Source organism: Sorex araneus, chromosome 2 (assembly GCF_027595985.1).
Source record: "Sorex araneus isolate mSorAra2 chromosome 2, mSorAra2.pri, whole genome shotgun sequence".
Classification (NCBI taxonomy): Eukaryota; Metazoa; Chordata; class Mammalia; order Eulipotyphla; family Soricidae; genus Sorex; species Sorex araneus.
Genome location: NC_073303.1, coordinates 290,875,978 through 291,020,156, shown reverse-complemented (window position 1 = coordinate 291,020,156; position 144,179 = coordinate 290,875,978). Strand labels below are relative to the sequence as shown.

Genomic DNA, 144,179 nt, shown 5'->3' with positions numbered 1-144,179 from the left:
GCATGTGGCTGACGTGGGTTCTATCCCTGGAACCATCTATGGTCCCTCAAGTCCTCCACCAGGAGTGACCTTTGAGCACAGAGCCAGAAGGAAGACCAGAGCACAGCCAGGTGTAAACCCCCAAACAAAAAAGTAAAATAAACAGGCACATTAATTTCAATGCATTTTATTGGACTCAATATATCTAAGCGTGGTGTCAACTGGTCATTCATACAAAGTGTTTCGCATTAAATTTGGAGACAACCATCAAAAATTGAGAACTCAAACTTGGTTGACTCTACCCATCCGATATATCTTCTTTCAAACTAGCCACATTTCAACAACTTACTAGAGACGTGTGGTCTGTGACTATAGCCTTGGACAGTACAACTTGCACACTGCAGCTTCTTTTTGAAGTCTGATATGTCAAACATTGATGGCAGCACCCCTCCCCTGCGTGCCCCCCCTCCATCTGTTAGAGCAGGTCCAGATTCTTTACCTGCCTCGATCTTTCAGCAAAAAGTGAAACAGTTTTGTCCTTAGAGTTATGGCACTTTGACATTCTGCGCATCCTTCAAAGGCCCTAAAGTATAACAAGGGGAGTGGAGGGTGAGCGTTGGGTCCCAGAGATCTTACACCCTGATCTTACATCCTGCTCTCACTCCTCCTCTGTCTCTTGATGCTGCTGTTGCTACTGAGAGGTCTAGAGAAGAATCCCATTTAACTATCTATACATTTGAATGTTATCCCATATGGTTCCCTCCCTCACCCCCCAAACCCACTAAGAGTAATTTCTGAGTGCAGAGAGAGGAGTAACCACCAAGCATGCTGGGTGGCCTAAAAGAAAAAAAAAGAAAAGAAAAGAAAAGAAAAAGTCATCAAAGAAGGCCTTTAAGAAGACATGTGAGTTGAGACACACAAGAACCCAATCTGCAGGCCCAGAGCCACATGCACACATAGGGCCTTTTGTTCGCACAGGAAGAGCGTCAAGCTTGGGAGAGCAGAGCATTGACACAAGTGCCGAAGAGGGATTTCTCAGCTCACTGTCCATCGAGGCGGCACAAGTTGGCCCTCAAGAAGCTTCTGCAAGTTAGGAGCCATCTTTGGAGGAAGCAAGGTAGTGGTGGGTGAGATTCCCCAGACTACCCTAGAGAAAACGAATCTTAAAGAAGATTTACAAACAAACAAATACCCCCCCCCCACACACACACACTTAATTCCCAATACACCAGGCTCCAGAATGCTAGTAAGTATTCCATGATGTTGGGAGATAGTACAGGGATTAAAATGTTTCTTTTTTCTAACTTATTGTTTTAGTGAATCATCATGAGATACAGTTACAAAGCTTTCATGATCCAGTTTCAGTCATACAATGTTCCAACACCCATCCCTCCACCAGTGTACATTTCTCAGGACCAATATCCCCCGTATTTCTTTATGGGCCTCTATGACAGGCACTTTTCTTCTCTCTCTCTCTCCCTCCCTTCCTCTCTCTCTCTCTCTCTCTCTCTCTCTCTCTCTCTCTCGGCATTATGGCTTGCAATACAGATACTGAGAGGCCATCATGTTTGGTCCTTTGCCCACTTTCTACAGCGCTTTCGTTGTGTGTAGTCAACCTTAATTTGATCCTGGACACCACATATGGTCTCCTGGGTATCGTCAGAAACGATCCCTGAGCACCGAGCTGGGAGTAAGCCCTAAGCACCACCAGGTTCTCACCAAACACCCCTCTCCCCGCCAGTAAAGAACTTCACTAAGAAAGTGAAGGTATTGAAACAGGAATAACTGCTTGGAAGGAGGGACAGAGGGGATGAAGGAGGCGGGGAAGACACCTTTGTCTCTGCTGCTGGAACCACTGATTGACTAGTGTCACTCACACCCCAACAATTCACCTCGCTGAGCCTTTCTGGTGAACCCTAGTTGGGCAGCAACCGAGCAACACCTGAAAATGTGAATTGCAGGTCTGAATAAAAGGGGGTTGGTTGGGGTGGGGGTGGTGGGAGGGATACTGGAAACTTTCGTGGGGGGAGAATGGGCACTGGTGGAGAGATGTAAACCAAATGCAAACAGGAAAGTCCATAAGTTTGTAACTGTACCTCATGGTGCTTCATTAATAAAAAAAAAAAAAGAGAGAGAGAAAAAAAATCTCTTTGAGATTACGTCAGAGCGAACTTTGCCCACAAACAGCCTGGCACGATGCGATGCTTGACCTTCAAGGAGTTAGTACTGGGGGAGTTTGCACCAGCTATGGGCGGGGGTTTCCTGCCTCTGAACCTTCTTTTGGGCGCTCCAGGACCCGGCACGGAACCGGGGACCCGCCTGGGGCCGTCCGCCTGCACTTCTGCTTCTCCGCCACGAGGGGGCCGCCGACCTCCGTCTGCCGGAGACCAAGGCGGGCGCAAGGCTCCACCCGGTGCGCGCTCCACCCGCTGCCCTCTGCAGCCCGGCGGATGTCAACGTGGCTGCGCGGTCGCGGGGGGCCTCTTTGTCCCGTGGCCTCTCTCTCTCCTCACTGATGTGCAGGAGCGGCAACTGTGCAACCCCTTACCGGGGTGGGTCCTGGCAGCGCTGCTGGGAGGGTGGTTCTCTGGGCGACATCCCCGCTGTGGCGCCACCTGCTGGAGGGAGCACGCGCCAGTGCAAAGCTTGGGACAGTTACTGGGGTCCTGCGTCTCTCCATCACCACCCCGACTTGCCCCAGCGCGTTGTCCTCTCTCCGCAAGGTCGCTTGGCCCACAAGGTGATTCTCCACTGGACAAACAAGTGAGAAAATTTGCAAGCCAACCGGCGATAGCCCGCAAGAGACTCAGCCTGGACTCAAGGGGGTCAAGAGCAGGGAATTTTCAAGGTATCCTGGGGTGGGAGTGGGGGGCGTCTCCTCTATCCAGCACCCAGCTGACTCTCAGAGACTAACTAGGACCACCGCTTTCATCTCCTTTCTCTTTTACACAATCTGCTCGTCTTTCTCTCTTGCATCAAAATGACATATGTCACAGATTCCTCATTCAACATTTAGAGAAGGTTACTTGCTTTTAAAATAGCAGCAACAAACTAATAAGTTCCTGATAATGCAATATCCATGGTGATTGAAGTTGAACAGAAGGCAGGCTAAATCTGCTCGGTACGTATCAGCAATCTCGCCTCGACTATCTGCTGGATCTGCACGAGTGCACTGAAACCCTGTATCACTTTATAGTTGAAGAAGCTATGTAAGAAGTGGATCTCCTCAACATGGAAAGTATCATGCTAAGTGAAATGAGTCAGATAGAGAGGGACAGACATAGAATTGCACTCATCTGCGGAATATAAAACAACAGAATGGAGGCCTAACACCCAAGAATAACAGAAATAAGTACCAGATTTGCTCCATGGCTTGGAGACCAGCCTCACATGCTGGGGGAAAGGGCAGCTCAGATAGAGAAGGGAATACCAAGCAAGAATGTAGTGGGAGGACCCGTTCGGGATGGGAGAGGCATGCACGGAGCAGACTATAGACCAAACACATTGGCCACCCAAGACCTCCATTGCTAACCACAATGCCCAAAGGGAGAGAGGGAACAGAGGGGAATGCTCTGCCAATAAGGTGGAGTGGGGAGGGGAATGGGGTGGGAGGGGGTGGAAGGGGGTGGGAGGGGGTGGGAGAGATGATGGGGTTAACAGTGGAGAACGGGTACTGGTGAAGGGATAGATACTCAAGCTGTATATGACCAAAACACAAGCATGAGAATATGTAAACCTGTATCTGTACCCCCATGGTGATTCATTAATAAAAAATTTAAAATTAAAAAAAAAAGAAGTGGATCTCCTTTCCAAGTAAGTAGACTTTGGAAGTGTGAAGGAAAAAGCTTTCCGTTGTAGATAGTGTGCACAGAGATGGTGCAAAAGGGGGGTAGGGTGAGCGTAGAACAGGAGGAGGTAAGTGGAGTAGGGAGAACAAGTTCTCTCCCTTCGAATGTGGCATTTTAAGCATCGTTCTAGAATGCTCTGTGATCACTAAAACACATACACACACAGAGAGAGAATTGTAATTAAAATTTATGCAATTTTTCAGAGAATGCTTTTTGAATTATTTATTGTTCTACTTTAACTTTAAAAATTAAGACATCGTGATTTACAAATCTGTTGATTTACAAAGCTGTTCATAATAGAATTGTTTCAGGCATATAATGTTGCAACACCAATCCCACCACCAGTGTCCCCAGGGTCTCTGCAATCCCCAAGTCTGCCCCCTTGGCAGGCATATTATAAATTTATTTCATATTGCTTGCTCCAACGAAACTTAAAGAAACAGTAACTGAAATTATCAGAAGATAAATCAACAAAAGTCAATTTGTGATGATTGATTGCTATATGTTTAACGTTTTTTTAATCTAGTAGAAGACAGCCATATACAACATTACTGAATACCATATACCACATGATGGGAGGTTTCTTCTGTCCTTTAAAGAAGCTCTTTGAAGTCTTCCTTCCTTCCTTCCTTCCTTCCTTCCTTCCTTCCTTCCTTCCTTCCTTCCTTCCTTCCTTCCTTCCTTCCTTCCTTCCTTTCTCCTCCTCCTTCTCCTTGTCCTCTACTTTCTCCTTCTCCTTTTTCTTCCTATTTTAAATAAAGAAGCTCCTTTGCTTCCTGCAAAATTTGTTTTAAGGCTATGAATTCTCCATGAGGTTGTTTATCCATAGATAGGCAAAAATTTTCAATTGCAATATAATTGACATATAACATTGTTTTTGTTCTAGGCTGTATTCTGTCATCTTGTACTGCCTTAAGTTTTAGACAAATAGCAAGGCCTTATTATCATACTATCTTTTGAGATGCTTTATTCTATTCCAAATTAGTTTTACCACAGTATAGTTTTAGACACGTGTTACTTGTTTCTGGTTCTTATTAAAATCTGCAACTGTAGCACTGTAGCACTGTCCTACGTTGTTCATTGATTTGCTCGAGCAGGCACCAGTAACATCTCCCTTGTGAGACTTGTTACTGTTTTTGGAATATGGGATACGCCAGGGGTAGCTTGCCAGGCTCTGCCGTGCAGGCGAGATACTCTCGGTAGCTTTTGGGGACCAAGGACATATATATATATATATATATATATATATATATATATATATATAAAATCTCTTCCTGAGTGCTGCTTATAGGATCCTATAACCATTTCTAATGATTCTTGGCCAAAATCAGTGGTTTAATGCTTCAACCAGAGAATGCAGAGCTGAAGGTCTGGTGGTGCTGGTATTACGGAATAAATACCCATTATTTTTACTTGATTTACCAGTCTCCAACTTCAAGGTTTTGCTATGCACTGCTATAAAAGATGAGTGAGTTCAGTGTGCCAACTTATTCTCTCAATTCTTTCCACAAATCTCATTAGGTATCTTTCTATGTTGTCAGGATTATTACATCAACTTTCTGCATTGTTATAATCCCTGTATTTGATTTAATTTTTCTCTTATAATAAAGTAGATTTATTTGCAGTGCCAGTCCTATTATGATTCCCCCTCGCTCATTTATTTCTCAAGTGAGTTCTGTTTTCTAATGTTTTCTACGAACAGGGCTCATTATATGTTGAAAATGTTTATATTTTGTCTTTATACTTGAGTGATATTTTGAATGAGTAAACAATCTTTGCTTAGAATTTCCTTTTTTGAGAATTTTATAAGTGTTTACCCACTATTTTCTGGTATGAGAATTTCGTCTGGGGAAATGTGAAGTTAGAATTTTTTTTCCTTTGTAAACAACAGAATGTTTTTGCTTAGTTCCTCAAATGATCATTTGTCTTTGAAAGTCTGTAACTTCATTCTTCTATGTCTCTGTTGCTTATTCCTGGCACTTCGCTTTCAAATTTTGCAATCAAACCTTGTAGTTTTTAGATCTTTGTGATGAAATGTCCACAATTTTTAAATAATCCAAAGCACACTATTTTTTGGTGTCTTTATATGCTGTTTTTTTTCTTTTTCTTTTTGCCGTACTTTTGCTCTTATTTTTGTTCATTTCTCTTTCTGAAATGCTTGCTCTTCTGATATTGGCTCTCAGATTGAAAAATTGTCTTACTGTGATAAGAATAGACAACACAATATCTACGTCTCCAACAAAATTTAAGCCATACATTATTGTTAACTATAAGTAGAATGCTCTACAGAAAATATCTAGACCTTATTCCTCTTAACTGAAACTTTATGCCTAATTGTTAACACTACTCTAACCATGTCTCTCCTATTTACTCTCTGATAAATATGATTATTTGTTTATTTATTCTGATATATTTAATTCTTTTTATTAAGGCACTGTGATTTAGTTATTCATAGTTGAGTTTCAGGCATAAAATGTTCCAATATCAATCCCAATACCAGTGTTAACTTCACTTTTTAATGTTCTGAATTACCTCCCACCCCACGAACTGTCTTTGACAGGCAACTTTTTCAGTTGTACCCTATCACGCCAGCTCTATCCAGAGTGTCTTTATTTGATCATTCTCTTTGTTTTTTTAAAAAAATTATGTAGTTTTGCATTGTAACATTTGGAAGTTTCAGATATGCATCTTTGAAAATAAGCGTGGGATATACGACTTTAAGTTTATCACTCTGAGTCTAAATCTGTCCTTCACCTTTCCCCCTTGTCCTGGTTTACCCACCCCGTGTCCTTTCCCTTCCGGGAACCACTAATTGGTCCTTGAGACCAAAAGGTTATTTTTGTTCTATTTATTTTATGTGTTTATTTTCTTATAAACCACATATGTGTGAAATCATTTGATATTTGTCTTTGTCCAGCTGGCTTATTTCACAAAGTATACTCTCAGAGTCAATTCAAATGGCAGGTTGTCATTTGTTTTTTAAAGTAATCCACAAAAATATGAATTTGATTATTTACAAAGGGAGTTATGCAGAATCTGATCTCTGTGACTGACTTTTATCACTTAGTAAAATGTCTTAAGATTCCTCCATGTCATCACATATCATAGAATTTTCTTCCCTTTAAAGCTTACTGATATTTCAGCATATATATGCCATGTTTTAAAATCTACCCACCTATCTACCAACAGATGATTAAATTGTCTTGAATAAGATGTTAATATGTGTTAAGATTCTTTGAACTGTCTTGAATAAACTATGCAGGATGATGTGGAGTTTAGGAATTAACATCCAAACTATATAAGGAACTTATAACTCAATTATTTTCCACAGTAGCACTGTAGCACTGTCGTCCCATTGTTCATTGATTTGCTTGAGCGGGCACCAGTAACGTCTCCATTGTGAGACTCGTTACTGTTTTTGGCATATCGAATACACCACGGGTAGCTTGCCAGGCTCTGCCCTGCAGGCGGGATACTCTTGGTAGCTTGAGGGGCTCTCCAAGAGGGACGGAGGAATCGAACCCAAGTCGGCCACTTGCAAGGCAAATGCCCTACCCACTGTGCTATTGCTCCAGTCCATTTTCCACAATATCAATTACAATTTATGGATCTATTAATGATACGATTACATGCATGCAATCATGTAATCATGTATGAACATTCAAACACCGCACTCTCCACTAGCTTACCTGCTTTCTTCACTAATGTGATAAGAACTTAAAGAAAATCACCATCAGTTCAAAACACATTCTCATAAAAATCTCCTGATTAACTCCTACATATGCAAATCATTCCAGATCAAGGTAACTTGGAAAACATCCATAGAAAACTCCATCTTAAAAGTCATTCAGAGCTTTCTCTTTCTCCTCTCTAAAGAAGCCCCAATTCTTTCTCAATGTGCTTTTTTTCTTTATCTCCGATTATCGTCCACGAATAAAGATCTTCTATTTCACTACATCCTCCTTTCTGAAATTCTTTTAGGAGAGGATAAAGAATGACCTGGGAATCGGGGCAGAGGTGAGGATGGACTCTCCCTCCCCTCTTCACTTTGTTTTTCTGCAAAGAGCAATTCTGCAAAGAGCAAATCCAATCTAAGACCGTGGGTCCCAGAGAAGCCAGATGGTGGGATTTTCTCCCACACTGTGAAGGTCAGACAGTGGGTGCAGCAGGGACGGGTGGGACACTGCATCTGTGGTGGACAGGCACTCACAGCGGACTTTACCAGTCCTGACAGCACCTCCCATCCTGAATGCATTTCCAGGTGACAGAGGAGGGGGAAGCAGGAAGACACTGACATTCTCCCCCCTTCCCTCGCTCCTCGCTTTACCTGTCTCCTGCAATACAAGCTTTCATCTTCCATCTCCAGGTTCTGCATGATAACCATGTTGCCTGTAGGAGACGCGACACCCATCAGCAGAGGACTGGGGTCCCCAGGTGGCTCATGTGAGGTGGGGAGGAGAGAGGCAGCAGCCTCAAGAAGGACATCTACAGCTTCCTCCCTAGCCACCTCTGTCACCAGGGCATGTGTCTGGGAAATCTAGGACTGATGCAAATCTGTGATGAGCCCCTGCACGGTACAGATGCTCGTGTCTCCCTGGCTCCGTGAGGCAACCCTCAACCTGCACCTGAAATCCACCTCTTCTGCACAGTACCGGAAATGATCCCTGCCACTGGATTTCTCCCAGAGCCAAGGACTCAGGCTGGAGTGAGGGGGAAAAAATGTATCAATATGAATAGCAAAATTTCAAATAAAAAGTAGCACGCAATATTTACAATCATCTCAATGATTGGCAGGAAAGAAAGTCAGTCCTAAATCTTACTCAAACCTTTTGGGTCTGCGGCCTTTCCCTCTCTCTCACACACACACAAAGTCACAAATTCCTTTGACGTAGTAAACACGCTTATTTAGTAAATAATAAGAAGGAAGGAGAGGGGGAGATTTAGGTATGTGCTCAAGAGAGAACATGGGTTTCTCCAAGGTGAAAAATGCCAAGTACGCATCTTAATCAGAGATGTGCAGGCCAGTTCCCCCAAATGGGGATCCATGCCCTAAGGTACTGAAGAGAGGACAAAGGAGTATGAGCATGCCTCTTCCTCTGCCAGTTACTATATGTACAAGTTTTACCGAATGTGGCCCCCTCCCCATTCGTTGCTAGGGTGGTTGCCAAGAGCGTGGAGCCCTTGACGGTCTTCTTTTCATATTTTCACCTGGCCTTTGTTCCAGTGGTGGGGTCTGGCCACCTCTCTTCTTGCAGCTAGTCACTTTCCCTCCTGCACCCTTGCATCTTTGCATCCGTCCTCTTGGATCTTTGCATCTAGCCTGGAATTCCGCATTTCAGTGGTTTTCCAGGCCCTGAGATGGGTCTTTTTTTTTTTTTTCTTTTTCTTTTTTTCATTGAATCACCATGAGAACAGTTACAGTGGGTCTTTTGTGTCAAAGACCTCAAGCCTTTGGGCTGATTTAGGTTTCAGAAAACGTTTTTTTCCTCCAGTGAACATTACTTGGTCCCAGCCCCCACTCATATTCCTTCTGGTCTCTCAGTGATTCTTTTTATTTTATAGATACAGTTCTATTACCAACAATAAACTAAGTTTCAGGAAGACAAGGGTCTTTTTTTTTTTACAAGGGTCTTATTTTACTCACCTTTCTGTACCTGCCGATTAATATACACCCGACCATATGAGCATATAGTTTACATGTAATATATGTTCAAATAAACTGAACAGAGAAAGAAGGGAAGATATGGAACTCTCAGATGCAAAGAAAATAAACCCAAGAAAAATGCAAACAATCTGTTGTAACCAGGATACTTCTGTGTCCCTTTAAAAATTAGAACTGGGTAATAGAGGGAGAAGGAAAAAAAAAACCAAGATGACCTCACTCATCTTTGATACAGAGAAATAGAAGATAAGGAAATGGACAAAATCTAAGCATGACAAAACTTGGTTTTGGATTACAAATTTGAGATTGTCAAGTAGTGAGATAGAGCAGGAGGAAGAAGCAGACCAGAAGTGACCCAAGGACATTGGTGGAGGGTCTTTTTCACCACTTGAGTGGTGGTAAAGGTAAGATAACTTTGTATATTAAAACTATAAACCTCAACTGCAATACATTTAAAATTTTTATTTATTTATTTTCCATTTTAAAAATGGAATCACCAGGAGATATGCAGTTACAAAGTTGTTCATGTCCAGGTTTCTGTCATACAAAGATCCATACAAAGTTTCTGTCATACAAAGTTGGAGCTGGAGCAATAATACAGCGGGTAGGACGTTTGCTTTGCACGCAGCCAACACGGGTTCAATCCCATATGGTCCCCTGAGCACCACCAGGAGTAATTCCTCAGTGCAGAGCCAGGAGTAACCTCTGTGCATTGCTGAGTGTGACCCAAAAAGTCCAAACAAAATAAAACAAAACAAAACAAAACACCCACAAAGTTCCAACATTCATCCTTTGTAATACATTTTTTTTTTAAGCTGAATTTGCTGCCCCCTTGTGTCTTACAACTTCTATAACACCATAAAATATTCCTTTTTTTATTTCACAAGTAAACAATGGGCTACAAAAACCAGAGAGAGGCTGCATTGCTCAAGTTACAGTCTAGGAGCTTAGGAGTCCATACCTCTCAGTTGCAAAATAACTCAACTGAGAGAATCTTTTATTACTCACACCAAGTTCTTCTCTGTCTCTACTGAGTCATCAAAACTGAAAGGAATTTGGCAGGAACAGTTTGCCAAGATAGAGTTGGGAAGTGTTCAGGCACCCAGAAGAATGCTGTTATATTTTTAATTGTGTCATTTACAGCATTATTAACTCAGATACGAAGCCTTACTATAAGCTGGGGGAATTTATTTCTATTTCATATTTTATTTTTTCATGCATGTGAAATTAATCAAGTTCCAGATATCATGCTCAGCAGTAGAACACCAGACTGAAAGACTTGGGACTGGGTGAAACAGCGGAGATTGAGAAGTGATCACATCCAGGGTCCATGTTGCAGATAGAACCCACAGGACATAGCAGTACATTGAATGACCGGGATGGGGGAATCACAAGTTTAGTGCCCAGGGTCTAACAAGGCCAAAGCAGGGGTGCCTCTGAGGATTAAGATACCAGACAGAAATGAGAGTAAAAGAGCGGGGTTGGGAGCTGACAGTCTAATGGATCAAGAGCCCTTTTGTTCCCTGCAGGATGTATTTATTGCCTTATCCCAGAAAACCTGAATGGGGAACAGCATTCTTAGTGGGGGACAGCATACTTTGATTACAAGCATAACTATTCTTTAAAAAACTATTCTAAGCTAAGCTCTTAAGTATCTTCATGCCTCAGCAGTTTGGGACAAGCATCTTTCTGTGGGCTCCTTCCGGGGGTCAGCTTTTCTCATAGTAAGGAAGTCAGGTGGGGAGTGACAGGACCCTGGGCACAGTGGTGTTCCCATCAGCCGCCACCTCAGTCCTGATGACTGGGATCTTATTTTTCTGTCCACTTAGCAGTCTGCTTCCCCGTCCTGTCTAACTTAACCCGGCCTGGTTCCCAAGATTAGGATGGACATTTCCAGTGACTGTGAGTTTGGGAGAGTGATCAGAGCTGAAGATGAAGTCATAATTGGATATCAGAATAGAATAAATGAAGCCACATGCTATTTCTTATGCAATGGGAGTAGGAGAGAAGAAGTCTGAGGCCTGAACTCAGGAACAAGTGGAAAAGGAATTAGAAGCAGCAAAGGAAACTTGATAAAAAATGACCAGTTATATATAAGGAAAAATAAGAACTTGATGTTGGAAGTTAGAGACTAATTTTGAAAACGTAGTTTAAGAAGAAAAGTAATTGAGTTCTCCAAAATTTGATTGAGAAGTCCAATAAAGCGAAATAAACATTGATCACTGGGTATTTCAAGGTGGATCACATCAACAAGGATGATATCTTACTACAGGTGATAGGATAGGACCTTGGTTGGAAAAGAGTGACTTAAGACCAGGGAAGGAGGATGTCGAGATCTTGAGTGAAGTAATTCACATGATCGTCAAGAAATGTAAACTGTGCTTATAGGAAGTTGAGCTTACTAAGACTAATATTTCAGAAAACTTTTATTGCTTTTGAATTCATATCTAACACTAAAAGCATTGCTAAAAAGTTTTTCAAATGCCCCTCTATGATTTTCTGCAAAGGAAGTCATTCAAGAATTTTAAAGAAAAAATTTTTGGTATCTATCTGGTTTAAAAGTTAAGTATAAATATCCAGACACTCTAGACTATTCTTCCCTAGAAGACAGAATACTGACCTGATATCTGACATCATCTGCTTAAGTTGCCAGGAGGCTGATTTGCCAAGAGATGCTTTCTTACTGACCAATGTCATTATACACGTGTAGGCTTTCTTCCACATGGCACATCATAGGAAATGTCATACTACTTTCCCATGGATTCCAGTATTATAGATAAGCTTCAAGCTTGTATTAATGTTTGTAGATTCATACTATGTCATATTATAAGTTATAGCCTTTTTTAGCTTTAGATGGGGCATACCAGAAAACCAGAACATCATTCACTCCATAAGTACATGAAACTATATATTATGTATCTGTATAATGTTGATATAGGTATTATGGGAAGCAAGAGAGATTTATTGTATGGAATAATCTTGGAGTCAGTTCATATCTTGTAGAACAAGAAGAAACTTATGCTCCAGTTTGAAGATTGACAAGATTTCTCTCTCATTCTGGGAACAGTAGACATTAATGTTTTTTCAGATATTCAACTGATTTGATGAGGCCAGAAATATAAGGAAGACTCCATCCAGTCCTTTCCTTTATTCAATCCACCAATTTAAATGTTAATTTGATCCAAAAACCTCTACAAAGAAATACCCTCAACATGTTTAATATTTTAATATAAAATGTTTTAATACCTGGGTAGATGGTTAACTGTGCAGGGACATAATGGCCTCCAGCTTCATTGGGTCTAAGCATAGAACTGCCAGGCCCTCACTGCCGGGACTAATCGCCAGTGGATTTGAAACTCATTAAAACAAAACAAATAAAAATGGAGTTCAATAATTCTGCTGAACCATTTGGCTTATTTTTCTAAAACTCAAGCTGGCCCCGGTTGAGGGAATTTGAGTAGTGAGTTTTAAATAAATTCCTTTAATTTTTATATCATATTTAACCACCTGGGCTGGAGCGATATAGCACAGCAGGTAGGATGTTTACCTTGCACACAGTCGACCTGGATTCCATTCCTCCATCCCTCTTGGAGAGCCCGGCAAGCTACCGAGAGTATCCTGTCCACAGAGTCTGCCAAGCTACCCGTGGCAAATTCGATATGCCAAACACAGTAACAAGTCTCACAATGGAGATGTTACTGGTGCCTGCTCGAGGAAATCTATGAACAACAGGATGACAGTGCTACAGTGTTACAGTGCTATTTAACCACTTTAACTTCTCTTACTTGAAACCTATAATAGAAGCTTCTAATGTATTCCTCACTATATCCCAGCCTCCAGAGCAGATGACTGATTCTAGAAGTAGAGAGAAGGGTGAGAGGGTTGAATTCTCAGCTGGTGGGAAACAGGTCCCCAGCTCTAGGACACAGATTACAGGTTTCTGAGCAGGATGCTTAAAGAAATTAAAGTTCATGTCTAGAAACTTGTTAAGGGGAATTCCCAGGAATTTAGAGGTGGTGAGAAGGAGTTCTCGGTAATCTGGTTGGCAACAGAAAGGGCTGGCCTAAACTTGGCTATCAAACAGAGCACAGAGCATTTAACCAGGATCCTTTTCCCCTTTTCCTCCCTCAGAGCCCTTGGCATATTAGAGAAAGTAGGGAAGCTTGGGTGGGCTCTGTGGAGCTGGATATGTCAAGGCTCTGAGCCCCTCAGTTTTACCAGCCTGTCCATCCAAACAGAGTGTCAATGGGAGGTGGACAGAGAAACTGAGATGGGAAATGGGGAAAAGAGGTTAGGGATTGGCTGGAGAGATGGAACAGCAGTTAAGGTGCTTGCCTTGCACGCGGCCAAGCTGGGTTGAAGCCCAGAGCTGCGTTTGATTCCCTGAACACAGTCAGGAGTTATCCTGGAGCCTGAAGTCAGAAGTAAGCCCCGAACAAGCCAGGTATAGACCATCCCCACAGAAGGTAAGAGACATCACTCAATTCAGCTTAAAGCACTGGAGAGGATCCTGTGCTACCTTGTCTTATTCCTCAGGAAGCATCCCTGGCTTTGATTCATGGGGAATACTGCTGAGGCTTCCTTTCTGGTTTTTTTTTTTCCCAACAAGTTGGGACCTTGGATGCAGTTCAACTTTCTCTTTGACCCTTTCTTCTGCCTTGTATAGCATGTATCACTCTCTTGTCTCTCATTCCCCCTTAAACCTGTTCTTTTCGGAAATGTCTTAAGTGTGTAGCATGGGGTGCAGAGTGAGGTGCCTAAGGATCGATTTCTGACTCTGCCTTGCATTAGCTCCACGAGCTGACTGGCAACTCTGATGCAGAGAACGGTACCTTAGTCAACTGAGAAAAAACTGAAGAAGGGAAGCGCATGTTTAAAGGCGTGTTGTGGGCTGAAGTGCTATTTTCAGAATGTTGAATGAGGAATGTTGATTTCACTGACTTCTAGGGAGTTTCTTAGAAACATCATCACTCATTCTGAAATAAATGTCTTTGCTTCAATTCTTTTTTAGTAAGACCACTGTTTTCTCTCTGTATGTCTTCTCTGCATGGTTTCTCTCTCTTTATGTCCTGGAAAACGTTTCCACTTATTAAGCATTATGGTTTTTCCTTCATTCTTCTCTTTCAGCCATCCTGAAGGGTGGCTATTTCTCTTCTTTATAATACAGGGATCAATGTTTTGTCTATAACAGTTTCTGGGGCTGGAGTGATAGCACAGCAGGTAGGGTGCTTGCCTTGCACACAGCTGACCCGGGTGCTATCCCCCACCTCACACTCCATATGGTCCCTGAGCACTGCCAGGAGTAATTCCTGCACAGAGCCTGAAGTCACTTCTGAGCATCACTTGATGTCACCCCCAAACAAAAACAAATGAAACACTCATCTTTTGACTTAGAACATATTATTGCATGCATACTATCCAAGTTTAGTAAATAGTAGATTTGAATTCTGTGGAGACAGACAATTTTATTTTTGTTTTGAGTGTATATGTACTTATTTGGACTAAAGCAATAGTACGGCGGGTAGGACATTTGCCTTGCATGCAGCCTACCCAGGTTCGATTCCTTGATCCCTCTCGGAGAGCCCAGCAAGTTACTTAGAATATTCCGTCTGCATGGCAGAGCCTGGCAAGCTACTTAGAACATCCCACCTGCATGGCAGAGCCTGGCAAGCTTCCCATGGTGTATTAGATATGCCAAAAACAGTAACACAGTAACAAGAAGTCTTACAATGGAGACTTTACTGGTGCCCACTCGAGCAAATTGATGAACAATGGGACAACAGTGCTACAGTGCTATGTACTTATTTAGTTAGGCCCCTGAGTAATGCTCAAAGGGCCTGAAAAGGCTGATTCTGTCAATCAGGCCATTTGGTTGATTCTAGGGCCTGAGGTGTGTGTTACTAGAACCCCATGAAGCTAACAATTAGCAGGGTCAGGCTGTGGCATCGGAGGCCTCTAGGGTTACGCTTGCAATGCTGGGCAATGCTTGGCATGAGGGAGGGTCCTGGAGGGGCCAGTGACGGAGCCCAGGTTGGAAGCATGGACTCTAACCCTGGCACTGTGTCCTCAGTCCCTCGGTTTTATTTTTAAAGTTAGAAAATACAGCTGGAAGAATTAGTTCAGGTAAACAGCACATTCTGTGTACTGCACACAGAACTCAATTTGGAAACCATTGCAGAGTCAATAGCACGGAACATCTTAGCCCTTAAGGAATTATCCAGGCCTCATTTATTCCTTAAATGAGTATTGCACGGGGCTAACTCTGGGCTCGGAAAGCGCTGCCAGGGTGGATGGAGAGAACAATCACAATCCTGGGTGCAGAGCATTTCAGACGGCGGGAAGAAGAAGGAGGCACTCTGTACTTCTGAGGGCCGCAGTCCTACACTCAGAGAGCGAGCTGAGTGAAGGCCCTCAGGGTCAGTCACCGCCCCAGGGAAGCCTCCTGGGTTTGTTTTGCAAGTGTTGCTGAGGATGGTGCTTTTCCTGATACCTCTCTGTGGCTCTCTAATGAAGACCCATAGGAGCGGGTTTGCTTTGGACTCGGCATCTGGATGGTGTTCGATCTGAAAATCTTGTTTGTTTCTGCTGTTGAAGACACTGAGAACTTTTTCATGATTGTTCCCTTCCTCCTCCCCCCAACCTTCTTCGCCCACATCAATGTTTACAGACACAGTCGACTTGGGGCCCCCATCTGTAACGCATTTATCAGCATAAATGGAATTCATCTGGGCTTGAACTCTAGGGCTGCATCCGGCTTCTATGTACATGTCTACTCTGTTTTATCTCCTGCACTTGTTTTCAGTGATTTATAAGTTTTATTATAAAAAAAATCACAAGTGAATTTAATTAGGCAATGGAGTTCAAGGGCCAGAGAGATAGGACCGTGAGGAAGACATCGGCCTTGCAGGCGTCTGATCTGGGTTAGATCGCTGGCTCCCCAGATGGTCCCCTGGGTCCACCCAAAGTGACCCCCAAGGGCAGAGCCTGGAGTAAGCACTGAGCACTGCTGAGTGGGGCCCAAAAACTGGAAAAAAAATGAAGAAGAAAAGAAAGTTCAGTTAGACTACATATATCCACCCCAGACTAAAGCTATCAAGATTTTGTCATATTGTGTGGGTTCTGTGTGTGTGCATGTAGGTATATTTATTATTTGACTTTTTCCTCCCCTTGACTTTGTTGCTGGAAGGACGTCTGGGGGTTGCATATATGCTTGGTTGTGAGACTCACCAGAGGTTGCACCCTGTACTTGATGTGCTTAGAAATATGTTCACTGGGGTTTACGCTTGTTGAATGATAGTGTTCGCACACATTCTGTCGGCAGTGTGGCTGGCGGTCACTGTGGTGCTTGTGCAGTGCTCCCTGGAAGTTCCTCTCTGTCTGAGATGTCACATGTCTTCAGTGGCTTGCACACACCTGACTGCAATGCAGTGGAGATGGGTGAAGCCCCAGGCAGCAGAGATGCCAGAGCCGCACTCATGTGGGAAGAACAGGGATTCAACTCAAGGCCTCCTGCTTGCAAGATTGGTAGTTTTCCATATCCAAAGAAAATCTATACATTATACTTTGTGGTGCATCTTAATTCTTTTCTAATTTATAATCACTCCCCTCTCTCTTTGTTTTTCCTATTGCCACCTACATATGATCGGGGGGGGGGGGGGAGGGAGTCATGTGTCTTGCAGAATTTTTCCACATCTTGGACTATTCCAATATCATCCTTGTGTTTGAGTATTCATCCACATTCTGGATTTCCATAACTATTTTGAAGACTGATTAGATTCAGATATAATTTTTGATTTGAATGCATTATAGTTGTTGCTGTATAATTAAATATCATTATATCAAGGGGCACATGTCTTCCTTTTTATGGTTAATCTGTTTGTGTATGTGTATGTGTGTGAGTGAGTGTGTGTGTGTGTGTGTGTGTGTGTGTGTGGTGCTGAGGATTAAACCAAGGGGCTTATGCATGTGAGGTCCACACTCTAACATGGACATCTAGTCCATTAAAATATTCATAACTTATTTTAATGCATTTATTGCTTCAGAGATGAGGCAGCTATTTCCCAAAGGGGTTTTGATTTCTTTTATAAGAAAATGTATTTGGAGATAATATGTATATTTGAAATGTTAAATTGCTACCAGAAAGAAGAGTTCTTCTAGGTTTGTACTGTGGAAAAAATATGGAATATGATCTATTTTTTTTAGTGGTTAGGGCTCCCAGGTGGCACTCAAGAAAGCCCCGGGCCCCTCCCGTTGATACTCAGCCAAGAAGGCTAGGAGTTCACTGAGAGGCCTCAAGGAGGCGGCACTGCCGGAAGGCTGCTGGGGCTTCCTCCGGTCCCCGTGGCAGTGCCCAGAGCACTCCAGGGCTGCACCCAGCAATGCTTGGGGGAACATGTGGTGCCAGGGATCAAACTTGGTCGGGCTGCGTATCAGCAGTTGCTTGGACAGTTGTAGACCCAGTTTCCCCGAGTTTATAGCCTTCATGAGAAATTATAATTCATCATGAGATTGTACTTCTAATTTTAAATTCAAATGTAAGATAATAGGCATTTAAATTCACCTTTTTATATTTTATTTTATTTCTCATTATATTTCCTAAAAATCCTAATTCCAGATGACAATTATTAACGCGGTGATCAATACAATATCTTACTTGCTCTGTCTCAATTGACCTATTTCTTTTGGGGAGAGGGATTACACTGGCAAAAGCCAAGGGCCACTCCTGGGTTTGTGTTCAGGAACCATGCCTGGCAGTGCATGGGGGGTCAAATTTAGTGCCAGGAGTTGACCCAGGGTCAAGTCATGGCTATACCACATGCTAGGCAAGCACTTTAACTTTTGAACTATATCTCCAGGCCCATATATATATGTATATATATATTTCTATTAAAAAGAAGTTGATACTATAATTCACTATATCACTGTATCACTGTCATCGATTTGCTTGAGAGGGTGCCAGTAACATCTCCATTCATCCCTTTCGCATGCTAGTGTAGCCTGATGTCATAGTGGGGTCATGGGAATGGCGACCGTCATTGTTACTGTTTTTGGCATATTAAATATGCCATGGGAAACTTGCCAGTCTCTGCCGTGAGGGTGGAATACTCTCGGCAGCTTGCCGGGTTCTCCGAGAGGGGCGGAGGTCAGGATGGCCGAGTGTTCTAAGGCGCCAGACTCAAGCTCTGCTTCCCCACCAAGATCAATGAATGAAAATAATAATACGGAAGGCTCAACCAGCACCAACCAGCCCAGTAAATCTCCAGACTAGGTCTTCAGTCACATATCTTATATTGTAAACTATAACAATCATCACAAATTGAATTTTATTAATCTATCCTTTGACAATTTCATTTGCTTCTGTCTTGTAACAAACAATATGAAATAAATTTATTTTTGGCTGCTAAGGGGGCAGGCTTGGGGGGATGGGAGACTGCGGGCACTGGGGGAGAGAAAGTCACACTGGTGGTGGAATTGGTGTTGGAACACTGAATGTCTGAAACAACTGTATTTTGAACAACTTAGTACATCATGGTGTTATAATCGAAGTAATCCCAATCAAAAATGGGCAGAGAAAATGAACAGACACTTCTCTGGAGGAGACAGACAGATGGCCAATAGGCACATGAAAAAATGCTAATATCACTTATTATCAGGGAAACCCAAATCAAGATGACAATGAGGTATCATCTCACACCAGTGAGAATGACAGATATCAAAACAAAACAAGTCAAATCTGTGTTAGTGGGGATGTAGCAAAAAGTGAATTTTCCTCCACTGCTGGGGGAGAATGTTGCCTGCTTCAATCCCTATAGAAAATAGTAAGAAAATTCTTCAGAAAAGTAAGAAGAGAGCTGCCATATGACCCAGCAATTCCATGTATCTACCCCAGGGCACAAAAACAGTAATTAAAAAGGACATACGCACACTATTATTCACTGAAGCACTTAGCACAATAGCTAGGTTATAGAATCTACCAAGGTGACCAAAGGGATGAGTGCTGATTGTATAGTATGTAGTATATATATGTAATATATATATGTGTGTGTCTGTTTGTCTGTCTATATGTATGTGTGTATATATGGACTGAAGTGATAGCACAGTGGATAGGGCATTTGCTTTGCATGTGGTCGACCCAGGTTCAATTCCTCCGTCCCTCTTGGAGAGCCTGGCAAGCTACTGAGAGTATCCCGCCCTCATGGCAGAGACTGGCAAGCTCCCTGTGGCAAATTTGATATGCCAAAAACAGCAACAAGTCTCACAATGGAGACGTTACTGGTGCCCGCTCAAGCAAATTGATGAACAACAGGATGAAAGTGCTACAGTGCTATATATACATACACATAGGAATACTTTGCAGTACTTGTAGTATACATCTGGATCATAAAGTCATGTGGAAATGAGTTACAGCTCATGGTGATACAATAATAATAAAATGAAATTAATTTCAGACCTTTGTGGTTTATCCAACATTTCCAGAATAATTTTTAAAGTTTTATTTTTATTTTTATAAAGTTGCTCACAATATTTGATTACATTTAATATTCGAACACTAATCCCACTCCCATTACACCTTCCCACCACCATATTTTCATCCAAAACCCCAAACCCTGTCCCCAAAGCAGAACTGAAATAATTTGTTTTGTATTACTTGTTATGAATAATCCACTAAAAATGAGACAAAAAAGGTTTCTTAGAGGAAAGTGTGTGAAAATTGTTGAATTTCACCTAGGAGCCATTAAACCCTTCTATAAGATATTAGTAACATGATGTTAAAGGTTGAGTCTTGTGTGCTTATATCTATATCAATTTTCAGAATAATTTCAAAATAAAAATTGTATAAAATATAAGAAGATAAATGTTCATAATCTGAAATTTGAATAGAAAATGTAAGTACAATTTCACAACAAATTCTTATTTTCCAATAGCACAGCGGGTAGGGCGTTTGCCTTGCACGTGGCCGACTGAGTTTGATTCCTCTGTCTCTCTCGGACAGCCTGGCAAGCTACCAAGAGTATCCTGCCCACAAGGCAGAACCTGGCAAGTTACCCGTGGCACATTTGATATGCTAAAAACAGTAACAAGTCTCACAATGGTGCCTGCTTGAGCAAGTCAATGAACAACAGGAGGACAGTGTTACTAATGATTAGCCTCAAATCTTCATAATGTGAGCACTAAGTGTATTGGCAGATAATGCTCGATTGAGATTCACTTGGTCTGTGTGAAGTGACTGACTTCTGTATGAATACGCTGACCTTCACTACCAGTCTTTGTACTCATTGAAGCTCATCCATTGGCCCGCAACGGGGTGTGTCTCTTTCTAATTAAATGTAGATCTGTAAAGTCGGGTTGAGTCATACCAGCTGTGCACTTTCATCCCAAAGATGGAATCTAGGTCTTCTGGAGTGAAACCCTTTGAAAACTAGTGGCATTTCTAAAAAGAAGTGAAAACGCAGCATCAGAACATCAAGTCTGACAGGAAGTGCAGCCTACGCACAGGGAGGCCAGCTGGTCAGAACGTCTACCACTGTGTCTGCCATCTAGGAAGCGACGCAGGCCAGGCTGCCCATGATTGAAAGCCCAGGTGCAGCCTCCCCTGGCCTGCTCAGGGCTGTTTCTCGGGGAAGCAACCTTCTGGACCCGCTCCCCCACGGCTCTAAGAACTGATTGGAAAGCCATTCCCCAAGGAAAGTTCTTTGTTGTCCTCTATTTAGTTAATCTTCATATGTGGAAAACCTAAGGCTGGAGTACAGATTTTTTTTTTTTTTTCCCCTCCAGAGAGGATTTAAGCTTCTATTTGCAGCCAGCATTCCGGGGAAATTATTGTCCCGCTGTTGCTTTTGTTCCTTTCCTCGGGCTTCATTGGAGAACTTCGTTAATTCTGATTTCCAGCCCCAGATTTTCTTCTGGGTTATTGTGCTGCAACTGGCATTTGCCCTCCAGCCACTCTCTCTTCTCCTGCCCGACATTCATTTCAGCCCGAGGATGACGTAAATGTAAACAGAACATTTCCACATTCTGCATTGATCTTGTTCGTTCTCACAAGTACCCCATGAGGTAGAAACTAATTTTCTCTCCACCACCATCCTGAATCAATCGCACAAGGAAACAAGGCTTTGATTCAAGCCTCTCCAACGTCACTTTGCCATTAAGTGGCTAGCTTGAGTATAATCTTGTCAGGCTCCAAAGTAAGTGCTCCCAACCTCTCTGCTTCCTGCCTAGTACTTACTAGAGTGGATTACTATGGTTGTATCAATCTGATTTTTCTTTTCATTTCTTTTTTTTGGGGGGGGGTAACACCCGGCAATGCACAGGGGTTACTCTTGGCTCATGCACCTGAATTACCCCTGGCGGAAGTACCCCTGGCGGTGCTCGGGGGACCATATGGGATGCTGGGAATCGCACCCGGGTCCGCTGTGTGCAAGACAAATGCCCTACCCGCTGTGCTATCACTCCAGCTCTGGATTTTTCTTTTCATTTCAACCTGATCTTCATGTTGTGGACCAATCCTCACCTACTTTTTTTTTTCTACAGCCTGGCTCTGTGCTCAGAGATCACTTCTGGTGTGACCATATGGGATACCAGAAATCAAACCTGGGTTGGCTGTGTGCAAGGCAAGTGTCCTACCAGCTGTAGTATCTCTCTGGCTCCCCCCAAAACCTCTTTTAAAACACAACTAAGATACTATCAGTCCAACAATCCTGGCTAGGCCTTTGCTTTACTTCTCACAAAAATACCCAAAGGACACAAATGCCACAACAATGAAAATTAAATGATAGGGGGACATTTGCCAGAGCTCAGGCAGTTTTTAAGTGAGGTCGGAGAGTATTAATATGATACAATTCATTTTGTTTTTTGTTTGTTTGAATTGAATATAACTGGAGATACACAGTTACAAAGTTCATAATTGGGTTTCAGTCACTCAATGTTCTATCACCCATCCCTTCACCAGTGTGCCTTTCCCACCACAATGTCCCCAGTTTCCCTCCCACCCTCCTTCCCCCAGTCTGCCTCTATGGCAGGCAGATATAGTTCATTTTGACCTTTGCAGCAAAATAGTAAAAATAACCAGCTGGAAAACTGACGTGTCCTCTGCTAATCTCACCCAGTTGAGCCTGGGGGCTGGATACTCAGGGGGTTTGCCCCCTGAAATAGGGCTGCTGCCTAATCCACATATAGTTATTGTGGCAATAAAAGTAATGCATGAGGATAATTAATGTTTATAGGGTTTGCTAGGGTAGGTACCTGGTGGACAGCAAAGACTAGGTTTCTGCATGATTTGGGAAAAATAATATGCGAGATAGCTCCAATAGGGATGGGGATGGGTCGGTGAAAATGGATGAATGAAAGGGAAGTAAAGGAAGCCTTTGTTTTGTGTTAAACAGTTTAATTCCTCATCTATCACCTTTCTCAAGTGCCAACACAAATTATTTTTCAATGCCTTTCCAGATTGTGCTTACACATTAGGGTTCTGTATAATGAATGACCACAGAGTGATTCAGAGTTATGTTCTTTTCATGGTCATACGAACGGGCAGGAGAAGTGAATATTCAACTTGGTGTCTTACATCATATTCCCCAGGCTCCATGTTCTCTTGTTGAGGCTTGTTAAGGAAGGAAGAGGCACAGGTGTGTGGTAGTGGTGATGTTTAATCATTTAGTGTAAGGGTGACTTGTAAAATATGTAAAGTATCAGGTGACTGAGCTAGACTTTCTGGACGTAGACCAGGAGATGGAAATTTGGATGCTCAGTTTTATTGGCAAGAGTTCTTGTGTGTGACATATATAGGGAGGTGAGAAGCCTGGACTAAAATAGATACCAAACTAACATTTTATATCAGATTCAACTGAGACCCACCTGTACCCAGGAGCACTGAACTGGGATATCTCCTCAGAATCAGGCAAAAAAAAGAATGGCAGGCATTTGGATACTCATATCAACTAGCCTTTGGGAGTCTATTCTGAAGGGTGATTCCCAGGAAACCCTCATTCTGCTGACTTCCCAACTGAGGGATGGAGATACCCTCAGAGAGGAGAGACTCTGGAAGGAGCGCTGGGCTGAGATCTTGAGAGGTACATGGTACAGCTGTTTCACCTCCAACCGTTCAATACACTCCTACAGTTTGCAGTCACAGTGCTGAATGAGTGAATAATCAGGCTAGACTCCATACAAAGGGAGAAAAAGATAATCAAAATTACAAAGGAACAAGAAAACAAGGCAGAAAATGATCATTTTTTTTCCTCTCTTTTTTGGGGCCACACCCAGAAATGCTCAGAGTTTACTCCTGTGTCTGTCTCAGGAATCACTCCTAGAGAGCTCAGGGAATATCATGTGGGGTGCCAGGGATTGAACCTGGGTCAGCTGTATGCAAGGACAAGTGCCCTACCTGCTGCACTATTGCTCCAGTTCCAGGAAAAGGTCATTTTCAAGAGAGAGGATCTAAAAGATTTCCTGTGGGAAATAGCTTTAACCTGGTTCTGAAAGCTTTGATAAAGATGAGGGATAAAGCAGCAAGAAGGTGGACAAGAGAGACTCAAATAGTGGAGCACAGAGGACTTGGGCCAAACTGGTGATGGTTAAGGCCTACTCCAATCTTTGTGTTCAGGGCCACCTCTGGTGATGCTCAGGGGACTATGCGGTGCTGGAGGTTGAATCAGGTTAGATGCACGCAAGGCTAGTACTTTAACCTCTGTACTACCTCTCCATCTCAGAGGGATTCTTTTATTTTTTTCTGATTTTGGGGTCACACCCAGCAATGCACAGGGATTACTCCTGGCTCATGCACTCAGGAATTATTCCTGGTGGTGCTTGGAGGACCATATGGGATGCCGGGAATCAAACCTGGGTCAGCCGCGTGCAAGGCAAACGCCGTACCCACTGTGCTATCACTCCAGCCCCTCATTTTTAAGTAGTGAAAATCTGTTCAGATTTTCAAGTCACAGCTCTGCCCAGTGCTCTGAATGTTTTTTTTTTTTTTTTTTTTTTTTTTTAATTTTGTTTTTATTTCTACAGTAGAAGCATTTATTTCAGTTATAGAAAAATAACACTATTCAAGATATTCAAGATAACTAAGCAGAAGTATATTAGGCCGTGAATAAGGCTGCCCTGATTTCTCAAAGCAATTTTTCTTTGAAGCCTTTGGATAAAGCATAGACTAGAGTGGAAGAGAAACCCAAGGGATCATGCCCTGGCAATGTTTCATTGCAACATGGAAGAGGGCAGCTGTGGAGGAGTTCCCTGGATACCCAAGTCTTTAACATCCTGAATTTAATGAAAGTTTATTCTCAGAACCATTTCTGAGGCAAGTGTTTTGAGATAAGGATGAGGAAAGTGCCAAAAGTCACTCTTAATTCTGTCTTTACCTATTAGAATAGTCTTGAGGACAAACCTTAGGTCATTCTATGGATGGAATAGAAAAGAAGATGAATCAAGGCTGGAGAAAAAGTACAGTGAGTAGGGCACTTACTTTGCTTGTGGCTGGCCTAGCTGCATTCAATCCTGGGCATCCCAGGTGATTCTGGGGCCTGCCAGGAGTGATTCCTGAGTACAGAGCCAGGAGTAACCCCTGGTTACTAATGTGACCCCAAAACCAAAAAAAAAGGAAGAAGAAAGAGAAAGAAAGAAAGAAAGAAAGAAAGAAAGAAAGGAAGGAAGGAAGGAAGGAAGGAAGGAAGGAAGAAAGAAAGAAGGAAAGAGAGAAAGAAAGAAAAAGAAAGAAAGGAAGGAAGGAAGAAGGAAGGAAGGAATAAAGAAAAGAAAGAAATAAGGAAAGAAAGAAAGAAAGGAAGAAAGAGAGAAAGAAGAAAGAAAGAGAGAATGGAAGGAAGGAAGAAAAGAAAGAAAGAAAGAAAGAAGAAAGAAAGAGAGAAAGAAAGGAAGGAAGGAAGAAAGAAAGAAAGAAAGAAAGAAAGAAAGAAAGAAAGAAAGAAAGAAAGAAAGAAAGAAAGAAAGAAAGAAAGAAAGAATCAACTTAATGAAGGAGAGAGTTTCTGAGGGATAGTCCTTTGTTAATAGGGATGTTATGAAGTAGTATGCTGGCTATATAGGCTCTTCCACAGAAGAGATATTCAAACGGAAGTTGGAAAGTAGATAAGGTTGGAAAAAAGTTTCTTTCAAACTTTGGTACGTCTCCACAATGGAATACTATGTAGCTGTTTGGAAAGATGGAGTCATGAAATTTTCTTGTAAGTGAATGGTCATGGATAGTACCATTCTAAGTGAAATAAGCCAGAAAGAGAAGGACAGACATAGAATGACTGCACTCATTTGTGGAATATAAAAAAACACTATATGAGACTCACCCAAGGACCAAAGACATCAGAGACAAGGGCCAGGAATATTGCTCCATGGCTGGAAGCCTGCTTCATGAGCTGGGGGATTTCCCTTCTATACCAGAAGGCTGCTGGTATAGAGAAGGGATCACTAAGTCAATGATGGTTGGAGGGATGTATCAAGATGGGAGATATGTGTTGAAAGTAGGTAAAAGAACAAATGTGACAGCCTCTCAGTATCTGCATTGCAAACCATAATGCCCCAAAGTACAGAGAGAGATTATGGGGGAACTTGTCTGCCATACAAGTAGAGGGAGGGTAGGATGGGGGGGAGATACTAGGAACATTGATGGTAGAAAATGTGCACTGGTGGAGGGATGGGTGTTCAATCATTATATGACTAAAACTCAAACATGAAAGCTTTGTAACTATATCTCTTGGTGATTAAAAAAAAGTTTCTATCCAAAAGGAGAGAGAACAAAAGGGAATGCCCTGCCACAGAGGCAGGGTGGGGTGGTGGAGGTTGGGGTGGGGGTGAGGGGAGGGATACTATGAACATTGGTGGAGGAGAATGGGCACTGGTGGAGGGATGTAAACGATCACTGTATGACTGAAATGCAAACGTGAAAGTTCATAAGTTTGTAACTGAACTGTACCTCATGGTGATTCACTAATAAATTTTTTCTCATTATGATTCAATTTATTTATTTATTTTTAAATTTATTTATTTTTTAATTAGTGAATCACTGTGAGGGTAGTTACAGATTTACACATTTTCATGCTTGTGTTTCCCTCATACAATGTTCGAGAACCCATCCCTCCACCAGTGCCCATTCTTCACCCCTGATGATCCCAGTATCCCTCCCACCCCCAATCCCATCTCCTCTCACCTCACCCCGCCTCTGTGACAGGGCATTCCCTTTTGTTCTCTCTCTCCAATTAGGTGTTGTGGTTTGCAGTAGGGGTATTGTGTGGCCATTGTGTTCAGTCTCTAGTCTACTTTCAGCACACATCTCCCTTCCCGTGCGTGGTCTCCAACCACATTTTACTTGGTGTTCCCTTCTCCATCTGAGCTGCCTTTTCCCCCAGCATGTGAGGTCAGCATCAAGCCATGGAGCCAACCTCTGTACTTATTTCTACTATTCTTGGGTGTTATCTCCTACCCTGTAATTCTATATTCCACAGATGAGTGCAATCTTTCTATGTCTCTCTCTCTTTCTGACTCATTTCATTTAGCAAGATACTTTCCATGTTGATCCATTTATATGCAAAGTTCATGACTTCAATTTTAACAGCTGCATAGTATTCCATTGTATAGATGTACCAAAGTTTCTTCAACCAGTCATCTGTTCTAGGGCACTCAGGTTTTTTCCAGATTCTGGCTATTGTAAACAGTGCTGCGATGAACATATAAGTGCAGATGTTGTTTCAACTATACTTTTTTGCTTCTCTGGGATATATTCCCAGCAGTGGTATTACTGGGTAAAACAGGAGCTCAATTTCTAATATTTTGAGAACCATCCATATTGTTTTCCAAAAGGGCTGAACCAGTAGGCATTCCCACCAGCAGTGTAGAAGGGTCCCTTTCTCCCCACATCCTCTCCAACAGCGGTTGATTTTGTTCTTTTGGATGTGTGCCATTCTCTGTGGTGTAAGGTGGCATCTCATGGTTGTTTTGATCTGCATCTCCCTGATGATTAGTGATGTAGAGCACTTTTTCATGTGCCTTTTGGCCATTTGCATCTCTTCCTTGGGAAAGTTTCTGTTTATTTCTTCGTCCCATTTTCTAATGGGGTTGGATGTTTTCTTCTTGTAGAGTTCAACCAGTGCCTTATATACCATTCATATCAACCCCTTATCTGATGGGTATCACTAATAAAAAATTTTTTTTTAAAGTTTCTTTCTTCGGGATTGGCAATTGATTTAGATGACCATTAAAGCCCATTCCAACAGAGATAATAGAGTAATTACTCACATTTATTTAATAATTACAAAATGCCATTAAATGCCATTTACTATACCAAATATAATTAAAAGCACTCTAATCACATTGCCTCACTTAATCCTCACAAGATTATGAAGTGTGAATTATTACTCTGTTGATTTCATAGAAGAGAAATTGAACTCAGGGAAATCACATCATTTAGTCCATTGTCACACAGCCAGGAAAGGTGACACTAGGATTTGAATGCAGACAGGCTGATTCTGGAAGTCCTGTGCTGTGCTGTTGTCACTTTTATATTTAATAAAATAAAACAAGTAGTGGTGTTCTGGTGTGTTATTTAGCTTAGTCATCTATGAAATGTCTACAGATACTATTACTCAAGGGGCACGTTGCTCCTATTATCTCAGAGAGGCGTGAGATAATCAAGCCCTTGACAGTCTCCAAGCAGCAGGTTACTCAATAGCTGCAGGTATGTGTCTAGCTTCACAGGCATGTTTATCTGCATTTTTTGTGTGTGTGATTACAAGTGGACTATGAATGCATGATCTCATTTTCTGGTCACGCACTCATAGTCTGAGTGCAAGTCCGTGGCAGGGTGATAGTTAAAGGAGATCTTGCCTGAAAATCACTGAGGATAAAAATACTCAGCCCATTTGGCTCTGGGGGCCATAGCCCTGCCCTCAGGTCCTGGGCAAGTTTTAGAATATCACAGTCACAGATATGGCAAGTGTAAGAAGAAACCATCAGGGAGGGTTTGTATTGGCCTTGGAGAGAGACAGGGAGAGAGTGGTGGAGGGAGTGCATATAGCTACAGGGAGGCATGGGTGGAATCTTCCAAGTGCAAGCAGGATATTAGCTTATCCCTTCAATGGCAACTTTCTTCCAGGCTCTTTGTGATTAACATGTCAGCAAGCAGACAAGTCTGTTTTTAGATAACCTACCCTTTTCTGGGGAAGGCAGGTAATCCTATTGCCCAGTGTGAATTTACATGGTAGTGGGAACTCCCATCAGATCTCCCAGCTTCAAATCCCTCCTTTAATATCTGCTGGCTAGGACCCAAGCCAGTTACTTTATGATTCATTTTAAGACTTATTTGAGTTATCAACGAAAGGCAGAAAAATAAAAGCCTACTTTATAGGGTGGATTTTATGGAATAAATGAAATTTTAGATGCTTAGCAAATACTAGAAATCCTTATAAATTTTCTGATATGGAAAATGTTGAATGCTCTGAACATAGAACTCCCTAACCTGGCCCCATAGAGGGTATAAATATGCAAGATTATAAATAAAGATGGAACCAAGGCATTTCCAGGGGGGAAACAGCAAAAATAAAGGAGAAGGTGGGATCCCAGGCCCTACTCTGGGAAAACAGTTGAGTGCTTAGAAAAGGGGGAAGGTAGAAAGGAACTGGAACTTGATCAGTTATAGCCTCAGGCCCCACTTTCCTACTTCCTACCAGGATTTGGCTGGCACCAAAATTATCTGTCATCGAACCCCAAGACAGGTGGGACCTATACCCATCACTCTCCATGGAAGTTCTCCATTTATGTGGGGGTCACATTCTTTCCAAAGAGCGTTATGGGTCTGGAATTCCATCCTGAGAAACAAAGCAACTCCTTTGGGACACCAGAGATTGTGGACTCTGAAGATTCTTGGCTTTTAAGTAGCTAAAAAAAAATGAGGTATTCTTTAGTCCACTGTTTTTTTTTTCCTTTTGGGTCATACCTGGAGATGCACAGGGGTTACTCCTGGCTCTGCACTCAGGAATTACTCCTGCGAATCGAACCCAGTTGGGCTGCATGCAAGGCAAACACCCTACCCGCTGTGCTATCACTCCAGCCCCTACTCCACTGTTCTTGAGTCAGAGTTAACTGCGACAGAAGGCCAATGTCAGTTTCTAAGAGAAATCACAGAGGTTTTTGGCAAAGCAGTTGACTTAATAACTGATGTTACCGACTGTGACAGATCTACCTGTTTCATTTTTTTCACTTTTCTTCCATCCTGTTTTCATGTGGCACATGAGTCTCCAATTTCATTCACTTCAATCAAATACTGAAGCCAAAAGTCCAAGCCAAAGTCAATAAAAATTAAAGCCCTAGAGAGCTGCAATGGGAAAATAAAGCATTCCTATTTTCCTGCTGAGTTTAAATGATTGTTCTCTCAATAATTATTTTGGGAGATTGGAATTTAAGAATGATAAATATATGGCAGGACACTCACTCTTAAGCAGATAAAATTTGCTTTAGTTTGCTTTGGGCTCTTGCTTATAAAATTTGTCTTAAAATATCACCCTTAACCCTGAAATGGCTTGCCTGACTCAACAGTAGAATGGGTTTTGAAAGATTCGGTTTAGACCATCTATGTCATACTGTCATGTAGCATTGGGAAATGGTTTCCAATACGTGGCATACACTTTGACCTAGCAACTAAGAATTAATGCTGCTGCAAGAATTTAGAGGTGAAAAAGTGCTGTCAAGATGACACCCATTAGTACATGAGTATTTTTTTCCTTCCTATCTCCACAAAGTGGAGTTCTATGGTCTGGTGGTCTTGTTTTTAGGGAACAAAATAATAGCTCTATTTGACTTGAAGTTGAACAGACTACCTGGGTTTTGTAAACCAATAAATCAAGAGACTGTGGTGGAACATGCAGTTTTGACTGAGCAGTATGGGGTATTATGGGAGAGAAAATTGGCTGCTGTATTGGGCACATTAAGATCCTTGGTCCCTAAGAACTCTTAGTAGAGTCTTCTATTCATTGCTCTAATGCCACCTCGCCTCCTTCCCAAATGCCCTTTAGAAATATGGAATTGTCCCTGTTGAGAAACACTTTTAATGTGGGAATCACTTCCAGAGCGATAATGCTTATTTCTGTGACATTGTAATAAGCAACAGAAGCAATTGTAAAATACTTCCTATAGGTTAGATGACAACTTAGGGACATGATCGTCTTTCTTTTTTATTTATTCATCCCACTCTATTCTTACTGGGAATTTAGTTTTAAGCCATTATATGGATTTAATTTAACTTCACAAACTTTCATAATTTGATAGGAGTGAGTTCATTGATTCAATTAAATTTATTTTAGTGAAGCAAAACAGTTTTTAATCGAAAGAAATTTAGAGAAATGTAAAGAGAGAGAGGTGTTCAAAAGAGAACAGGGGCTTTGAAAAAGCCAAGCTGTCTAATTTAAAGATATCTAGGTTGACCATCTCTAAATTGGGAATATTTTGGAAGCAAAGCTCATTTAGTAGAAAGTTGCAGGGTTACTTGTCTTGACAGATAAATTATTTTATTAGAAAAAGCACTCTATGAGACAGAAGTTTGTAGAACACTGACTTCTTCATGGAAAGCTCAGGTTGGTAAATTAAAGTTAATTTGTGCCAATGGGGATTGCATCAGCTGGTTATACTTACACATTCACAGACACACATGCATGCACTCACACACAACTCTGATCCTTACCTTCTGTGTTCTTGTTTTTCATCATAATGTTTATCATAGCAACAATTGCAAAATATTTCTAGACAATTCATTCCTAGTGCTGGTTAAAATACTCCGGCTTCAGGGCAAGTTCCATAAATTCCTCTTAGCATCACATACTTTCTGGGTGTATTTCTGGCTTGTGACTGTCAGCACAGCTCCCTTCATTCTTAGGAGACTGGTAAAGTCCTCTAACTTTTTCTAAATGAACCACCTTCATAGATGACAATACTGAATTGTTATAACTTTAACTTAAATTTCTTCCAATTCCATATCAACAGCCAATGATTCTGATTTAAATCCAATAAGGAGCTAGTGGAGTGCCACCTTCCCTAAGGTCTTCAGCTTGTCAACCTTCAAGGAAACAGACACCGACTCTACCCAGGCATGCCCCATGCACCTCAATAGAAACTTGTCTCCTCTCTCCAGGACATCCATCTTTCCTCTTGCCTTCTAAGAATACTAGTTTCTAAGTACAAAACACTTTGAAATAAGATTTGGCTAGAGTCAAAGCAGACCAGCATTGTCATCTACTTTATGACTTCATTGAACATATAGACAAACTGAGGTCAAGAGAAAAAAATGTGACTTTTCCAGGGTCCCAAAGCCAGTCTGCCACAGAACTGTGATATATAGTCATTCCATGACTCCAGCTTATGGCCCTTTCCACGGAACCAGAGTATCCATCATCAAATGATTCCGGCTTCACAGAAGTTGGATATACTGATTGCTGTCCTTATGCACTCTATTTTTACTGGTAAGATTTCAAGCTTAATTTCTCTTTTATATTCAAAATATTTATACTGGAGTCTGTGGACGCTCAGTTGCTCAGTTGAGTTTAGCAGCAGAGGTAATAGCTTCTGTAGTAACCAGGAGCCTGGCAGATAAAATGCATCTCAGTCTCTTCCCAGGGGATGTGACCTTAGCATGGCTTTGTGAACTGTTCAATGAAAGTACATGAATTTCAATTCATGGTGTTATCCAGTGATAAGAAGTTATAAAGATACATTTATTTAGCAAATATTATATTTTAATTCTTATGTTGGGCAATGTAGTGATTAAGTTAGAACTTTAGGGCAGTCTTAGTTCTATTAATTACTGCTACTAAATCTTAAGAAACTTACCTAGTCTCCCTGCTTTAGTTTACATATTTACAAAATGAAACTGCTGCAAATGTTAGTAATATTGTTATTAGGATAAAATAAGGTAACTTAAATAAATCACTTAGATAATATCTGATAGGTAGTGTTATATAGAATTATTATGACTGTGTGAATGAAAACTAAAATCTCAATACATGAATAATTGTATTAAATATTGAATACAGAATAAAATAATGCATGTTCACAATGTTTTTGGATAGTTTTTCTTTCCTAATACAAAAAGAAAAAATGATGATAATAATAAGGAGCCAGGCTGGAGCAATAGCACAGCGGTTGGGCGTTTGCCTTTCATGCGGCCGACCCGTGTTCGATTCCCCGCCCCTCTCGGAGAGCCCGGCAAGCTACCGAGAGTATGGAGCCCGCATGGCAGAGCCTGGCAAGCTACCCGTGGGTATTGGATATGCCAAAAACAGTAACAATAAGTATCTCAATGAGAGACGTTACTGATACCTGCTTGAACAAATCGATGAGCAACTGGATGACAGTGACAGTGACAATAAGGAACCAAAGCAAGTGATTCCTGCATCCCTTATTTTAACTACTGCAGATACTGTTTTCTTGTTATCCCATAATCAAGAATAAATTGTGGCTAAAATATTGTTAGTCAAGGTATCAAGTATTTATACAGAGATAGTTTCCATCATTAAATGGGAGATTTAATTTCTATTTCATCTTTAAACTTTAGCATCTCTCCCCCTGCCTGCCCCCCCCTTTATTTAAACACTGTGGTTTACAAAATTGTACATTTGTTAGAAGCATTCAATATTCCAGCACCAATCTCACCACCATGTGACCTTCTCTCTACCATTGTCTCTCTATTTCCCCAACCACTCCTTAAACCTACCCCTATAGCAGGCCCAAAATAATTTATATTATATTGCTTGTTACCATTAAATGGCTAATGGAATTAATATAAAATACTTCAGTAAAAGAAAATTTGTGAAAATTGTTGTCTCTCCCTTGGGGACATTAAGTCCTTGTCTGGGGTTTATTATGCTGCTTTTGCTGGTAGAGACTTCTGTGTTAATGTTTTTGTTAATCGAGCTTCGTTCACTTCTACATTATATTCTCCAAACTTTAGCATCTTCAGTCACCCACAAGTCATACTGTTTGGCGAGTTTGCTTGAATTCTTCTAGCCACACCAACTATCTGCAAAGTGGAATCAAGTCTCCCTCTCTCTCTAGGAAACAATGCCTCTGATGCTTGGAATGTTGGTTGTTTTTTTTTTTTTGTGGGGAGAGGCATACCCGGCAATGCTCAGGGGTCATTCTTGGCTCTTCACTCAGGAATCACTCCTGACAGTGCTGAGGGGACCATATGAGATGCCAAGATCTAACCCAGGTCAGCCGTGGATTATATTACCCCATATTGTCTACCCCCCTATATTATCACTCCAACATCAATAAGTTTTATATAAACTAGTACAAGAGTATAAGTGTGAAAAGTTGAAAAAAGATAATGGCTTTAATTCTCCCAAATAAAAGACTGACTAAATAAATATGTCCAACTATATATTTATTTATCCAATCCTTTATCCAAGTATATAAATATTATAGGCAACCTAGAAGATATTACTATGAAGTAATACCAGTTATCTAAAATATGTAAATCTAGTCTTTTAGTTTTTGGCCCACTCCTGGCTCTGTGCTCCAGAATCACTCCGAGCAGGCTCAGGGCACCACACAGGGTGCTGTGGATTGGACTGACGTCAGCAAAAGCAATCTTGTCACTGTACTGTCTCTTCAAGCCCCCTGGAACATATTTCTGATATCATTTTATTTAAAAAGTAACCACATGGGGACCGGAGAGATAGTACAGCGGGTAGGGCGTTTGCCTTGCACGCGGCCGACCCGGGTTCGATCCCCGGCATCCCATATGGTCCCCCAAGCACTGCCAGGAGTAATTCCTGAGTGCAAAGCCAGGAGTAACCCCTGAGCATCGCTGGGTGTGACCCAAAAAGCAATAAATAAATAAATAAATAAATAAATAAAAAGTAACCACAGTGTGGCAGATAGTGTGTGTAATGTATATAATCATATATGTTTGTGTTATGCACATAAATGTGTACATATGCATATACATGTACAACACGATGGACCACCATGTATACCATAATATGAACAGTGATGTGGTGATTACCTTGGGTAGTGGTAGAAAACAGAGACTTGTTTTGGTTATTTTAACTATGCTGTCTAATTTTTTATAATGGAATCATGGATTTCACAAAAGAAAAAATATTTATCAAGTAACAAGAGAAGTGGCATCTAAAGAAAAGCCTGCTTTTCCCATAGCACCTGGGCTTCTGTTTCCTAATAGTAGAAAGCTATCATTTTGTTTCAGCTAGGCTGATGCAATGACACTCATCTTTGTGCTCAGGTGTCTGCTTTTGCAATGGCTGGTCCAGCATGGATCCCAATGCATTCTGTTTACTGGCCACATCGTCAGTTAAAACCACCTAGCTTAGGGCCTGGCCCATGAATAATTTTAAAGGATTTCTATGGGGTCAACAGCTTGGACTTGGATATAAAATCTGCCCTTTATCAGTTTCAGATACCACTCAGATACCACTCAAAGATTGCAGTGCTGTTAATAATCCGAGGCCAAGAAGCCTCCAAAGGTGTTTTCTAAACAGCAAAGTGCTCGTGGCAGACAGGTGGGAAATAGAGTTTATTATTATTGCTGCATCTTTTAGTCGGTTTTCATCTTCCCGGGCCTTATTTCTCTAGGCTCCCAAAGGCATCCTGGTTACCTTAGTAGCCAGATGCTGATGAGGCCTCCAGGGGCAGCTGCGCAAAGCCAAGCCAACAGCCAGCTCCTTGCCTTTGCATGCCCTTTGCAGGCAGAAGTGAGATGGTCTGAAGCTCAACTTCCTTCCAGGGCCCCTACGCTATCTGGGGTCCTTTAAACTCAGCAACCGTGCCTCTGAATTCTCAGCTCAAGGCCCCCAAGCACCCCCTTGGAGACTCCTTTCTCCCCAAGCTCTGTCTCTTGGCGTCTTGCCTGGTTGCTGTGGAAACTGGTTCCAGTGCGGACAAAGGAGGGAGCTGGGTCCTGCTGCTGTTTCTTCTTCTCGATCCTGTCGATGAGGATTTTTAGACCTTGGAGACTGCGCTGCCCGGCCCTGCACCTGCCCTCACTCTCCTCATTCTCCATCAAGTGCAGCTTGCCCTCCCTTGCCACAGACGAGACCATGTGTAAAAGCGTGACCACGGGTGAGTGGAAGAAAGTCTTCTATGAGAAGATGGAGGAGGCCAAGCCAGCAGACAGCTGGGACCTCATCATAGACCCCAACCTCAAGCACAACGTGCTGGCCCCAGGCTGGAAGCAGTACCTGGAGTTGCATGCCTCAGGCAGGTGAGTGAGTCTGATGTGGGCTTTGAGGCACCCTCCTGGGGGGGGTGTGGGGGAGAGAGAGAGAGAAAGAAAAGGCGGGGGGAATCCAGGTGCTAAGGTTGAGTCTCACTGTTAGGCCGAGATAGACTGGGAGGCTGAGAAAAAGTGCCGCCTAAGTGGAAATTAAGACACCTGAATTTCATTGTGCCTTGTCCACTGAGCACTTCCATAACTTTCACTCTGGTTTTGCCTCTGGAAGGAAAATAAGGGGGGTTATTATTTCTAAACTCACACATTTTTGCATATTACTCAATTTTAATTATCTCTTGAAAATGGCTAAAAACGAAGATAAATAGTGGTAGTGATGGTGATAAGTGTGTATGTGTGTGTGTATGTGTGTGTATGTATCTGTGTGTGTGGTGGGGGGGTGGGGTAGGGAGGGGAGGGCAGACTCAGGGCCCAGTGGAGGGTCAAGAGGTATGTGCTAGGGGCTGGAGTGATAGCACAGCGGGTAGGGCATTTGCCTTGTACACAGCCAACCCGGGTTCAATTCCCAGCATCCCACCTGGTCCCCCAAGCACCGCCAGGAGTTATTCCTGAGTGCAGAGCCAGGAGTTAACCCCTGTGCATCGCCGGGTGTGACCCAAAAAGAAAAAAATAAAATAGCAAAAACAAGAGGTCTGTGCTCTGGTCTCCAAATAGTCCAGTTTTAATCTATTTAATTTTGTTTGACTTCATACAAAATATTGAACACGGGGGATGTGCTGGAGACGGGCTCGACTCTTAGCTCCAGGGCCCTTGAACAGTTCACTTTCCTTCCAGGACTTTGTTTTTCTCATTTTCAGAGGGAGGTGTTAGCCAGACCCTTGTCTTGCGGTTTGTGGAGAAGCAGCACTGTCATCACTTAGAACTTGTTTGTGACGCGGAATCTCAGGCCCCATTCTAGCCCTCTGGAGTCAGAATCTGCCTGTCAGCAGGCCTCTGGCTGACCCACATGAACAACAGCATCTGAGGTGTCTGCCTGGCACAGTTATCAAGGGGTTTCTTAAGCCAAGGTTCACTTGTAGGGCATAAAATGGACATAAGGCCCTTCCCTAAGGTCTTCCTTCCTGGGCCAGCCCACTCCATTCCAGAAAACATCTGTGGCCCATCTGTTGTGCGGGGGACTGTCTCTGCCTCTATTGAGGTGTGTGTGTGTGTGTGTGTGTGTGTGTGTGTGTGTGTGTACCACTTTCTATTCTGTCTCTGAAAGAAGAAGAAGGGTAATAAGGTGGTTTCTTAGGTCCCTCCATTTTGACATTTTTCCAGTCCAAGCTTTGCAACTCAGTCTGTGAGAAGGGAAACACTCCCAAAGCATGTGTGTAGAAGAGAAGAGAGGAAAGTTAAAGCCAGACATCCTTGAACTGGCTGGAGAGAGGCCTCCAAAAGGCTGCACACTTGTTGCAAGATCCAGCCACTTCTCCAGGAGCTGGAAGGTTCGGGGTGGGGGGGTGTTTGGGGGTGTGGGTGGGGATGGATTTCAGAGAGACCTGGCTGACAGGCTGTGATCCCCAGTAGGTCCCCATCAGCTTACTTTTAGGGACCTGGCACTGGGCCAGAGGCTGACATGGGGTCATGGGGTCACGCCAGCTAAGGAGAGACAGAGTGTTTGCTGTGGGCCGCCCTTCTAGTAGGAGTTTCAAAAGAGGCTGGAGCAGGAAGAACTCATTTGGTGCCTGTTATCGATTTCAGCGTGAGGACAGAGGTCCAGTCCTTGTCCTGGAAACACGGACAGGGCACATGGAATGGAGACAGCTAGCATAGTGTAGGCAGCTGAGCGCAGAGCACTGCTGGATGCCTGGAGCCGCCTGTGCAGTCGGCCCGGTGCTGTCAGCACGCACAGAGCTGAGGCTGGGCGGGCACCTGGGGGAAGCTAATGAACCCGGGGGTCCCCAAAGGCCCTATACTCATGGTTTCCCGGGCATGCTCTGCCCACTGCCCCCTGGCCCCTTCTTCCACTGTCCTTATTCCTCCCTCCCCGCCCCGCAGGTTCCACTGCTCCTGGTGCTGGCACACCTGGCAGTCGCCCCACGTGGTCATCCTCTTCCACTTCTACCTGGACCGCGCCCAGCGAGCGGGCTCGGTGCGCATGCGCGTCTTCAAGCAGCTGTGCTACGAGTGCGGCACGGCGCGGCTGGACGAGTCCAGCATGCTGGAGGAGAACATCGAGAGCCTGGTGGACAACCTCATCACCAGCCTGCGCGAGCAGTGCTACGGGGAGCGCGGTGGCCACTACCGCATCCACGTGGCCAGCCGCCAAGACACGCGGCGGCACCGCGGCGAGTTCTGCGAGGCCTGCCAGGAGGGCATCGTGCACTGGAAGCCCAGCCAGAAGCTGCTGGAGGAGGAGGCGACCACCTACACCTTCACCCGGGCCCCCAGCCCCACCAAGCCGCAGGCCGAGGCGGGTTCGGGCTGCAACTTCTGCACCATCCCCTGGTGCTTGTTTTGGGCCACGGTCCTGCTGCTGATCATATACCTGCAGTTCTCGTTCCGCAGTTCCATCTAAGGTCCTTTGATGGGCCCAGCGGGACTCTCTCGGGTCCAAGGCCTGTGGGGGCCAAGCCAGCTGGTGGCAAGGGGCAAAGAGAGACTGGGGCTGGCAGAGGAACCAGCTTCTGGCACCGGCACCTCCACTGACTCATGGGGACCTTGGACAAAACCCAGTTCTTCCATCTGTAAAATCAAGGGTGTGGGATAGATCATTGATTTCCAAATGGAAAATATCGAGCCCAAAGTTCTGCGTAGATGCCTCAGGAACTTTTGGATCTGGAGGGTCAACTAAGTGGTTTACTCACCCCAGCCCACCTGCCCCTCCCCAACTCCTACCTCCCTCCTCCTCTTGCTTTAATCAGACAGTTCCATCTTAGATGGACTTCCACAGAGTACAAGAATTTTGTATGATTGGGGGAAAAAAAGCCAGTTCACCTTCTTTTAAAAAATGACAAGTCTGGAAGATTCAGAAGGCATTTTCCAGAGCAAAAAGCTGGTCGTTGCTCTTCTTTGCTCCCTACCTCGCCCCCTCTTGTGCTTCTACATCTCAGGCTGCAGCCTTTAAATTACCCTCTGCCTGGTGGGTGGGCTTCCCCACAGCTGGGGCTTCACACCCACTGCAGAGATTCCTTTTAAGAGAGTCGGAAGTTTGGGAACACAGCTTTCACTTGCTGCTGGCCACACAGGGTTTTTGTTTCTGTTCCCCAGATGATCAACTTCCAGATGCCCTTCACTCAAGGTGGATTCTGGGATCTTCCTGAATCAAGGGTGGTTGAGAGGGAAACTTAGAGAGGTAGGATTCTCACTTCTGAAGATGAATTAATTGGTAGAGAATTTGAACTGGAGAAGGTTTAGAAAGTAGTGGGCTTGCAGCAAAGCAAAGGGGCCTTTGGACAAAACCCGGTTGTTCCATCTGTAAAATCAAGGGTGCGGGGTAGATCATTGATGTCCACAAATCTTGGAAAATAAAGTGATATTCTTTTAGAGAGAGCCTTCAGAGTTTTAGTGACAAATTCTGCCTAGTTTTCAGTAGTCTTGATGGCCGGAACACAGGAACTTAACAGAGTCTCTGGGCTCTTTGCTGAAATCTCAGCTGGGACCTTTTCCACATCGGCCATACTATTTCAACAAAGATCTGCTGTCCACCCAGAACTACAGGAACTGGGAGAAAGAAAGGGAACTTTAAAGATATGAAGAAATTTGCATGAATATGTGGGAGAAGTGCAGAGGTGCGTGGTAGAATCCTACATTGCTTCAAAAATGGGATGCAGTATGGTTTGATGCGGGAGGGAAATGTGGGGAAGGAAGCAGAAAGCAGGTGGGCAGCTATTTTCTCCTTTTTAGGGTCCTCACTCATCACACCTGTCAATAACTTGACTTCCTCTCCCCCTTCCTCTGTTGCTTCCCTTTTACAGACAGAAAGCCACTATCTGTAGGTGGAGGGAGGAGGGTCATTTACACATAGGGTACTTTATTTATTTGTGGCTTTGGTGCCACACCTGGCTGTTTTCAGGGCTTACTTACCCCTAGCTATGCTCTCAGGGATCACTCCTGGTGGGGTTCAGGGATCATTCCTGGAGGGCATCAGGAGACCATATGGGGTGCCAGGGATTGAACCTGGGTTGACCAAGGGCAAGGCAAGTGCCCTACAGACTGTACCTATCACTTGGGCCCCAGGTGGGATTCCTTAATAAAGATGGGATATCATCAATTAGACTTAGTAATCATTGAGGTGTTATTCAGATTTACTGCACTACTCGATTTGTAATATGGATCCCTAGATGAATTCCCCCTTTATGTCTGGGGTGCCTATGAAATATTTTTGTTATTGTCTTCCAATAATCTCAAGGTCTAGGCCAATAGTTAAATAGTTGTAACTGTTAAATAGTTACAAGCTTTCATGTTTGGGTTACAATCTCACAAGGATCAAACTCCCATCCCTCCACCAGTGCACATTCCCCACCACCAATATCCTGGGTATACCCCCCCTTTCCCACCCTCCTCCTGCCTCTATGGCAGACAATATTCTCCATACTCTCTTTCTACTTTTGGGCATTATGGCTTGCAACACAGACACTGAAAGGTCATCATGTTTGGTCCATTAACTACTTTCGGCATGCATCTCCCATCCCAACTGGTTCCTCCAGCCATCATTTTCTTAGTGATCCCTTTTCTGTTCCATCTAGGCCAATAGTTTTCCTAGTCAGGGATACAGGCAATCCTTAGTCAGTCATCTGAGGAACTCAATTTCAGGCTACTTTTATGTCTGCCTTTGATATACTTCTATCATTGGATTATAACTTTTTTGCTTCATTCACACAGTATTTACATCTTTATCCAGGCCATGCATCCTGAGTACCTTTCCATTGGAAAGTCCTGTTCCAGGTGCTGGGATCCTGGGGGCCCTGAAGAGAAGCCTTGCTTCTTAGATATCTCTCCTTATGCAAAAGTTTTCAGCCTGGTGGCACTTTAGAAATCCTGGTGGAGGGTTTAAAACATTATTTAAGCTGATAGAAAGATAGTACAGTGGGTATGGTACTTTCTTTGTACTTGGCCAACCTGGGTTCAATCCCCAGCAGCCCATATGGTTTCCTGAGACTTTCCAGAAGTTATCCCTAAACTCAGAATGATGAGTAAACCCTGTTATTCATAGTACTGCTGGCTATAGCCTAAAAGCAATTTTTTACTTTATTCGCTAAGAATATTATTTTTCTTTATTAAGAATATCAATAAAATATTATTTATTTTTTATTGATTGTGATGCCACACCCAGCAATGCTTAGGGCTAACCTCTTGCTCTGTGCTCAGGGATCGCTACTGGTGGGGTTCTCGGGACTATGTGGGATGCTGGGGACTGAATCCAAGTTGGGTCTGTACAAGGCAAGCCCTGTAACTGCTGTATTATCTCTCTGGACCTGAAACTCCATTATTTAACCCTGCCATCCTTGCCTGGTTGCTCATCAAAAGTTGCTATATGGTCAATTCCCTTTATCCATAAGACTATATTTCAGACCCCTATTGAACACCTGAAATCACAGATAATACAAAACTTTTCATGTACTATATGTTTTTTCCTACACATGCAATTCCTGTAATAAAGTTTAGTTTATACATTGGACACACAATAAGAGATGAACAACTAAGAATAGGAAAAACATAACAGTAAGTACACTATTATAAAAATTATGTGAATGTGCTTTCTATTGCTAAAACTGTCTTATTGTGTGCAATTGTTTAGACCACAAGTAATTAAAAACATGGATAAGGCTGTAATTTCTTGTCTATGGTCATGTTTCTTGCTGGACTGTAAGCTCCAAGAAGTTCAGACACAATACACTTTTCTTAGTGCTTAACAAATCACTATATTACTTAGAGTACATAACAAATCACTATATCACTGTTATCCGTTGCTCATTGATTTGCTCGAGCGTGCACCAGTAACACCTCCATTGTAAGACTTGTTGTTACTGTTTTTGGCATATTGAAAATGCCGTGGGGAGCTTGCCAGCCTCTGCCATGTGGGCAGGAAACTTTTGGTAGCTTGCCAGGTTCTCTGAGAGGGGAGAAGGAATTGAACCCGGGTCGGCTGCATGCAAGGCAAATGCCCTACCCGCCGTGCTATCGCTCCAGCCCCTTTTGAAAATTATCCAGACATTATTGAACATCAGCAGTTGATCAGTCAATCAACATAATCAATAGTTGATCAATCAAGCAACGTAACAAATGATCAGTAAATATTTATCAAATGAACACATGAACCAATGAACTTTCATCAGCAGTGTCTTCTGCCTTCTCCACCGGAGATCTAAGTTAGGAGACATAGAAACCAGCCTCTCAGGCAACCCCAAGATGGGATAGAATATTATAAATATCTCTTCCATCTTCCCTCTTGTTTAAGGGAAGAAATTGGAAACTGGGGACTACCTTCTCTAGGACCAAAAAGGTGGCTCATTAGTGGGTATTGGCTCAAGAGAAAATAAAAATTCTAAGAATATTTTCTACTCTCTAGAGTGTGTCTTTTTTTTTCTGGGACTAGCATTTGTGAGGTTTCTACAAAACTTTTTATTTCAGAGCTCCTATAGATTTTAGTCAGCAAAGCACATTTTGATAAAAATTAGTTTCATAAGAAATCACAGACTTGGAGCCTCTTACTGTGCTGTGCTGTTGAAATGGATCCCCCCTTTTCATTTCCTCCCCAGTTCCCCCTCCCCTTCATTGTTGTTGATTTTGTTGTTGCCATAACCTGGGCTTGCGCTCTCGCTTGGCTGTGGTACTCACAGTGCTCACACACTTGGCATCAGTGCTCACTCCTTCATCTGGAGTGTTTGTACTTGTGTTCACTAGGGATTTAACTCTCACTTGAGAGACACAAGTCCTGGCTGTCATGCTCACTGCGGGTTGTGGTAGTTGTCATGCACGTTCAGGTAAGGGTACTCAACATCCTTCTGATTATAGTGTTCATGGGGGGGGGTGCGTTGGAACAGTCAAGCCCTTTTGTGGTATTTATACACACTTGACTGTGGTCCCACCTGTGGATCACAGACAGGAAAGATGCCAGGCTGAAACAACAAACCTGCAAAGATTGTACTTGGGGCATGTCGGAGATTAGGCATTTGAACTTGTGACCATAGGTTTGCAAGGCAGGTGCTCTAAACCACTCTGTTATTTCTCCAGACTCTTAGCTCCATATTCTTGCCTTGTTACAACTCTTTCTGCACACAGGCCCATTAGATATTTCATGCTGTCCGATCTCTTCCACTTTTCTCTATGCTAGGCTAATGTTAATTCAGTTTTCAGTTTCTAGCCTGGGCTAAAATATCTCAATCTCCTCTATGCAAGAATAGAATAGGTACTTGTGTGCATAACTTGCAATTTCCCCCTCTGCTTCTCCATTCATAGCTACAACTCTCCTTCCAGCTCTAAGGCTTTGTGCTTCTGCAAGTCTCTCTTGGAAATAAGTATTTGCAGAATCCCAGAGTATAGATTCTGGAGGAACTATCAGAGACTCAGTCACTTCACTGTTCAGATAATAAGGTGGATCAGAGCATGGAAGTGACATATGCCTGGGTTACATTATCAGGGAGAAACAGAGTAAGGGTTCAATTCACAAAATTTTATTCCAGAACTTCCCTAAAGCAATCTACACCCCGCTCCCCTCCCTGTCTCCTTTATTATCCCCTCATATAGTTGTTACAAGTGTAGAATTTGAGTCTTATTGGCTTGTGCCTTCTCTTGGCTAAAACTTCTCTGGATGTTCTTTCATTGTTCATATTGCCAAATACCACATGATGAAATTGTTAGATGTATCTTAGGTGTCATAAATAAACATTTTAGAACTTTTTAGGATTCTGGCCTTCTCCACAATGCTTCTGTTTGCTGATGCTCAAACCAGGAGGAGGGCTCCAGGCACTGCATTGCAGTTCTAAAGGGTGAAATGATCAGTGTGAATGTCAGCAAAAAGTGCTTCCTTGATCACCAAACTCACTGGGCAGGAGACCAGCCTAGAGTAGGTCAGGTTGTGAGATGCTCCGAGAACCAAGAAGACTTCCAACTAAGGACATTTTTCAGGGTAGTAAGTCCATATATTAACAAAACTATAAAATAGATAAGATCTAGATCCCTTACTTCATTAAGAAATCACTTAAATCTAGAGAAAGGAAGAACAAAATTGTATGACATAAATTATGTGCAGATACTGAAAGTTGGGGTTAGTGCTCAGGAAATACTTGAGTCCTCCCACTGCTACTTACAATTTGGCCTTAAAGTTTGGACTTAAAGTTTTAATGTCCCATTTTCCTCATCACAACGGGAATAATTCTGTTTCCTGTATAAACTGTGGCACAGCTCATCCTCTCCTTCCTTCCCCTTTAGCTAACACCCTCCCCTCCCAGTTTTAAAGGGGTCTTTCTGGGTCTGGAGCGATAGCACAGATGGTAGGGCGTTTGCCTTGCATGGGGCCAACCTGGTTTCAACTCCCAGCATCCCATATGGTCCCCTGAACACCCCCAGGAGTAATTCTTGAGTGTAGAGCAAGGAGTAACCCCTGTGCATCACCAGGTGTGACCCAAAAAGAAAATAAGAGGAGGGGGTCTTTCTTATTTTACCAACACTGAAAAATATATATGTGTATTAATTAAAATTCTCTGCATCACAATACTGTTAATAATGGTTTTCCATGCACATTCCAATGCCACACCTATCACCAACTGTAACCCACCTCCCTATCACTAGGACCCCAATCCCCTTCCTCCCCAGAATTGACTTGTGTGGATCACGTCTCCCTTTATGATGTTATTGAACCTTCATTGCTACCATTATATGTATCTAAGTTCAAGGACTCTTTCTTGTGGTTCTAGTTCTATTAGTAAATACTTTAAGAAAAATCAAAGTGAAGGGCAAGGGTTACTTTCATAGTCTAAGGCTTAGAACTGACTTATTTAAATAGAGAGGGAGGCCTCCCTCCTCCCCCACCCTGCCTTCTGCTCATACTTATTTCAAAGCAATGGATGACTTCATTTTTTCCAGTGGTATGGAAGCCACTCTTCTTTCTTCAAAGATAGCCATTTAAAAGAAATCTCCCCAAATAGAAAACACCAGTGATTTCTGGGATCCATTCCCACTGGCTGAAATACCCAGAAGGAATATAGTTATTTTCCAAGTCCCATTTGGTTCTCTGTAGGACTCCTAGCTAAGGAATTTCCTTTGGAATTGTTTTTGGCGTTGTGTGGGTACTGCCACATGCTCCAGGGAAATGAAATCTTTTTGACTGGTTCATGACTGCTCCTGTGAGGCTGATGGATGTTGGTCACGATATAAAAAAACTGTCTGGTTGCTGGGGAGCCTATACAGCAGGTCATCTAGCTTGCACCCCTGGGATTTCAGGCTGCTGAAGTCACTTGGAATGTGACCCTCTTCTCTGAACCTCTATAGCATCTTTCTTTCTGGAAGCCAATTTTGATATGTCTTACACTGACTAGATCTGTCTCTGAAGAAGCTCACACAAGCAGTAAAATTAACTATTGTGGCTTATTATGGAGGCACGCTTGAGGGGTGGTTGGAAAATTAGAGACAATAGTGGAGGGAAGGAAGGATTGGTTTTGGAATATTGAATGCCTATAACAAATCATGAACAAGTTTGCAAACCAGAGTGTTTAAACAAAATGTAGGGGGGGATTTACCTATTTCACGTAAACTTCAAAATATATTAGCATAGAATTTCTTTAGAAATTTTATTAATGACAGGTAAAGAATGATTGTTACTAGAATGAGATCCAAATATAAAGTAAAATTTAATGCAAAATATCTTAGGTTCCAGGGTTGAAAATGTACTTATGTAAATGAGAAGAATTTTGTTATATTGTATTACGGGATTTTGTTTTCCTTGTTTACATAGGTTAAAATTATGTAGCTCAATTATATAACTCAAAGGCCAATCAAATTGGCTCTCACTGATTTATTTTCTGATTATCATATTTGCCATTTCTTAAAATTATGTTGGAACAATAGTGACAGGCAGAGCCTGGCAAGCTTCCCATGGTGTATTCGATATGCCAAAAACAGTAACAATGATGGCTCTCATTCCCCTGACCCTAAAAGAGCCTCCAATGTGGCACCGTTGGGAAGGACGAGTAAAGATAGGCAGTTAAACTCTCAGGGCTAGGATGAATGGAGACGTTATGGCGCCTGCTCAAGCAAATTGGTGAACAACGGGTTGACAGTGATGACAGTGATACAGTGATGTTGGAACTAGTAATATAATGTCAATTTGTTATGTGCCCAAGGGGGCGGGTTAGGAATGGGAGGGGAAAATGGAGACATTGGTGGAGGGAAGGTCACACTGGTGGTGTTGGAACACTGAATGCCTGAAACAAATAAAAATCTTTGTAAATCACAGCGTTTTATTTATTTAATTTTAAACTTTATTTTATTTTCATAAGGTTGTTCACAATAATTTATTACATTCAATATTCCAACATCAATCCCATCACCATTACACCTTACCCACCATCAATCAAAGTGTTTCTAATAAAAATAAAATTTGAAGGAGTTCACAGTTTGAAAGGCAATTAGCTTGAAAGGTGATTATTATCAAATTTCAGTCTGTCTCTTACCCCTTTACTTTGGTAATAAATCCAATAATTCTTAACTTTCATCTTATTAGGAAATAACTTCCATTACTTAGTGATACTATGCAATGCTTTTAAATATTAAAAATAATAATATTAAACAGTTTTTATCTTAGTCACCAGGATTTACAATAATATAATGAAAGGATTTCATGGGTACAACATGCCAAGGGTCAAAGTTATATTCAGGTATGTCATTTTCAATATTCATCCAACAGATAATTATTGAAAATACATTGTCTACCAAGCTTTGTTCTAGGATGTAGTGGAGAGAAAAGTGGTTAAAGAAATGGATTTTGGCTGGTAGAGAAATTAGACAAACTCCTTAAGTCAAATAGGTGGCATATGAGTGTAAGTAATAAGTAGGAGAACAAAGAAGGCAAGGAAAACAGGAAGGAAAGGGTTGAGAGTTATTACAATGTATAGGTTTAGATTGCGCATATAAGGAAGGTCTTACTAAGAAAGTGATATTTGAAAAGTGGTGAAGTTGCAGAGTAAGTGAAATAGCAAAGGATCTGGGGTAGCCTGGAATGCTCGGCAATTAGGAGGCCAATGGGGCTAGTGTCTGATTCAGGCTCTTTATGGTCATAGTCAAGTAGTAACAAGATCAGAGTGACAATAGGGCCAGAGCATTTTCAGCCATAAACCATTATCAGGATACTGGTTTCTTGTTTGGGTCACACTCAGTGGTGCTCAGGGCTTACTCCTGGTTCTGTGGTCAGGGATCTCTCCTGGTAGGTTCAAGGGACCACATGGGGGTGCCGGGGATAGAACCTGGGTTAGCAGCATGCAAGACAACTGCCTTAGCCACTATATTATCTTTTAGCCTCAAACATTGTTTTTATTTTATTTTATTGGATCACTGTGAGATAGTTACAAGCTTTCATGTTTGGGTTACAATCACACAATGATCAAACACCCATCCCTCTGCCAGTGCACATTCCCCACCACCAATATCCCCGGTATACTCCCCCCTCTTTCCCACCCTCCCCCTGACTCCATGGCAGACAATATTCCCACTCTCTCTCTCTCTCTCTCTACTTTTGGGCATTATGGCTTGCAACACAGACACTGAGAGGTCATCATGTTTGGTTCATTATTTACTTTTGGCACACATCTCCCATCTTGACTGCAGCACTGTTCACAACAGACAATGGTTTTTAATCTTAATAAGAATCCACTGGGGGTGATGTCATCAATTGTCTATAACTGTGTTGAGACTAGACCATTGAGGGATCAGAATGAAAGATGGGAGATTAACAAGTAGATTTCTGCTATAATCTAAGAAAGAGGAATTAGTGGCCCATTCCAGTGCAATAACTAAGATTGAGTCTTGGGATACAGTAAAGGATTTGATTATGACTCAATATGTGTTCTGATAAAAATTGGAACATACAGGATTCCCCAAGATCCTTTGGGCTAGCCCAAAGGAAACTGGAAGAATGGAGTTACCATTTTCTGAGATGAGAAAGTCTGTAGTGAGGGACATAATTGGGGGCAATATCAGAAGCTTTATTTTTGGACCATGTACATTTTGAGGTAATTTTTAAGCATCTTATTTGTTATTTCATGTCATTATCCCAATTTCCAATGTGGTTGAATATTATACCTACAGTTTAGAGGAGAGGATCAAACTAAAGATAAAGTTGGAGTCATCAGCATTAGAAAATATTACGTATCTTGAGAGTAAGTGAGGTTATTCAGTAAGTGAGAATTGACAGAAAAGAGGCCCAAAACCTAAGCCAGGGGTTCTCTCCGTTTAAAAGATGCTGGGAAAACAGGTGAAAAAAAATGGGTGAATTGAGGAAATGAAGACATGGAGAGTATATCCATTTGAGTTTTCAGATCTATCAGACAGGACTGGAAATTGGCTCGGCAATAAAGCACATGCCTTGCGTGCATGAGACCTGCGTTCCATCCCTGGAACTATAATAAGGAAAAAACGTTGGTAGAATCACCAAGTAGCAGAGCAGGGACCCAGATTTTTTTTTTTCACTCTCTCATTGCATCTACTTACTCCATTGGTTGGAATCCTGCTCAAGCAAGGGATGTGTTGTTTCATCAAGTCTGAATGATGAAAAGTGTCTTCATTTTAAAAGTGTGTTTGAAGTATTTCATAATTTTAACATGCACTGAAGCAAAGACAGTGGGAGGCCTAGACTGCCGACAAAGATTTGGGTATTGAACACGCACACTCAGACCAAAGGGAGATGTTGTTGGAGTTGTTTAAAGGAAGGGTTCTGTTGTCTTGGATCCTGTTGGCAGGCCTGGGCCATGTGTGAGTGTTTAATTGGCATGGATTAAACAAGCCAGGCAGTCCTAGGAGATGGGCAAGATGAAGTAATATTACAGGACAAACAACTCTAGGGTGCACAAGAATCCTCTTTTTCAAAGTATGGCAGAATCTTCTGACACCTTGTGTCGGGGCTGGTAAATGTAACTTCGAGATCCCTGGGATATACTTGGGTTAATACTGGCCTATTGGTATGGATTTGGGATCATCACTGTATCACTGTATCACTGTCATCCCGTTGTTCATCGATTTGCTCGAGCAGGCACCAGTAATGTCTCCACTCGTCCCTGTCACGTGCTATTGTAGCCCGATGGCGTATTGAGGGCTCTTTCAGGGTCAGGAGAATGAGGGGCATCATTTGTCACTGTTTTTGGCATATCGAGTATGCCATGGGTAGCTTGTCAGGCTCTGCCGGGCGGGCGGGAACTCTTGGTAGCTTGCCGGGCTCTCCGAGAGGGACTTGGGATCATAACCAGTTGTTTTAACCAGCTATACGACATGAGATAAACTCAAGTTGTGGAACAGAGACTCTCAATGTTCTTCAGGATTATTGTCCTGGCAGAAGAGTCTTAAAACATGCCTTTAAACTGGTTGCACATTAATGCCTCTTGGGGAACTTGTAACATCCAGGTTATATACAGAGAAATCAAGTGGATGAGGGTTTCAACTTAAGCTTCACTGGAGCCTATGACTCTTGATTTCAGAGCCCATTCTGGAACCAGATTAGCCACCAACACTACCTCATGAGCACTCACGAATGTTTCTTCCCCAATTTTTGCCACACTTTTCTTTTTTTACTTTTTGATGATGCTCAGAGGTTACTTCTGGCTCTGCACAAAGGAATTATTCCTGGCAGTGTTCAAGGACCAGATGGGATGCTGGGGATCAAACCTGGGTGGGCAGAGTGCCCTGCCTGCTATACTATCTCTCCAGACTCTGTGTGCTTTTATGTTTTGTTTTTGTTTTAGTTTGGGGGACATACTCAGCAGTGCTCAGGAGTTACTCCTGGCTCTCTACTCAGAGATCACTTCTGGTGATGCTCAGGAGATAGTATGTGATGCTTGAGGTTGAACATAGGTGGGCTGCATGCAAGGCAAGCACCCTATCCACTGTACTATCGCTCCAGCCTCACTGAGTATCTTTTTTTTTTTTTTTGCTTTTTGGGTCACACCCTGGCCAGGGGTTACTCCTGGCTCTGCACTCAGGAATTACTCCTGGCGGTGCTCAAGGGACCATATGGGATGCTGGGATTCGAACCCGGGTCGGCCGCATGCAAGGCAAACGCCCTACCCACTGTGCTATTGCTCCAGCCCCGCTGAGTATCTTTTCTTAAGGGCTTGTTAATAGTGGTGATTCCATGATTTCTGAAATTAGAGAACAAGATTAATTCATGGCAGGAGGAAAGTATTTGTATCTATACTTTACTTACTTATAAGCTACACCAGGTTTTCCAAACCAAACATTGAACATATGATTTGAATGAAAACTGTTTTCTTCTATTTTGGGTGTGGGTAACAATCATGGCATAATTTGGGTACTGAAACATTGGCATCCTGGGATATTTTGATAGCTTGCAGGAACAATAAAGTAAGGCACTTCATTTGAATTGACCTAAAAAACTTATGAGACTGTCTCCCCATCATAGTTTTTGTCTCTCTTCATGAATGTATAGTGATTCTAATTGGATTCACTAAAATAATGGTGGATGGATCAACTCACAGGAATCATTAACACATGGAAAATATACAAACCAAAAGGGACTCACTTGCTTTGATTCAATATAGATGTTTATTGAAACAAAGTCACCCAGAAGAATAATAATATGCATTGCCAATGAAATAAGGTATAATAATTATTACTAGTAATAACATTCTTGGTATTGAATAATGGATTTTTGTAGTGGGATTGCTTGGAGCACATAGACTAGAGACTAGAGACCAGCGTGGGACAATGAACTTTGTATGACCTGCACTGGGGGCTTGGGAGAGTCCTGTGCAGAGGGCCTCTTGAAAGAGGGGCCTTGAAGGTAAAACCTACCAGCAAGATAAGCAGGACACATCCTGCACGTACATACTTCTCGTGCTCTAAGTAACCTTGGGAATAATTTGACTTGGTATTTTTAATGAGAACATCTTGAGACAAACACAAAATATGTCTAACTCATGAGAGCATCTTTTGACTTGGCTACGTGCCTGGGCCAAGGTATGTAAATAATATAAAACTGCTTGCTTGAGAATAAACGGGGCCTTCAGCCTCCATAGCTGCTGGTCAATGCATCATCTCTGAGTCGGTGGTCTTCATGCCGGAGCTGGACTCCGGCAGATTTTATTTATTTATTTTTGGATTTTTTTTATTTTGGCCACACACCTGGTTGTGCTCAGGGGATCTCTAGACCCTGTGTTCTGGGATCACTCCTGATGGGGTTCTGAGGGTACTGTATGTGGTGCTGGGGATTCAACCTGGGTCAAAGGTACGCATGGCAAGCATCCTACCCATTGTACTGTCGCTCTGCCCCAGAACCATAATTTTTCGCTTATGTTATTATGTTGTAGTTTGGTAGAGTTTGGTTGTATTCAAGAAAAACCTTTCTCAGAGGTGACACATTTTAAACTTGAAATGGATTACATTCGGAGGTAGTGAGTTTTCCATCTCTAAAAATGTTGGTCATATAATGAGGTTGTAGAGTTACAGCCCTCTGCTTCTCTGTCTGCCTGAGAGACTTAGGTTTCTTGGGTCATAGCAGCAGCACCGGGTCTACCTAGTAATTGCTGGTAGATTGAAAGAAGTGGAAACTCAAGATCATCTAATAGTTCCCCAGAATAAGGGTGACGTTACCATTGAAAGAGTAAACAGGATTAACTGGGTGCAGCCAGAAATCATTATTTGTACATCCACCCTAAGGCTGTTTCAAGTCCTGTAAATGTTTTGCTTCAGGAAGAAAAAGCTCTCTTAGATGTTGGTTTTGATCCCAGAATCAGAACAGTGTTTTATAGGAGGTGTTGTTTTGTGAGAATATAGTGCAATGGAAAGAACGTCTAAGAGAACATTTATTCTTGTTTCTCCTTCCTTGTAGAAGGCCCTCCCTCTGTTTTATCTACAGAAATGCCACATTCGCTTTTAAGGCTCAGATCCAACCCCATCTTCCTGGGAGGCTTCCTCAGTTTCCTTCATGCCTCCCTATCAGAATGGCCTCTTCTGGGAAGACGGAGGGCTTCCCAGTGTGAGCATGCCGGCATCAAAACACAGCACTTGGCAACACTCATTTCGTTGCATGGCAGTTTCTTGTGAATGTGTCAGTTCTTCCTCTAGGAGCTCTTAGACATTATGAATCATATTTTCCTCATTTCAGTAGTTTCCAGTAGTAGTGAGCACAGCTGGGCATACGGGAGTGCTCAGGCAATGTCCGGAAATGGGAAAGTGTTTTGGGATGCCTTCGTTCTAAGACTTCGGCTGAAATTCTCCTCTGGTTTGGAAAGAGAAACAAAAGCTTTGCTTGGCAAATGTCTGCTAGCGTAGATAGACCATTGCCATCTTCCCATTACAGACTGAGCAAGAGGACACAGAGAGGTAGAAAAATTTTGTTCAGAGGACCAGAAGTGGGCTCGCATTGCTCTCCCTGGACATTCATCGGGCTTTGCAACTCTAAGATCTCTCTCCTCAGCGCCTTTCAACAAGGGACTTGGTTGCAAGATTCTAGCAACTGCCATGCAGACTGAGAACCCCAAGTTCTCATGAAGACAACTTTTGATAAAATGGCAAACAAGGAATTGTACATTCCGCAGAGGGCACGCGTCTTAGATATCTGCAGGGGATCAAGACTCTGGAAACTCCTTGAACGAAGAGGAGGCTCTTGGAGATGGAATGATTCTCTGTAGAAAACACTTAAATAACTTTGCTAGCATTTGGCATGGACCATGCTCTTGGGAAATCAGGCGAGGCAGATATGGGGTGCAGCTGCAGTAGTAGCATTTTATCTGCATCAAAACTCTACTGAGTCTGAGGTAAATTTTGTCTTTTGGTTTCTTTGGCTTGAATTTATCAGGGAAAAAAAATGGCTTCATTGGATCCTGGGTTGCCACAGCTTGTAGGATCCTTTGAAATGAGGTAAAGGACATGAATAGAGTCACTTAGGGTGTGGAGGGTAGCGCTATTTCAAGAACTTGGTGTCTGACTTCCTACCACCCATTCCTAATCTCCTTCCCTGCTTCTTTGGGAACTATAAGTGCATAGAAATGTAACATGCCATAAACCAAGAACTTAAGTCTTTTGCTTTTTTTCTTACTGGAGATTGGAAAGGTGAAGGATGGTAATAGATCCTAGAGACCCGGTGCTCAGAAAAAAGAGATTCTTAAGGCTGAGAAAAAGGCTACATCTCTGATCAACCCTAGGGCACAGCCAGGATTTGTAAGAAAACCTCACTTGCCCATAGCCACATGCCCTTATGTTCAACCATATTTTGAGCTCTCAGTTTGTGCCTGTTTGGTGCTAAATGCTAATGACATATTAATCAATTGGATTCTAATCATACTTCTATGAGGTAGGTCAGATATGCAGCTTCCATAACACAGACTAGGTCCAAAGAGGCTAATTTTCTGCCAGTGTTGCAAAGAAAGTGACAGTGCCTGGATTTAGCCCTGTGTGCTCACGAAATAGGCGTAGGGGACTAGGCTTCCTTCCACTGGTCCTTTCTTGTTGGGTAGAGAAGGACGAGATGAATGAGGAGGTTGCAGGGGCATCTTGTATCAGATAATTATGCTCTGCTACTGACTGCCTCTGACCAGCAGAACAGGGGATGAGAAACAGTTCAGTTGCTCATCTTGGTGACTCTCTGGATCCAGTCCTTGTTGTGATAGATGTCGGAATACACACCATAGCGGTCCTTCTTTCCACAGTCCACGCCCCAGGATACCGTGCCCACTAGATACCACTCGCCCGTCTTGTTATTCAGGGTTACCATAGGGCCCCCGGAATCACCTGCACATGCGTCTTTGCCTCCTAGTGGACAAAAAAATAAAAAATGAGGTTGAAGAGTCTCTTCCCTTGTCCCAAAGGTAATTTCTTCTTCCCTTATCTGGTTCGTAGTCTGCTAATAGGGCACTAGAGGGCGCAACAGACCGTTTGATACAAACGGGCAATGAGTAAGCGCTAGGTTGGCCTCTTCCCATTTCAGAGGGGCTGTCGTTTCATAGAGGGTTTCACGGTGGAGAAAATCAGTCTTGGAGAGTGAAATAACGGAATTTCTTAGTACTTATCTCTGACATGATTTTTCTCCTCATGAATGTCCTCCTCTTTCTCTATCTCTTCACACGTGTCCCCCCCCACGCCCCAACCCCTCCTGTCAGAATCAGATTTTCATCTGGGCTCAGAACCACTCTCCTGCAGAACATTATGTCACACCAACTTCTTTTTCATTGTTGTTGTTGATTGCTTTATTTTGGGGGGCCACACCCAGCAGTTTTCAGGGCTTACTCCTGGCACTGCTGGTGGGGTCCAGGGGACTATATGGAGTAGAGGGGAGAGAACATGCAAGGTAAGTGACCTACCTTATATATTATCTTTCTAGCCCCCTCGTGTCAACCTTTTGACTTACCTTCTTTTTCCCCAGCACAGATCATGTCCCAGGTCACCTTCTTCATCAGCGGGACATAGGACTCCTGGCAGATGTGATGGCCAACGATTGGGATTTCAATCTGGAACACAGGGCCATTGTTGGTCCACCATGCTGCCTGAGGTGGCCCTGATCTTTGAACAAGTTCTTCTCTATTGGATTAACCTGTTATTAGCAGCCTGGGGAAATGCTTAATGGTATATATATATTTTTGAAAAATCAACACTGGGGTCAGGGTTCGAGAGACAATTCAGCAGGTTGGGAATTCCCTTGCATGTGTCCAACCTGGGTTCAATTCCCAGCATCCCATATGGTCCACAGAACACTGCCAGAAGTGATCTTTGAGTGCAGAGCCAGGAGTAACCTCTGAGCATCATTGGCTGTGGCCCCAAAACTAAACCAAAGCAAACCAAATAAACTAAAATCAACACTGGGACCTGAGAGATAGTCCAGGAGGTAAGTCACTTGCTTTGCATGCAATCATGTCAGTTGAGATTCTGGTTTGAATCCTTGGCACCATATATATTCCCCTGAGCATCACCAAGAGCCACTAATGAATACAAAGCCAGAAATGGGCCCTGAATACTGCTAGGTATAGCTCAATACCTCCAATGACAAATAAATAAGCAAAAATTTAAAAGTAAACACTGAGAGGAGAATATAGAGACCATTTTCAATACACACTCTCATGACTGGCCTGGTTCTGGCTCTGCTTTGTGACCTTGGAATAGATATTTAATCTCTTTGGACTTCACTTCTCTTTATAAAATGAAGAGAATGATTCTTGCCTATCTCTTGCATTATTTCATGTAATCAAGATATATGTGAAGTCTGTTTGACTTTTTACCACCCATCCCCCCTCCTCCACCCCCAACTACTGTCTGCTATAGACATGGGACATAAAACTTGATCAGCATTTGTATGATCTCTGAGACTCTGCAAAATCATATGGAATCACATGGAGTGAGCATGCAGTGAGCATTTACTCCTTGCTCTTACAGAACTCTGAACTTTTGGACACTGGTCCTGTACCGTATCCATTTCTCTCTTACATAACTTGCTGCATAGTTGGTACTTAAGGAAGATTTTTTTTAAGTGAGATGTTATATTGACATAGGAAAGTAAAAAATTGTGATGATTACTGTACTTATGCCAGCTTTGGGGTAAATGTTGGAGTAGATTTCCGGAATACAATAAGGAAAGATGAGTTTCATTCAATCAAACCCAAGGCCTGTGTCCCTAAAGTATAACACATATTGGGAGGGGAATTGAGGCTATTCCTCTCCCTCTGGGGTCTTTCCAGATAAGTAGGAAAGGAAGTGAGGTCAGCATTTCTCCCCAAGTATGTAACTAATCTCCACCTGTTATTCAGGGTAGTTGAAGTCTCTCTTTCCCTGGGCAGCCCTTCTGAGTCCCTTCAGATGAGGTCACATGGCTTATTATTCATTCTGGAGCACCTGTACTTCTTCATCACTTCTTCATCATGCTAATCACAATGATAATGACTTTCTGTCTCCCCATTTGACTCTAAGTCTCAGGAGGCTAGGGACCAGATCTGTCCTATTACTCCTCAGTATCCCTAGCTAGTATAATATCTGGCACCGGGGGCACCAGATAAAAATGTGGGAGTTAATGCATGAAAGGATGAATGGTTGAGCCCCCTAACGCAAACAGTCCAAACATTTTGGAATTCTAATTCCTAGTGAACTTTGGAAGTGAGCCTGTTTCCTGAACCCAGGGAGACCTCTCTCTCTATTCCCTACTGGACTGTCCAACTCCCGGAGGGCCACAGGAACAGGAGCATCCAACCTAAGACACTATCCATTGAACTCACCTCCATCAGGGTCTCTGGGAAACTTTGCAAGAACTGTTTTCCCCAGCCACTGACGATGACCATGGCCCCTGGAAGAGAGAAAACAGCAGTGAGAGCAGATAAGGCTGTCTGTGGGGGTATCAGAGGACTATATTCTGCAGTTTCATCAGCCTCTGCCTTTGGAGGAAGTGCTGAATTTGGCCTGGCAGGGAAAAGTACCCTGGAAAGGAGAAAAACTCTGGCTAGAAGTTATCTGCAGCATCATTTGTGTCTGTGAGACACGAACTGGCTTATTTGTCCCACAGCCTCTCTGTCCAATAAGCACAGAACCAACGTGCCACGAGGGCTGTGGCCTCATCTCTCTTGTTTAATGCTGAATCCCAGTGCTAACAGCACTCTAGGGGCTCAGTCAGTAACTGTGAATAAATAAAATGTTCAGCCTCGTCTACATTATGCTACTCTGCCTTTAAAACTTCACTCACTCCCCTTCTTTGCGGCCTCCATAAGTATAGGAGTTAAAGTGCTTGCAGTATACCTGGCTTACCTGGGTTGAGTTCTGGCAACATCAGAAGGGTTCCGTGAATACTAATCTGGGAACAATACCTGAGCTCAGCTGGGTGTGGCCCAAAGAACAATTTTTCCCCATCATATGTACATACCACAATTTATCAATTTCATCCATTGATGGGCACACCAAGCAATGCCACACCTGACAATATTCTTGGCTTTGCACTCAGGAATCATTCCTGACAGTGCTTCGGGGACCATATAGAATGCCAGAGATTGAAGCCAGGTCAGCCGTGTGCAAAGCAAACACTCTGCCCGCTGAACTGTCTCTCCAGCCCCCACTGATGTTCTATAATTAAGATTGTTCTATATCCTGAACTTTTGGCTATTTGAAAAATAGGTTTTCTGAACTAAAGGAGGTTAGTTGTGGCAAGGCAAGCTCTGAATTTAGAAGAGGTTAAAAATTATTTTCCCTCTTAAAACTTTTTTTATTTAGCCACCACAGATTACAAAATTATTCATGATTGGGTATCAGGCATACAATGTTCCAACACCAACCCCTTGACCAGTGTCCACCTCCCTCCATCACTGTCCCCTGTTTCCCTCTCACCTGCCAGTCTGCCTCTATGAAAGACACTTTCGAAAAAATAACTTTTGGCTCCATGATTTACAGTACTGTTACTGATAGCATTTTATACATAATACTCGCCCTCCCCTCCTAATCCCAGTAGATGGCTTCCCTCCACCATTGTTGCAGTGTTCAAAGAAAATAAAAATGAAGCTCACGGCTCTGGAGATTCGCTTACTCTGTATTGTATATGTTAGAGTTAATGATTTCACTTAAACATCACAAATAGGAGACTGAGGTTTAGCATCTTCCTCAAGGTCACACAAGTAGGAAGTGGAGCAAGAGGACTGAAACCTGTGCTGGTGATTAAGCTGGTGCCCCGAAGCTCCAAACATATGCTCCTACACTCTGCTTTGTAATGCTGCGGATGAGAAGCTGAAATGGAATTCTCCTCTGCCTAGGGCCTCCTCAAGGTCAGGAGCACTGTCAGGATATTTTGTTCTTACTTTTGGCATTACTAGCCTTGGTTCCTCACCTGGCAGTGGTGACTGGTTCCAGCTGTTTTCTCTGGCACTGTCAGCATGATGCCTCTTACACAGAATTTCAAGTTCCCCTCTACTGTGTCCTTTCCTCAGCTTCCTCTTCTCTTTCACCCCCCAGCTCTAGAGGTGGTTGTTTCTTTCTGCAAATACTATATCTCTAGAGTCTCAGTCTTTCTCTTCTATTTCTCTGTCCCTCCAATACCTGATGTTAAGTTGTCTCTATTACAGTAACTGGGAAGGTTTCCATTTTTCTATTGACAGATGTACTACTGGTAATAGTGAGCCAGTCTATGGTGGCACTACGGTATTACCGTTAACGCTGCCTTGGAATGACTTCTGATTTGTGGAGGGTAGCAAGGAAGTGTCAGCTGAGAAATCACAAGGACCCCATCAGCTGGGTACTGGCATCTCTGCAACACTAGAAGCCTCTGAAGAAGCGCCAGCTGCTCTGAGAGGTGAGAGCATGGGTAGGGAGGGGTACCTTCCTGTGTGGGCCCCTCAGGAAGACAGATGGGCATCACAAAGTTGTTCAGCCTTGGACGGTCCAACAGCTCCACTAAAGCCACATCATTCTCAAACGTGCTGGGGTCATAGGAGGGATGGAGGAAGATGTGTTTGACCTTGAGATGCTGCTCATTTTCATCTGAACGGAGCCTCCAGTGCTTTCCTGGACAGGAGGGAGACACGAGAGGGACAGAGACAATGAAGTCATGCAGGATAGGGTCACACTCTCTTCCCTGACTTGTACCTTTTCCTGCCACTCACCCACCTTGGCTCTTTTATTCCACTATACCCCATGTCCACGGAAATCCTGTTATTTATAATCCTCATTTTGATGCCCATCACATGTTCAAACCATGTACTCACTCTTCAATGCTGTGTCATGGATTGCCTCTTTTTAAAAAAATTCTATTTATTTTTATATTTGGGGTCACACCCGGGAATGCACAGGGGTCATTCCTGGCTTTTGCATTCAGGAATTAGTCCTGGTGGTGCTCGGGGGACCATATGGGATGCTGGGAATCGAGCCCGGGTCAGCCTTCTGCAAGGCAAATGCCCTACTCACTGTACTATAGCTCCAATCCCCTTTTTAAAACATTTTATTTTCATTTTTTTTGGGGGGTCACACCCGGTAATGCTCAGGGTTTCCTCCTGTCTCTGCACTTAGGAATTACTCCTGGTGGTGCTCGGGAGACCATATGGGATGCTGGGGATCGAACCTGGGCCAGCTCATGCAAGGCAAATGCCCTACTCGCTGTGCTATGGCTCCATCCCTGGGTTGCCTCTTTTATGAAGTCATTCTGATTAGATTCTACAGCTAGATATCATTTTCCTCTGAGCTTGTATGACACTTTATCTGTTTCTCTCCTATAGAATTTTCTACCTCCAAACTTCTTTCAATGGGCTCTGTGATTGTGTTTTATTGTTTATTGAAGTCAATAGTCTTATTTAGGAAATAGAGAGAGAAGAGAGAAAAAAGGAAAGCGGAAGAGAGGAGAAGAAAGGAGAGGAGAGGACAGAAGGAAGAGGGAGGAGCAGAAAGGGGCAAGGGAGGGAGGAGGGAGGAGAGAGGGAGGGAGGGGAGAGAGAGAGAGAGACAGAAAGAGAGAGAGAGAGAAAGAGAGAGAGAGAGAGAGAGGAGTCCTAGACAGTAGAGAAATTATGCACCCCGAGCTGGGACGCCAGTGACTCTAGACTGTTTGTGTTAATTATTTATTCCTTTATTAGACTACAAACTCCTTTTTTTTTTTTTTGCAACTTAATTATATGTAATCCTTAGCTCCTGGCATGGTGTCAGTAATTGAATTGAATGAACTCAGCTGGTGGTCTTGATTTTACAAACAAGAGGGCAAACCTGGATTATTTGTATATAATTCATTGAAACCACAGATTCATAGAAGCCTGCAGCATCTTTGGAAATGGCTCTAGACAGAACTCTGTCTCATCATTATAGAGATGGAGGTCTAGCCTTGTCTGACTCTTCCTGATCCCGCTACCTGAAAATGATAGCCTCTGCTTTCAAAACTCCAGTTAATAGGACTGGACTGACCCTGGACACCTGTCCTGGCTTGTTTTGTTTGTTTGTTTTTATCTCAGGTGCCCTTCCCTGATGACTGGGTGTGTAAGCACACCTCACCCCCAGACCACAACTGGCTTCAAGAATCAGCTTTCCCCTCACTCACCCAAGATGATTTTGAAGTCAGAAGGACTGAGCAAGTATGAATCATGCAGGATTGGTTCCTCTGGATCAAGTGACTGGTGCAGGCAATGGGCGGCAGTCACAATCCACCTGGAGCCTGATAAAGGAATCACATACACACACACACACACACACACACACATTTGTCTGTACTGACCCGTCCTGCATCCCACTGTGTCCTCAGAGGTCTTTATGCTACTCCAAGGGAGTTGTCTCCATCGTGTGCCACAGGTCCGAGGCCATGGTCAGAGGTTACTCCTGATTCCACACTCAGGAATTAATCCTGGCAGTGCTTTGGGAACCATATGGGATACTAGGAATGGAACGTGGTGGGGGAGGGGGGTTGGGGGAGGAGGGGATTGGGGGAGGGGATAACATGTGAGGCAAGCGCCTTACCTGCTGTACTATCTCTTTAGCCCCAAGATGCTGTTCTTAAGATGAGATATGGTTACCTGTGGTTTCATCTGCTTATTTTAACTTTAGTTGATCTCTTTTGTTTTTTATTTACTGTAGTTTGGGTTATGTGTTTATAAGTAGTGCTGCCATTCATTGTCTTGCTATAAACAGTTACCTTGTCTCATCCCCACCACAACACACACAGAGCCCCTTGAAGGCCCCCACGTCACTTCCCATTATTCACCTACTCCTCTCAATCTGGTACCTGCAGTTAGTACTCCAGCACCCGAAATTTGTTATTAGTAGATAGTGTCTTTTCTTGTTTTATCTAAACAGCACAGAGTGAGGTCATCTGCTGTTTGTCCTTTTGACTTATTAGCCCTATAGTTCCATCCAAGTTATAGCAAACTGTATGATTTCATTTTTTTCCCTTGTGGTTGCATAGAATTCCACTGTGTATATATACACTACAACTTCTTTATCCATTCATGTGTCATTGGACATTTGAGTTGCTTCCACGTCCTGGTTATTGTACGAAATCCTGTAATGAACATAGATGTGTCTATGTCCTTTCTTGTCAGTGCCTTTGTGTTTTGAGAGTTGATAACAAGAAGTAGCAGTATTTGGGGACCATGTGGGATGCCAGTGATCTAAGTTGGATTGGGCATGCTTGGGGGTGTCCCTATGTCATAGAGGAGCTCTGTGCCTTTTATTGTTTTGAGAAATCTTCATACTGTTTTCCATAGAAGTTGAGCTCAAAAATATCCCCAGAAGTGGTGAATGAGAGTTCTGGGCTAACATCTTAAAGAAGATATTATCTCTTTTGGGCAGGGGCCACACCCGGAAGTGCTCATGACTTACTCCTGGCTCTGCACTCAGGGATCACTCCTGGTGATTATACGTGGTGCCAGGAATAAAACCGGAGTGGACTGAATGCAAGGCAAGTCTCTTACCCACTAAATTACTACTGTGGCCTTGAGGTTATTAGCTTAAACCCATGGATTGGTGAGTTCCAGACAACCCAAGATCACTCCCGGTGGTCTTGAGGGACCATATATTGTAGCAAGGGAGAAAGGACAAACCAATGATATCCTACATCCAGGGACACCAGATGTGTAAGGGCAGCAGTGCTCTCTCTCTCTCTCTCTCTCTCTCTCTCTCTCTCTCTCTCCTCTGATTCTCCTCCTGCTTCTCCCTCCTTCATGCTACTCCCCCATTCCCCTTCTCGATCTCTCATCAATCTCCTTCTGCCTCTTTCATTCTCCTTCTCCTCTCGGCTCTGGATCTGGATCCCGATCCCCCAGCCCACTCTTACAGCCTAGTTAAATCCCAAAGCATGAGGGATTGGGGCTTACACCTAGGTATGGTCACAGTCAATAGGGTTAAAGTTCTTTCCCTCAGGGGATGCTTCTCCTAGGACAGACACTCATTCAGCAAGACGACTCTCCCAAGACTGAAATTCTAACTATGGGTGTGTATTTCTCCTCTCCTTAGTCCAACAAACATATAGACATTCATAATATTAATAATTTTGTATGGACACAGTAAGAGATACATTAAGCTTATAGAATTGCTCTCCTGGGGCGATCTCAATCTCAGACTACAGCGCTCAGGCCAGAGTAGTCTTTTCTCTCCCTAGCAGGGTCTTATCTCCTCATTACTTTTGGATCATGACAGCATTTGTCCATGACCAAGCTCTTAACTTATAGTTGAGTATAGTGGCACTTTGGCCTGGCCCATTTTGAAGCCAGGTTAGCTCACAGCTTGCCCTGGGTCCCTTCAGTCCCTCGTCAGGACCCTGCTTTTGGAGTGCTAGGAACTAAAGGCAACTGAGGCTTAAGTTGAGAAAGCCAATAACTGGGAGTGAATAATATTAGAAACCAACTAAATCCCAAGCTACAAAAGCATAATATTAACTGTCTTCCTTTGTCCATACAAAAAGGACATTGCTTTAAACTAAACTATTCAAAACACATAAGGAGAGAAGAAAGGCAATATTTCACTCATATATATAAAATCATAGATGTCTGAGGAATCTAACCTTACAAGTTAACAGAGTCTGATTAGGGGGAAAAGGTGATAGACCTGATGGGGAAGAGAGCACAGAGAAGAGCTTACAGATAAACACAGTGGAATGGAAGTGCCTCAGGAGCACTGTGATAAACCTAAGCTGCCTGTGGCAAGGGGAACAGGGCATACCAATGTTACTCTAAAATGTTTAGAGCTACATTCCAATAAACACAGAGCAATGGAGGTGCTTCAGGAGCACTGTGATGGGTATCACCCAAAAAACTTAAGCTCTCTGTAGCAAGGGAGAAAGGACAAACCAATGATATCCTACAATATATGATGCCAGGGATCAAACCCAGGGTTGCCTACCCATTGTACTATGTCTCCGGTCTCCAGAAAAATATTTTTATTCCACGCCCCCAATTCTCTATATTTAATTTTTATGCACACTGAACCTTAAAGACTCCTGATATCAGGATTCATCTTTATATCCAGTATACATTAGAATTACCCAGGCAATTAAAACAAAAACAAAAATCAGTGTTTGAATCTAAAATTAGACCTAAGTCATGGGAGTAGGGCTCAGGCACAGACATACTTTAAAAATTGCCCCCAGCTTTTCTATAGTTTTCTACGACAAGTTTCAATCCTTTTATTTCATAGATTTGGGTCCCAAGGATGAGAGGAAAACAGAGGTATCAAGGGTACCCAGGAAATAAGTAGCAGCATCAGGACCAGACTCAGATCTATTGAGAGCCAGTCCACTGTATTTGTCTTATCTTTGTGATCCTTTTTATTAAACGGATACGTGTCTGCCCGTTGCTTACTCAAAGATTAGACTTTGGGTCATCCTTTAGGCGGAGCAGATACCAAATCCTTAACTGAATCCAGAGTGATAACCAGGGTGAGTTGAGCAGAGAGAAAGGCACCAGGGCTACAGATGGCTGTCAGAATTCAGAGTCTCAGCACTGGACTCTTTTTGCACAGGCTCTGGGTCCTCTCGGGAGAAGCAGTGTGATATGTCTTCCCAGTTCTAGATGTTGCTCCACAAAGTTCCACCCTTTCTCTGGGGTCTCTTGGATCCCTGACCACAGCAGGATCTCTGACCAAATGGATCAAGTGAGAGAAGGTGCCTTGGTAGGAGATCTGCCTCAGAGCAGGACTCTGGGGATTTAGTGAATGCAGGGATGCCACAACAGGTTGAATCCAAAGACAAGACTTGCCTCATGGTTCTGTGATTACTGACCGAAGCCTCTCAGCCTGGCTTCCTCTGACTTTGTGTGGGTGCTGAATTCCTCTCCCTCTATTACCTTAACAACTTTTCTGCTTTCTTTGTCCTCTTTCACTCCTCTCTTCTCTACACAACTGAATTGGGGGGCATGGAGAAGGAAGGGTGCTGAGTTGTTGGGAGGGGGTGGTGTGTCCACTGGTGAAGGGTGTGGTGTTGGAATTATATGCATGAGAAACCAGTATTGTAAACCACAGAATTTCAATCAATAAAACCATGAAGAAAATGAACAATTGATTAATGGGGGAAGGAAAGAGCAAAAGGAGAGAATTTTGTAGTTTGCTGGCGGGTAGAGTGTTTGACTTCAAAGATATTTCAAAATATGGGGAATAGACACTCAGAGGATGCAAATACAAACTGAACTTTAAAAACCAAAGACTTATGAAATGAATTTAATTCTTAAAACTGTGGCCACATAATCCATCTCTTTGGCTTACCTTCTTCTCTTTAAATTGGAAATGCCTTAATTTACATTTTGCCCTTCTTGGTCATCAGCCTTCTCTTTCAGTTCTTTCCACACTTTGGTTCCCACTGCTTTTCTCCTTAATTCTGGCCTCTCCATTGCCTTATCCCTTATTTAATATGATATGAAATGGCACAGGTTCAAGGGATGAAGGGACTTGATCCCCATGTATGATCATCAGATCAGCAGAGCCCTGCCAGGAGTGATCTCTGAGTGCAGGGTCAAGGGTAAGTCCTGAGCACAGTCCAGTGTGGCCCAAACAAAACCCAAACAAAACAAAGAAGAAACGTCACGGATTCCACTTTGTGCTTTTGTATGTGTGCAATTATCAGCCAAGTTCCAGTACCTTCCCCTTCTCTCTCCTCTTATGGGTGACGATTGCGCTTCCTCTTGCCCTATTTATTTCTCACTCTCCCTGTGGACTGGAGTGATAGCACAGCTGGTAGGGTATTTGTCTTGCATGTGGCCGATCCAGGTTCGATTCCTCCATCACTCTTGGAGAGCCCGGCAAGCTACTGAGAGTATCCCGCCTGCACAGCAGAGCCTGGCAAGCTACTCATGGCGTATTTGTTATGCCAAAAACATAACAAGTCTCACAATGGAAACGTTACTGGTCTCGCTCAAGCAAATCGATGAGCAATGGGACAACAGTGCTACTCTCCCTGTAGTGTTCTCTTGTTTACTCACCTTTTCTGTCTCCTTTTATGTTCTCTATTTTTTTTTTTTTTGGTTTTTGGGTTACTCCTGGCTCTGCACTCAGGAATCACTCCTGGAGGTGCTCAGGGGACCATATGGGGTGCTGGGATTTGAACCCGGGTTGGCTGCGTGCAAGGCAAACGCCCTACCCGCTATGCTATCACTCCAGTCCCCTATGTTCTCTATTTTATAGGGTGCTCCCAAGCAGTGCTCAGGAGGCCCCAGGGCCCCTTCCAGTGATTCTCAGCCAGCTGGGTCTGTGGTTCATTGGAGGGCCCTATGGTGTTGGAGATTATCCAGGCCACATCTGGTGCTGCTTGGGGACTCCTGGGCAGTACCTGGTGATGCATGTGGGGTCCATGTGGGGCCTGGGATTGGATCTGGCCTTAACCCTGTACTATCTCTCTCGTCCCCTCTCTATTTTTGCCCTTATGGCCTGAATCTGTCCCCTGTCTCACTCTCCCCATTTTCTCCTCACTTATATACCCTCTCCATGGCCCTTTAGGAGGTTCCTGAGCATAAGACCCTTCATCCTTGTGTCTGGAAGGATATAAAAATCAAAGGCTTGCAGAGGGGTCAAGGATATATCCTGTGATGTCTAGGCTGCAGCCGTCTTCCAGCTATGCATCTTTCAAGGGGGGTCTTTCATGGGGAGCTGCCCCCCCCCCCCATAGTGCCCTGGTGGAGGGAAGATGCTAGGAGCCTGGCCAGCAGCCCAAGAGCTTCTCAAGCACAGGTGAACCCTCGAGGACCTTCTTCCTTTGTGATGTAGCCGGAGTCTGGGGTCAGCGATGGGGACTCTAGATCTTAGTCTTTTAACTGTGGGTCAAAGTGCCATGGAGTGGGGGGCGGGGGTCACATAACTGAATGTAGGAGGTTAAGAGAGTGGAGACATAGTACAGGGATTAAAAACTTACATGTGGTCAACGTCAGATCAATACCAGGAATCACATGGTCCCTCTAAGCACTGCAGCACAGAACCGGGAGTGGCCCCTGAGCACTTTTGGGTTGCGGTCCATCCTCCACCCCTTTCCCCAAGCATATGCTGTTCACTGAATGTGGGGTTGTGAAAAGTTGTTTTTTTTTAAAGAAATTATTTCAAAATTAACTTCTTTACCATATTTATCAATGTTTGATTTTTATATAAATATGTACTTCATATATCTACCTACCTAGGTCACATCATAATTTCTCAGAAGAAAAGGGGTTGTGAGTGGGAAAGTTTCAGAAGTCCTCCTTTAGATCACTGTAAATCTCTGTAAATCTTTCTTGTGACAGAGCTGGGATGGGCCTTAGATGATTTGGACCACATTGTGGTAGGAAGAGCAGACACCATCCTTTCCTACCCTCCCTCAAACACCCACCCACATCCAATTCATTAGAAGATTCAGACAGTCCTATTGCTCAATGCTTTTGAATCTGTTTCTTGCCCATCCCTTGTCCCTGTCCTTATTCTGAGGCTAATGACTTCTCTCCTCACTGTTGCAATAGCTACTCTCAGAACTCCGAGCTTCTGGATTCACCCTTCCACAGATTTACATTGCCCTAAGACAATTTTCCAGACATGATGATAAATCTGCATTAATGCATTTGATAAAATCTAAATTACTGGGACTGGGGAGATAGCTTAAAGGGCTAGAGCACATACCTCACATGTCTGAGACCCAAAGTTTGATCCCTGGCATTATATTCCCCCACTCCCACAATGCCAGGGGGTTGTCCTGTTAACTCCCAGTTACCACTGGGTCTGAAAATAGCTTCATTGTTGGGCTTGGGCACCAAAACTTCAAGCCTGCACAACCTGGGCTCCTGAGCATTATCAGGGAGCCCCCCTACATCTAAATTCCTAACATGGCGTTCAAGGGTACTAGAAATCATCTTCCCCTAATTTCTTTGGGTGAGTTCCCTGATTTTCTCTGTTCCTATAGTCCAGGCACCCCCTACCTTTGTGTCACCAATGTGTCTTGAGTGGAAACCTGTGTTTTAGGGTCTGAAAGTGCCAGAAATGACCCCATTAGTATGTGATGACTGTTTGAGCCAACTTGAATGATTCATATTCATCCAGAATATGTATCTTCTGTATGCAGCCAAGTTTCTTTCTATATACTATACATTTGGGCCCTGCAACCTGTGCAGAGAGTTTTTGATTTATGTGGTGTTGGGGGCACTCCCAAATGATGCTCAGCAGGCTAGAAGACCCCTATTAGGAATTCTTAGCTGGCTCATTGGGCCTGTGATTCAGTGTGAGTGTCTGAGGTTGTGGTGCTGCGAGGACACCGTGGTGGTCATTGGGTGGGAGGTTTTTGAAGGTCTCACCCAGCAATGCTCTGGGAACCATGTGGTGTTGGTGTTGAACTGGGGCTGTCCCTATGTATGTCATGTGCCTTAACCCCCTATCTTTCTGGACCCTAGGCAGACTTCTTTAAAAAAATTGAATTACTGTAAGATACACAGTTACAAAGTTATTGATGATTGGGTTTCAGTCATGCAATGTTCCAATACCCATCCCTAGATCAGTGTACAATTTGCACCAACAATGTCCCCAGTTTTCCACCTCCACCTCCTCTTTCTCCTCGTCCATCTTCTTTTTCTTCTTCTCCTCCTTTTCTTTCTCTTCCTCCTCTCTCCCTCTCTCTCCCCCTTCACTTTTAGGAATTGTGGTTTGCAATATAAATCATGAAAGGTTATAGGCAGACTCTTTTTTTTCTCTTTTTGGGTCACACCCAGCAATGCACAGGGATCACTCCTGGCTCTGCACTCAGGAATGGGATGCTAGGAATTGAACCCGGGTTGGCTGCATGCAAGGAAAATGCCCTATCTGCTGTGCTGTTGCTCCAGCCCCTATAGACAGACTCTTAATGAACAAATTGTAGTCAGTCTCTATGAAGAGGGTGGAATCCCCTTCTTCCCATTTTGTCCCTGGCCCCATGATCCCCAGCCCTTCCAGCTTCTACTTACCTACAAGGGAGCCACCACAGAAAGGCTGCTCATTCTGGTGGGCCAGCATGGCAATCCAGGGCATGGTGCCCTTTTGAACTGGGTGTCCATTGAAGATCCTCGCTATCATCTTCCGTGAGATCTTGGGGAGCCCGCACACTATAGCCAAGGGAGGGAGGAACATATCAGACTTGGAGCTCTATCTACACTTTGCTAGAACTCCTGGATGGTCACCCTCTATTCATAATGAGCATCCATGACTTTTTATGGTCTAGTATTAATTTCCTCTTTCATTAACTGTACCTACCCCAGTTTTCCTCTGATGCTCATTCTTCTTTCTAGTCCCTCTAGAATGAGTTGAGATGACCTCATCTTTGGTTGTAAGGATAGGAATGTGACCGAGACTTGACTAATTAGTCTATGAGACCTTGTAATATGGTGGGTAGGCCATTTGCCTTGCATGCAATAGAGCTGGGTTCAAGTCCCCAACACCCTGAGTTCTGTCAGGAGTGATCCCTGAACACAGAACCTGAGCCAGGTTTGCCCAAAATCAAAACAAACAAACAAACAAACAAACAAACAAACAAACAAGTCTCTTATTCTTTGACTTTGGCAATTGTTGAGACAGAGCTATCAGTTTGGATGGACCAGTGAATACCTGAATTGGGAATTTTGCTAAACTTGTTAGAAAAAAAGAGGAACTTTCTTTGCTAAGGTTGCTAAGCTGCTGACTGTAAGTCAATATCTGTCAACTGTAAAATCATGTAGAGTCTGCTGAGAAATTATAATACAAGTAGAGGAAAATATGTGGAGTTAGAAAACGAGTTAAACAAGAGAGATCGCACACTGATATTTGAACTTCTTGATATCACTATTCCTGAAGTCCTTGGTATAATCTTTCAGATACATGAGCCTAGAGTGAACCCCCAACCTCTCCTGCCAGTCCCCCTTAAGCTGTTTAAGCTGTTCTTCAAGAAGATTTACTAATGACATTTTCTCATGCTCCAGCCATAGACTCTTCACCTTGAAAACCGTACCCCGAATTGTGCATGGTCTCTATACTGTTTTCATTGGCTTGAATGCACAGACACATAGAACCTTATGCTAACAGCTCTTGGAGATCATTTGAATTTACCCCTCATTATATAGCTGAATATATAGTTGAATATACAGGGGCTGGAGCGATAGCACAGTGGTTGGGCATTCGCCTTTCACGCGGCCGACCCGAGTTCGATTCCTCTGCCCCTCTCAGAGAGCCCGGCAAGCTACCGAGAGTATCGAGCCCACACAGCAGAGCCTGGCAAGCTACCCGTGGGTATTGGATATGCCAAAAACAGTAACAATAAGTCTCTCAATGAGAGATGTTACTGGTGCCAGCTCGAACAAATCGATGAACAACTGGATGACAGTGACAGTGATATATAGTTGAAGGAGCTGAGACCCAGAAAAGGGATGGATTTGCTGAAAGTTTTCCACAAGTTAGTAACAAGACTCAAGGTGTCACCTCGAGTCGAGGTCTCCTGACTTAGCAACTCTGGCTTTTCCTCTTCCCAAACCTGCACTAGACCCTAACCCACATGACTACTCCGAACATTTACTGTGCAGCCCCTGAATCCACACAGTCAACTATCTGCTTCCTTGGTGAGTAAGGCTGGGAAGTCATAGGCGAAAGGACTGCTAGCGTCAGCAGACCCCTCAGCAACATCACTTCACAGGCTCTAGTTGGCTGCTCAACGCTATACACATTCTCCGCCCAGCAGGTAATCAGAGGCCACATAAGAGTCACCTCTCCCAACTATCCTTTTTCCTATCCATCTGCTCTGTAAACCTTTTATGGATTCCTTATCTCACACTAAAAAAATCCTCTGGAGATTTGATTTTAGAGATTCTCAATTCTTCTCAACTCTCCCTTCTCTTCATCTCCAAAATTATGGTCAAATCTTTCCTTCTAAACACTTTAACTTTTTTTTTTTTTTTTTTGCTTTTTGGGTCACACCCAGCAATGCTCAGGGGTTACTCCTGGCTTTGCACTCAGGAATTACTCCTGGCGGTGCTTGGGGGACCATATGGGATGCCGGGGATCGAACCCGGGTCGGTCGTGTGCGAGGCAAACGCCCTACCCACTGTGCTATCGCTCCGCCCCAGCACTTTAACTTTCTTTGTTTCCCATTCATTCCACAGTCTCTCTTGGCTCTCTCTTCCATGGTAAGCTTTCCCCCTAGAAGGAACAGACTCTGTCTCTACAAGTTTCCTTCTCCTTTGGAAGTTGACATAAGAAGAAAGTGTTACCCCTCTAAAGATTTGAAAATGCAATGGTCTTTAAGAGACTTAGTAAATCTATAACGATACTTGGAAGTAGAATCGTTCTGGGACTGTAAGGACACAACTTCCACAATTTTATTTGCCATGGTTTTCATCTCTAGGAATTATCTTCACTCTTTGAATACCCTTTGATTACTCTTTGAATACTGGTAAGAGTAATGTATCCACTGTGTAAGAGGTGGTTATGTATAGCTTTGGCTTTGTTCAGTGCCAAGGATTGAACTCAGGGCCTCACAGATGCAAAGCAATGACTCTACTGCTGAACTATTACCCAGACTATATGTTTGACTGTCCTTCCTTCCTTCCTTCCTTCCTTCCTTCCTTCCTTCCTTCCTTCCTTCCTTCCTTCCTTCCTTCCTTCCTTCCTTCCTTCCTTCCTTCCTTCCTTCCTTCCTTCCTTCCTTCCTTCCTTCCTTCCTTCCTTCCTTCTTTCTCTTTCATTTTTTATTTTCCATTTGGCTTACTCCTGATTCTGTGCTCAGGGGGTTGGTCACTCCTGGAAGAACTCAGGAGACCATATTGGGTGCTGGAGATAAAATCTGGGTTGCCAGCATGTAAGGCAAAAGCCTTAGCTGCTGTGCCATCTCTCCAGGCCCAATATTTGATATTTAAAGAGCAAAGCAGAACCACATATATAGAAATATACACTTTTATTTCAAAATTTAAGCTTTGTGATAAAAATAAAAGACGTGGGGCTGGAGCAATAGCACAGCGGGTAGGGCGTTTGCCTTGCACTCGACCGACCCGGGTTCGATTCCCAGCATCCCATATGGTCCCCCCCGAGCACCGCCAGGAGTAATTCCTGAGTGCAGAGCCAGGAGGAACCCCTGTGCATCGCTGGGTGTGACCCAAAAAAGCAAAAAAAAAAAAATAATAAAAAATAAAAGATGTGAAAGGGCATGGGGAATATCCAAGTATAATAAACCTTAAATACTAGAAATGCTCAAACCTGAGAGTGCCGGGTTTGAGGTGGTGTGGGGGTGGTTTGGGGAGGAGAGGGAAATGATCGGTTACTGGGAGTGACATGGGAACATGAGTAGAGGATCTCAAGCACTCGGCTGGTGGTGCTAAGGGAGATAATATTCTTCACCAAAACCATAGTTGCCAATTAATAAATAGTAGGGGTGGGGGAGAAGGAAAGAAACAGCGGGTTGGAGGTGACATAGGGATGGCTGGGGATTGGGATCACGGGCATTTTGGTAGTGGGTGTGTGCTGTAACTTTGTATGTCAATACTAGAAACTTGAACATTATTGTGACCCTATTACATAAAGTATAACAAAATTTTTTAAAAAGTGTTGAGTCTGAAGATACAGATCAAGTGGTAAAGCACAACCCTAGTATCTGCGAGGCCCTGAGTTTCATCCCTCATACTTCAAGGATCCTGGGCACTTCCAGATGTAGCCCTGATGGCTGCTAGCACTATCAACTATGGCCCTCATGGTCCCTGGGCACAACCAGGCCAGATCTCAGGTGCGGGCTACTGACTGCATCCTGCTGGGACTCGTCTGGGTCCCAGAACACTGGCTCCGGCCCCGTAGATACAATTTAGACCGATGTCTCTAATCTGCCATCTCCTCTGAAATATTTCAATCTCCAACCTATTGCTCACAAACTCCTCAGTTACAGCAAAACTGAATCCTGTTCTCCTCTGCTCCCCAGACCCTCTCCTTTGCCATTTCAGATGACTGTCAGTATCTGCACAACACCATCCTTATAATCCTGTTTTCTTCATCCCTCACTTTCAATCAGCCACTGAGTTTGTAGGGCAGAAAATTATCAGGAGAAGCAGAGAATAATGTGTCACCTCCACTCCAAGTCACAATGTGCTCTTGATGTCACTTCAATGTGTGTCTAAATATGTCACAATACAAAGATCCAAATAGCTGGAGAAAAGTAGAAACCTGACATGTCATACAACACAAAGTATAATACTTGAAACCAGCTACATAAAATGTAAGGCATGATTTAGGAACTTTTCATTGTTATACATAAACCCAACACAAAGGCACACCACAAGAACTTCCCAAGAGTTCTTGTGGCCTCGCCAGCATGCTCATGTGTGCATACTCCCCCGACCCCATGCCTACACTATTTTGCGCACAGTATCTATATGCCAGGCCCTGCTGAATATACCACTCAAGGGCATTTAAATCCCTCTGTTTCACATCTGCACTGTTAAAACACTAAATCTGACGGATTTTTATGGAACATCTCCAGAATGGTTCCAGTCACTTCCCTCCGCTTTCCTTAGCTCAGTTACCCTCACCATCATCCAGAACACACTTTCCACATCATGCTGTCCACCTATAAACCTACTGATTCAGTATTGCACATGGGGAAGAACCTGCATTTTAAACAAGCACTCCAGATGTTTCTGACATAGCATAAACCAGAGAATCACTGGTTATAGAACAGACTCTGACTGAGTATAGCTTTCACGAGTGAGAGTCTTTCTCAGTGTTCAGTGCTCCCACTCTCATCACACAGCAGTTCAAACCCCTGTTTTCTCTTCTATCTTTCATCTCTGCTTGAGCACACTGAGGAATACCTCTGTTAAACTTTTCAGATCTCGCTCAGCCATGTGACTCTGTCTCTCTCTCTCTCTTTCTCTCTCTCTTTCTCTCTCTCCCTCTCTCTCTCCCTTTCTCTCCCTCTCTCTCTGTTTTTGGGTCACACCCAGTGATACTCAAGGATTATTCCTGGTTCTGCACTCAGAAATTACTCCTGGTGGTGCTGAGGGAAATCATATGGGATTCAGGGGATCAAGCTTGGGTCACTGGGTCAGATGCATGCAAGGCAAGTGCCCTACGGGCTGTAATATCTATCTTCACCTCCTTTTCCTTTTCCCTTTTGATATTCAACTCCTTTCACCAGTAAGAAATTACATGCATGTGACCCTGCCTCACATACTAATTTGAGCTCTCAGAATGCAAGGCTTTGTATGGCAGACCTTTCCATGAAGGGATCAGCAATGTCAGAGAGGAACCCTCCACAACCAGCTCTGCCCTTTTCCCTTCCTGGGTGATATTTAGATGACAAATATCGTGATTTTTTTCCTATCAAGGACAGCTTCTGGCTCAATGAAAGGCTAATTTCCCAGTCAAAAAGCCAAAACACATGCATAACAAAAAACAAAAGTGAAGAGAAGGTTATTGGTTCTCCATAGATAGTTTATTTTCACGTTAAAACCCTGGCAGGAGAAACAGAGAGTGCAGAGGCACTTTACAGGGCAGTGAAGCATGTGATATAAAATAAACAAAATGCAGCTTCCCCTACAGGCACCCTTCAGAGACATAGGGATGCTTCGATCAACGGATTGGAACGCACACCCTTTCCAGCTGTCTCTTAGAATCCTCTCACTGGGTTTTCTCGGCGGCTTCTCTCTGGAGGATTCCAATGAGGGAGTGACCCGGGAAGAGGAAGGCTCCTCAGCTTTGTGAGAACCAGGGAGTGACTGCTGAGATCAGAAGCTCAGTGCCGGAGCTGGAAGGACCCAGATGGGGGGAAATCTTTGTTTGCCAGATGGGGGAACTAGAAGAGTAATCCAGCCAGCTGGGGGCAGAGCTGAGGCAAGAAAGGACTCTGCTTCTTCTCGCTATTGTTCATGGGTGACTCTGGCTTCTGGGATCAAGAACGGTGGACTTCTTGAATATCCATGCTGGATGGATTCTCTGCAAAGTTCAAACCTCAAGTGTGCTGGACAGCCTAGCGGACTCGGTTATACTCCTAATGTCCTGAGCCAACTCTACTTCCTTTTTCCTATCCAGATGCACAGGAGGTCCCAGTGTAGACCTTTACCTCATTCCAAGAAATTCAGTTGCACCTTCACATGAAAAGCTGGGGTTTGAGAGACTTTCTAGATGATCTGTTTTATAGCTGAATTTTAGACCTGCTCACCTGGTGTGGAAGATGCAAACTTCCACACACAAACTCTGTATTGTCAGCTGGTACTTGAGAGCTGCACGCAGACCCCAAAGGTGAGTTATAGGTGACAGAACAAAGATAAGGGCACCCCCTTAGGAGGGAGGAACCGGTCCACAGTTATTTTCCTCCCCCAATCTTGGTAAATCTTCCCAAATTTGCTCTGTGTTCTGAAGTTCCATTAATAGATAATAGGAGTGTTAAGGTTTAGAAGCAAAAACCTTTTGGAAGAAAACTTCCAGAGTCAAACTAATTATACGGGGAGAGTGAGGCCTCTGGGGCATGATCTTATCTTCTTAAAACCTGAGTGGTTTTATTACAGAAGAAAAAATGAGACCTCTCTCTGCCCAGAGGGCTGTTCATACATAGGGAACCGGACTCAGAGCTCAGCTCAATGGAAGAAAACAGTTTCCAATAATTGGCTCCAGCTCTGTGACACTGCTAGTGAGACGGATGCGTGTGATAAGTGAATAGGAGTGAAAAAAAGCCTGACGTGAGGCCTAGAGAGAGGGGCTGGCATTTCCCCAGCAAGGCTGGCTCCCTCATTGTAACTGGGGAGAGGGAGACCCCAGAAGGGGAAGGGCCTGGACCCAGTCTCCTGTTGAGAGTCTTCCCTAAACCACACAGCTGCCTCTCTGGGTCCTGGGAGTTTATGTCAGGAGGAGGGTCAATGTCTTCCATTCCTGGGGTCTGTGAGTAACTTGGAGTGTGCCATCAGGAGTGTGTGGCAGAGCCCCGTTTGGGCTTAGCGGGAGGTTTGTTGGGCTCACCGCTCCACCCGGAGCTCCCCGAGACCTTGTGGGGAGCCCAGCTGCTCCCACACCCAGTCTACGTAGTTGGAGACCTTCGTGTAGACCCCATAAACTTGCTTGCTGCCACATTCTTCAGGTCCCCCCCATGACACCAGGCCCTGGGCCACCCAGAGCTGACTCAGTTCATCGAAGATGACGAAGGCCCCACCACTGTCTCCAAGGCATGTGTCCTTGCCCCCCTCGTAGTAGCCAGCACAGAACATGTTCTCGGTGACGCTGTAGTTGCCTGAGCGGGACTCATAGCTGGTTTTGCACTCGGCATGTGGCACCACAGGTAACTTGACATATTGTAGGACATCCGACAAGGTCCGTGTGCCGCTGCTGATGATCTCATCCACCGTCACGTTGGGATTGGAGATGCCCCAGCCGGCCACCAGGCCCAGCATGTAGGGTGCTGGGCCTTCTGGTTCTGGCCTGGGCAGGCAGATGGGCATGACGTGGGGTCCCAAGGGCACGGGCTCCTGCAGCTGCACCAGCGCTATGTCGTTGTTGTAGGTCTGGATGTTGAAATCTGGGTGGAGCAGCACTTGGGCCGCTGAGCTGTTCACAGCCCCTGACTTGTCTCGCACGTCATGAAGACCCAGGTAGACGGTGACGTGTTCCCTGGACACCGGGGTCACCGTGTTGTCTCTGCGTTGGGAGCGCAGCACATGGGCCGCCGTGAGGATCCAGGACTCGGAGAGCAGGGCCCCGCTCCCGAACCACTTGTCATTGGGCACTCTCGACGTGTCCTCCACCACGATGAGGGCCTGCCAGGGAAAGAGGCCCGGCTCAGCATTCCGGCCTCCAATGATCCGCTTGACCAGGTTTGGCAGAGAGCGGGAGGGTTGACCACACACTGTTAAGAGAAGGAAGGGGCAGGGACAAGAGACAGACTGGTCAGGTCAGCCACGGGGGAAAGAGATCAGTATCAGTAGAATTCACATCTTACCCACTGTAGATTATGCCACCATGGGGCCCTGCACTGCCTGGCAAGCTAGCCTGAGAGAATGCTGTGTGAGAATCTTCTTTGGCACTGGTATTTCTAGTCTGACCCATCTGTAGCCAGAGTCATTGATCCTGGACCATGTCATGATGCAGCATCATTCCCAGTCACCATCACCTTTGGTCTAGACTGTCTCTAACCCTAATCACATCTTCCATCTTCTCTATAGAAGCACCACCTCCTATCCCAGATGTATGCCAATGGCCTAGCATGGAGAACTTCAGAAAATTCACAGGTCATGGACTTTGAGAGAATGATGGAACCTAAAAGACTCTCTAGAAGGTCACAGTAAACACTAGACTTAGAACTAAAATATGTTTGGATTTTTTTTTTCAGTTTCCTCAGAAGTAAATTTATTTCCCTATATTTCAGATTTTCATCTACCAAACAAGTCAGTTTGTCAAAACAATGGCCAAAAATCCTTTGAATTCCAAATTCCTTTGATTTTTTATTTTGCTTGTTCCAGTCTTCCTCATTTTATAGTTGAATAAAATGTTGAGAGTTGCTCAAGCAAGGTTAAGTAACTGGCACAAGTAAACACACATGGCTATTAAACATTAAAAAGTTTTATTATATCGTAAGAGCACTATCTTGTCTTGTACTCCATGAGGTCTCATTTCTTTTTGTGGTTGTGGTTTTGAGGCCTCTAGTCTTTTCTTTTTTTCTTTTTTGGGTCACACCCGGTGATGCACAGGGGTTACTCCTGGCTCATGCACTCAGGAATTACTCTTGGCAGTGCTCGGGGGACCATATGGGATGCTGGGAATCGAACCTGGGTCAGCTGCGTGCAAGGCAAATGCCCTACCCTCTGTGCTATCACTCCAGACAGGCCTCTAGTCTTTTCTTCTCTGACCTGAAGGACTCATGATGAATGGATACCAAAGGCACCCATGGCTAGGGAAAGGTGGCATAATCTACAAGCAATGATGCATGAGCCCTGCTCTGAGCCATCCATCATTGCCCCCAGTAGCCTTGTAGTACCTTCAGGGGAAGAAGAAAGGTCTTAGCAAACTTCATTCCACCAAGTTGCACTCTGAGCATGCACATGCACCACCAGCCTCCTTTAGTCAAATGCCTCTGGTGAGAGAGTCTTCAGTACCAGCCCCCACTGGCTAAGAACAAGTTCATGAGAACTCTTCTAGGCAGGGTTCTTAGACCTGGGACATTAGCCCAGGATGTTTATGGACCTTCTTTTGGCTGCAAATGACCAGATTCCTTGGCCCTAAGTCCTCCCAACAATCCCTTAAAGGTAGAAAAAAAACCAAAACCAATTAAATTTTTCTTGACAACTTTTGGGGGGTAGACTTGCAGCAACCTAATGCGTTTCAGATGCTCTTTCTCCTGATGACAACTGGTGCTTTTGTGATCCCGAGGCATCCTGTTGTTTACCCGAGGACAGATGTAAGTTGGTTTTCATAACTCTCTATAGCCTGGCCTTTGGGAGTTGACGGCCACATTCCTAATTATAAGCAGGAGTCTACAAGGTGACAATTCAAAGCAGGCTATGACTGACTTTGTATAGCATCTCACAATGTGCTGAGAGGTCCTCAGCTGATGAGGGACATGCTTGCGGTACAGTTCTTGTTCACGACAATGCCAGAGCTGAATGAATCCTTTATCCAACTTAGGTGCCACTAATAACCCCCAGGTCTTGGAATGTAAGAGCTGGGGAAACTTACAGAACAACAGCTTGTTTATAGGTGGTGAAAGCAAAGTTCAGAGAAAGCCAGTGATGTACTGAAAGTCATTAGTGGCAGAGCCAAAGTAGAGCCTGTTTCTTCTCTCTCTCAATTCATTTTTCCACCAATGTCTATTTTTCCTTCGTGATATGCTTTTGTTCCTTCAAAATATTGAGTGTTTCAACATGCCTCTCAGAAAATTTCTTGAATAGGGACATTCTTTTTGGCTGCTAATCTTCTTCATTTAGTTATTCCTGGGACAAAGGAGTCATCTTGAAATTATAAAGCTATGGCCGTCCTGAGCTAGATTTGGGCTCTAGCATTCAAGGTACTGAAGACACCTTGTTTATTCCCTTAAATAAAAATCTGTATATTCCAGAATATTGCATTCATGAGTTTAGCATAGAACAAGATCAAAGTCAAGAATGGCTAAGCATTGTTTGTATTGATATAAAAAGACTTGGTTCGGGTCTAGAGCAATAGTATACTGGGTAAGGCATTTGCACATGGCTGACCTGGGTTTGATCCTCATCATCCCATTTGTCCCCTGAAAACCACCAAGAGTGATTCCTGAGTGCAGAGTAATCTCTGGATATTGCTGGGTGTCATCCAAAAAGCCAAAAATAAAAAAAAGACTCTTGGTTCCCTTTTCTGCTCTGTCCTTAACTTTCTGGGTGGTGTTGAGAAAATTATTGCAGTTCATTAATACTTAGTTTGCTCATGTATGAAATAAGAAGTAAATATTTGTTTAATAGAGTTCGTGGAGTCAGGTAATATGATGTTGGATAAAATAGCTTTCTACATTCGACTTCTCAGTTCAGTTCTTGAAGATGGATAGCAGGCAACTCCTTCAGCTTAGACATTTTAATGTCTAATCTAACATCTAGAGGTCTGCTGAGTAAATATTGAGGGCCCCTAAAATATATTGATCAAATATACATAACCTCTATTTATCTAACATTCAACTTAATTAAAATACAAAAACAACTCTTTACTACAAACATCTTGAATGGTTGTCCCTTCCAATTTCTACTATTATTTCTTCTTTTTTTCCACTTTTTTTTTTCAGAGGATGTTGGGCCACACCTGGTGATGTTCAGGGGTTATTCCTTACACACTCAGGAATTACTCATGGTAGTGGTCAGGGGACCATAAGAGGTTCCAGGATTGAACCTGGGTTGAAAGGCAAATGACCTACCACTGTACTATTTATCCAGCCTAATATTCTTTCATTTTTTTAAGTGTAAGATTCTGTGCTGCAAATAGTAATTTTGCAGAGCATCCATTAAATTGTACAGCATACGTCTTGAGCCATATTTTTCCAGTAACTCCATTTGAACATAGGAACATGCTATGATATTAATGCAAATATTCCTTATTTTTAATAAAAAGAAAATTATCAACAAAATAGGCACCTCAAATCTGTACGCACAATGACACTTCCTATTGCTGCAAAATTATCTTTCCATTTTAAAGTGGAGCCTGGAGGTGAACCCTGGAGAGGCAGGAATCGGAAAGATTTGACTATATTGCTCTTTGAAAGAACTTTTGGCTCTACCTAGAGTTATTTCTTCTCCATCTGATATTCATTTCCTCTACAGCACAGCGAGTGCTTGAGGATTGAGCACCCACCTAAATTCCCTGGCACCCAGCAGGCGCACACAGAAATTATGTTGGGTAAAACCAGGTAAAAGGTGCAGAAATGCAGAGAGGAGAAACAGAAAGGAATGATAGTACAGGCTAAGTCTATAGTCTACTTGGTTTGAGAAGATATGCAGCTAAATTCTCTGACTTTTGACTCTCTTACAACATTTCTTAAAAGACAGTCAAATCATCATGCCTCCCCCACCTCACTAAACTCATCAGTGGCCCTAAGGCTGTGGGTAGGAAACCCTGAGGCAGAGGACTGCAGAGTGAGGTACCTGGCAGGCAGGTGGGCAGGCTTCTCCCCAGTCGTTCATTCACCCAGACTCCTTGGGCAGAGCAGGTATATATACCTGGGGTAATGGAGGGAAAAAAGCTTGGGTAAGAGAGAGACAATAGTTGATTTAGAGCACATGGAAAACATATCAGTTCTAATGCTTCATTGTGGATCATTGCAAGTCTTCTAAATGAGCTTACTTTTCTTAAAATTTATTTTTATGAAGACACCACGCTTGGCAAAGTTGCTCCTAATAGAGTTGTTTTAGGCATAGCATTGTTACAACACTCATCCTATCATCAGTGTGACCTTCTTTCCGACAATGTCTCTCCAGGTTCCTTCCCATCCCACAGCCTGCCCCCTTGGCAGCCATATAACAAATTTATTTCATATTGCTTGTTCCAAAACTTAAAGGAATGGCAAGTGGAGTTATCAGAAAGTAAATCAATAAGTCAATTTGCAATGATTGCTTTGTGATTTTAACTTATGTAAATAAAGAAATTCAAATAATATAATGTTTATTCTTATTTGCATAAATAGGTTTTTAACTCTGGCATCTAAAATATATTGCACACTAAATTTTATTTGTACTTGGATCTCATTGTAGTAATTATCTCTTGTTTTCCTTGTCATTAATACAACTATAAAAAAATCTCTGCTAATATATTTTAGAGTTTACATGAAATAGATAAAACCTGCAAATGCAAAATTTAGTTAAGAGTAAAGAGAATTGAGAAAATTTTAAAGGGAAAATCTGAATAGGTCTTAAAAGTACAAGGTGTTTTATTCTAAGAATATTGGTTTTATATCAGAAAATATTATATTATAGATGTTACTTGGGCTGGAGCAATAGCACAGCAGTATGGCTTTAGCCTTTCATGCAGCCGACCCATGTTCAATTCCTCCGCCCCTCTTGGAGAGCCTGGCAAGCTACTGAGAGTATCTTGCCCACACGGCAGAGCCTGGCATGCTATCTGTGGCGTATTGGATATGCCAAAATCAGTAACAATAAGTCTCACAATGAGAGACATTACTGGTGCCCGCTTTAACAAATCGATGAGCAATGGGATGACAGTGACAGTGACAGTGACAGATGTTACTTAGGTGTCTGCACTAGTAAAATATTGCAATAAAAATCTCTATGGATGTAATAAATTTATCAGATACAGAACATTCAATATAAATGAAAAGTTAATTGTTATTGAAAGTGTATAATATCCCTTAGCAAGCTAGGGATAAATAATACCTTTCTTATCCTAGTATAGTCTAAAGGATGTTTCTGCTGACATTTTCTCTGTCTTCCTCTCTAAAACCTGACATACGTTTCCAAAACGGGAATCTCTTCTGCTCAAAATTATTCTAAACAAATACCATATTCTTCAATGACTTCTTCAGACTCTGCTCAGTGGGGTCCTTCCTGTTTGTGGCACTCTCTCCATGGAAGCCATTTCCTCATCAGTCATGCAGCCCTGGGATCACACTGCATTGTGGGGTTCTTTTGCCCTCCTCTCTTATACCTACTAAGCTCTTTGATGAGCCAACATTGCATTGACTCCACAGTTCTGTGAGCTATATCAGTGGTTTTCAATCTCTCTATATTTATTTATTTATTTATTTATTTATTTATTTATTTATTTATTTATTTTGTCTTGGTCACCTTCAACCTTATTGCTTTCCTGTGATCCTTCTGTTCTACCACTTGGCCCCCTTAGTCTCATACTTTGATTCCTTCCCCCATGTTCAAGATATTTACCTTGGTATCTTGGAATACCCTTGGAATATCCTGGGGACCCACATGGGGCCACATGCTTCCCAGCTGAGAAAACTAAGTTTTGCCTCTGCTGTCTTTTTGCAAAATGAGAACTTGGAGTTTTAAAGAACTAGAGTTTTCTCAGTGCTGGTTGATGGCAAAGATCCATCCCTTCACCTGTGTATATTTCCCACCACCAGTGTCCCCAATTTCCCTTCTCCTCCATCCCCAGCCTACCTCTATGGCAGGCATTTTTCTTTCATATCTCTGTCTGTCTCTGTTTCTCTCCTCTTGAGCATATGGTTTGCAATACAAGTACTGAGAGGTATCATGCTGCTTTACCTACTTTCAGCACTCAGTTCTTGTCCAGAGTGATCAATTCCGACTATCTTTGGCACTATCCTTCTCTAATCTAGCCACTCTCTCCCACTCCTCCCCACGTCCCCTCACCACCACTTGTGGAAAGCTTCCAACCATGGACCATTCCTCCTGGACCTTGTTTTCACTATTCTTGGGTATTAGTTTCATATTGTGTGTGTGTGTGTGTGTTTTATATCCCACAAATGAGTCCAATCATTCTATATCTGTCCCTTTCCCTCTGACTCTTAGTGCTTTTTCTCTTAATTCTTCCTACCCCATGACCGATTGACTGTCACAGTCTTTATATAACCCCATACTCGGAGTCAGTTTAGCGAGGAGGGCTCACCTGTAATATTGTGAAGCATTTTGTAGTAGGGCTGTTGGCAAGAGTATCTGATTTCAGATTTGTATGTGGTAAGGTTTTTCCTGGAGGAGAAGATGACCAACCCATGTTCCAGTTCTGCTGGGATTCCACAATCTGCCACTGAGAGAGAAGAAAGTGAGACCCATTCATTACCCTATTCTTTATGCTTGAGACCATCTAGTATGTTTGTGTTTCATAGATGTACAGTTGGTAGCTTTATACAACTCTTGGGAGTAACACTATAGTTTCCAACAGTACTATAGAGATTCTGTAGGACACGATCTAAGCACAAGCAGAGACACTGCTTGGAGGGTCTTTTCTAGCTCTGATGATATTACTGCATGGTCAACTCACTTGGCCTGGTGTCAATTATAGGGCAAGGGCAGGTCAGCTGAGATTAATTTCTTTTTAATTTGGAGGCTACACCTATAGTATCAATGGATTATTATGGACTTTGAGCTCAGGGATCACTCCTAGTCATGTCTGGTGAACTGTTTATGGTGCCAGTGATTGAACAGAGGTCCACCACAAGTAAAGCACACACCTTAACCCAATACTATCTCTGTTTTTATCATTTGTTTATATATTTTTGACATTTATGGATGTGCTCAGGGGTTTTTCCTGGCTCTGTGTTTAAGGTTAATCCTGATCCAGTGCCTGGGATCAGACTGGAGGCACATAAGCAAGACCTTAACCTCTGTACTGTATCTTGGGTTCTACTGCTAAGATTTAAGAGACTGAAAGGAAGATCATGACCTTATTCTTGACTTCCAATTTAATTGTGTAATCCTCTTAGTCTCTTCTGCCCAAGCATGAAACCATGAATCACAAGAAAATTGTGGTTGACATGAGCCAAAGACTTCAGTTACTCCAGACCCGACCACATGCTGAGTGAAGGCAGCAAATGTGCTCACAATGGAACTTGTCACTGAAAATAAACAAAAACCAATTCCTGCATGAATACATATCCCCACCTTGCTGACCTCCACAGGCAAGTTTCTTGGTCAGAGAAGGCAGAAGGTAGGGTCAAAGGGACCAGGTCTTAGTCTTCAACTTTGATTTCATTTTCCCCAGTGATTGGTGTCTGGACATTGGCACTGGTTATGGGACAAGACCAGAGATTGCTGCTCTTCAAGGGTGGGACTAGCAAATCTTGCCAGTCCAGCCAGATTCTAAAGGAGCTTGGAAGCTGGGGAACCTATGGAGTCCTGGGAGGGTCTTTAAGGAGACAGAATCTTGGGAGTCAATTGGTCAGTTTCTTGTAGATGCTTCTGTTAGTGGATGCTGCTTAACTCTAAGGAAATCTTAGTTGTAAATATAGCAACTTATTCCACAGTCAAATAGCAATAGAAATACACAGTTGAAAAGTAACCTGAAGACCAGACATCTAAATAGCATCTTTATGAATGAGCCTAGAAAGGAGACATCACTAGTCCAGGGAAGTTATTGCCACAGAGCTTAATTAGACCTCAGCTATGTGTTCCTTTAAGTAAAACAAAATGACAGTTCTTAAGGGTCTGTTTTTTATAATGAAAATAGCCTAAAATTAATATTAGCTGTTCATGGTAAATGTTAGCTGTTTCAACTTTCTAAGCTTTTCAAGAGACCATATATCAAAATTCTGATAGAATTTCTAGAATTTCCCTCCTTCTTGGACAACAGAGAAGTCATTTATCTCTGAATAAGAAAGTATGCTTTCTTTTTTTTTTCTTTTTTCTTTCTTTTTTTTTTTGCTTTTGTGGGTCACACCCAGCGATGTACAGGGGTTACTCCTGGCTTTTCACTCAGGAATTACTCCTGGCGGTGCTTGGGGGACCATATGGGATGCCGGGGATTGAACTCGGGTCGGCCGCGTGCAAGGCAAACGCCCTACCCGCTGTGCTATCGCTCCGGCCCCAAGAAAGTATGCTTTCTTAACTTAGGACTTTATTGATTAAAAATTGAACTGAGAGGGGCTGGATCAATAGCACAGCAGGTAGGGTGCTTGCCTTGCACGCAGCCTACCAGGTTCGATTTCCAGCATCCTATATGGCCCCCTGAGCACTGCCAGGAGTAAGTGAGTGCAGAGCCAGGAGTAGGGAGTAAGGAGTAACCCCTGTGCATTGCCAGGTGTGACCCAAAAAGCAAAAGAAGAAGAAGAAGAAGAAGAAGAAGGAGGAGGAGGAGGAGGAGGAGGAGGAGGAGGAGGAGAAGAAGGAGAAGAAGAAGAAGAAGAAGAAGAAGAAGAAGAAGAAGAAGAAGAAGAAGAAGAAGAAGAAGAAGAAGAAGAAGAAGAAGAAGAAGAAGAAGAAGAAGAAGAAGAAGAAGAAGAAGAAGAAGAAGAAGAAGAAGAAGAAGAAGAAGAAGAAGAAGAAGAAGAAGAAGAAGAAGAAGAAGAAGAAGAAAGAAATTGAACTGAGAATTATCTAACTTAAAATTTAAATAACTCTTAGGCCCAGCATGGTGGAGGAGAGGAATGAAGGATGGGAATAAAATACAGGTATCTTCTACCTACAAGGCAGGCAAAAGCCAAGAGAACTGGTTCCTACTTTGTACTGATCTCCATCCTCCCTGGACAAACCTACCCCATTTGTTTTGATCACTTCAAATTGGAGGCCTTCTTCCACTGGGTCAGAAAAGCCTAAGATGAGTGGTGACAGGATAACAAGAGGTGACATAAAGCTAGATACAGTTTTAATCATATTTTCTGCTTCAATACAAAGCAGGTTTTTCTTCGGGAGTGGGTTGTGAGGAGGAGTGGAGGTGCCATTGACTGATGCCTAGATCTTGGGATAAGACATATTTCTCTTAGCGTTGGTCTAGTAGGTTAATTAATTAATTTCATTAATTTATTTTTGAGTTTGGGGTCACACCTAGCAATGCTCAGGAATTACTCCTGGCCCTGCACTCAGGAATTACTCATGGTGGTGCTCAGGGGATCATATGGGATGTCAGGGATTGAACCTGGGTTGGCCACATACATGCAAGGCAAATGCCCTACCTACTATAGCTCTGGCCCAAATGTCTAGTAGTTTATTATGTCTACACTTATTTTATGCCTAAATTCATTTGTCTTCCTATCCTCCAGACCCAATACCAAGTCCCAGATGGAAGATCTGACTTGGTCATAGATATGACCAGATGGTCAGGCTGCTGAGTCCTTTTAGTGGCCAGCACCAGCGGGAAGATAGTTTCTGGGGAAAGGGTTAAATTTTACCTGACTCCAGAAAAGTATGGATAAATGGATAAAGCTTATCCTATAATCAGGCATATAGGATTAGCTTTATCCATTTATCCATACTGAGTAGAGGAGTTGAGGCAATAAACAGTGGAAGCTGGAGGTCAGTCATCGTATTGTCTAGTGGACAGGATGAGCCCCTTTTCCACTGGTCTTCAGTAGCAGGCACAGAATCACATCCCTCTGGGAGCTTAGGGGAAACTTTTGTTTTCAGGGAAGCCTGGAGCAGCCCTGCCTAATGCAGTCAGATGTTCTACCCACATCCTGCTTTCTCAGTGATTTCCCCTTTGCTTTTGCCACTTTCTCAAAAAGTGCCTCTGGTTTCTTATGCCAGGAGATCAGAATGTCCTTCCCTCAGTCTACTCCTTGGGCCTCCCTTTCTCATCATTCTCTGGCAGGATGAACTACCTCACATGTCCTTCACCTTCGCTTACCGCCTCTTGCTGCCACCTATTTCCCATCAATCACATCTCTCTTGAGCTGTTATCCTGAGCATGGTTTGCCACAGACCAGGAGGCTTCCAAGAGGACGATGCAGATGGGTCACTCTGGCAGTCAGGTTCAGGGATGTAAATCTTCCGTTCCTCGGCACAACCCTCCAGCCTTGTCTATCCCTCCACTGGTGTACAGACCCCCTCACCTCAGTCTCCCTCTCTGGTTTCTTTTTCCTCCCAGAACCTGTGCTCTGTGCTCCAGTTACACCCTAGGCTTGTTCAAACATTGCCTATGTCTGGGGAAAAAAAAGTCTTTTCTAGTCTTTTCATGAGTTTGGTTGAGTACTCCCTTCTCTCTGCAGATGTGTTTATTTTCATTGTCTGACACTGCATTTGTTTGGATCCATATCACATCTTATTAAACTCAGTTCTTCTATCACACCAAGTTCATTATCTGCTAGTGTTTGTTTAATGGGGGTGGGGTGGGGTGGGTTGGAGAAGTGGGGCAGCATGCCTTGGCTATGCTCAGGGCTGACTCCTGGCTCTGTTACTCAGGAATCACTCCTGGCAGGTTTGAGAGGACATATGGGGTACCAAGGATTGAACCAGGATTGGCTGCATGCAAGGCACCCTACCTTCTGTACTATTGCTCTTGCCCTCTGCTAGACTCGGGGGCTTAGAAATATTCTTTCAACTGAGTTTTATCTTTCCTCTGGGGTCCCTCTGCCCTAGTATGGCACTATAGTCCCTAAATTATTTCTTATGTACTCTTGCAGAATTCCACTCTCATCCAAAGTGAAGGATTCACCACGAATTACAGGGGGACTTGAGATGTGTATCCAGGCTTTGTTCTGGCTGAAGGAGAGATGCCCAGCTGGTTGACTGCTACTCCTCAGCCCTTTTCCTCTGTTCTGAATTACGGCCTACCAATGTTCTTCACGAAGGTCAAGAATTACTGCTCTTGGGACTGGGGTGATAGCACAGTGGGTAGGGCGATTGCCTTGCATGTGGCCGACCTGGGTTCGATTGCCAGCATCCCATATGGTCCTCTGAGCACTACCAGGAGTAATTCCTGAGTGCATGAACCAGGAGTAACTCCTGTGCATCGCCAGGTGTGACCCAAAAAGCAAAGAAAAAAAAGAATTACTGCTCTCAAGCTTAATACTTATCCTTGGAAATCTTAAATCAATGAATTTTCAGAAATTCAAGTTTATATTCCCCAGAGGAAAGTTGTCTGTTGATGATGGGCTTCTAGTCTTGTGTTAGGTATAAAGGGAAGGATAACTTTGAGGAAGGAAAATATGTTTTGATTGTCTCTAAATATAGGTACATGAATTACTAGTGTCACCCACTCATGGTTGTTAGGAAAACAGCAACAGTACATAGTACAGCAGGTAGAACATTTGCCTTGCCCAGGTCCAACCTGGGTTCAATCCCGACACGCTGTATGGTTCTCCAAGCAGTGCCAGGAGCAATTCCTGAGTGCAGAGCCAGGAGTAAACCCTGAGCACAGGCAAGTGTGGCCCCCAAACAAAACACACAAGAAACAGTAATGGGCCAAAATACAAAAGTCATGAAATTGAGGCAGGCAGGTTGATAGGAAAGGACTCTCAAGGCAAGAGAATTTCTGGGAATTAATAAAACCAACAGGCCCAACGCTGCAAAAAGCCCACCTGTGAGCATGGGGGTTAAGGCCTGTTGAGACCTTCCTGGCTCCAGTAACAGACCCTGAGGAGGCTGGGCCTCCTACAGAGATCACAGGCTTCAGGAGAGACAGACTTGGGTAAGGAGATTCACTGAAACTTCAAAGCTGTTCCTTTATAGCTGATTAACCCCCACTCTGGCAGAAGCCTTGGACTAAGGCTGCCTCAAGAATATCCATATAAAAGCCTATTTTAAAGACCATCCAAGGCTCTGTTTAAGAGAAGCCCATGCTCTTTCTTGTGCATATTAGTCTCTCTCCCTTTCTGTCCCTCCTTCCCTTTTCTCATAAAGCCTCCAAATAAAAAAAATCTGGTTTTACTTCACTGCTTGTCTACTCCGGAAATTCCTTTCTGTGGAAGGACAAGGACCCCAATGTCCTGGGTAAGGCCGAGGACTGGTTTTCTTTCCTGCAAAGAGGAATTCCTTACTCCAGCCAGAGTTCACAACTGGCTCCCTGAGAAATTGGGTGGTGAGGATTAACTCCCGTGCTGTAAAGGTTAAGTGGGTGTCAGGTGTGACTTGACAGCCACCTAGTGTAGCTGGTGGGTCTCTGGCCCAGCTGGGCAGGGGGTCATGAAGGACTTTGTCAGTCCCGGCCTTCTCAGCTGGTCTCAGGGTGCCAGAGTTGGACGGAGAGAAAGTGGCTGTCGCTCTTCTCTCCACCTCACCTAAGCCACCCATGGGGACCCACAGGCTTCAAAATCACAGACCAATTTGACTATAAAATGTGCAGCGGATGAAAAATTAGGGTCCCTTGGGCCTGGTTGGTCTAAAGGTCAAGGGACTGAACAAATTGTGTGTCGCTACAAGCAAAGTCATTTTTTCATTTGAGAAGCATACAATCCATTTAGAGTTTCTTAGAATAACCTCCATTGTCTTTTAATTATTTTCCAGAGAAATATTTCAATGAAGGACAAATCCTCAAATAGAAATGATTCTTTTGCACGCAGCAGTTGCAACTGCTTGAGACTGTGTTGCCTTGTTCAGCCTTCATTCTAATCCTCACTGGCATGAGAAATGGAGTGTAGGGGCAAGGGAGGGGGAGGCTAGGAGCCGGAGTCTTGGGAGTGTCCATTCTTGGATGTCTGCACATGCGGGGTCCAGTCATTCACTCTGCCACTTGCTCTGTTTGGAATTCACTCTCCTCATCCACTTCGGTTTCTGCCATCAGGGTAAAGATCAAAAGGGATCAGGAAGCACAGAGAAAGGAAGCAGAGGGGAAGAGAGAGGAAGAGAGAGAGAGAGAGAGAAGAGAGAGAAAAATTAGCATGCAAAGCAGAAACAGTTCAAGCAGGAAATGCAGAATTCCCTCCTCCGGGATTAAGAATGTACAGTTTAGGGACAGCAAGTGTGAAGGAAGGTTTAGAACTGTGGAATGTGTACAGTTCTGAAAATTTGCACAGTCACATATCATGAGGCTTATACCTTCTGCCCTGCTGTACGTTCATCTAGCTCAAACCCTCAATTGACAGATGACATTGAGAGGGGAGCAGGATTTGTTTCCAGTCCCCACAGCAAGGTGGGGGCAGGGCTGGGTCTACAGCCATAATTTCCATTTCCTGTTCCAGAACACATTTCTTCACTGTGTTCACTTCCTGTCTGTTCCCATCCCTTTCCCAGGAATTCCCAGAGAGAATTTTAGCTTCTTATTCTAGTTCAACTTTCCATTTCCCTTGGAGCTAGCACATTCCTAGGACAGAAATGTTCAACAAACATCCGCTCAGTGAATGGACAGAGGTATCCAGGTATCTAATAAAACCATAATTAAGATCTTTGATTTGGACTGTGGTAGGAAAAACAATCCCTTTTGTTTTTTTTAAATACAAATAAAAACATTGTTTGGGGAGTAAAAGGTCCCCTTCCCCCACATTTTGCATGCAAATGAAAGCATTCTTTTGTAGGCTGACCTAAGTCACATAAAATAGCACATCAAATACAGCAGTACCTTACTCTATTAGCATATGTCACAATGAAAATGTGTGTTTAATCAGGGATAGAGATTTATTATTAATGTTATTTGCTTTCCACAAGCATGACTAAGAGAAACCACGACTCTTTCAAGGGAGGGAGTTGCAGGGAAATAGGTGAGAAGGGAGAGAAAAACAATTTTTATTGCACTTATTTCTGGTGCTTCACAGGTATGAGATACACGTGACCCTCGGCTTGAGTCTGGATCTGATTCTAGAGCACCTTTTCTTACACACTGCCCAGCAGTGGACAGTGAAAAAATCCAAAGTGGAGCTAGTGGTAGCCTTGAGTGCAACTGTGCATGAAGGGGGTGGGGGAGGGGAGGGCAGGGGGAGAACTTTTTCTTTTTCCCCTAAAGAATATGGGTTTTCAGGTGGGAAGTTGGGGACATTTGTGTGGGAAATGTACACTGGGGGAGGGATGGGTGTTGGAACACTGTATGACTGAAACTCCATCATGAACAATTTCAGTGATTTAATTAAAAAAAAAAAAAGAAAAAAAGTAGAAGGAAAAAAAATAGGCTTCCAGGGGAGCAATGAGTAATTTTTTTTTCTGAAAAGATGGCAGTAGGGAGATAACTTGGAACCCCTGGCGCAGAGCTTCCTGACTCAGAGGCCAGATCTAGTCCTACAGTTCAAGCCTCATCTTCCTCCATTCAGAAGGCACTTGCTTAGTGCTGCTGAATGCTTTGCAGAGAACTGTCAGAACTCAGTCACATGAGCCACAGGGAGAGGGTTATGGATGCATATGTTGTCATTTGAGTTCTTTGATGTCTCCCTCTGGTCTTTTCTATCTGAATTCCCAATTTACCGCTACATAGGCATCCATATATGTTTGTTGAAGCTTTTTTGTTGAAGTTCTAACAAGTTCCCCTTTTCCCATACTGTTGTTTGATTTCAGCCAAGGCCACCAGCTGGATCCCAGTCATTTAGCAGATGGCAAAGGGTCACTGTTCCAAAGTTCACATATAGACAGGAGATAGGGACAGTCAGAATCACCCTCCTTCTTGCCTCTTCACCTTTCTGTTCTGAAGCAAATTCTCCCTCTTTCTCATCTTTCCTTCCCTAAGTTTTCTATCACCACCTTCTTATCACTGTCATCAGAAGGAAGTTCGCTAAAACTGTGGTTCCTTTAAGCCTTTCTCTGAAATCACACAAATAGGGTGGTGGCTAGCAATTTTTTGTGTTTTGCAAAGCATACAAGGTAATTTGTATGGACTGTGTTCTTTTGAGCCACTTTGATAGAGTTGAGATTATTTAACTAGTCCAAGGTCTGTATTTCACAATGGTGAAGGGCAAGTGTCTTTGATGGGTCACAGGAGGCATTAGGAGTAAAGCCAAGGCAAGAATTCTGGGCCCCAAGAATAGTGCAGAGCTGTATCTGATTTGCCCACTGTATTTACCAGCATGGCCATGGTGCTGATCCCACAGACATTCCTGCACAGCCTCAAATCACGTGTTCTTCTAGAAGACTTAGTGACAGTGGCTGATGTCTAATTGAGACTAATGAGGTCATAGGTGTCAAAATAGTTTCCTGAGTTAGCCACTATCTGAGCCAGTTTCAAGCCAAGTGACGCACTATGTCTTTAGCAAATTTGGCAGACAGAGGTCAAATGAGTCTTTTGAAAGTAAGACTCACTCCAATAGGACATTTCTTTTGGAATACTAAGGTCCTATTGTTGGACTGTCCAAAGGTGCTAATAACCTTTTACTCCACCCTTATGTGTCCACTGAATTCCTGCCCCTATCCCTCTGACAGTGTACCTGCCAAATTTTTACCCTGGTAAAAACTTCACAAGGCCTGGAGAACTCATGCTTTTTATAATCAACCAACTTAATTTTCTTACTTTTACAGATGGGGATCTTGTTGCTCCATGTCCCGTCCTTCAGACACTCAATTTGGAATGTGTCCATCTCCACACCGTCCTAGGAAAAAACATGAAGAGGGTATGGAAAGGGGGTGGGGTGGGTTTGGTCATTGTCTCTTAGCCAAACCAGACCTGATTTCAACTTGGCTGTCCTTGATGAGATTTTCCACCCATGGACTCCAAGGGTGACTTCACAGATAAGGGAAAGAGAAGCTGAATTCTTTTTTTTTCCAACAAAGTCTGGAAAGAGACAAGGCCCATGTACGAGATGGGCTTGGGCAATTGTCTTGGAAATGAAACCTGTACCCGTGAGTCCTCTTTCAGAGCCATGCTTTTCAAACTTGAACATCAGCATCTCTGAGACTTTGCCTGAGACTACCTGGTCCTGTGCCTTCAGTTTCTGTCTCATTGGGTCTGGTCGGGGATACGAGGATGTGCAATTCTAGCAGGAGATGCTGTGGTCCAGGACTCCATGCAGAGAACTCTTTCTTGAGGTTGGTGGCTCTCTAGCTTGACTGCATGTCACACTCATCTGGACAGTGTAACAGAAACCCCAACCACTAACCATGGCGTTGGCTCCTAGAGGTTCTGCTTTAGTTGGTCTCAGTGAAGGCCTGGGAGGTGACTGTGTGCTTGATTTTTAAAGTCAACTAAGTGATTCCTAAGAGAAACACTATTTCAAGAGTGGAAGAGTGAGCCATATTTGACTGCACCTTTGATTGATTTCTCTGCTTCCTGCTCCAGTTTCTCTCAAGTAAGCCTAATGAACATGAAGGTTGTTGTTAGTACTGAGTATAGTCTCTCTCTCTCTCTCTCTCTATATATATATATATACATATACATACATACATATATATTCAAATTTTCATTCAAACCAGTCCATGATCTGTCAATGACATTTCTGTGACAGTTTGGGATGCTAGCTTTGGATTTTCAGAAGACTACAGTTTCCAGAGCATTTTGGAGGTGTGAAAGATCCAGGAAACAGCAAACTGGACTGTCAAGAGCTAAAAGCCCATCTGCCCCGAGAGGTCCTGCAGAGCTTCTGTGGCTGCTCATCATGGTCCCCAGCCAGGGCCCTGTCTGTACCTTTAGCACTTTGTAGCCAGTGTCACAGCTGATGAGCACCTGGTCCTTGAAGGTATAGTTGGTCTGCAAGGGCTCGATTTTCCCATGGAGAGGAGGCCGTAGCTCCGGGCACTCGTTTCCTGGTGGGAACAACAGAAGGACAGTGTGTGAGACAGCAAGACAAAGCCCGGGAGGAGCAAGTTAGCTCTCAAAGGCCTATGGAAGAAAAGCACACGACACCTGCCCACTTCCGATACTTAAGCCCAGCGGACACACGTGTGTGCCCCTTCCGCTGCTGCTGCCGCTTGAGCATGATGGAGGAGCCCAAAAGAGCTACTTTGGACACCAGCAGCCCACTGAAATACTTCCAGAATGTGAACTGAGACTTTATGCCAGGCTGCGACAGTGGGGAAGGGTATCTCTCTCTAGGTTTTTCCATCTTATGAGCACCATAAAAGTGTAAAAGTTTGCAGTGATGTAATTTCTGGCAGAATTTTCCCTGGACTTTATACAGAAACCCAAAACCCAACCTAATGTCATCTAATCATCAGCAATATGAAATGGTTCCTTTTTAATGGGTCGAACTTTGGGGGGAAAATCCAAACAAGAATAGTAAGTCTTTTGTTGAAATATTGAAGGCAATCAAAGTAGTATCATCTCTCTAGACTGAACTAAGCCATAATCCCATGCCAGCCGAGGAGAAGAAATATCCTTCTTTCTCGGGAAGAAATGGGGCGTGGCGTCAGCCATATTATGATGTCCATTAAGCAGACATGAACTTGGTGGCATGGGAACGGGATATAAGGAAAAAAAATTATTATGTATATGGAACAACAGGACACTGGTGGAGTCTCAAGCCGGGGCCGATACCAGCGCACTACTTTTGGTTCCAGAAACTGCTTGCAGACATGCTGCTAGACTATCAACTAAGCCATAGCCCCACGCCGGCTGACGACGGGAAATAACCATCTTTCTCATTTTTTTCCCTTTGTGAGGCAGCGTGGCGTCAATCATACTATGAGGATTACTAAGCAGGCATGAACTCGGTGGCACGGGAAGGAGGGGGAAAAAAAGTTATGTAACAAACAGTGGGACTTAATATCTCTACATTCTCAGCAATGTAAAACTAATTATCAAATGCTTCCTTGGCAGTAGGACTGTCTTTTTTTTTCGGGGGGGGGGGAACTCCAGCAACAATAGTGAGTTATGTGTTGAAACATGGAATGTAATCAAGATAAAGAGTAAACGAAGTGAAACTTATCACTTACAAGGGCGGGGACTGGGGGGGCGGGAGGGGGCGGGAGGTATACTGGGGTGGTTGGTGATGTAATATGGGCACTGGTGAAGGGAAGGGTGTTTGAGTATTGTATAACTGACATAACCCTGAGAACTATGTAACCTTCCACATGGTGATTCAATAAAATAAATTAAAAAAAAAAGAATAAAAGAAAAGCACGCGACTGACTGGCTTGGATCTCTTGGATACTGAAGAAAATTCACTTTGGAGATGTGAGCAGGTCACCTACTAACTGCATCAAAACTCAAAACTGGAAAAGGGCACTAAATGCCATTGAATCTGTCCCTTTTCTCATGTTTTCTCTGTATTCTCCTCCAGAGTGGCCATCAGTCCTCTGTTGATGCCCCTCTAGGGCTGGGGAGCCGGGTGCACCCCCTTTTGGATCCCTCCCATTGAAAGGACAGCATTTCCATCTTCAACTAAGCTATCTTTTTGCCTCCGCAATTTGGCTTTTATTTTAGTTTAAAATTGATTTTTTAAACCATAACTTACAAAGTTGTTGATAACAAAGTTTCAGTTGAAATCTGTACCTAGTATTTATTTATTTATTTATTTATTTATTTATTTATTTATTATATCTCTGGCGCTCAGAAAGCTCGGAGATGGGGCACCCAGGCTGGTGTTTCAGAAGAAAGGGCCTGAGGTTGCAATGCTGCATAGACCCTGAGATACTGCGGGTACTTGGGACACCTGGATGATGCTGGTGTGGGGGGGGCGTTCCAGGATCACCCCTAGCTATACTGGGGGATCACATGATACTGGGAATTTAACTCTAATTGCTATGCTAGCTCTTAGCCTAGTCTTTTAGTTTTTGGCCTCTTGGACCTCTCAGGATGACCCCAAACTATCATTTTTTTTAAATTGCCAAACCACACTTCCAAGGCTTTAATAAATCCTAATAAGACATAAGAATGATGTAAATTGTTCAAATTTACATAATAGAAGACACTCCCAAACTACGCTTTCTTTCCAAGATTGTCCTTGAAAGTGAACATATATCTCTGAACTCTCTCTGCAGAGGCAACTTCCAACAGGATTCATAGACCAAAGACTGTAGCACTGTAGCACTGTCATTTCGTTGTTCAATGATTTGCTCAAGTGGGCACCAGTAAAGCCTCCATTGTGAGACTTGTTGTTACTGTTTTTGGCATATCGAATACACCACGGGTAGCTTGCCAGGCTTTGCCGGGTGGGATACTCTCGGTAGCTTGAAGGGCTCCCTGACATTTTTTTTACCTGAACAAACTCTCCTTTGTTAATAATATCCTCTTCAATTCTCCCTCCCCAGAATAGGGCCTTGAATATGATGATAAGTAAAGGGCAAGATTTCAGAATCTTTTAGCTGGATTTGTCATGCCCAGCATCATCTTCTCAGTGATGCCCACCCTCTTCTAGTTACTGCCAACCTCATGCATAAAATAACTGTCAGAGTTTGAGGCCCAACTGCGTTGGGGTGCTGGAGATTGAGGCCTGTCAGTTTCATCAGTGGTAGTGGTGAGAGGGGTAGGGTAAGGGACAAAACTCCAGGATAAAACATTCTCAACTCGAGATTTACACCCGAATTCCAGCCCAGACTAGAGTTCTGGCTGAAACAGAAAGGTCCAAGGAAATATGGTATGGAATGGATGGAATTCAAGAGACAAGACTGAAAAAAAAATTAGGGAAGTGCAAATAAAAACCTCCAATATTTTTGGATATAACTCTGAGTGCCTTAGGCTTCATCAGTGAATTGCCCCTTTATCTCCCCACAGAGAACCTTACAATGTCTTATAAGAGCACCCCTAACCCCCAAGTTTATCTTTAACCGTTCCTTTATGTTTTACTTCTCATTGTCACAATTCCCCAAGTTATTCTTGGTTACTTACAAGTCAAAACTCCTGGAGATTCTGGGCTTTACAGTGAATTACTTGCTTTTCTATCTCCCCTATATCCTTTTCATATTCTATCATGACTATAGAACAGTGTCTCTTGCTTAAACACAGAAAGACTGTTAATGCTATCGTCCTTAATATTTGGGAGTTGATTGAAACATATCTACTCTTGGGCATCCATCATAATCACTTGACTCAACATCAGTTGCCATAGTTCCTAACACCTTATAAAGGGGGGTCTTACCTTGGGCCTTGGATGGACCCAGGGTGAGCGGCAAAGCTACCTCGGCATCAAAATGGGACAGTCTAGAAAGCATAAAAGCACTGTTTTGATGCAAGCAGTTATGACTTAAGAGAGAGGACCTCATGGGGAAGGGCAAATTGAACAGGCCTGTGGACCTAGTCTGGGATTTACGGTAAAGCCCAACAGGGTTTCCCTCAGAGCCAAGAGGACTAAGTTTTGGAATCTATATCTTTCATTGTATTTTATCCAAATAACTGCAAGTATTAATAAGAAGTAAACTTAATTGTTTAATATGTAAAATCAGAGGGAAAGAGAAAAGTACTCTGAGAGAGAGTGTCTCCTTGAGTTAAAACCCACAAGAAAATTGCCTCTGCTTAAACACTTTACCTCTATAAATGATCAATGACAACTCTGTGCAGTCCTACACCTAGAACTCCCCCACCCCTGCACCCAGATGTTCTGCAAGTATTTGAACAGCTCTGCATTAAATGGGCCATTTTAACCATCTATCCATGAGTCCCCTGTCTCTTTGTTCCTCTGTGTGGAAGCCTGGGGAGGCAGCTCTTAGATACTGAACATGTCATGTACCCACACTTTGAACTCACAAGATATCATCTCATATCACTGAGAAAGGAGTATACTTAAAAAAGTATTGGTTGGGACGTGGTAAAAAAGAAAAGGAACTTTCATTTATTGTTGGTGGGAATACAATACTGTCTGTTTCATCCTCTATGTAAAACAATATGCAGATTCCTCAATAAACTGAGAATAGAGCTTCCATATCACCCAATGATTCTACATCTAGGCCTCTACCCCAAGTACAAAACATTAATTCCAAAATGTACAGGCACACCTAAGTTCATTGTAGCACTTAGTACAGTAGCTGGGATATGAAAACAACTCAAATATACAACAATAGAGGAGTGGATAAGAAAGTCGTGGTATATATTCATAATTAGAATATGATGAAGTCATTAAAAAAGATGGAATCATGAGGCTTGTTGCAACTTGGATAGAACTGGAAGATATTATGTCAAGACAAATAAGTCAGAGGTGGCAGGACAAATCTCAGTTGATCACATTTATCTTTGATACATAGAGAAACAAAATAAGAAACAGTCATCAAATGGTAGCAAACCCTCTGTCCTAGATGGCAAAACTTGGAATACTAAGCAAGTGGGATATTGTGGGGAGGTGAAAGAATGAAAAGGTGAACCGGGAGTGATTTAGGGGCATGCAGAAGGGTCTTGGACACTTGAAGGGTGATAAGGTGTAGTTTATCTACACAACAAACCATAAATATTAACACTCTTATAAACATGTCACCTAAAGTATCATAGTTAAATTTAATTTTTAAAAGTCTGAAAAATTGAAGCAAGTAGACCTAGAGTGCTAGCTCAAAGTATAAAAATACATGCTTTGCATTAGTGCATGTTGCTTTGCATAGAGGAGGGCTCGGTTCCATCCCTGGTACTCCATGGTCCCTGAGCACTGTCACACCATTTGGGTGTAGTCCTAAAACTAAAAACTAAAAAAAAAAGGATCCAGTAATAAAACAAAAAATATGGGGGCAGGGAGATGGTACGGGGATTAGGGCACATGACTTGCATATACCTTACCTGTGTTCAGTCCCCTGCACTATATACCTCACTGGTTCTCAGTTCCCAGAGTACTGTTGGGTGTGGATTAAGACCATGGGGACTTAAATCAACTGAACAGCTGGGACTATCCAGAGGTCCTCTGAGCACTATTTGGAAGTAGCTCCCCAATACACTTCCTACCCCAAGCCCGAAACAACTCTCCCTAAGCACAACAGTACAAGTCTAGTTCAAAAACCACCTCAGCTGCTGCTCATTCATAAATAGGAAACTGAGTTAGAAGAGAGAGGATGTCTTAGTTCCCAGCAACCACTGGGAATCTTACCACATCCCCCAGACATCCCGAGGTCTTTATCCCTTGAGTCTTAGCCTCTGCTGGTGAGGACTAAGCATAACCCTAGTGTGACCAGGAAAGATGAGGCCACTTTACCTGCCGCCGTGTAGGCCAGCCTCCAGCCCCGGTTCTCGCCAGAGTTGTCACTTCGGAACATGATCTGGATGCTGTGGCTCTGAGTATTGATTGGTTCGGGGGCTTTCTCTCCACAGAAGGGTCCAAACACATTTGAACCAGCCTTAATCTGTGAGGGTAAGAGAAAGAAAAAGGATGGTTGTGTATGAGTAGCAGTGGCTGCTCCAGGGGGCTACAGTGACATTGTACTCTGGGTTTTCTAGAAGTTTCCATGTGAGTTCATGTTACTCACTGAAGCTTTTAGTGAGTTCCCACTACTAAGTGGTTTTATTTCATGCTCTCATTTCTGATTCACAATGGGCGACCCTGTCATTGTGCACAGGATAGAAAGATCTTTGCTCTAGGAGAGCATGTAGTCTAGATAGGGAGCCCGGACAACAAATAATGAACAGAATAAGTATAGGCTGTTGCTGGTGCTATAAAAATAATCAGATTATATATATAATATAATATATTACATGATACATATTATATAATGCATATTATCCACACATATATGTAATATAATAAATATATTATTAGTTTATGACCTATGCAGTAAAATCTATGTAACCCATATAATTCATCACTTATGCAATAGATAAGTAAAATAATAGACAATAATTTGGGGGTCTGTTTAACACCTGGTGGATTCTGTGGCTACTCCTGGCTCTGTGCTCAGCAGTCATTTGCAATTGTGTTTGAGGGGTCAGATAGTGCTGGGAACTAAATGGGGGTCAGCTGAATGCAACTTGAGCTCCTTCTCCTGTGTCTATTCATCCCCTGTACAAGAACGTTAACTAGGTTACAGGGAAAGACTTTATGAGGAGGTGACCTTGGTTGGATCTGAGATACGTAGGATGAGTAGGAGCTTGTCATTTGAAGATGAGGGGAGAACACTCTCCAGGCTGAGAAAATAACATGTAAGAGTATTAAGGCTAAAGGTGGAAAAGGACTTGACAAGTTTAAAGAGCAAGGAAGCAGCCAGTATGGCAGTAAGAGAGGGAGTTTACAATAAGAGATCAGCAAGGGTGACAGGGCCCAACGTGTGGGGCTGAATCCAAAGTGCAATCTTGACTGAATCTGGCTTTGAAAAGGTCAGCCTTCACGCTTACGGAAGGAGAATGTAGGAGCATGGTAAAAGCAAGAAAATCAGCTTGAAAGCTTTGCAATTGGTCAGGCACTAACAGGTTTGGAGTAGGAGAGCAGGGATAGAAGGGAGAAACACCATTAGCTGACCCAGATTTCCCGTCTCCCGTAAAGCCAGGGTTCCTTCCCATGCCTTTAACTTTTTCTTCTCATCTGACTCTTTAACCCTTTCTTCATGCCTTCTAGAGTCCAGAATGATGGATATACTTTTAGTGGAGAGAAGAAAATAGTAAGCCCTGAGAGGGTACGACCCAAGCTAAGACTAAAAGCACACAGCTCCTGGGGTACTGCGTGGTGGGCAGGATCCTAAGGTGGCCCATCACCTTCACCGCAGGCATTACTTCATAATGGCATCATGCTTCAAGAAGGTTTCCAGGACAACAAAGGGTTAATTTCAGATGATGAGAGATCCCTGTGCAACTAGGTCGAAGATCAATATTAGCTAAGGACAACTGACCTTGCCCCAAAGCCTAAAGATCAGATTCCCGAAATGCTGTCTTTTGCCAAAGTCCAATCCTTTCTTCAGGTTTTCAGATAAGACTGTGTACCCAAGGGAGACATCCATAAGGGGATTTTATTGTCCATTTTGGTGCCTATAGACTGTGGCTGTCTTATGACTATGCAGACAAGATAGCTACTTTGAAGACAAATCTGCCGTCATCCGACTTGCTAGCTTGTTACTAATAAAGCTCTTGTGTCTCCCCATCAGTGTGTTTTCTGTTTGATTGCCCCCTCCCCCTCCCCAAACAGCAGCAGAATTGGAACTTCCCAATTACACTGGACTAGATATGTACAAGTTGGTAGATGTTGTTTTAAATAATTATTTCTGGGGAAGCAAGCCACTTGGGGCCCCTACCCTGGGAAAAAGTAAAGGGCTGAGAACATCAAAAGTTTTTTCCCAATTCAGTCAAGATTTTCCAGCATCCCCTGGGCTAGTGCCCACGGAAGAACTTACCTTGATGTAGTCATAGGGGCAGGGCACTTCTGGATGGTCCTCAATGTCAAAAATGTCCTCAAACTGTAGGCTGATCATAAAACCTTCCTCCAGCTCGATTGTGTAGAAGCATTCAGAGCTCTTGGGGTAAGGGTTAGGGAAGTCTGGGCTGGTGATCACACCGGTCCTCTGGGTAAAGAGGTTGTCACTGCACTCCACTGTGGGGAATATACCAGAGCAAAGTAACATACCACCACCGTGGCCGCCGCAGCCCAGTTAGTACCTGCTCACCACACACTTTTCCTACTAATTCCGAGATGCGAGCAGGTAGCAATCATTATTCCCATTTTGCAAATGGGGTAGCTCAAGGATGGAAAGTGACTGCAAGCTCACTCACCTATTCATTTTGAAGAGTTAAAGGGAGTGAGTGATAGAATCTTTTCTATCAAATTCTCTGGTATTCGTGTGGAAGGGAGAGCGGAGGCAGGTGGAGTCTGAGATGGGAGGCATTTCTGATGACTTGAGATTGGTTTTGAGATCTTTTTTGTTCCACTCTTGCCTCGGCCCTCATCCTTAAGTCTCTGTTAAAGCATTCTTTGACCTTCTACCTCACATACACCTTTCCTTTCTGGCCCATGAATTTGTTTTGTTTCTTTTTATTCTTTTGCTTTTTGGGTCACACCCAGCAAAGCTCAGGGGTTAATCCCGGCTCATGCACTCAGGAATTACTCCTGGCGGTGCTGGAGGGACCATATGTGATGCTGGGAATCGAACCAGGGTTGACCGAGTGCAAGGCAAATGCTGTACCTGCTGTACTATCGCTCCAGCCCTGAACTTGTTTTCTTTCTTGCTACGACAACTACTTATGTGGCATGTCTGGATTTTCTTGTTCTCATCAGAATGTAAGACCACAGGTTCAGGCTTCTACTATTTCTCCCCATTGCATTACAGTTAGGAACCCAGTGTTCTAGGATCCTGCTACCACTAGGCTTTACCAAGTTCCTTTATTTGCAACTAAATCTTTACCCTTAAACTGATCCATCTTGAAAAAGAATGTCAGTTCTTTTTAAGTTCTTTTTTATTCTGCTCATTTGCAAATGAGGAAACTGTGGTCCAGAAAGCAGGTATAATTATGCTGAAATCCCACAGCCATGAGCTACAGAACAAGTTTAGGATGAGTTCTCTTGAATTACTGTCTGCTTTCATTTTTCATTCCAAGTATTCTCTTGGGGGTAATATTTCCCATGATGGGGTTAACACTGGTTCTTTGAGAATGGAGTAGTTCCTCTTTTGATGCATAACACACAGATAGACGTATAGCACATACCACATATATAATGTATCAGTCTTATTCAAATTTCATGAGTAGGGGCTATTATGAAAATCAAGTTTTATTTATTTATTTATTTAATTTATTTCGTTCTTTGCTTTTTTGGGTCACACCCAGTGTTGCACAGAATTTACTCCTGGCTCTGCACTCAGGAATTACTCCTGGTAGTGCTCGGGGGACCATGCTGGGGATGGAACTGGTCAAGGCAAATGCCCTACCCACTGTAATGTAGCTCCAGACCCCCAAAATAAAGTTTTAAAAGGCTTCTGAAGCGGTGGTGAAAGTGGAAAAAGAGATGGAGAGTATAGCTAAATTTTTAGCTTCCATCATACTTAACATATAATCAACAATACTGTCACTGGCACTGTCACTGTCATCCCGTTGCTCATCGATTTGTTTGAGCGGGCACCAGTAACGTCTCCATTGTGAGACTTTGTTGTTACTGTTTTTGGCACATCAAATACACTGTGGGTAACTTGCCAGGCTTTGCCGTGCGGGCGAGATACTCTTGGAAACTTGCCGGGCTCTCCGAGAGGGACGGAGGAACCGAACCCAGGTCAGCTGCGTGCAAGGCAAATGCCTTATCCGCTGTGCTATTGCTCCAGCCCATCAACAATACATATAAAATAAATCAACATGCTAGAAAATACCACCACCTCGAGAACAGTCTTGTATATGATTGCTTTGCACAATGGGTCATACTGAGGTTTTATTTGAAAGCAAGTGGACATTTTTGAAGGGAGAAACAAAGAACCTTTGTTTTCAGTCTGGTCCTCCTCCAGGGATCTCTCACTTTGCTTCTAAGTGATCTTTCTAAAACACACATCCTCACGCTAATCTCTTGATAATTCCCCAAATATTCTGAATTCTGTCACGGCTCTGAATGTTTGTAGAAACTGTTCTCCCTGGTCAGAATGCCTTCCTCTTTCTTGTTCTTTCATCTCTGGAAGTGTTTGGTGGAGGCAGGCTCAGGTTTGAGTGTGGGTGTAGACACTTCCTGCCTGGGATTTGCCAAAGCCCCACCTTGTTTCTTATGGCTTTACCCCACCAGTTAGGAAGCTTCGCATGGAAAGTGGGTGAACTCTTTTATTCCTTCATCCCTGGCCCAGTCCAGATACTGCATCAGGCTGATGAGAAATAAAAACAATGAGAGAGAGAGGGAATGAGTTGCTTCCCGTGGACTCTGTTTTTGTTCTTCTCCACTCTCTTCTCCCCTATGGATTGTTTCTCTATTACAGAGAAACTTAAAGGTCGTAGGAAGAGAAGCAATAAAGGAACTCTGAGTTCATGGCTCAGAAGGAGACTCAGAAGGAGAAGCAATAAAGGAGACTCTGAGTTCATGGCTCAGAAGGGAAGTTGGTTTTCCATTGACTTGATCAGGCTAATTCCTATAAAAGGAGATCATGTAGGAACAGGGTACCAGAAGTTTCTACTGCTCAGAGATGAGCAGTTGGTCTAGAAGCTAGTGCTTTTCAAATGTAACCCTTTGAGAAGCAAAATTTGCTGTCAGGTGCTACAAGTACTTTGTCTATGTGGCATTGGAGGCACAGCCCTCTGAGCTCATGTTCAGTTGTTCCTACTGCACATCTCTCCTTCCTTTGAGCACTTAATAATCTTACTGGAAACTGTGGTGATGTACAGAACCATCCCTGCGCCCCACCTCTGCAGGTCCTGTTGTCTGTGTGGAGGATGTAGCCAAAGCGGCAGGAGCAGTAGTAGCCGCCGATGTAGTTGTGGCAGTAGTGGTCACAGGACAGCTCCTCATCCTCCTGTTCTGTGCACTCGTCCACATCTGCAGGGCAAGTAGAGCCTTTCAGTTACTTAACCCATGGGTTAAAATGAAGACAATAGCTATGCTTACAGAGAACTGATGAGGGGTCCCTGGCTGTGTCAGGAGATACATGCATTCTCCCCATTTAATCTCCCCCGAAGGCCAGAAATATCCATCCTACCCATTTTTAAATGAAGAAATTGCAGATCACAGAAACTGTATAAAAGATCCCATGGTCACATAAAGCTAGGTTCAAACCCAGGCAACAGTAACCATGGCAAGAGCGCCTTATCCTATTCCAAAATTACAGAATTGAGAATTAGAAGTGTTAAAGAAATTACTTCAGTTTGGAAAGTGCTCAAACCAGAAGAAAGACAAACACAAGATGATCTCGCTTATCTGTGGCATATAGATCACTGGATGAGGAAATGCAGTAATAGAGGGACGCCTAGATCACCCTTGGCCCCAGTATTTTGAGAGGCACTGTAGCACTGTCATCCCGTTGTTCATCGATTTGCTCGAGCAGGCACTAGTAATGTCTCCATTGTGAGACTTGTTGTTACTGTTTTTGGCATATCAAATTTGCCACAGATAGCTTGCCACACTCTGCCATGTGGGTGGGATACTCTTGGTAGCTTGCTGGGCCCTCTGAGAGGGACAGAGGAATCGAACCTCAGTCGGCCATATGCAAGGCAAATGCCCTACCTGCTGTGCTATCGCTCCAGCCCACTTAGAGAGGAGAAGGAAAGAAATCAAGTGGGGAAGAAGAGAATTGAAAGCAATGGGTGAATAGGCATCAGGGCTTCAGTTTTATACTGGTGACATGGGTGAGTGGAGTAGCCACATATCCAAAACACAGATTCAACAAAACTGAAAACATGAGATGTAAACTGCTTCCACTGAAACTTTGCAATGTGCCTGTCAAATGGACAGGCAGGGATGGGGCGAGGGCTGGGGGTGGGAGGGAATATGGGAACACTGGTAGAGGGAAGTTGATGCTGATGGTGGTAAATATTACATGTCTAAAACTCAACTATCAATAACTTTGTAAATCTTAGTTCTTTAATAATAATAAAAAAGAGAGTGTTAGAGTTAGTATTCAAATTAAGCAGTAACCCCAGAGCTCAGAGCTTATAATTTCTGAGCTCTTTCTAAATTCATAATATAGGCCAAGCCCTATGCTAGCCTTTGGAAATATAAATCTATATGCTCAATGTTCCATATTTGAACATAGATTTTTCCCACAAAATTATGCTTGAATAATCAACAGGAACATACAAGAAAAGTTTAATATTATCAATTGCTATGGAAATGCAAATTAAAGCCATTATGAGCTACACTAACTGCATGCCTACAAGAATGTAAAAATATAAAAGCCAACAAAACCAAATGTTGATGCAGCTATGAAGCAATTAGAATATATGCATATTAGCCAAAGAGATATATAGTGGTCTGGGGAAAGATCTGACAATTTCTTATAAAAGTAAACATAAATCTGCCTTTTGACCCAATAAACCTCCTAGATATTTACTTAATTGAAATAATAACATATGTCCTCCAAAAGACTTGATCAAGAAGGATAACCAGGGGCTGGAGCGATAGCACAGCGGGTAGGGCGTTTGCCTTGCACGCGGCCGACCCGGGTTCGAATCCCAGCATCCCATATGGTCCCCTGAGCACGGCCAGGGGTGATTCCTGAGTGCAGAGCCAGGAGTAACCCCTGTGCATCGCCAGGTGTGACCCAAAAAGCAAAAAAAAAAAAAAAAAAAAGAAGGATAACCATCTGGAAAATAAATGGAAAAATTAAAATGTATTTATAAAATATAAAGTTGCCTCATCAGGCAAAAAGGCAAAATTACTATATGATCCAATATGAACAAGTCTCAAAAATTATTGAGTAATATGATATTCACACTCAAAATAATTTTGTGTGCTCATTTATATTAAGTATTAGAAGAGGCAAAATTAATCTATGGTTGAAAAAACTCAGAACAATTGTTGCCTCCAAGTCAAGGTAGAAATAGGGTGTGATTAGCAAGGAACATGAAAGAATTTTCTATGTTGACAATAAAGATCAGCATCTTGTTAATGCTTTGGGTTATAAATGAATAAAAAAAACCCTTAAAACTTGATAACATTTTGTGCATTTCATTATATGGAAATTTTACATTAAACAAAAAATGTGAGTAGGTATTGAACTCTAGCAAAATGATACGTGTGCTTTTTCTAAAAAGTATATTGATGTCTGAAATTCAGTTTGAAATTCTTAAAAAATGTGATAGTTCAAAGGGCTGAAAATGTCCTCATACCATCAGCACATTTCCCTGAGCTGGGAATAGCCGCTGAGTACCCCTGGTTATGCCCTCCCCCCCCAGACAATTCAAAAAAGAACTGATAGATGGACAGTCACAGAGAAATTCACTAAACTGTTAATGGCAAAATCTGTGTGGGAACACAAGACGGGTTCAGTTTTTAGAGAGGAAAGCGACTCCTAGGGATGAATCATCCAGTTTTCCAACTTACCCACAGCCATGTAGTGGGCATCAAAGCCAGTGAATCGCTCCTCATTGGAGAAATCGGACCGAAAAGTGACAGACATGAAGGAGCCTGGGGAGAGCACCGCCTCCTGGCCAGGGGTCTGCTCCGTGTCTGTGGTCTCCCTGCCACAGAAGGTGGCGAGCACCTGGTCTTCAGTTTCTACCTTAGGAGTCAAAGAGAAAGGGGACCACGTGAACAGCTTCCCAAATTAGCTTCTCTGCTGGCCTCCAGGTTCAAAGGGAAGGGAAGAACTAAGAACCAGGAAGCCTGGGAAACCCAGGGAAGGGGATAACAGTCAGTCATCTGAAGAGAGAAAAGGACACCGGTTAAGTCAAAACTGTCATCTAACCATGTTTTATTCATTTTGTTTAGCTTAGTCAGAAGGTACTTGACATTTATTTCATTCCTTTTGACAACCAAATGACTTGTTAATTGAAAATAGCACTGTAGCACTGTCATCGCATTGTTCATCGATTTGCTCAAGCGGGCACCAGTAATGTCTCCATTGTGAGACTTGTTACTGTTTTTGGCATATCAAATACATCACAGGTAGCTTGCCAGGCTCTGCCGTGCGGGCGGGATACTCTCAGTAGCTTCCCGGGTTCTCCGAGAGGACAGAGGAATTGAAACCGGGTTGGCCACGTGCAATGCAAATGCCCTACCCGCTGTGCTATCGCTCCAGTCCTTTATTGAAAATAACAGTATTAAATTAAAAAAGAGTTGGGGTGAGGTAACCGTATAGATACATTCTATATTAACTATATAGAATATTCATATGTTTTATAGAAACTCATTACTACATACTCTACATACTACATACTACCAATTCTATATGAATCATGTTTTGAACATAAGTATGTGTCTATCACTGAGCATGGCATAGGACTAGGGTTGATAAGAAATGAGTAAGACCCCAGCATTGTCACATATGGTCCTAGTGACTCCCAGTACTGCATTGCTTTGCCCAGACGTCGAACTGTCTGAGCAGGTTGGCAGAGTATCTCAGGCTATGGACCCAGGAACCTCAGAACTAGAATCATCCAGAAATATGTTGTGCGTGTTTATGCTATGATCCTAATATAAAAATTCCCTATTTGCTAGAATTCCTTGTTTTGGAAGAGCCAAAAGTCTCAGTGCAAACTTAAAATCCAAGCAAAGATAAAAAACTGATGGACTAAAACTGATTTTATGAGTTTGATTTGGAAAACAAAATTTATGTAGATGGTTAGTATAGTTATTTGACTACCAAACCTTGGCCTACTAAGTACTCCATCATCTTACACCTATCCTGGGAGTCAGAGAGATAGTACAGTACAGTGGGTTCGATGTTTGCCTTGCATGAAGCTGACCTGGGTTTGATCTTTGATACTTTTAAATATGTATCTGTGTTTGCAATCTCTAATTGGACTTTTTCTTTTCTTTTTCTGGTTTTGGGCTACACCCTGGCAGTGCTCAGGATTATTTTCAAGTGTTGCTTAGGAAACAACATGGCGTCATAGATAGAATCCAGGTTTCAAACATGCAAAACGTGCTCTTTAGCTCATTGAGCCATCTCCCTGGCACCTTCATGGACATTTTAATAAAATTTCATGAGTAAATCTCTTACTAAGAATGGTTTCCGCTGCCTTTCAGAGTCATTAAAAACAAGTTCCCAAAGACTTTTATCTCTAGTAGCTATTAATGATTCATTGTTTTGTTCATTAGCTTAGTATATCAATAGTATCTTGATATTTGACATTCTGTTTTGAAGTTAATGATTTATTTATTTAAAATAAGTGGGAGTTTTAAAGAAAAACAATTGGCCTTAGTAACAAAACACAAGGACAATTAATTACTAACTTTGGGAATTGAAGTGTAAACAGAAGATGAGATCATGGTTTTGTTATTTATTTCTCTTCTTTAGAGATACTAGCTGAATTCACAGAAGCCGTTATTCTGTAGAATATATCTATCTGCACATAAATCCAATGCTGCTTCCTTGAAAATCACAGTTGGTTTATTTTGGTTAAACAAGTTTCCCTAACAGCTAAGATTTTACCTAAGTGTAATTAAAAACAAAAAAAACTTTCTTTAAGGTGGAAAGTTTTCTAAAGTGCTTTGTAATTCCCTGCTTTCTTAGGTATATCATGGGTGCACTTTCTTAGTAATGTAGGAACATTACTTTGAATATCAACAGCCTTCGGGATGTTGAGTTATAGGACATTGCTTACCTCTCATGGAATGGCTCCAGATTATATAATGCTTTAGAAATGTTTAGGTCTCTTCCTCCCTCCCTCCTCCTTCTCCTCCTCCCTTCCTCTCTTCCTCCCTACCTCTCTTCCTTCCTCCCTTTTTTCCTTCCTTCCTTCCTTCCTTCCTTCCTTCCTTCCTTCCTTCCTTCCTTCCTTCCTTCCTTCCTTCCTTCCTTCCTTCCTTCCTTCCTTCCTTCTTCCGTCTCTCCTTCCCTTTCTGTCTATCTCTTCCTTCCTCCCTTCCTTCCTTCCCTTCCTTCCTTCCTTCCTTCCTTCCTTCCTTCCTTCCTTCCTTCCTTCCTTCCTTCCTTCCGTCTCTCCTTCCCTTCTCTCTCCTCACTTCCTTCCTTCCTTCCTTCCTTCCTTCCTTCCTTCTCCTTCCTTCCTTCTCTCCTTCCTTCCTTCCTTCCTTCCTTCCTTCCTTCCTTCCCTTCCTTCCTCCTTTCTTCTTTTTCTTCCTTCCTTCCTTCCTTCCTTCCTTCCTTCCTTCCTTCCTTCCTTCCTTCCTTCCCTTTCTCTGTCTATCTCTCCCTTTCCTTCCTTCCTTCCTTCCTTCCTCTTCCTTCCTTCCTTCCTTCCTTCCTTCCTTCCTTCCCTTCCTTCCTTCCTTCCTTCCTTCCTTCCTTCCCTTCCTTCCTCTCCTTCCATTCCTTCCTTCCTTCCTTCCTTCCTTCCTTCCTTCCTTCCTTCCTTCCTTCCTTTCCTTCCTTCCCTTCCTTCTTTCCTTTCTTTCTTTCCTTTCTTTCTTTCTTTCTTTCTCTTTCTTTCTTTTCTTTCTTTCTTTTCTTTCTTTCTTCTTTCTTTCTTTCTTTCTTTCTTTCTTTCTTTCTTCTTTCTTTCTTTCTTTCTTTCTCTCTCTTTCTTTCTCTCTTTCTTTTTTCTTTCTTCCTTGCAAAAATTTATTGAAAGAAATTTAGAGAGATGTAAGGAGAGAGAGACAACAGAGAGAGACAACAGAGAGAGAAAGAGAGATGTATTAAAGAGGGAATACTTCTCCAGAAAGGAAAAAGTCTTTTTATGTCTTCCTTATGTAGTGTTTTATTTCCTGTTCTTTAAATCTGCTTATTAACTATTGAGAAATGGATTATAAAATAGAAACAAGCTAAACTCTTGTTATTAGATTTTAATAAAAATAAAAACAAATCAATTTAGAGTACATAAGTTATGGAAGAGGATTTATGCATGTGTAACTGCATCAACAGAAGTGTACAGTTTTGGTGATCTTTGTAGTAATAAAAGAGTAATGTAGACCCGGTAGCTGAAAGTTTTGTTCCCTCTCTCTGATGACATATACTATAACAAGACAATCTCCTTCTCACCTCTGTCTACTAAAATAAGAGCTCTAGTTTTGTTTTTCCTAATTTTGACATCCTGATATTAAGACAATTCCTCACATGCATACATTAATAGGATGAGAAGGATGGTGAGCAGAACTTTTAAAACCCACATTGCTTACTACTGAAAATCTTTATAAGCCTGAACTTACTTGTAGTCTACAACTATGTAATACAAAATAAATTACCAAAGAATAGTCATGCCTTAAGCATTAACACTTCCAGATACTTTCACACTTTTCTGTAACTGGATATCCCCAAAGTCTGTAGTTTTTATTCCATGGGCACATTGAAATAAAATCAACCAGAAGTAATTTTGATTATGGAGATACTTAATGAACGTATGTGACTATCTTCTTTGTTGCAACTTGCAGATATCAGGATGACTGAATGGTAGAGAGTCATTACTGGGAGAGTCACCCTATTCCAGAGAACATGGAAGCAAGATCTATTGAATCTCTTGTGAATCTCATCCCTATATGTCCTTTGAGTAGTAAGGGAAGGCCGGTATCTGGGGTTCTGGGAATTCAGACACTAGCCCAGAAAAGAGTTGTGGAATATTAAAGCTGGGAGTGATTATTAAGAGTTATTTCAGTCCTCCTCTAGAGGAAATTGAAGTTCAGAGAGGGGAAGTAACTTGCTTGAGTATAGAGCGATAATCACAAGTATTTCCTGATGTCAGTTTTGTTGTTTGTTCTGACCCTGAAGACAGGAACCTCCCAACGTAGTGAGTTCATGACAAAAGACATAGACATTTGGCCAAACAACTTTTCTCAAGGGCCTTCTGACACCTTATCTTGGGTATATAAACTGTTTCCCAAAAAGGAATTGGCTCAATGACAGCTCCAACCACCACTTAAACAGAACGGTCCTGTTTAATACGTGCAACCCCTGCTACAAATGATAAAATTGTATGAAAATAATTTACCTCTGAGTATAAGCATGAGGTTGAGTTCTCACTAATGTTTGTACTAACCCACTAATATGATGGAGGGGATACATCTCAAAAGGAGACACAGAATTCATAATAATAGAGAACAACCTCGCTGGTCTCATAGATTCTGCATTTTAATTCTCATGATGGATAACCCATGTCCTTTCAGACTTGAGGATACCAATAAGAGGATATATGTGCTTTATTGTTTTATCCAAACTCAGCATCACAAATATTTATGCACAAAATTCTCTCCATAATATAATGTGGAGGATACCAAAAATTATTTATTTACTGGATGACCTTATTAAGCATGTCTCATGCCCTTGGAAATGTAAAATTCAGAAAGTATTATGCTTTAAGGCATTTTAAGGTATCCAGTAAGATATAGGGAGTCCCAGGGGGCTAGAGAATGAAAAATATGCATTCTCCTCACAAAACCAGAAAACATTAATAAGGGAAAAATGTTCCTGATTTAAGGACTGAAAGATGCAGAGAGAATTAATACATAGTAGTTTGGGAGTATTCGTGGGATCTTTTATGCAGAGGGACTAGTAAAGTGTCATGAGGTTTTTGCTAATATTATTGTTTGTTTTTTGAGTCACACCCTGCTGTGCTCAGGACTTACTCCTTACTTTGCACCTAGGGAATTACTCCTTGTAGGCTTTGGGGGTCATATAAAGTGCCAGGGATTAAACCTAGGTCGGCTGTGTGCAAGGCAAGAGATACCTGCTATACTATCTTGAAAGTCTTTTGAATCTTGATCATCCTCCCTTTTTGTCAACACCTGATAAAAATGAGTGGTGGTGGTGGTGGTGGGGGGGGGTCCTACAAAGAACTAGAAGCTGGGAAGAAAGTTGTAAGGCAAAGCTGAAGTCATTTCTTCTGTGAATTTCCTACCTTTTCAGCCCAAGCTTCCTAGGTGAAACTAAGTGAAGGCAGCAAAATATTGTCCACATTACTATGAAAAAAAAAAACAAACAAAAAACAAAAAACCGTGAAAGCTACTTTCTACATGTTCATAAGGCCATCTTATTAGAGTTTAACAAAAGCATTGAGAGTTAACCAAATGCTCCTCAGAACAATGTAGAGAAGGTCACTCAGGAGTCCTTGTTTATTTTATAGACAAGAAACTTATAGGCCAGGTGACTAAAAATGAATGCGCAAGGTCATATGTAGCAGTTTGCATCCAAATCCACATCATTCTGACTTGCTGGCTAATAAAGATCCATATTTCTTTATGAAAAGACAAGTAAATAAAAAAAATTCTTTAAGACTTTGCTTACTAATGCTCCAATCTAGATGCTAGAACTCCTCTGGTAGCCCTTATGGGTCTGAGAAGAGCTTTTCAGACTTAATTTAGACAGACATTTAGGGAGTGTGCTGAATTTTCCTGTTGTCAATTTAGTTAATCTGGGAACCACGTTTTCCAGAACCCCCTTTTTCATGTAGAGCCAAATTAGAGTTGTCCAAAGAGGAATTTGTGTATTTGTAAGTCTATTAGACCTCCTCTCTGAAGGCTGTCTTATGATCAGATACACAGATAGACAGATGCAGACACCAAGAGGTTTTTAGCTTATTTTCATATTTCTCCATTCTTTTTCCAACTCTTCATTCTAATTACCAGATTTGATGTCTCATAGTGACCAGACCTATTGCGATTAAAAAGGTCTGGTTCAGCGGAGGTAACAGAAATAATTGATGAGACACACAGGACAGGTTGAGAAAGAATTTTAAGGCAACATACCAACAGGTGGGAAGATGTATTTTCTCTATCTCTTTTTTTTAATTGTGAAATAACAGGGAGGTATTATAGTTGGTCCAGTTTCATTATCACCAGTTTTCAAACCCACAGAACTTTTTCCTTGGGCCCCCTTTCATGGTTCCCACTTCATTTCCCAGAAAGTCTTGAAATGCCAGAGTTTTCTGTAGTTGCTCATCAGGGCTTCAGCAGAACCTACAAGTGCTTTTCTTATGTCATACATTTCCCTGACTCATTTCCGTGGTGCCTCTTATGAGTTCTAATGCTCATAAATATTTAGTTTCTCATTTATTTATTTATTTTTATTTGGGAGCACAGCGGGTAGGACATTTGCCTTGCACGCAACTGACCCAAGTTCAATTCCTTCGTCCCTTTCAGGGAGCCCGGTAAGCTACCGAGAGTATCTAGCCTGCATGGCAGAACCTGGCAAGCTACCTGTGGCATATTTGATATGTCAAAAACAGTAACGACAAGTTTCACAAAGGAGACATTACTGGTGCCTGCTCGAGCAAATTGATGAGCAACGGGATAACAGTGATACAATGATTTGGGGGCCATATCTGGGGATTCTCGGAGTTTAGTCCTCTGCACTTTGAGATCACTAGTGGCAGGCTCAGGGGTGGAATGGATGGAAACCTGGATCAGCCATGTGCAATACAAGTGCCTTACTCATTGTATTATCTCTTTAGTCCCAATATTCATTTTCTTAAAATACTTATACTTTGTTTAAGTAAGATGCTGCAGTAATAAAAAACATTTGGCTTTAGTTGAGGATTGGCTAGCAAGTAGAGGCAAGAAAAGACAACCAGGTGAAGAATCTCTGTCAGGCTAAGTGGGAAACAGAGGCTACAGAGGGTCAAGATGACTAATCTGAGCTCTTTACACCACCTAGATGGTAGATACTACCAACTACTAGATGAGGGAGAAAGACCCAATATGCTTTACCAAGCCTCTATGCGATGGTAGTTATATGAATAAACTGACAAAAATCTAGCAGAGACCCATTCTGTTACTTTACTCAAACTACTGACCACAGAATCATGAGCAAATAAAGTTGATGTTATTTAAACTAGTTAAGTTTTGGAGTAACTTGTTACGTAGCAATTGGTAACTGATAGGAGGGATAAAGAAGCAATTTGGAACCCAAAATAAGACAGACATTTGTGAACTCAAATTTGGACGATCACAATCTTATGATTCTTGAGATCTTGAAAGTTACCTAATTTTAACTCTTATGTTTCTCCTACAGCCTTAACAAAAATTAGGTGTGGCTTCCAGCTCCTGGAACCCTATGTCATCCCTTCCTCATAAGGGAAGGAAGGGGAGATGGAGGTTGAACTTTTAAAAAGATTTGAAGTAAGACTAGATCATCTGGGGTCTCATCTTTACGTGGTTTGTCAATGAGTTCTCACATTTATTAGAGATTGCGAAAATGACATAAACCCTTTATATTGTAGGTTAAATTTTGCTTCCCACAAAAGAGATGTGCAATTCCTAATTGCTATCATCACTCAATGGAAATAGACCTTTGTAGATATAATTAAGTTAAAAATAGCATCTTACCAGTTTAGAGTGGACATTAATCTAACGACAGGTGTCCTTACAAGGAAGACACTGTTTTCCACAAAGACACAGAGCAGAAAGAGAGAAGACAGAGGCGGTGACTTACTGAGCAAGTTGTCACAGTCTTGGGAATACCAATTATTGCATCCAAATGCCAGAAAGTAATAAGGGGCAAGGAATGATTTCCTAGAATCTTCAAAGGAAGGATGGCCTTGCCAACACCTAATTTCTGATTTACAGTGTCTAGTACTGTAGGAGGAAAATAATTTCTGTTCATGTAAGTCACCTATTTGTAGTAATTTGATTGGGTAGACTTAGGAGACTAATATACTCTGCATGCCAGTTTTCTCAGCTATAAGTGACTGAAACAAGTAATATTTATGTCAGAGGACTGCTATGATCAATGATATGAGTTAATGTATATAAAATCCTTGAGAAGGAGCCTGGAACATGATTAAAAGAGGAAACCAATAGGTTTCTAAAGGCCCAACTAGGAGGGCAGGAATAATTTTAATATGTTAGAAGAATTAAGAGACTAGAACTGTCTTTGTATACACTTTTATTTCCAAATGATACTTTTTTTGGGTTCTAATTTCATTGAAAGTATCTCTCTGGAATTTTACTTATAAGGACCCCCTATCCCTGGCAGAAAAGAACCTCAGAACCTTCTAAACCAGGTCTCCTGTTTTATCAAGTGGAATCTGAAGGCACAGAGGACTACCTGCACTTTGTATGCTTCCTGAGGTGGGTGATCTGCAAAGGCTATTATCCTTGCTTTACAGAGCAATTCAAGGGATCTTCTAAAACTATATAAGATGATAGTGGTAAACCCAGGAATCTCTCTGCTCTACTTTGTCAAAGATTTTCTCTAGATAGGTACATTTAGGCTGGTGACTTACTGATAATCCTGGACCCAGACCTCCTGGCTCCCAAGCTCTAGAACTCTCTCTAGAACTCTCTCTGACTGCATATCCTCAGCTCCAGCAACTGGGTATTAGACTAGTCTTAGTACTTTACCCAGTTGGCCCCAGTTGGAGTTAAAAATCATGAGAAATAACAAGTTAAATGTACTAAGCACTGAAAGAGAACATGAAACTAAGAGAAAAAGGGAAAAGTGTATGTGTGTGCGAGCATGAGACTATATATTACATTTCAGAGGCTCTTACAAGTAAGTAAAAATAGCATAGTTAGTTGTCTTGGTGTTAAGACTCAAGTTGGCATCATTTGAGAGGGACTGGAACTTGATGTTTCAGTCCTGGACCAGCCATTTAGTCATAAAGCAATCATATCAGCATCAATAATAATGATAGTAGTGCTGATAAGTGATTATAACAGCAACAGCAATAGTAACAACAATAGTAGTAATTGCATCTGAGTAAACTTTCCAGATGATAGACTATTTTCACTTTATTTTATTTGCTTCTGATGACAGTTTTGTAATGAATCCCTTTCAAGCAGAGTTTTGTGATTCTGGGAGAAGCGACATGAGTTCCCAAATGCCACATGGCTGAGCATCGGAGACAAAATCCAGATACCCTGACTTCTAGCACTGGTTCAGTAATTAGAATCAGAGAATCATCAAAGTCAGAGTTACAACGGTCACTAGACATACATTACATCTTGTTCCTTTCTTGGCTCCAATATGTCAGGCCCAGAAGAGAGAAGTGACGGGTTCAAAGTCAGATTACCAGTTAATGGCAGAGCCAGGATCAGGGCTCAGGTATAAGGTTCATGTTTATGGATTTATCAGAAAAAAACACCTTACAACAAAACTGGACACGTACTTAAAAATACACTGTGTACGTGTGAATACTCAACAGCATTTATGACACGGAGGCCACAGACTCCAATCTCCAAGGATTGGAGTCCAAGAAGCCTGCCAGTTCCAGGAAATATGGCCCACTCGCCAGACGGTGCTCTTGGTCTTCTGTACACAGCATGTGCCCGGGCAGCTAAAAGCTGCCTGGGAGGGGATTCCATGAGCCCGGGAAACAGGCAACCCGCAGGTGGGAAACTGGCAGTGCCCACCATCTCAGAGAGAGCAGAGGTGGGGGATCTCCGGGAGTCTGGGAATGGTAGCTGGGAAGGAGGGCCAGGATTCACTTTCTTTGGCGGGTGAAAGACTCCCCTACCCTTTCTAGTTCATTCACATGCAAATCTCCTCCAGGGCTGTGAGACTGGACCCCAAAGAGTTCAGGAGAAAATAGCCTGAGGACAAGAGAAAACAAAGCCTTATTGTGTTCCTCCTGCACAGAAATTGGCTGGGGGGGTGGGGGAGGGAGGTCTGTGATCCTCAGGAGGGTGGAGGCAGGGTCCCCCTTCCCCCCAAAGCGGTGATTAAGTAAGTGCTCAGCAGCGAAGACAGAGCCGCCAGGCCAGTGTCGCCAGGCAGCGTTCCCAGGAATGTGGGAGCTTGTGTGTCCCTCTGCATGGCCGCGTGACCCGGCCTTGCCCCAGCTCAAATGCACATCCTCAAATCCTCCGGTGGATATCCTTCCAATGAGCCGGGCTCGGGAGCGAATGACCTGGTTCTGCCTGGTCTCTGCTCTGCTACTCAAATGTCCTGTGTCACTCTAATAATCTTCCCAACCAAGAGTGTGTCTCGACCAGCTTCCAAGACCCACTTGTCAACTTCTCCCAGATTTGACCAGCCCGATGTGAAACACAGTTCTCATTAAAAAAAAAAAAATGAAGCTCCATAAACATACAATTATATTACATTAAGAACAATTATATAAAAACTCAGCAGCTCTTAGTGTTTTCCTATTTCCCAATCTCTGGAGGTCATTAGTGTCCAGGGTTGAGGAGTGGTGACTGGTGTCCCTCCACACATGTGCATCTCTTCATCCCTACTCTCCCAGTCCACCCCCAGGCCAGATGTGGTCGTTAATCATTTATAACCATAGCCCTAATTTCAGTCTGCACATACGTAAAAGGTGGACCTGACCGCTGGCCTCTGTAAGTCAGAAGGTCACATGGAACACTGCCAGGAAAACAGTTGGTCAGATCTGCCATTGCTTCTAAGAGTTTAGCAGCCCCCCACCTGTTCCTGTCTCTCTGACTTCTCCACTCCTTGGCTTTCCTGCTTCCTTGCATTGGCGGTTCCCTCTGGTTCCAATGCTTCCCCCACAGAAAGCCATAGGACTCCCTCATCTCTTCTTGTTTTTGTTCATGTGTCACACCTGGCAGTGCTCAGGGGTTGCTCCTGGCTCTGCACTCAGGAATCAATCCTGGTTGTGCTGGGTGAGAAGGGGGCGGTTGTGTTCTAGGGTCACTGTCACTGTCATCCCGTTGCTCATTGATTTGTTCCAGCGGGCACCAGTAATGTCTCTAATTGAGAGACTTATTGTTACCGTTTTTTGGCATATCCAAGATGCACGGATAGCTTGCCAGGCTCTGCTGTGCGGGCTCGATACTCTCGGTAGCTTGCCGGGCTCTCCAAGAGGGGCGGAGGAATCGAACTCGGGTCGGGCTGCGTGAAAGGCGAATGCCCAACCGCTGTGCTATCAGGGTCAAGCACATGCAAGGCAAGTATTCTATCTGCCGTACTATTGCTCCAGGCCCCCTTATCTTCTTCATACTTCGTTGTTCAAGTGTCATCTCAGTAAGAACTTGCCAGGCTGACTTATTTAAATCACAACTGCATTCTGGTTCACAGAGACCCTCTTTACTCTATTACATTTCTATGCCCACTGCCTTATTATTCACTATTTAATTCACTTAGGGAATCTCATTTTTTTTTCTTGCCTGTTTCCTCCAGTGCAATGTAAGTGTTCTGCTGCAGCAACTACTATATCTTTCAATTGCAGCTCTACACCAACCAAGCTCTAGAGATGACTGACAGACAATGCAATAAACATTTGTTGAATGAACGCCTTAACTTCCTTTCCTCTTTCCTCCTCCCAAAGCAAATTCAAGCTCTTCCTTCTTTGCCTGCGTGCAGCAGATCTAAACCCACAGATTTGTCTACTGGGTACACCCCCACCTAGGGCATCCCCATCTCACACTCACCCAACCCTTGCCCACATCCTCCACCCTGGTTCTGGGACCTTCCTTCTGTTTTCTATCACCCAACGCCTTTGCAGTTCTCACTCCCTGCATCAACTGAGTTTTGTTCACACTTTTCTGAAGCTCATTTTCACTTCCTGATGCTTCTGAACAGGCTAGAATTGGTGTTTGGAACCCAGCATCTCTGGAGTAGAAAAGTCGTGCTGGGGATTGCAGTGCCGTTGAAACTCATGAGAACATTTTTATCCATTTCTCTTTGCTTTCAGGGACTACAACCTTCTGCCTACTCCCAGAATTAGCAGAGCTGCTGCAATTGCTGGGGTCAGCCACAGTCTGAAGGTCGAGGTCATGCTTAAAGTAAACATGGAACACTGCACAGCAATTAGGGGCCAGGGTCAGAGGCTTCCGCCTGGGAGCAGGGCCACGGGAGGGTCTTATCTTGCAATTACACAACAGGATGCAGATTGGCCCAATGACGCCTGGAGGAAGGGGCGCTGGACCTGGAGATGGGGAGCTCTGGGAACTACAGGAGCACAAAGAAGTCAGCTAAGTCTAACTTCTGCATTGGGCATACGGGAAAACCAAAGTTCGAGCTGAGAGGTGACTGGCCCAACATCTCAGTAGGAGCCAGTGGTTGTGAACCCTGTCAGGAGCCATATGCCTTTTCCTGTTCTGCTCCAAGACTGCCTGCTGCTAGAAAAACAAACTGAAAAACACAGGCGTGGGCCCTAAACTCAAGGACTGAGAACTAGCCAATGATCTTGAGATCGCCATTTTGAATTTATGCAGCACAAATAGAGAAGTCCAGTACCTTTCCCTCCTTTGTAGCTCAGATCTTATTTGTTACTATTTCACTGTATCACTGTATCACTGTCATCCCATTGTTCATCGATTTGCTCGAGTGGGCACCAGTAACATCTCCATTTGTCCCAGCTCTGAGATTTTAGCAGCCTCTTCTTTTTTTTTTTTTTAATTTATTTATTTTTAATTAGAGAATCACCGTGAGGGTACAGTTACAGATTTATACACTTTTGTGCTTATACTTCCCTCATACAAAGTTTGGAACCCATCCCTTCACCAGTGCCCATTCTCCACCACCCGTAAACCCAGTGTCCCTCCCACCCTCCCCAATCCCATCTCCCCCCCACCCCACCCTGCCACTGTGGCAAGGCATTCCCTTCTGTTTTCTCTCTCTAATTAGCTGTTGTGGTTTGCAATAAAGGTGTTGAGTGGCCACTGTGCTCAGTCTCTAGCCCTCATTCAGCCCGCAACTCCCTTCCCCCACATGGCCTTCGACTACAACGTAGTTGGTGATCGCTTCTCTGAGTTGACCTTTCCCCGGAACGTGAGGCCAGCCTCGAAGCCATGGAGTCAACCTCCTGGTACTTATTTCTACAGTTCTTGGGTGTTAGTCTCCCACTCTGTTATTCTATATACCATAGATGAGTGCAATCTTTCTATGTCTGTCTCTCTCTTTCTGACTCATTTCACTCAGCATGAAACTTTTCATGCCCATCCACTTGACTACAAAATTCTTGACCTCCTTTTTTCTAACAGCTGCATAGTATTCCATTGTATAGATGTACCAAAGTTTCCTCAACCAGTCATCCGTTCTGGGGCATTCGGGTTTTTTCCAGATTCTGGCTATTGTAAACAGTGCTGCGATGAACATACATGTGCAGATGTTGTTTCGATTGTACTTTTTTGCCTCTCTGGGATATATTCCCAGCAGTGGTATTGCTGGGTCAAATGGGAATTCAATATCTAATTTTTTGAGAGTCGTCCAAATTGTTTTCCAGAAGGGCTGAACCAGTCGGCATTCCCACCAGCAGTGAAGAAGGGTCCCTTTCTCCCCACATCCTCTCCAACAGCGGTTTAGCAGCCTCTTCTTATTCATCTTTCCCAACTATTGGAGGCTCTTTCAGAGTCAGGGGAATGAAACCTGTTACTGTTACTGTTACTGTATTTGGCATGTCAAATATGCCACAGGGAGCTTGCCAGGAGTAACAAGCTTGCCAGGCTTGTTATTATTTAGAAAAAATTTTTTTTTACCTCCAGAGTTAGAACAAAAGAAAGATAAGATCTTTATATAACCCAGATAACACAAAAAGGTGTCCTCAGAGTCCTTCTACTTCAGTAAATCGTGCTAAATTATCCTCATAAGCAGGGTTTCTATAGGAACAATATTTTCATCCTCTCACCAGGTCCCTTCAAGAAGAGAAACTTCAGAGCTGGAGCGATAGCACAGCGGGTAGGGCATTTGCCTTGCACGTGGCCGACCCGGGTTCGATTCCCAGCATCCCGTATGGTCCCCCAGCACCACCAGGAGTAATTTCTGAGTGTAGAACCAGGAGTAACCCCTGTGCATCGCTGGGTGTGGCCGGAAAAGCATAAATAAATAAATAAATAAATAAATGAAGAGAAACTTCTAAGAAGGGTCAGATGGAAAGACAGAATCATGGGCAGGGCGAGATTAAAATCTGAGCTTTGTCGAAGAGGTATAGTTAAGTCTTACACTTAAATTTATTGTGTCTCAGTTTCCTTTTCCTTTGTAAATTAGAATAGTACCGAGCTTTCTATTATTCCACAAGTCAGATGAAATATAGATTAGAACCCTCTATAAATGTGTATTTTTGCAAGGGAAGGACATGGGGAAAATGTATTTGTGCCATCACTTTTAAATGTTTTTTTTCACATATTATCTTAAAAAATGGAGTAACATAGGCTTGCATATATATATTTAGTTATGGATAGGATCTAGGAGATGTGGAAAATGATACTCACTGACCATCTGGTGAAATCAGCAGCTCTTTATTATAAAGTTGCCATCAGTAGCATCATAGTAGTTTTTTGGGGGGCTAGTTACATATGTGTTGGATTTAAGTTCTTAAAGCATTTCCCTCATGTGGCATTCAAGCATTTCCTGTACTAGGGATTATCTCCATTTCAGTGAAGGGTGGAGGCAGGAACCAACTCCTGCATTAAAATCTGATCTCTGAATTCTTGAACAGTGATGGTTTTGTTGCACTGATTCCACTTAGAGTGAACATTGTGTCTACACCTAGGTAGATAGTGTACTATTTCCTCCCCTCCCTCCCTGCTTCCCTTCCTCCCTCTCTGCTTCCTTCCCTCCTTTCCCTCATTTATTCCTTCTTCCCTCCCTTCCTCCCTCCAGTCTTTCCTTCCTTCCTGCCTCCCTCCTTTTCTTTCTTCCTTTCTTTCTCTTTCATTCTCTCTCTTCTCTCTTTCTCTTCTTCCTTCCTTTGTCCTTTTTTCAATTACTGCATTGTTGAATTACTCTCCCAGACTAAATTCAAGCACCAATTCTTTCTGAATCTTCTGTTGACCACTAAAAGTGACCATTCTTTAATTTAAATATATTGTATTATATATGTATTTTTCATTATCCAATACACATATTAATATACTAATTAATATGGTAATATATTAATACATATATCTGTACATACATATCTATGTGTGTATATATATGCATGGGGGTTATCTATCTATCTATCTATCTATTTATCTATCTATCTATCTATCTACCTATCTATACATGTATATATTACCCTCGTGTTAATTGGGGTTTAAAACAAGTTACTCTTTTCTAGCCAAAGAGATAATTCAATGAACTAGAAGTCATGTTCTTCATTTTTGCAACTAAAAGAAGTAATTTTTCTCTGAACATGCTATGAAATTGTTGATTGCTTGAGGGAAGGTGGTGTCTTACTCATCTTTTTAATTTTTATTTTGCCTATACCCAGCAATGTCCAGGTATTAATCCTGGCTATGTTCTTAACGGGCCACTCGTTGCAGTCCTCAGAGAACCATGTAGTGTCAGGGAACCATGCAGTCCTGTAGATTAAACCCAGGCCTCCTGCAAGCAAACCATGTGTTTGAGTCCTCTGGTGAAGTTTTACTTATCGTTGTGGGTCAAGTATTTTGTGCAGTGTCCAGTTTATATGGGTTTCAAATAGAATTCATTGGCATCATAACATAAAAATGTTACAGGCATCAAAAGATATTTGAGAGGGCCAGAGAGCTAGTACAGGGAGTAAAGTATTTGCCTTACTTGCAGCTGATGCTGGTTTGATCCCCAGCACTGTATATCATCCCCTGAGGACTGTCAGGAGTGACCCCTGAACACAGAGCCAATACAATGCCCTGAGAACTGCAAGGTGTGGCTCCAAACCTCCCCTCAGCCCCTGCCCCCTCCCCAAAGAAAAAGATTTTTGAGTGTAGCATAATCAAATCAACTGTTTTAGGAAAATGCTCGTTCAATCACTGATATTAAGATCTCTCTGGACACATGTAGAGTGGGAACTGAATGAAGAGATTAATACTTAGGAATCTCTTGCAAGGGAAAGGGTGAAAATAAGGATGGGAACTGAGCTGCTAACAATGGAAAGAAAGGAAGAGGTGTTGATGACATGAAAGACAAAGGGTTTATGGAGACTAGTGACTTTATGTCATGTGAACTTTAACAGACACTAATTAAGCTATCTGCACTGTGTGTGTGAGAAGTGAGGGAAGGGAGTGAGAGTCAGAGAGAATACAAATGGAATTTTCATTGTTTCCTTTTTCATTAAACAAGTGTTCTGAAGTGAAATTGAAAGCAATGTGTCCTCCTGGCTCTGTCAGTAACGACAGCTCCAGAGATCCTTTCTGAGTCCAAGTCAACCACTTCTTCTGATGCTCAGTCAAAGGAACTGTAATTGGTTCCTTTCCTAGGAAAAGGGTCTTTGAAGGACATAGTATATATACATTCCAGTGGGAGCATGACCAAGGAATCAACCTTCCTTGGGTTCTAGTAACAATGGTCATAGAACTGAACCTCGGTCTCTGTGGTCTTGGATACACAGGGCTGAGTAGGCTTTGGAGGCCATCTGGGTCAGTTCTCCAAACTTGTCAAGGGAGAAAACAAAGGCATTTCTAGAATCAGTCACTTGCCTAAGCTTGGCTTAGTTAATGGAGAATGGCTACAAGAATCTAGGCCTCCTGCCTCCCTGGCCAGTTTCCATGCTCTGCCCCTTGCCTGCAGCATTCCCGGCTGTGATTCCTGTGTCTCATCTGTGCACTGCAGGAGTCCACACATTGCAGTCACATTCCAAGACAGCAGATGCTGTCGTGCAGATGTACACATGTCTGGAAAACCAGGCGCTGCAGGAAATCAGGCAACAGTGGAATTTTTTATCAAATGAGAACATCAGGGCCACAGTCTCGAGGTTCTGCTCTTCTTCAAACTACTGATACACAGTGGCCTCAGTTCTGTCATCATCAACCTGATTGACAGGAGTGAAGGAATGATGCGGAAAAAACTTTTGTGATTTTGAGGGTCCTTCAAGCTTTAGGCCAGCCAGAGGAATCTGGTTATAGAGTGACAAACCTTCAGAACAGGACATTATCCCATCAAAGGACAGCAGCAATATTTTAACACTGCTTGGAAAAGGACAACATGGAATCATGTACTTGTGAATTTTCCCTGGAGGATATGTCACTAAGGCATCCCCGGAGATTGTAGTAAGATCTTATTAGAGTGCCTGTTGCCACAGAACTTTGAAATTTTCCCATTATTACATGTTATTAGTGATTTCTGGAATTATCCTAAGTAGGATAACTAGGGGTTGAGAGGGTCATCTGGAACATTCTGGCAAGGAGGGTAACATTGGAGTTCTGAAATTTATCAGACTTTTAGGCATCATCTCACTTTACCTCTTCATTGGAGAGACTAAAAACAAAATTTTGGAGAAGGGTGTTAAATTACCAGAAGGTGGGGATGGTGTGTTCCTACTTTATTTAGATTAAAATGGCAAGTGTTTCTTTCTCATATATAATCCAGGGAAAAGACATGTTCTGGGTGGAGAGGAGAAGTGGGGTAATAGAATAAATGAACAAGTTTCACTTATAAATAAAAGGCTTTGGGATTGCGGAGCTCCAAGAACAGTGTACTGCTAGTCTTGTCATTGAATGATAAACTTGAATTTCATATCTAAGCAATGGGAATGCAAGCTCAAGTTCAGTTATAATTTCTACCACACGTGACTTTCAAGTGACCATAGAGGATGAACCCAAAGAGTAAGCTTCAGAACCAACTTCCATCTGAGTAACTCACTGAAGAGGTAAGGTGAGATGGTCCCTGAAAGTCTCATATGGTGCCTACCCAAACATTTACTCACTGGGGAGGAAAGCAATAGCAGCAGCAACACCCTGTGACTTTCTAAGCTTACAAAGGGGTCTTGCAGACTGACAAGATGTGAAATTTTGACTCTAGAAAGGAAGACTCAGTGGGGAGAAGTTTCAGACCCATTTCTAAGAGAGCACCAGTTGTCAGGCAACAAGGGCATAACTTCCACAAAAGGAGGCTCAGAGCTGATAGTTGCTGAAACTTCTTCTGGGAAGTTAATATCAGTGATTGGACTGGCATTCTGGAAGAGTGTCAGTTGTGCAAGACCAGCAAATAAATATGCCTTGCCTTCTCTTCCCAATAAAAATTCTTGCCTTCTTCCAAGGAAATTGGAAAAATGTTTCTATATAAGAGATGCTGGAACGTTTGCCTTGCACGTGTCCAACCTGGGTTTGATTCCTCTGTCCCTCTAGGAGAGCCCAGCAAGCTACTGAGAGTATCTCGCCTGAACGGCAGAGCCTGGCAAGCTACCTGTGGCGTATTCAATATGCCAAAAACAGTAACAACAAGTCTCACAATGGAGATGTTACTGGCGCCCACTCAAGCAAATCTATGAGAAATGGGATGACAATAACAGTGACAGTGATATCAGAGATGCAAGCATTAGAGAGAACTGGTGAGAAGATCAGCTTCTGAGTTGCGTCAAACAGACAGCCTCTTTTCTTTGTCCGGATGCAATTGTGTAGCAAAGAGTGTTATAAAATCTTATTGACATCTGATCATTTGAGAATTAGTGGCATTATCTGGGAAGAGAACAAGCATTTACTGAAGTCTGAGCAAGAATCTAGGATTCTCGTAGAGAAACTGGTTTCTTTTCTGTGAATTTTAGAAAGTGCCCCATCATCTCAGAGAGAAACCATCAATTGCTTTCCAAAATATTCTCCAGCTAGAAGAATCAAGCTTTGGTATATGTATTCTGGTATCCTTAATTTAGTGTTTGAATAGTTTTCAGATTCTATTGCTGCCCTTATAAGTATCTTGCCATTTCCCTCACTTTATAATACAGCTGATGTCAGCTCTCTCATCTATCCTGTGAAGAAATTGAATTTATTTGGGGTAGAGGAATGAATTAAATCCTGTTGTATATTTATCATGTTGCAAAAGGAGTTCTAACAAAGTCACACTTGATATCTGTCTAAACAAGAAGCAAATTTGTAAGAAATGATTGCTCAATGCATGTGAATTGAAAGTCAATCAAGGGTGAAGGCAAGGAGGGGTAATAAAAATAAGTCATATTTTACGACTAAAGAAAAATATCAGTAATTTTTCATGGTGTTGACACCTCAGTTACCAGGTAAAGTAAGTGTTTTCACTGATATAATTTCTAAATAGTTAACAAGTTTGAAAATGAAGAGACAAAGTTAAGGGAGTTTATATACAGCTGTGTTTGACTCTATGCAACTCAGATGAGGCCACGCTTACTTGATCTTATTTCTTCTGTTCAGGACCACTCTCAACTTAAATATCAAAGTGTGCCATGATTTTATGACCAGTGTTATTTGAGAAAATAGACTTGTGGATTCTGTTTAACTTAATGACTTCATTATCTGCCTTTTCCCGGAGCTTGATTCTGGCAGAAGCTAGAGTACGTACGGGAACACATAACTGACCTTATTGTCAGAAAGTTCAGTTTTGGATTGATGAGCACTTTGCATCTCCGTGAACAAATGTTTGATCTTTGTGATGTTTAGAAGTTGGCTCCATTTTTTAAGTCATGTATGAAAACCATATGTCAGTCTAGACTACCAACCACCACCATCTCTTAGAACTTAGCTTCCTAAGCAGTAAGGACTGACTCCATGTGGGGTTGCATAACTGAAGAGGGGTTCTGCCAAAAGAAATTGGTAATAGTAAGACTTCTGGAGGCACAATGACTAAAGTGTAACAAATTTGATGTGCTTCTGGCAACACTCATCCCTGCTGCATTTCTTGAGCAGAAAAGGGGTCACCAATGGAAAACATTTGAGAAGCCCTGTCTTAGAGCAACCAGCTCCGCCTCTTCATCTGTCAGTCTTTATAATATTACCCTCTTCTAGGTATAGATCTTTTTGTAAGGGGCCAGTTTTTTTTTTTTTGTATTGTGAATTCTCATAGGCCTTAGCAGGAACCTGTAAAATTTTGTTTTGTTTTATTGCATTTATTATTTTTAACATTTTATTTATTTATTTATATAAATAAATATTTATTTATATATAAATATATAATATATAAATAAAAAGAGTCTCTTGCCCGCACGCCTGTCTGTCTTCCCCGGGGCCCCTCGGAGGTGATGGGTTCCAGCTTCCCTCCCTGCCCCGAGCAGAGCTCTCCGAGGCTGAAAAACCACCTAAACCTAGCCACAGCCATTCTCAAGGCCCCTCTCCACATGATCGGACAGGCCTCACTCATGAAGGTACCGGCAGAGGAACCCAGGTGTGTGTAATCCCATCAACGGCCAATATCCAGAGACTTAAAAGCAAGCTCCCAGAAGTGCGTGGCCACTTTGCAGCTGCGTGATATCTTATAACCTACTTTTTCCTCTGGGAGAAACTAACAAGCTACTGAGAGCTTCCTGCCCACATGGGACAGCCTCGCAAGCTTCCCATGGTGTATCCATATGCCAAAGCCAGTAACCAGCTGAATCTCATTCCCCTGACCCTGAAAGAGCCTCCAATGCGGCATCATTGGGAAGGCCAAGAAGAGAGAGGCTTTTAAAATCTCAGGGATAGAACGAATGGAGAGGTTACTGAGACCGCTTGAGCAACTTGATGATCAACAGGATTTCACGATCTTGATCGTGATTTATTTATTTATTTTCTGTTTTGTGGCCACACCTCTCAATACTCAGGAATAAATCCCGTTTCCCCACATGCAAGAACATGCACACTAGTCCATGTGAGCCATCTCCCTGACCCTCCAGATTAATTATATCCCCAGAACATCTTATAACCTGTTATAAGATGTTATAACTTACATCTTATAATTGAAAATTTGTGTCCCTAGGCCATGCTCAGCCTCTGAGCCTACTTTTCACACTTGGACCCTAACAACTACCAGTCACCAGTGTGTTTTCATATGTAGGATTGTTTTAAGTGTTGAGTGGGACAGTAATTCAAATGCAAAATGTAATAATGTATCTGATAAAATCACCACTTTGCTGTTGATCAGGTAATTTGATTAGCACAAGATCAACTTTTATTTAATGACTGGACTGTAGAAAAAAGGAAATTGTAATAACATATAAAGCAAAAAACTCTACTCTAGGGTGGTATGTTAAGAATCTCTTTCAGTAAGTCAGAGAAAGTTTAGAAAATAGGTTCTTACATGTCTACAATTTTTTTAACCAAATATATACAGCCTGATAAATTTGATTTCTTAAAAATACTTTAATCTTGCCCTGCTCTGCCCAGCAGCCCCAGCCCGCCGGCTCAATTTAATCTTGGGCTGGAGCGATAGCACAGCGGTAGGGTGTTCGCCTTTCATGCGGTCGACCCATGTTCGAATCCTTCGCCCCTCTTGGAGAGCCTGGCAAGCTACCGAGAGTATCGCGCCCGCACAGCAGAGCCTGGCAAGCTACCTGTGGCGTATCCGATATGCCAAAAGCAGTAACAATAAGTCTCACAATGAGAGATGTTACTGGTGCCCGCTCGAACAAATCGATGAGCAACGGGATGACAGTGACAGTGACTTTCGTCTTTCTTAGTTCCATTTTATCTTTTTTTTTTTTTTTTTTTTTTTAGTTTTTAGAATCACACCCAGCGATGCACAGGGGTTGCTTCTGACTCTGCACTCAGGAATTACCCCTGGCGGTGCTCAGGGGACCATATGGGATGCTGGGAATCAAACCCGGGTTGGCCACATGCAAGGCAAACGCCCTACCTGCTGTGGTATCGCTCCAGACCCTCCACTTTATCTTTTGAAGTATAACAGATTGTATTTGGATGTTTTAAGGAAAAATGGGAGATGGGGGGAAGAGACAGAGAGAGACACACAGAGATGGGGGTAGGGGGGGGGAGAGAAAGACATTCAAAAGTTCCAAAGAGAGGTGGGCTTCTCCAGAGTGGAGAGGGAGCCCCAGCACACATCCCAGCATTAGCTATGAAAGTATGAAAGTACACATCTTAAGCGGGGAGATGCACGCACTACATGTACTCAGGCACACCATGCGCTTTCTTGGCAGTAACACGGAGCACATGGGCTTGGGTAACATATGTGTGACTTAGTCCTATGTTTGAAAAGCAGTTTTCCAGTCATGCCACTTGCTTTTTTTGGGGGGAAGGGGAAATATTGGGATTTTTATCCATGTCCTGAAGTGCTTAAGGTTTACTCATGACTCTGTTCAGGGGTCACCCCTGGAGGAGCTTGAGGGACCATAGGAGGGGCCAGAAATGCAACTGGAGTTGACTGTATGGGAGCCAAGCACACGCCTGCTATTTTCTCTCTCTGACCCTGTGACGGTGTTTCTTTTCCTGCTAAATTAGAGGGAATGTTGTTTTGACATTGTAAGCATCTTCTGTTCTCTTCCTGATGTTTCCTGGGCTGATAGTGACAATTTTTCTATCCATCCCTTACCCATACCTTGACTGATAAAATCCAAAACCTTTAACATGGCATTCCAGAAATCTTCAAAGTTTTGCACTAATTCAACCTTCCAAGATCACATCCTATTGCCTACTACTGTATATTCTACATTCCTGAAACACTTGACCATTTCTTAGGGAACCACGGAGCCTTCCTACTATCTTAGTTTTGGAAATAATTATGGCTGTGTTTCAGTCAGATTTATTCTTCCTCTGAGGTTTCTGCTCTTTTCTGCATACTGAATTAAAGGTGACATTGTATGAGAAATTAGTAGAAACATTTATGACTTTGAGAACAGAGAGTAAAACCAGAGGATGTGTTTGATGAATTATATCTTGTTAGCTTCCATTTTCATCATGATTCTTTCTCTGTCTGCCCACTTGGCCTGCACCTAAATGGTGCAATTAACCTTCATTCACCCTCAGCCCCTGCCCCCACTCTCCCCTCTTCCCCCTCTCCTCCTGCGTGTCTGTGTGTCTTTTTCACTGGACTGAAACCTTAGAATGTGAACACAGCATTTAGTTCATCTGGGCTTCTCAATCTCCTTGCAGAATATTCAATAAATAACTCTTGATAGGGAACATTAAGCGGGTTTTGCTCACCTTCACGTAGTCATATTCACAAAGGTAGGAGGATTCCAAGTTGAAGTGCATGAAGTAAAGCTTGATCCGAAATCCCTCTGGAACTGTGATATTCCAAGTTACCTCCGAGTCACTAGGGTAGGAATCTGGGTAGCCAGGTGACTGGATCTGGCCAAACATATTGTTTAGCTCCACAGTGTGGGCCAAAGCTTTCACCAAGAAACCCAGAGCATGACAGAGAAAGAGCCACCTGAAAGACAAAAGGATCTGCTTACATTCACGGACACAGGTTCTTATGTCTGAACCAAATCAGTGCCAGCGACCATGTTCTCAGAATATCTCTGTTTCTGTCCTTCTGTGATTACTTTTCTTCTCTGAGCCTTGCTTACCCCACCCACAAGATAAGAGAACGAGACCGTTTCCAACATATCTTTCCATCTTGCCCGTTTGAAGATTTAATGGGGACAAATATTCCCACAATAAGTCACATTTGAGATCACTTGTTGAAAATATAAATTCTGTAGTGGGAGAGATAGTGCTGTGGGTCAAATAGTTGCTTTGCACACGGCTGACTCAAGTTTTATCCTGAACACTGGACATGGTTCCTGAGCTCCTGTGGGAGTGATCCAGAAGTAAACCTGCTGGGTGTGGCCTCCAAAACAAAATTGGAACTTTCATAAGTAAGGGTGGCATTATTTTTTTTATTAGTTTAGCTTCATTCAGGAATCAAAAACTGTTGCTTCAATTTTTTCTAAGAAGTGATGCAATATTAGGATGAGACAACAATAAGACGTGTGATATCTTAAACAGATTTAACCAATTAATCAAGATATATAAAATCCTTTGAGTTATTATTAGTTTTTTTACTGGGGGGGTTGGGGTCACACTTTGCAATCTTCAGGAACTACTCCTAGCCCTGTGTTCAGAGGTCACTCCTTGAAGTGCTGGATGGACGATGTGGTGCCAGGGATCAAACCTGGGCGTCCTGCATGCTAAAGTATCTCTGTGACCCAGGATATATAAAATCTTGAATAGAACAATAATGGGCAGAACGAGTTCCCCTTTTCCTAAGTAGTGCTCTGAAAGGATCAAAACCTTACTTTTCATTTCTACTTGTAGGAATCAGAGACATAATGGGTGATTAAAAGAATTACACAAACGCAAAGAAAACCCAATAAAATTTAACAGAACACACCCAAAATGACTGGTACAATAATGATACAGAAAGACAAAAACTAGTTGAAATAATAATGGGGAAAATTCAATACATAGAGTATATTATACATCATTCTCTTTAAGACCCAGGTCCTTGAACTGTAGGCTCCAAAGGCATATAATGTTTCTCCCTCCCTCCCTCCCTCTCTCCTTCCTTCCTCCTTCTTTCTTTCTTTCTTTCTTTCTTTCTTTCTTTCTTTCTTTCTTTCTTTCTTTCTTTCTTTCTTTCTTTCTTTCTTTCTTTCTTTCTTTCTTTCTTTCTTTCTCTCTCTCTCTCTTTTCTTTCTTTCTTTCTTTCTTTCTTTCTTTCTTTCTTTCTTTCTTTCTTTCTTTCTTTCTTTCTTTCTTTCTTTCTTTCTTTCTTTCTTTCTTTCTTTCTTTCTTTCTTTCTTTCTCTCTCTCTCTCTCTCTCTCTCTTTCTTTCTTTCTTTCTTTCTTTCTTTCTTTCTTTCTTTCTTTCTTTCTTTCTTTCTTTCTTTCTTTCTTTCTTTCTTTCTTTCTTTCTTTCTTTCTTTCCTTCCTTCTGCCTGTTTTCAAAGATTACTACTGGCTCTATGTAGGGAACAATCCTGGTAGGGTTAGGGGAACCATATGTAGTTCCAGGATTAAAACTGGAGGTGGCAACATGCAAGGCAAGTGTACTCTTTCTCTGACCCCTTGCTGTTTCTTGATTGACTTCCCTGATGGCTCTCCCTTCCTTTATGCAATTTAACAACCATCTCCCAAAGCTGGTTTCCTAAAGTGCAGAAGGGACCATGCTGCTTCACTGTGTCTGTGGGGTGAAGCAACTGCCCCTGCATGATTGATGAGGCCCTCTTTGATTCTGTGATATCTGCCTTGCTGGCTTCATCTCAGTGCTGGCCATGTTCTAGATTCTGGATTGTCATTTTAGGAGCAAACTATTCCCATCCAAGCCTTAGCACCATTACTTATGTCCTGTTCACTTCTCACCTGCTTGTTCTGCTTATTCTATACCATCCAGGCTCTGCAGGATCTTTCATGCTTCCAGATTTCACAGCTTTCTGTCCATGCCTCCACTCAAGTACTGTTTTAATCACAGTCTCTCAAGGTAGATGAATCTGCATCCTATTCTCAACTTTTCTATTTACTGGCTATTATAATCTGAGAAACTTGTCTCTCTGAGTCCCAGTTTTCTCATATGTAAAATTTTAAAAGGACTCACATGAGCATTAGCTATAATATACACATGATCTACTATAGAGCCTAACATATAACTGATGATGAGTGAATGAATGAATGAAGTGGGCACAAAGCATAAAACATAAAGAGTCAATGATGACTGGGAGCTAGATCATAGTATAGGGGGTATACATTGCCTTGCATGCAGCAAAGCTGGGTTTATCCTTGGCATCCCATATGGTCATTCCACCAGCACCACCAGGAATAATTACTGAGTACAGAGCTAGGATTAACCCTTGAACACTGCCAGGTGTAGCTCAAAAACAAACAAAAAACCCCACTCCCACCAAAACCAAATGGTATGTTCCCACCTATGCTCTATCTTGTGTACATAATGTATATTTTTATTTATATACACACATGTAAATTATATATAAATATAGGATAGCTATAACTACATGTGTAGATGACTTAGCTATTTAATATAATATTTACATTGAAGATAAATAGATTTTGCAAAAGTTGTTCTTGCTGAAGTGGAAATATGAATTTTTTTTTCTTTTTGGGTCACACCCGGCGATGCACAGGCATTATTCCTGGCTCTGCACTCAGGAATTACTCCTGGATGTGCTCAGGGGACAATATGGGATGTTGGGAATCAAACCCAGATTGGCTGCGTGCAAGACAAATGCCCTACCAGTGGCGCTATTGCTCCAGCCCCAGGACGGTTGTTTTTAATTTAATTTTTGTGTAGAAGAAATATTTCGTCTAAAAGAACCTACATTTTTTAATAAGATGTAAATATTAATTTTTCTCTCCAAAATAATTTTTCCCCAAATTCCTTCATTGGCAATATGTGAGATGCAGTTAAAGAAATATGATCTTTTAATCTAATAGCTAGGAGCAGTTTTTTGTTCATTTGTTTGTTTTTGAGCCATACCTGGGTTCTATCCCAAGGATCTCAGTATCTCAGATCCTGAGCATCACCAGGAGTAATTCCTGAGAGCAGAGCCAGGAGTAACCCCTGAGCAGGTTGGCCCTGTGCAAGGCAAATTCTCTACCCAGTGTACTATTGTTCTGGCCCACGATTTGTGCAGTTTTGATCTAGATTTCTTGGGTAGCCCTCAAAATGATGGTGGGAGAATGGGGAGCAAGGGGAGCAGAAGCTTTGAGTAAGGCTACCGTGGCCTTCCTGCTGTCTCCAGGGGAAAGTAGCTCGGGTGGTGGGGCGTGGTTAGAACTGGTCAAGTCTGCCAGGAGCACTGCCCAGCATGGATGGTAGGGTCCAAGCAGCCCTATAAGGCAGCACCAGTCAAGCTTCATTTGATGTCCACTCATCTAGACCACATGGGACTCCATTCTCACTGTCCCAAGTGGGGAGCTGTGGCTTTTTGGGCCACGCCTGGCAATGCTCAGGGGTTTCTCCTGGCTCTGTGCTCAGGAACCACTCCTGCCAGTGCTCCAGAGACTGTATGGGATGCCAGGGATGCAACCCAAGTGGGCAATGTGCAAGACCAGCACCCTACTTGCTGTATTATGGATCCAGCCCTGAGGTGTTAGTTCTGTTTTGTTTTTAACCAACGGTGGAGAGAAGGCAACAGAAATAGACAGACAACAAAGAAGATAATCTCTCCAGTGAGCTAGTAGAAAAATTGAATTCAGAAACGCTAAGGCCGGTTTCAGGCAACATCGCTATCAGGAGAAAGGAAAAATAATCTCCCAATGTTGATTACATTGTGGAGTTGCAGTTTCTTTCTGTCTGGGCTGGGGAAAGCACAGAGTCATCTAAGGTCTCAGTTTCCTGATCTATTTAGTGATGATAATAATGACCACCCACAGGACTCCTTATCAAAGTAAAGGAGATTGAAAAGTACTTTATTAACTGTCTAGCTCTAGGCAAACATTAGTTCTGATTACTCCATCTTTCTGTTTTCCAGAAAAGCAGGGGTTAGGACTGAGCTTTGGCTCCCAAATCACACATCCCTGCAATAGCGACACCCAGATTATGCAAGGCTGAAAGGTCAACTTTCTCCATGTCTGCTTTTTCCAGGCCATTGGGAGGAGATGGAGATAGAGTCTCCTAATTTTGATTCTATCCAAGAGTTGACTGCTGAGAGCCCCATGTAGACTCATAAGCCCAGGGCCACGTGTGGTAGGCAACTGATCAGTGTGGAGGGAAGGCCTTGGAAGCTCTCTGTTCAATTTTGTTGGCATCTCCAAACAGTTTCAAACATATGAAGCAAATAGCCCCTTCCATGTAATGGGCTTGAGCATATGTTTGCCTGTTTCAGGGGCTGCAAACCAAAGAATGTTGGTAATAGCTTTCATCCCCCATCAGACATTTTTTTGAATCATATACACAGCCACTGGCTGAACAATTTTTGACACCTGCTATCTATTCTTCAGTTAATCAAAAGTTTAACTACATGTGCTTGAAATGTCAAAAGTAATACAGTAATACCGGGATTTCGTGGCCTCCATAGTTGGAGCAGGCTACTGAGAATGCATACAAATGCTGGCCTATGTTGATGGGTGTAGAATCAGTAGCCCTTTCTATTCTCTCCATTCAACCTACACTATACCAACTATTCTTTCAAAAGGATTGTGTAGATCCCTTTACAAATAACACTATTATTTGACAGAAAATAAAAAAGTTACCCCAAGAGGTGACATGTCATGCCCAATACCATATGGTGAATTAGCTTCAACAGAAGAAGAGACTAACAAAAAGCTCACAGCGGATGCTGGGTCTATGCCCATATCATGCCTAGGCATCTGGCCAAAGCAATTAATCCTGTGAAAAATAATTCAAAACCCCATGGCTTTATGCAGAAATTTTAAAAAGATACTAATACCAAATGCCCTCCCCAGCAGATCCTAGTTTAATTGGTCTGGCATGAGTTGCAGTCAATGGCATTTTTAAAAAACAACACAGATGATTCTAATACGCAACAAGGACTGGGAGATGTCGGTGTGGAATGAGATACACTTAGTTGAGAGTCTGATGGAATACAGTACTGAAAAATTCTGGATTTGGGGCCCAAAAATCCAAGTTTAAATCTGGTATTTTTCAAGATGATCAGTGTGGTTCTGGGCTAGTTGCTTGACTGCTCCTAGCCTCAGTTTTCCATAAAGCCTTCCTTCCTCTGAAATCTGAAGACCAAATGAAACGCCTGAGAAAAGGTTCTGAAAACTCTGACATTTCCCCACCAGAGGCAAGATCCTTTAGAGTGGTAGTAGTTTTTCTAGTTAACAACTGAATTCAATCCAACCAATTCAGTTGATAAATTCAATATTTATTGATTGCCGAAGAGAAAACAGAAATTATGCTAGGTACTGGCTAGGCAAAGATGAACTAGTACCTAAATGATCCTGTACCTTAAGAAAATTTATGGGGGCTGGAGTGATAGCACAGGGGGTAGGGCGTTTGCTTGCACGCGGCCAACCCAGGTTTGATTCCCAGCATCCCATATGGTCCCCCAAGCACTGCCAGGAGTAATTCCTGAGTACAGAGCCAGGAGTAACCCCTGTGCATTGCCAGGTGTGACCCAAAAAGAAGAAAAGAAAAGAAAATTTAGTTATGAAAGAGAAGGGTGCCACTTAAACAAGAAGACATTCCGAAGACAGTAAGAGATAGAGCCCCAAAGGACAGAGGAAGTAAAGGGGACACAAAGGAGAAGCAGCCAACTAGGGGGTGGGGTCCAGGGAAGAGGAGGTGATGCTTGAGGCAATTCAAACAATAATTGTCTCCCTCACTGGAAAATTAGAGGGAGGGTTGTTCTGAAATAAAAGGTGAATGAATATGAAGATGCAAAATTGTTAATCATCCCCTATGTTTAATGCACCCTTATATTTAGTCAAGTGGTAAAGAGGGATTTCAGTACTGATCAATCAAATCGCCATTCTTGGTAGAAGTGTACAAATTTCAACTAGTCAGGAGAGAGAAAAATAAAACCTGGGAGAGACCTTAAAATTACATAGATGTGTAATTACATGTAAATTAGCAGCTGTGAAATTACATGTTAAAAAAGAACAGGACACTGACATAACTTTAGAGAGCTGAGCATCTAGTTAAACGACAGGTAAAATAGATCCAAAGAGTTAACACAGCTAGAAGCCCTCTTCTAAGGCAGAGGCAGAAAAGTTGTTAGCTGACCTTGTAGAAAAAGAAACAAATAAACTTTGTTTTTTTCACCAACTGAGAAAAAATGAACAGAAAAAAGGTATCTAGGGACCTAACACATCTGTAGACTGCTTTTCTTATTGTTTTTTTAAATTTTACCAGTATTAACACTTACAAGTTGTAAAAAAAAATCATAGCGGTTGCATTTTGAGATGTGCCCAGGAAAACTTACATGGAATGTCTGGAAAGAAGGGTCAAGTAGATAAACAGCGGCTGAGGAATCTCAAATGTTGAAGAACTTGAAAACAGTAAGGATTTAGTGTCTCTGGTTTAGCACTCCCAAGTTTCCCTTTTCTTTCTTTCCTGCCCTTCTCTTTTTTTTTATAAAAAAAAAATTGTGGTATCCCTTTAAGAGTCATTCAGTGCAATTCATAGCAGGATTTATGCCACCAGCTGCCTCTGATTTCAGTGAGAAATGCAGAAATTTATAGGAAACTGTAAAAGGGGGACAGGTTTTAGTTTTCTAAATTGAGGTTTTTCACTGGCAAACTTGTGAGGGTTTAAGTGACCACAGAGCCGAGCTGTGGGAAGCTGGCTTCTTTTCCGGTCAGAACCAAATAAACACACAAACACATATCAAACTCATAAAGTGCTGGAAGAGATCAAGGAAGGCTCTTTGCAGAGAATGAAAGCGCAAAGTCAGACTGGTGGGCAAGGACAGGAAAGTCACCTTTGGCAGCAGGCAGCACCCTAAGGGCAGCGGGAGAAATCGGAGCTTTTGCAGCAGCAGCAGCAGCAGCTGGGGCAGGATTTACAGTCTGCTTTGCAAGTTGCCCGTCTCCCGAGTCCTGGGGAGAGCAGGAGCGTGCCCAGCCCTCCTCAGAACCCCAAGGAGGAGTTCCTCTCTCAGCCCCCTCCGCAGGGCATGCAGGTGAGTCTGTCTGGAGGCAAGGTCAGACCCTCTGGGCAACTTGACACCTGGTCCCCCAAGGGGCACCTTGTCCACTTCAGCACTCACCTCATTTTCCTGTCTCCAATGCTCCAGCGGCTGCCAGACCTTGGTCCCCCCGGGCCTGACGTGTCTGTGAGTGTGTCCCGGGAGTGGTGTCAGCGATGCCTTATCTTTGTTCTGAGGTCCCCGTGTGTCTCTAGAATTGGCTGGCATTCTCCATTCAGGTCACGCCTTCCCCTGCCTGCAACAGATCCCCTCTCCCCCTCTCTCCCTCCTCTCCCTCTCCCTTCCCTCTCCCTCTCCCTCTGCCTTTGCCTCTCCTCTCCCTCTCTTTCCCTCACTCCTCCCCTCTCCCTCCCGCCCCCCCTCCCCTAGCTCTCTCTTACACACAGAGGAACTTGACAGAACAGATTCTGTCTTATTCTGTAGATCTGTTCTTCCAGTTCCTTCTTTTATCCTGTGTGGCTGCCTGTAGCTCTTGAAAGAAAAAAATAATCACCAAGAGACTCAGATAGGTATCTCTCTCTCCTCTTCTCGCCCCCCACCCCCCACCCCTCACTCTCTCTCTCTCTCTCTCTCTCTCTCTCTCTCAGAGGGTGGAGGGGGACAATTAATTTCTCACTTCAGTCTCCCTTGCCAGATGGCTATAGTTTTCTTCTCTCCCTCAGAACGCCATTGAAAACACATCAATTAAACAGAAATAACCAAAAAGGGAATTCTAACAACTCCACTAGGAGAGAGGAATGAGTGAGTGCCCAAGGCTGGAAGAGTCTGCACGTACAGAGAAAACGTTTTCAGTGCACACGGCACCAACTCAGTGCGAGGGAGCAGAGTGCTCCCTTGTCAGAGTTTCCTCCCCCTCGGCCGTGGCTATGTACTGACTCAAGGTGTGCACAGGTTGAATCCAGCCCAGACAGGCTCCAGAGCAGCGAGCCTGTGAGCTCCATTGCCCATGGGTGGAGAAAGATTTAAGCTTGTACCTAATGTTCCAAATCTAAATTAAACTGAGCAGAGCAAGAAGAAATGACTCCCTGCACAGTGATGATGATCTCTACCGAACAGGGGATGTCGGGGTACAGTGTTAGGCGCAAATATCATCTCAGTCCCTCCCCTCACCATCATGAGCGTCATATTATTGCAATTCTTTTCCAGATGACTAAACTGAGGCTCAGAGAGCTTGCTCAACTCACCCAAGTTATCCAGCTCTTGATTCCTCCTTTCTTGTTGCTATCACTAATTGAGTGCTATGGGTCGGGCACTGTTCTAGTCCTGTGCTGGCTTTCTTGAATCTTCTTTACAATTTGTATCTTTGAGATGTAGTGTTTTCCAGATGAGGAAACTGACCGTAAGAGAGGAAGTGACTTGCCCAAGGTCACAGGGTTAGAAAGTGACGGGTGAAGAATCGGAGTCTTGCCCACTGCATCTGAAGGCTTCTCACTAGTACATGCTTACGCATAAGGCCTTTATGTCTCACATAATATTCACAGAGAAACTCAGTGCAAAGCCTGGGAAAAAGAGCTGGACTCCAAGTCAGAATCTAAGTAACCTTTCCTTTCTATCCAAGTCAGCTGTTCGTCTTGGATCTCGAACTTAACATCTCTGATTCTGTTTTCTCCTGTAGAAAATGGGGATTGCCATGAATCAGAAGGAAGATTGTTTCTCTGCAAGGGCTTCTACTGTGCAAGTCCAGTGGTGTGCTACTCTCACCCCAAACTAGGAGGTAAACACTTCCCACCCGCTGGTAACCAATTTTAGCACATTTAGAATACAATGACTTGAATATCTGCTGGAATTCCTTTCCCTTGCTCTGCTTCCCCTTCAGTTTCTCTCTTTTAACACCTCAGCATGCCAGCCTTCCCAAGCCTGGCATCACTGAGAGGTTGTGGTCCATGATATGTGTGCAAGTCCATGAGACAAGAGACTGTTTGAGCATAGGCAATTTCAGCAGAGGTTGTGTTCTAGAGTGTGGGTATAAGTGCATGAGATGAGGGGATGTTTGAACTTAAGCACGGTTTTAGCCAAATATTGCTTTCTGTTTCAGGCAGAGTAACAGGGGAGGGAGGGAAGTACCTTTAGAAGTCCCATTAAGAAGACTTACAGGCTGTTTAGACATCAAATAACTCCTACAAAACAACATCTTAATGATTTAAGTGTAAATGAATCAGAAACACATGGTCTGCATTTCTCTTGGAATACACAAGGGTTTTTAAAACTGAAGGAGAAAGATCTTGGCACAAAGCACGCTGTGTTGTGCACAGGACTCTGCCCATTGCAGACATCCATCCTCTCATTCACACAGCAGCTGAGCCGGCCCTCTCCTAATTTAGGGCACATAGAAGGAAATGCCATCATTTGTTCTGTGCACAGAGGGAAGTAAAAGCTTGGGAAGAAAAGCCATCAGCTTCTCCTTGTAAAGTGTCATAGAGCAAGTGAGTCTCCCAGAATAATTTCCTGGCCGTGGTTTTTTCAAGACTGCCAATGTTCAATGGGAGGCATTTGAAAGTTGTTTCAAGCCAAAGTTCTGCCAATATGGAGCAGATCTGATATGTGTGTCCTTGGGAGTTAGCCAAGATTGGAAGGAGTCTGCACAAAAACAGGCACAGGGTGGCTCGCTGAGTGATCTGGGTAGGTGGGATTCTCATTGGGTGGGACTACATTGGTGATAGTCCCCTGTGCTTTGGGCACTTCCCTTGGGTGTTATTGATGGGTTATGGGGATTGAATTCAGTTGAGATCATGGAACACCTATCAACATGGCTGTGAGAACAAGGAATGCAGGGAAGATAATCAAATGGAGTTCAGAGTGACTAATCTTGACCCTGGCTTTATTTGTGATCATATTGGTGTAACGTTACTAGGATTCAATCACAGCATTTACAAAAATAAATTAAAAATTTATTTTTTTCAATAATACCAATACTATTGTTTTACTCTTGCAGGGCGACTATACCATATTAGCCTCTTTGCCATCACCCCAAGTTCCCTTCTCTTGCTTAGCATGCTCAGATCACAGTTCTATTGACCATATTGGGTTTTGGTGCACATTTGGTGGTGCTCAGGCCTTATTTCTGGATCTTCAGTTAGGGATCACTCCTAGCAGGCTCAGGGGACTACATGTGGTGCCAGGCATCGAATGGGGGTTAGGTACGTATATGGCAAACAACCAACCTGCTTTACTATTGTTCTGCACTCTGATTATAATTTTTAAGAGAATCCAGCCAGCTTTTAAAAGCTTTTTAAAATGCATGTGTGTATGATATGCATGTATATGTTACATATATACACATGCTATATATGTGTATTATATGTATATGTTATAAATCACATGTTATTGTGTCTGATATGTATGTTATATATTACATGTTATATATGCATGTGATGTGCGTGCATGTTACATATACATACATATTATATATTGATATATACATGCAATGTAATGCATGTATCACACATGTATGAAGAGCTAGCAGTATATTATTATAAAATTAATAATAAAAACATAGACTGATAGATGTGATCTCAATGTCCTCAGATTATATTTAGGGAAAGTTTTCAGAAAGCTGCTATGCTATGGCATTCTGACCACTATAACTCAGCTTGGTTTACATGTTCTGCTGAAGTATTTATTATATGCAACTCTTGAGCCGAAACTTTCTGGAATTCCATGAATGTATCAGCAGATGCAAAGTATCCAGACAACTAGCCTTTGTTAGCTAAGTTTAAAACACAGGCTTATAGAACATCTAAGAAAATGTTAATATGCCAGAAGGATCACATCTTAGAATTAAAATTTAAGCTGTTCGATCAATACACTTGATGATAAGCTGAAAGCCAGGGTTCCAGAACCTATCAGATTCTCAGAATAATATTAGAAATATATAAATTATTCCTCCTTAGTTTCAACAGTAGTTTCAAATTCCATGAATCTGGAGTGAGGATCCTGAAAATATGCCCCGTCCCGAGGGACTTGGTCAACGTGGGTAGCCGGGAAAGGGTGTGAGAGTGAAAAGGAGACAGACACAGGAAGAAAGAGACAGACACAGGCAGACACAAGAATGGGAGAAAGCTCCAACTTTATTTCTCCTAAGCTAGTCTTTTATAATTGATTATATGAAGAAGTGGGCAGAATGGGAGAATAGCAAAGAATGCAAACGTTTAACAAAACTGGATGTGGGCCCCGATGGCAGTTTCCCTGGGCATTGTTCTGCAACCTTTCCCAAGAAGCGGTTGTTCCTAGTTACAGGTCAGTTTGTACTGACATATTGGTTCCCAGGCATAGGTTTCTGGCTGTTCCCAGACATTGGTTCCCGGTAAAAATATAATTTAAAAAAAATCTGTGGTATGATCTTGCCACTTTTTAATAGATATAATGTTACTCTTATCATAATGACAACTTAGATTTGATCAAATATCCTTAATAATATATACTTTGCATACATTATTACACTTAATAATCACATCTTTTTACAGGTAAAGACACTGAGGTCCCTAGAGACTAAGTGTGCTAGCAAGAAGACATGGAAGTCTTGAGTTCAGGCCTCCAGACCCCCAATTCAGAACTATATGCCCCATCTGCAGATTCCTGATCTGCCTGTGGAATCTGAACATTTATGAGTCATGTTTTCATGCAACTGACAGATTTTAGGGGGAAAAAATACCCTCTGTTTCATAATGAACGATTAGGCTCAATTATGGGTTGAACTGTCCCTGTTCCTACTGCCATCCTCCCCTCCCCTCTCCTCCACCCCTCCCACCACAACACAAAAGACTTTTGAAGAAGCTCTTAAGTTAAAATGGGATATTTGCAGGGGACTGGTCCAGGCCGATGTCCTTTTATGAAGTATAGGACATAGCCAGTGTTTCCCAAAGAGGATGATACGGCCCCCTCCAGGGACAATCCAGGAGGAAGGAGGTTGTGGCCTCTGGTATAATTAGAAGCTACTTTCTGCTTGTCCACCGAAGGAAGGTAGATTCACAATGGACTTCGAACTGGTTTTGAAAAGGGGGTTATAGTTTGAGAATCTCAGGCATAGACAATATACAAGAAAGACCAAGTAGAGACACAGAGAGAAGCTGGCTACCACAAATCAAGGAGAGATGCTTCAAAGGAACATATTAACTTTGAATTCCCTTAAAACATCTGCCAACTTCTTATTCTTTAGATTTTGGTCTCCAAAGGCTGTGGAAAAATAAATCCCTGTCTAAAGTGCTTTATCTGTGATACCTGATAATAGCAGTCCTAGAAAATTATTGCAGGATCTCTGACAGAGTCCTGCTGAAGTATGAACCTGTTCATGGAATGATGGTTTTAGACATCTCCCCCCACCCCAACTCCCTATCTGCAAGTTCTCTGATTTGACTTCAATTTATTTCATTTGCTGAATTTCTCTATTGCATTTTCTGTTCCTTAGTTACTTATTATATTATTTCTGTATGAACCTTCTCCATATTTTCTCTGTTCTGAAGCTCTTTTCCATTGACTTATTTTCATTTCAGTGAGCATCTGTATGGCTGTGTTGCTTTCCTGTGTTCTTCGGGTTGTTAGCACTATTTGGAGATTTTTTGTTTCTTCTTCAAATCTGTTAAAAGCTTCCCTGAATACTTGTAATTGTTTTTTTTTGTTTTTTTTTTAAAAACAGTGTAGGGTCTTGAACTGTACAGGGCATCAGAGGCAAGAATACAATCAAAAATTGTCCAGACTTTGTACTTTATTTATTTATTATTTTTTTGCTTTTTTTGGGGGGGTCACACCCAGCGATGCTCAGGGGTTACTCCTGGCTTTGCACTCAGGAATTACTCCTGGCAGTGCTTGGGGGACCATATGGGATGCCGGGGATCGAACCCAGGTCGGCCGCGTGCAAGGCAAACGCCCTACCCGCTGTGCTATCGCTCCGGCCCCTACTTGTAGTTGTTAAAGCTGAGGAAGGGATCTATCGTCCTTATTTGCCAGAGAGATCCTGCTGCTCTGTTTTCCTGGAAGACTTAGGCCATAGCTGACTGTTCACTTGTAACTTTGCTCTCACCTCAGCAGATTTTTCAAGAGATTTTTTTCCTGAGACTCAGGCAAGAACTGGACTTGTGTGTGGAGGGTGGTTGCTGATTTTGTACCCAACAGAATACCTAGAAGCCAACTAAATCCTAGAGGCTGTGGATCAAGTGTTTTACTAGGCATGCATTGCCTTGGTCCAGTTTACTCCAACGGGTTTTACCCAGAAGCTTAATTCATACTGCCCTGCTATTTCAGTGAGGCCTAGAAGGCTGGAAGGCCCAGGAAGCCAGGGAGATGTGGATGATTCTTAGAATCATGGGCTATCTGCTCCCAGCTAGTTGCACACTGGCAACTAGTAGAGGGCATAGTAGGCAACTAAGACCATGGTTGGGAAGGTCTGTGTGGTACCTCTGAGGTCATGGCATGGTTGATTTTCAAGAACACTGGAGACTAAAACCCAGAGCCTCACACATGCAAGACATGCATTCTACCAGCGAGTCACGTCCATAACCCCACAGTTGTTTCACAATTCAGAAATCTCTTCCCTCTTGTAGCTCATTGTTCCATGGTGGGGTTTCTTTCTTTTCTGTCTTCTGTTGGCCTGGGTCCTGTTTCATACTCTCTTGTCGTGGAAGTACTGTTTGTTGAGATTTTAGCTACGCGCTTGTGTATGTTATTCCAAACTGGATACGGGAAGAGGTGAGTTAAGGTTGTCATTTGTTGAGCTTTGGCTAGGTGTCAGGCACCGCTTATATTATCTGACTCAATTTCCACAGAAGACTTTGTTTATCTAATGCATTTCTGGAGCAGATTTTGTCTGGAGATTCAGGCTGGAACTGGACAGGCAGATCTGGAGGATGGTTGCTGACTTTGCATCCCATGGAATGCCTAGACGCAGAGGAGGGGGCTGGAAGCACTTGAGACCCAGTGTTTTAAAACAACTGCCAGAGACAGGAGGAAATTTCCATAAAGGCAGACTGCAAAAAGCCTTAACCCCTGCATCACAACAAATCACTGTGAAACTTTGGATAAATGTACACAAAAAACGACCCACAATCCTGACAGAGCTTCCCCAGCAAAAGATTACAAAAGCTAACAGAATTAGGAAGACAAGACTCAAAAGTACAAACCAACACTTATCCTAAAGACGTCTTATTTCTATTCTTTATGCAATTTTTAAAAATTTTGTTTATGCTGGAGATTTCCCAAAGCAAACTAATTAAGCAAAAAGCAATTAAAAGATCAAAATATTTTATCCCTCAAGGAACAAAATAAATAAAAATTTATTTCCTTCTTTTGCTACAGCAACAATGATAGGCTAACTATTGTTTTTTAAATCACTATGGTGAAATATTTATTTCTAACTCCAACTGACTAATTATTAACTGCTTAATTTCTAGTCAACAATGGTTAATTCAATTAATACAGAGTAAACAATAGCTATTTGTGACCTCAAAGGACAGATCTAAACTCAATCTTTGTATCATTTACCCTGTTTACTGACTGTAGAAACCGACCACATTTTTTGCCATATTCATTCATAATAATGCAAAAATGTTTATAAATATTGGAAGGCTGTTATTCTAAAACAGACACAAAGTTTCTTTAGCCCTTTCTCACTCCAAGGGATAGTTGTTCCTAGTCTAATAATCGTCAAAGGCATTGCTCTGTTTATTCGACCAATAAATAGCCTTAACTATACAGCTAGCAGCCAATATTCTTGTCAGGAGCCAATTAATTCACATTAGTCTTCTTAAATATTAGCCCTACCACGATGTCCATTTATTTTTATTATTTTAGTTTTAAGTTTTTTTTCTTTTTGGGTCATGCCCGGCATTGCACAGGGGTTAGTCCTGGCTCATGCACTCAGGAATCACTCCTGGCGGTGCTTGAGGGACCGACCATATGGGATGCTGGGAATCGAACCAGGGTTGGCCGAGTACAAGGCAAATGCCTTAACCACTATGCTATCACTCCAACCCCCTAATTCAAGCTTATATATTTATATTACTAGTAAGGTTATACTTATTCAACAATACTAAATAATCCATCAAACTGATGCATGTTATAAAGAAAGCCCGGTGACTGGATACTTTCAGGAATCTTACTGACCTTGGTGACATCTGATTTAGAATACAACTTCATTTAAACTCAACATCCTGCAGTCTTTAGAACTTTTATTACCAATATTCTAATTATATGCCAGTGATGGTAAAATAATAGTAAACACCTCCTAAGGCCACCAGATACCAATGGTTCAGAAACAACTTCCATGTGGAATAATTATCATTTCAGAAAATATTTTTGCCAGTTTCTTCTGAGCTTTCCACCATTCAAGCTTACTCCAGGATATGGGGTTCAGTGACAAAGCACACGCGTTCAATGA

The 144,179-nt window shown here is 42.8% G+C and overlaps 2 protein-coding genes across 4 annotated transcripts; one reads left to right on the top strand and one right to left on the bottom strand.

The window, feature by feature from the left end:
* The first annotated feature begins 35,432 nt into the window (after positions 1–35,432).
* On the top strand, positions 35,433–38,231 carry RTP1 (receptor transporter protein 1). The gene is made up of 2 exons (XM_004603022.1): positions 35,433–35,704; positions 37,712–38,231. The coding sequence occupies exons 1-2, from the start codon at positions 35,433–35,435 to the stop codon at positions 38,229–38,231; spliced, it is 792 nt and encodes a 263-aa protein (XP_004603079.1).
* Positions 38,232–53,366: 15,135 nt separating this feature from the next.
* Positions 53,367–136,060, bottom strand: MASP1 (MBL associated serine protease 1). 3 transcript variants are annotated; one of them, XM_055126741.1, is made up of 16 exons: positions 135,872–136,060; positions 128,397–128,625; positions 105,201–105,378; positions 102,567–102,698; positions 99,598–99,794; positions 97,476–97,623; positions 92,057–92,175; positions 90,947–91,025; positions 81,761–81,898; positions 79,306–79,380; positions 67,684–67,821; positions 59,856–59,969; positions 58,154–58,339; positions 56,077–56,144; positions 54,225–54,324; positions 53,367–53,629 (listed from the first exon to the last, which is right to left on the bottom strand). In XM_055126741.1, the coding sequence occupies exons 1-16, from the start codon at positions 135,874–135,876 to the stop codon at positions 53,439–53,441; spliced, it is 2,097 nt and encodes a 698-aa protein (XP_054982716.1). In that variant the 5' UTR covers positions 135,877–136,060; the 3' UTR covers positions 53,367–53,438. The 3 variants fall into 3 exon arrangements, with proteins under 3 accessions (XP_054982716.1, XP_004603077.2, XP_054982715.1); XM_004603020.3 differs by lacking the exons at positions 53,367–53,629; positions 54,225–54,324; positions 56,077–56,144; ... (1 more) ...; positions 59,856–59,969; positions 67,684–67,821 and adding an exon at positions 73,157–75,557; XM_055126740.1 differs by lacking the exons at positions 53,367–53,629; positions 54,225–54,324; positions 56,077–56,144; ... (3 more) ...; positions 79,306–79,380; positions 81,761–81,898 and adding an exon at positions 87,951–88,293.
* Between the last annotated feature and the right edge of the window lie 8,119 nt (positions 136,061–144,179).

What these genes read in the sequence shown, in the direction of transcription:
- RTP1 (XM_004603022.1), top strand. Translation starts at nt 35,433, where the DNA reads ATGAGGATTTTTAGACCTTGGAGACTGCGCTGCCCGGCCCTGCACCTG. An exon ending in GAGTTGCATGCCTCAGGCAG is followed by an intron (nt 35,705 to 37,711) that starts GTGAGTGAGTCT and finishes CCCGCCCCGCAG; the next exon opens with GTTCCACTGCTCCTGGTGCT.
- MASP1 (XM_004603020.3), bottom strand. An exon ending in TGCCCACTACATGGCTGTGG is followed by an intron (nt 102,699 to 105,200) that starts GTAAGTTGGAAA and finishes CTTGCCCTGCAG; the next exon opens with ATGTGGACGAGTGCACAGAA. An exon ending in CAAGATCCCCATCTGTAAAA is followed by an intron (nt 81,899 to 90,946) that starts GTAAGAAAATTA and finishes CTTCTCTCTCAG; the next exon opens with TGGCAGATTGTGGAATCCCA.